This window comes from Zea mays, chromosome 5 (genome assembly GCF_902167145.1).
Source record: "Zea mays cultivar B73 chromosome 5, Zm-B73-REFERENCE-NAM-5.0, whole genome shotgun sequence".
Lineage (NCBI taxonomy): Eukaryota > Viridiplantae > Streptophyta > Magnoliopsida > Poales > Poaceae > Zea > Zea mays.
Genome location: NC_050100.1, coordinates 207,042,663 through 207,186,145, shown reverse-complemented (window position 1 = coordinate 207,186,145; position 143,483 = coordinate 207,042,663). Strand labels below are relative to the sequence as shown.

General features: G+C 47.4%; 7 protein-coding genes across 10 annotated transcripts in view; 2 read left to right on the top strand and 5 right to left on the bottom strand.

The window, feature by feature from the left end:
* Positions 1-1,501, bottom strand: part of LOC100501391 (uncharacterized) — an 8,861-nt gene extending 7,360 nt beyond the window's left edge. The window contains exon 1 of one of the 4 annotated variants that reach the window (XR_004849248.1): positions 1,048-1,228. The gene's annotated coding sequence lies outside the window, so the exon portion shown is untranslated. The other 3 variants (XR_552473.2, XM_035958769.1, NM_001362567.1) reach the window with 3 other exon arrangements.
* A 13,318-nt stretch (positions 1,502-14,819) lies between these two features.
* LOC100191978 (putative xyloglucan endotransglucosylase/hydrolase protein 30) lies at positions 14,820-17,111 on the bottom strand. The gene is made up of 4 exons (NM_001137402.1): positions 16,829-17,111; positions 16,574-16,674; positions 15,722-15,930; positions 14,820-15,598 (listed from the first exon to the last, which is right to left on the bottom strand). Exons 1-4 carry the CDS (start codon positions 17,025-17,027, stop codon positions 15,070-15,072), a joined length of 1,038 nt encoding a protein of 345 aa, NP_001130874.1. The 5' UTR covers positions 17,028-17,111; the 3' UTR covers positions 14,820-15,069.
* A 47,316-nt stretch (positions 17,112-64,427) lies between these two features.
* LOC103627583 (oligopeptide transporter 4) lies at positions 64,428-69,669 on the top strand. The gene is made up of 6 exons (XM_008647886.4): positions 64,428-65,110; positions 65,247-65,344; positions 67,414-67,995; positions 68,100-68,352; positions 68,467-68,649; positions 68,753-69,669. The coding sequence occupies exons 1-6, from the start codon at positions 64,568-64,570 to the stop codon at positions 69,368-69,370; spliced, it is 2,277 nt and encodes a 758-aa protein (XP_008646108.1). The 5' UTR covers positions 64,428-64,567; the 3' UTR covers positions 69,371-69,669.
* Positions 69,593-70,237, bottom strand: LOC100304174 (uncharacterized). Its single transcript, NM_001165629.2, has one exon. The coding sequence runs from the start codon at positions 70,132-70,134 to the stop codon at positions 69,856-69,858; it is 279 nt and encodes a 92-aa protein (NP_001159101.1). The 5' UTR covers positions 70,135-70,237; the 3' UTR covers positions 69,593-69,855.
* A 9,573-nt stretch (positions 70,238-79,810) lies between these two features.
* Positions 79,811-81,162, top strand: LOC100216881 (Peroxidase 64). The gene has a single exon (NM_001143268.1). It carries the CDS (start codon positions 79,972-79,974, stop codon positions 80,983-80,985), a length of 1,014 nt encoding a protein of 337 aa, NP_001136740.1. The 5' UTR covers positions 79,811-79,971; the 3' UTR covers positions 80,986-81,162.
* A 15,876-nt stretch (positions 81,163-97,038) lies between these two features.
* LOC103627582 (mitogen-activated protein kinase kinase 10) lies at positions 97,039-99,004 on the bottom strand. Its single transcript, XM_008647885.2, has one exon. It carries the CDS (start codon positions 98,767-98,769, stop codon positions 97,642-97,644), a length of 1,128 nt encoding a protein of 375 aa, XP_008646107.1. The 5' UTR covers positions 98,770-99,004; the 3' UTR covers positions 97,039-97,641.
* Positions 99,005-101,856: 2,852 nt separating this feature from the next.
* Positions 101,857-110,838, bottom strand: LOC103627581 (E3 ubiquitin-protein ligase RNF14). The gene is made up of 7 exons (XM_008647881.3): positions 110,543-110,838; positions 110,315-110,389; positions 109,706-110,234; positions 108,905-109,287; positions 108,120-108,346; positions 107,872-108,037; positions 101,857-102,244 (listed from the first exon to the last, which is right to left on the bottom strand). The coding sequence occupies exons 1-7, from the start codon at positions 110,717-110,719 to the stop codon at positions 102,116-102,118; spliced, it is 1,686 nt and encodes a 561-aa protein (XP_008646103.1). The 5' UTR covers positions 110,720-110,838; the 3' UTR covers positions 101,857-102,115.
* Between the last annotated feature and the right edge of the window lie 32,645 nt (positions 110,839-143,483).

Sequence of the window (143,483 nt, the reverse complement as noted above, 5' to 3'; positions counted from 1 at the left end):
AATCACATCATATCAAACCTATCGACGTAGAATAGCAGAAATGCAGGCAAAAATAGCAACTGAAGTGGTCAAACCCTTTCCAGAAATTGGTCAAATCTATGGAACAGTTCGAATTTATAAACACCTCAAAACTAACCGTGAAAGTAAATGTTTGCCACATTAGGCTCAGTTCTACAATAAATTGTCTGAAGCAAATTCGTCGCCCGGAAAGGAACAGGCGCGCCAATAGTAAGAGGACTAGCGGCACCACGCGAAACTACGGGTTAAGCGAGCTGCTACAGAACACATAGAATCAGGCGAGCGCGGGAAGTCGCGAAATTATACCCCGCATATGCAGGCACTGCAACCCATCTCTACCAAACATCCGGCAAATCACAATTTGAAGGGGAAACACAAAATTAAAAAAAACGATTGGGACGGATTTCGACAACGAACCGCCAGAATTGCAGGGTTAGTTGATCACCAAAACGGCACTCCCGGTTCGAGGCGAATAGAATCGTATGACTCGAAACAAACAAAATAATGATACTAACATGAGCGGAGTCCACAAGGCCAAGTCAATTCTGACGAATCAAACAGTTCCCGAGTTTTTTCTGCGCAAATTCCATAGAAAACAAACTCCCGCATCCTCTCAAACAAACCCAACCACCCAGAGCGCTGGTGCACATGCTCGCCAATTCCCGACTAGCAACCCACAAACCCGCAGATCGCTCACCGTATCATCTCGGCGCGGCCTCCCGGCCCGAGGCCTCCTCAAACGGGGACCCACATTCCCCTGAGGCGGCCGCTACCGGCGTCCCCAGCGCGCTCCGATCCGCGCCCGCCCCTGCTCCGGTAACGCCGCGCTCCCGAGCGCACGGAGGTGGCTCCAGAACTCCGGAACGGCGCAGACTACGGATCCCGCGTAGGCGTCGGAACCAAACCAAGGCGAAGGAGGGAGCGCCCGCGGCGGTGCTCCGGCGAGCGGCAGGAGGAGGAAAAAGAGGCGGAGGATGAAAGGAGAGGAAGGGAAAAAAGTGCGGGTGATATTTAATAAGCGATAACTACCTGTACTGCCGGACGCGGATGGCGTTCGGGCCTCGCTGATCCAACCGCCGCGCCACAGCTAATGTGCGGATTATTAGAATGTGGGTTCGGACTGCACTTTTTTTTTTCTTTTCTTTTCCGGTGGATGGGGGTAGTTGTGGTTGCAGGTCGTCGTCACGGGCCGTCTTCTTCCTCTTCCCCCCGGCGGCACCAATTACTGCTCTGCCCTCCGTCAGGTAATGTATGGTGTACAAGTAGTTGGACTGTCCGGCTACTAGGAGCAGGGGCTCTAGCCTTCCAGCTGGGACCTCTCTAGAAACATTAGGTTTGCCGGGGTGGGGCGGAGCACCGCAGATTAGCACGGAGAGCCATGTTAACGTCATCTGTTCAGTAGCGTAGAGGGGATTAATAACGAGACCGTGTTACAAGCATGCGACTTTTCAGACCCCGGATTAAAAGGAAGAAGCGAAGCATCTCGTTGCCTCCCCCAGCACGTTGTTGTCTCCCTTTTTTTTTTCCCCACATGCTGGTTATCTGAGCTTGAGAAGCTCTTGGTTGTGTTCTTTTCTCGTTGTGCGCCGTGCCGATTATGCCTTTTAATTTATCACACATTTCGATTTCGGCGGAGCAGCATCGCGGCGGCCGCCCCCTCGCCGTCGCCGAAATCAGGCTTGTCGGCAGCGAATCCGCGCGTCCATTGCCATCACGTTTTGGGAATTCGCGATGGAGGATCGGTGCGGTATTCTCTCTCGGTCTCGGTCACAGAAAGCCGCCCGTTTTGGATGGACCAACATTTCCGCGGCCGTGGCCAGGTGCACAACGCCGCAAGCAGAGCGTGGATCCAAAACCACATCCCTCCGGCCTCCGCTGTAAAGTTTGAGGCGTCGGACGCAAAGCGTAGGCGTGTATAGCTAGCTGCCAGATAGGTAAAGAGGAATCGCTCTCTGAGAAAAATATATGTAAATACCAAGTACTACTAGCAAAAAAAAATAATTGTATAAAAAAGGTACTTGTCTGCCATTGAACTGTACCAGCAAATTCTAAAAGGACGACGGCCTTGATTAGAGGGAAAGTACCGCACCACAGAGCAGTTAGGCTTTATACGATTGCTTGGAGTAGGGATCGTGTTCGTGTCCCTGTGAAATAAGGAAAGGCTGGATGGATGGCTCTGAGTCTGAGTAAGGGGAGGGGGGATGACGTGGAAGAAGCAAATAATTGAAGTGAAGTGGAGAGCAAAGTGGCATCTCTGCCCCCGCTTGAGATGTTGGATCCTTTTATTTTATTTTATTTTTCGTTTCACTCTACTTTCGGCCAGCTCCTGCTCTGTCAAGTTGGCCACCCCATCCACGGAAGAAAAACGAGTAGTACTCCAAAAGGCCGCTTTTGATGTTAATGGCATACGCTGACTTTGAGTAGAATATAACCTTGCCCCCCCCCCCCCCCCCCCCCCCCCCCCCCCCTATGCACGCACATGTTTTAATCCTTCTATGGTGTACGTGTACCCACGCACACGTAGGGAAAACGCTGCGGATAGGAAGACTGTTTCAGGTAGGAGTAGGACTATAGATAGATGGCGGACGAGTTTCAGGAGACCTGGCATGCAGGAGAGCCACACGCAAGAACAGGCCGGGACTGCGGCAGGTTAGATATATGAAGCAACAGTGCTTTCGCATCGATTGCTGAGCAGTCTCTACCTGGGGCCCTGGGGGCCGGAGACCAGAACAGCTATGACTATGAACACCTGAAACAACTTAAAAGATAAGTTTTGTTCATCCGACTAACGACTGTGGGGGGGTTTGGTCGCTCGCTCCGCTCGCAAGGGCAGATGGCCCTTTCCAAAACCAAAGTCTGCAGGGTCAGGGTGGCTGCACCTGCAGGCACTGTTCCCGTCAGCTCCGCCGCGCCTGGTTCAGTTGGTTGAGAATATCTATCGCCTTGTATTTCCAAAGTGCCGTCGCTCTCTGCGCACTCCGCCGGACAGCGACGCGGCAGGCCTGGGCGCCTGGCGACCCCCCTAGCTCTCCACGTTCCTCTCCATCCAGCGCGGGTCGCAAAACGAGCAGCTAGCGCTGGCGGATCGGGATGCCGGAATTAGCAAGGGCAATCAGGCGAGGAGGCTGAAAGGGAACAGCCAGCGACCGTGTTTCGTTAGGTTCGTCGTCGGCTTTGACCGACCGGCCAGGCCGCTTCGCTGTCACCGAACGCGCGTCCACGTCGTGTCCGGGTCGCTCGCTCGTCATCTCCTCGACGATCGGCTGATGATGAGTGAGCCCGGGCGGCTGACCGTGGGGAATAATCGCTTCCACACGTGACTGGAGCCAGGTGGCTCGTCGATGCGCTGAACAGGAAAAAGGCAGGCAAAGCGGAGGACAGAGAGAAGCTCTGCTCGATCGACTTCTATTATTTCTGCCCGCCCTGGCGACGGACGAGCGGCTCCGGTAGCCGGTCGAGTCCAGGCCCGACCTGCCCGGAGCGATGCACACCAGCAGCTCGGCTTGTAGCTTCAACAAGATGCCACAGCGGGCAACGAGCTGACGAGCTAGTAGCTTCCTGGGGGAGTCGTCGTCGCGCGCGAAAAATCCAAGCAGGAAACGCGCGGCACTGGAGCGGGCTGGTCTCGCACGCTATTTGAGAAGTTTGTGGCGTGGGGATCATTAGTTCGTGAGTGTTGAGCACCAAAATGAGGTGCGGACGGTCCGGCCCTGAGGCCGGACGGTCCGCGGTCCGGACGGTCCGCGGTCCGGACGGTCCGCGCCTGTGGGTCGGACGGTCCGCGCACGCGCAGAGTAGATTAGGGTTCCGAGTTTTGTGCTATGTTTGTTAGCTATATCCGCGGAATTAGCTCGGAATCCAGTCGTGTAAAGGGTCCAGCCCCCTCCTCTATAAAAAGAGAGGCCTACGGCCGATTTGTAATCAACAATCGAATCAATACAACTTCTATTTCGCATTTATTCCAGTACAATTAGGAGTAGTTCTAGTCTAGTTCTAGTTTAGCCTCTCAATCCCCAAATTCTTCGCCTCTCTTCGACTCTACGCCGATTAGAGGAGTATAGGTCGCCCGGCCCGAGCCTAGACAACCCCTAGGATCTCTCTTCCCCGACGGGGTCCCTCCTGGGAGCGAGATCCAGGCGCCGCCGGCGATCCTCCGCCGCCCCTGTACACGCGCGGACCGTCCGGCCCCAGGGCGCGGACCGTCCGGCCGTCAGGCAGGAAACCCTAGCCCCTGCGCCAGGTCGCGGACCGTCCGGCCCCAGGCCGCGGACCGTCCGCGCCTGACCAGAGAGCACCGCCGCCGGTTCTTCTTGAGTATTTGGCGCTCCAAAAAAGCGTCAACATACTTTTTGGCGACTCCGCTGGGGACAACACATCTAGGCTCATCAAATCGGCCCTCAATGGCCAGTTCAAGGGAGAGCTCTGATATTTCTCTAAGCAACATCATAGAGCCGACTTGGGAAACCTTGTCGGCTGACGAGCAGCTCCAGTTTGAGGAGCACAAGGAGCGGATGATCCAGGAGGCGAGAGCGAAATTCTTGGCCAACTTCAAAGTGGACAGGAACAACAAGGTCGTCCGACATCGGGCGACGGATCCGGCTTCGCTCCAACCCACGCCAGATATCCCCAATGTAAGTAATACCAACGAGCTACAATCTCTTAGAAATTATGTAGAAGAGCAGCGTGAACAAATGCAGAGCATCATAGGGGCATGCAAAGTGATGTTAAGAGACTAGTACGTGCATTCGATAAGTCTAACATCGCAAATTTTCCTTCACACGAGGTTGGGTTAGGAGATAACGCGTGTAACACATCGGCTACAAGTTGTCACGACCAGTCACAACCCCTTTATGGGATGCCGATGGACACATACCCTAAGCAACCGCAAATCGGCAGCAAACCAGCCGATCTGCACATGCCTGGACCGTCCGCACGTGAGCGCGGACCGTCCGGGCCAGCAACAGTCGGGCCTATTTTTAATGAGTTACCTAGATATGCGCCCGAGCCACCACACACGGCACAAAACCCAAACTACCCAGTCGGACGGTCCGCATACAACGACGGACGGTCCGCATATAACCACGGACGGTCCGGGTACGTATCCGGACAGTCCGCACATGAGTATTTTGAGGAGGATTATTACATGAATCCTCGCCCGTCCCAGCAACACTTCCCATCACACTATGCGATGCACCAGCCCATTAATTCAGGATCCAAAGCCCAGGAAAGCTTTTCGGCCCCACCTAGAAGGCCGGAAAGAAACGATCAAACCTATGACCCATATAGGGCAAATGAAAATGCACCACGTAACTCAAACCAATGGGGGGAAAGACAACATGCTAATATCCAGCCAACCCCACCTATGTTTGACCAGAGAGCCGGTGGTCTTGCACCGGCTGCCATTGATATAGTAAGGGAAGAAATAGCCGGGGCGTTCCGAGATAAGCTCGGAGTAAGCATGGTCCCTGGGGGGCAATCATATCGGAAACCTTATGACAGCCGATTTGATCACCACCCATACCCACAGGGAACCAGGATACCCGAATTCGCAAAATTTTCGGGTGATCAAGGGAAAAACACACGCGAACATATAGGCCAGTTCTTAGCACAATTGGGAGAATTGGCCGATACAGAGGCATTTTGCGTACGTTTATTTTCATTATCACTAACAGGAACCGCGTTTGCATGGTATGCCACTTTACCTCCTAATTCCATTTCATCATGGGGGATCTAGAACAAAAAATTCATGATCATTTTTTCTCCGGTGATTATGAATTGGATTTGGTAGATTTAGTGTCATTGCGACAGACAAAAGACAAATCGGTTAATGATTACATCCGGAGATTCCGTGATACAAGAAACCGATGCTTTCAAATTCATTTAGCAGAAAAACAGCTAGTAGGATTAGCCTTTAATGGTCTACGATATTATTTAAAAGAGAGATTAGAAGGCATCCAATTTTTTACACTAGCACAGTTACACCAGAGGGCTTTGGCTTGCGAAAGCCAGAGCAAAGAAACTGCTAAAACAATGCGTCACAACGTACATATAGTAGAATGCGACCAAAATAGCTCAGATGACGAATCAGAAGTATATGCTGCTGAAATGGTTTGGCCAAAACAGGCTAAATCTTCGGCTTGTTCCTCCTTGCAGCCGGTTCAAAAGAAACGGCAAGAGGAGGTTAAGTTTACGTTTAATGTTGGTAAGTGTGATAAAATATTTGATGAATTACTCAAAATGGCAATATTAAAATAAATCACACTGTTCCATCCGCCGACGAGCTAAAACGTCGTGCGTACTGCAAGTGGCATAACTCATTTTCTCATGCCACTAATGATTGTAATGTATTCAGACGACAGATTCAATCGGCCATTAATGAAGGACGATTGAAATTTCAGGAAATGCAGGTGGATACAGAGCCCTTTCCAATGAACGTGATCGACTTTGAGGGCAAGAAAGTCCTGGTTCGGCCAGACACGGCCGATAAAAGCAAAGGCAAAGAGGCAATCATCGGCAATTCTAAAAAGGCCGATGAGGATCATAAAGTTTCTTGCAGAAAAGTGGTAGCCGAGAAGACTCCCGATGGAGGGGAGACCCTAAAGGTGACCATCACAGCCTCCAGTACTGGGGGGCAAGCGCAGACAGGGAGACAGATGCAGGAACCCGTGCTGCGTATCCCAGACGGTCCGACACGTAGGCGCGGACGGTCCGGGACCCCACCGGACGGTCCGGAGAGCTCCGGCGGACAGTCCGGCCGTGCTCAGGACCCGCAGCGACCACGTACCTTCAAACCACGGCGACCCGAGATAGGTACGTGGAAAACAAATACATTTAAAGCAGCTGGTCGGCTGATCAAGCCTGGCCCGACTTTCGATCAATTGTTGTCTAAATACGTGAAAAAGAAGGCCGGCCCTAGTGACCGGCCACCGAAGCGACCCCGCTCACCCATTCATCAGCAACGTCAGGTCAGGCCGATTGGACCGCCTCACCAATCGGAAGAAATGAAAGGTCCTATTGTACAATTGAGACCTAACATGCCGACATGGACCCCTCCACCTCCTTATCCATCTATGCCATATCCATACACATACTTACCTCCACCATATGTCCCAAATCAAATGTGGGGCATGCCACCATATCCATTTGGGATGCCACAGTACCCCGCCTGGGAGGCACCCCAAACATCCGTTTTTGATAGGTTGGCGCCGCCAGTGCAAGACCGATTGAGCGCTGCTGAATCAGGTCACCAGGCACAGGCCCAACAAGATTGCCGGACTACTCGGCCTCCTAGGCCGACCAATCCGGCAGGGGGGCATATGCCTGTAGCAACTCAAAGAACAACAAAAAAGGACATCATCAAAATAGGCACCGCAGATGTTGTCATACAGGGAGACAATAAAGGGCCGATGATTTTCGGCGAATCGACCAACACAACCGAAAAGGATACGGCTACCATCAAAACAGCCGATCCAAAATACTCCATGCCTCGATGGTGTCCAGCGGGATTGACACAATCCCAAAAGAGAAAATTACAGCGCCTAAGAGCAAAGGAGAGCCAGGAGAAGGAGGCGGAAAAGACATTTAATGACACACATCCACTATACCCGCCACCGCAAAAGAAATGGAGACCGAAGGCCGTTGAGAAAAAACAAACGGCCACAGAAATAGAAAGTCAACCTGCACCAGGCGCGGACCGTCCGGCCCCCACGCACGGACCGTCCGCCGTTCACCAGGAAGCCTCTGGACAACCTGCACCAGGCGCGGACCGTCCGGTCCCCGCGTGCGGACCGTCCGCCGTTCACCAGAAGGCCTCCAACGACACGACAACATCAATGGAAGAAGACGACTTGCTGGGAGAAGACCTGGTCGACTACGAGGCTTCTCCAGAACGCCCAGGTATGGATGTAAATATTATTACATTTTCCGCCGATTGTACTATTATTGGCAACGATGAACCTGTGGTTGCCCAGTTTGATTTTGGTCCTAAAGAAGCCGCCTTTACTAAACCAAAAGAATCGGTAAATCATTTAAAGCCGCTCTTCGTGCGCGGCCACATTGATGGGATACCGATTGCTAAGATGTTGGTAGATGGAGGGGCGGCTGTAAATCTAATGCCTTATTCATTGTACAGAAAATTAAGTAAACAAGATGACGAACTTGTCAAGACCAACATGACCCTCAGCGGTGTTGGAACTGATAGTTCGATCAAAGCCAGGGGAGTCACGTCCGTTGAATTAACCATCGGGACTAAGACCCTTGCTGCCGCATTCTTTGTCGCTGATGTAGAAGGAAATTACAGTTTAATCCTAGGCAGAGATTGGATTCATGCCAATCAATGTATACCTTCTACATTACATCAAATGCTAATACAATGGGTAGGCGATGACATAGAACAAGTACATGCTGATGTATCGGCCTGCATCGCTGTGGCCGATGCCCCTGTACTCTGGACTTATGAGACTGCTACATGTCTCACAGGAGTAGATTTTTCTGATTATCAATTCATAAGTATAGATAAGAAAGGTTTCATTCCTGTAATGCTAGAGCCGATGGAGAATCGGCTAAATCCTAAATAAAAGTTAAATGGTGAATACACACAAAGTTCATGAGTCTTTGGTCACGGACAGTTCGGCCGCCAAGGCCGGATGGTCTGGTCTTTCACAAAAGGGTTCGGACTTTAAGACCGAACATCTATCACAGCAAAAGGACAGTAGTACGGATGATCCGGTCCCCGAGACCGGAGAGTCCGCCGTCACACAAAGATCTTCTAATTCCTCTGTGGGGAACATGATAGAGGAATTCAGGGATCTTGATAAACTAGGACAGGGGTTTACATCGGCCGATCCTTTGGAGGAGATTGACATAGGAGATGGTAAAACTCCAAGGCCGACTTTTGTAAACAAGACCCTGGAGACCGATCCTAGAGATGAGATGATCGGTCTATTGAAGGAATATTCAGATTGCTTTGCTTGGAATTACACTGAGATGCCTGGATTGAGCCGAAAAATCGTAGAGCATCGGCTGCCTATTAAATCTGGTTTCAGACCTTTCAAGCAAAGAGCTAGAACATTTCGTCCAGATCTTCTCCCACGCATCAAGGACGAAATCCACCGTCTGCTAGAAGCTGATTTTATCAGACCTTGCAGATACGCAGAGTGGGTCTCCAATATTGTGCCAGTGGAGAAGAAGGAGTCAGGTAAACTTAGAGTATGCATTGATTTTCGCAATTTAAATAGAGCAACTCCTAAAGACGAATATCCCATGCCCATAGCCGACACATTAATCAATAATGCATCAGGAAATAGAATTATTAGCTTCCTTGATGGTAATGCCGGATATAATCAGATTTTCATGGCCGAAGAAGATGCGTCTAAAACGGCCTTTATATGTCCAGGCTTCATTGGTTTATTTGAGTGGGTTGTCATGACATTTGGTTTGAAAAATGCTGGTGCTACTTATCAGAGGGCTATGAATTTGATCTTCCATGAATTGTTAGGAAACACTGTAGAAGTTTACATTGATGATATTGTAGTCAAATCGGCTGAGTTCAGTTCTCATATAGCTGATTTGCGCAAAGCCTTTGATAAAATGCGTCAGTATGGTTTGAAAATGAACCCACGTAAATGTGCTTTTGGAGTGTCGGCTGGTACGTTTTTAGGATTTGTCATACATGAACATGGTATAGAAATAGACCCTGACCGGATCAAGTCTATTCGGAATGTGGGACCTCCGACCTGTAAGGTCGAGGTACAGAGGTTTCTCGGCAAGGTGAATTATTTACGAAGGTTTATTTCTAACCTAGCCGGGAAGATTGATGCGTTCACCCCTATTCTTCGGCTTAAGAATGATGCCGAATTCGCTTGGGGGGCAGAACAACAAGAAGCATTTGATCTCATCAAAAAATACTTATCTTCGGCTCCCGTATTAAAAGCACCACGAGCAGGAGTACCATTCCGATTATACATTGCAGCTGAGGATAAGGTCATTGGGGCTGTTCTGACACAAGAAACCGAGGGGAAGGAGCATGTGGTGACATATCTAAGCCGAAGGTTGGTGGATGCTGAAACAAGGTACACTTTTATTGAAAAGTTATGTTTATGCTTGTTTTTTGCATGCACCAAATGTAGATGTTATTTACTGTCTAGTCATTGCACTGTTTCTGGTCAAGCCGATGTGATCAAATACATGTTGCATAACCCAATTATGAGTGGTAGAATTGGTAAGTGGGCTTATGCACTCATAGAATATGACTTGGCCTATGAACCATTGAAATCTATGAAAGGCCAAGTCATAGCGGATTTCATTGTAGAACATCGGGTTAATGATATTCATGAACTAGACATGTCATACCTCACTATTACTCCTTGGACTTTATATTTTGATGGATCGGTTTGCAATGAAGGGCAAGGAATTGGCATTGTGCTTGTTTCACCAAGTAATGTCTCCTTTGACTTCTCTAGCCGATTGAAAACTTATTGCACTAATAATCAAGCTGAATATGAGGCCCTCCTATTCGGCTTAGAACTTTTAAATGGTATGGGAGTAAAACATGTGAAGGTGTTTGGTGATTCTCAGCTGGTTGTCCAACAAGTGTTAGAAGAATATCAATGTTTTGATGGTACTCTAAATAGTTACCTTGAGAAATGTTGGAGCATAATTCATTCTTTTGACGAATTCAGTATTCGGCATATCTCTAGAGTTGAGAATCATAGAGCTAACGATTTGGCACAAGATGCATCAGGTTATCGGATAAAGAGAGGAAAGTTTCACAAAACTGAAAATCTGATAACCGGTGAAAAGCCAAATTTCCAGGTCGCGGACCGTCCACGTGATGACGCCGGACCGTCCGGGGTTACCAGAAATGTTCTTTTGATCAATTCGGCTGACAATGAGGCTGATGCAAGTGATTGGAGGACACATATACTTAATTATCTACGAAATCCCAATATCAGGACAGATAAGAACATTCGGCGAACAACTTTCAAGTATGTTTTGATGAGTGATGAACTTTACCGCCGAACAGTCAATGATATCCTGCTTAAGTGCTTGGGCCCAGATGATGCTATATTAGCCATGGCCGAAGTGCATGAAGGAATTTGTGGTACTCATCAATCAGCTCCAAAGATGAAGTGGTTGTTGCGAAGGTCTGGTTTTTATTGGCCTAGTATGATAGCTGATTGTTTCAAGTACTACAAGGGTTGCCAAGTGTGTCAAAAATTCGGCGACCAGTCCCTGCAGCCGAATTACATCCTATCATCAAGCCTTGGCCGTTCAGAGGATGGGGATTAGACTTTATTGGAGAAATTCATCCTTCATCATCAAAGGGGCATCGGTTTGTGTTAGTTGCCACTGACTACTTCACCAAATGGACTGAAGCCGTTGCTCTAAAGAACATGACACACAAGGAGGTAATTGAGTTTATAACTGAGCATATTATTCATAGATTCGGCATTCCCCAGACCTTAACTACAGATCAAGGTACTTCTTTTATGTCAAAGGAGGTACGTGAATTTGCTGAATTATACAGAATTAAGCTGCTTAATTCATCTCCATATTATGCTCAGGCCAATGGACAGGCCGAGTCTAGTAATAGGACATTGATTAATTTGATAAAAAAGAAGATATCTGATAATCCTAAACATTGGCATAAGATTTTGTCTGAAGCTTTATGGGCTCATAGGATATCTAAACATAGGGCTACTCAAGTGTCTCCTTTTGAGCTTGTCTATGGGCAGGAAGCAGTGTTGCCTGTGGAAATAAGTTTGAATGCTGTCAGGTTCGCCAGACAAAATGATTTAAATGCTACTGATTATTATAATTCAATGATGGATAATATTGATGAGGTGACCGACAAGAGGATGATAGCTTTGGGAGCAATAGAAAAGGACAAGATCATGGTAGCCAGGGCCTACAACAAGAAGGTCAAAGCAAAATCATTTCAAGTAGGGGACCTGGTGTGGAAGACTATTCTGCCTCTAAGGAATAAAGACCGGAAGTTCGGGAAATGGTCGCCAAGCTGGGAGGGTCCTTATAAAGTAAAACAAGTGATGTCTGGCAACACCTATTTGCTACAAACATTACAAGGCAAGGATTTGCCCAAGGCTTTGAATGGGCGTTTCCTCAAACAGTACCATCCTAGTATGTGGCAAGATGCCTAAGAGAACCGATGAAATCTCATCGAGTTATTTGCTTTTGGTTTGCTCAGCTCCACCAAAAGGCAGGGGGGCATATGTTGAGCACCAAAATGAGGTGCGGACGGTCCGGCCCTGAGGCCGGACGGTCCGCGGTCCGGACGGTCCGCGCCTGTGGGCCGGACGGTCCGCGCACGCGCAGAGTAGATTAGGGTTCCGAGTTTTGTGCTATGTTTGTTAGCTATATCCGCGGAATTAGCTCGGAATCCGGTCGTGTAAAGGGTCCAGCCCCCTCCTCTATAAAAAGAGAGGCCTACGACCGATTTGTAATCAACAATCGAATCAATACAACTTCTATTTTGCATTTATTCCAGTACAATTAGGAGTAGTTCTAGTCTAGTTCTAGTTTAGCCCCTCAATCCCCAAATTTTTCGCCTCTCTTCGACTCTACGCCGATTAGAGGAGTCTAGGTCGGCCGGCCCGAGCCTAGACAACCCCTAGGATCTCTCCTCCCCGACGGGGTCCCTTCTGGGAGCGAGATCCAGGCGCCGCCGGCGATCTTCCGCCGCCCCTGCACACGCGCGGACCGTCCGGTCCCAGGGCGCGGACCGTCCGGCCGTCAGGCAGGAAACCCTAGCCCCTGCGCCAGGTCGCGGACCGTCCGGCCCCAGGCTGCGGACCGTCCGCGCCTGACCAGAGAGCACCGCCGCCGGTTCTTCTTGAGTATTTGGCGCTCCAAAAAAGCGTCAACAGTGAGAATAAGGGGAAATGGAGTCCCTCTGTCTAGTCTCGCCTAACACTCATGACTCATCTTCTCTCCATGGACCTCGGGATGTATTGTAGTTGTAGTTGTAGCCTGTAGGTACAAATAATCAAAAAAAAAACCTGGATGTACCACGCCGGAAAAGTATCCAGTAAAATTCGGCTCAATAACAGGAGAAAACCATTCACATCTCCCTGCCCGTATTATTGTTCCTCGACCGACGACGCCCGCGAGGGATGGCTCGCCTTTTTCCACTTTGAGTAGATTGAGATCGCCGTGCGGGAAAAAGGAAAAGCTGCCTTGAGGCTTGAGCGGCCTCGCCTGCTGCTGCCGTCGCTGTCCTGTCGCCGCCTTCGTCGTCAGCGTACTTTCGAGCTCAAACTAGATCAGCTGCGGCAAGCGTCGGGCGCGGCCTGACGAAGCTCAGCTGGACGATTGTGATCCAGCGCTTACTGAGCACTGTTAGAAATCTCGCTGTTGGACGGAGCAAAAGCTAAGCGAATGCAGTGCGCCAGTGCCACACCCACAGTGAAGCGTGCAGTAGGATCGCAGGAAAGGGAGAGGTGACGTTGCAGAGGACGAGCGCGGATTGGCGAACCGCAAGAATCTCAGGACGATTCGCTGAGAAAGGGAGCGCAGGCAAAGTGCCAAAGTCGCCAAGAGGACAGGACCCCCTCCCCACCCCCTCGTGCGCGGTGCGCCCACGGCTACCTTATCTTATTACCTGTTCGGCCGGCGTGTTGGTTAGTTGTCCAACTGCCCACCAGCCCAGGCATTGAGGCATATGCATCGAGGGATCTCAGAGCTACGAAGGTCTAAGTTGGGCTGGATGTTGTTCAGGGCCTCCTCTGGAGGGACAGGCACCTCAAGATTCTGGATCAGGCCTTGTTGAAACTTTGAGCAGCTAGCCCATATCTCCAGTCGCGGAAACGATCCACGTCTTTCGTGCCCATGTAACCTGACATATTCGGTCACTCTATTTTTCTCTCTATGGTAATCGGATGACAATAAGCACACTAGGAGCAGGCTTTGGTCTATTTGCGAGGACAGGGGACACACACGTCTATGCCCACGACATCAAGGTACAAGGAACAAAAACACCCTCTTCACAAATCGGAATAAAACGATCATTTTGGAGAAACCCGGGGATCCTAACCTCTGCGGGAACATTGAGCCGGCAGTCTTTAGTGACCGGCACAAAAAGGAAGGGAAAGATGCCGAGACGAGCGGAAAAGACACAGGGGCAAGTTAGTTCTCTGGCGTCCGTGGTGGTGGGTGCTGGTACTATGCATGGTTGCTAGCGTTACATGGCAGTACAACGCCACAACAACCAGGCCATGTGTGTCATCGACCCATTCGCTCCCTCTAGACAAGGAGTCCTATGTCCTAATCCTAACACAACGGCTGCGGCCAGTACAAGGGCCTATGGGTCACAAGACACCAACTCCGCCAGTTGTCACTCTCCTGTCCGCAGCTGGATCGCCCCAACGCACAACACAGATACTGAATCCCGTGATAAATCAATCAATCACACTGCTCAACATCTTGTTGGACAGAAACATAATCATCATGCTAATCCATACTCAAACGTTTGACTTTTTGGGACGGAGGGTTCCAGTCAAATATACATATACTCAAACGAAGAGGATGAGCCGGGTCAAACGTGGCATAAAAAGGTCAAACGAATTATAATTTAGAATGGGTCGGAGAGAGTATTAAAGATTGAAGTGTTTTTTTCACTCGGCTTTCCACTTTCCGAATTCCGTGCTCATAGGTAACCAAGATTCACGATCATGGTCATGTGAATTAGAAGGACCCGTGAGGCCGTGACGTATTAGCTTTCATATGACTCACATACATGTTTGCTGATTATGTTAATGATTGGATCATATAATACTATTAGCAATAATTGCACAATACTTATAATGAGCATTTTATTAGCTGCCACCCAAGGAATCAAAGAATCATAACGCATTAATCCCTGCTAGTACTCCGTCCCTACACCTAGCTTTACAGCCTGCATATGGGTCGCCAAAAAATATAAAAATAAAAAACGAATCGACCTACTACGTTACCGGACCAATCGACCATCATCCCTAACCATTGTGCCAATAGCTTTCGCGACAGACCCTGGCATTTATATTATTTTGAAGGATGTCAGCTGCTTGACACGCCAGCCCGTCCCCTGCCGGCCTTGCGTCCCCGGCGGCGGCCCCGGGCGCGTGGCCTCATGACGACGGTCTTGGACTCGCCCCAGGCCGAGAAGGACTCCCTCTCCTCGTCCGAGTTGTCGCACTCGGGGAACGGCCCGTCCGCGTACCGCACGGCGTCGTAGCACACCGTGTACGTCATCTGCCGCGCCCTGAACGCGCGCATGGCCGCGCGCTTCCGCGGCGTCACGACGGCGTAGTCGGCCGTCATGAGCGCGAGGAGGTCCTGGTGGGCGGCGCCGTCCCGGCGCGGGACGCGGAGCACCGGGTCGGCGCGGGAGCCGACGACGGCCAGCTCCGAGAAGTCGGACGCGAACGGCGCGTACTTGTAGTTGACCTTGTACTTGCCCCCGTCCGTGGCCCACGCGGAGCCGTCCCAGATGGTGGCGTACACCGCCATCGGCTTCGCCGGGAAGTCGCCGCCCATGTCCGGGTGCCGGATCACCTCCCGGATCGGCGTGTCGTCGACGTAGAAGCTGCACAGATTCATTGAACACGCATGCAGTAAGTAATCACTGATCAATGTAGAGACTAGCTAGTACGTAGAGAGTGCGTAGCGCTGCTTTCTAGTTTACTCCTGGTGACTCTGTGATGCGTACATGATGTGGGTGGGAGCCCAGAGGATGGAGTAGCTGTGGGCCTCGACGGTGGGGTCGAAGGGGAGGAGGTAGCGCTCCTCCCGGCCGCGGCTAGTGCTGCCATTGCCGTAGACGTTGGTCTGCACGCGCCACTGCCCGCCCCACCGGCTTCCCAGGAACTCGAAATCCAGCTCGTCGTGCGTCTTCTCGTACACGTCCCCGTTAGACAGCTGCAGCATGAAAAGGGGAACTCTATTGAGTAGAGTCGTAAGGAAAAGTCACGGCAATTCAAAACTTCATCATGTGTTAGTTGGAATCTCTGAAGCTTGCAACCTCGAACAACCACAGAGCAGTTGGATGATATTCCATGTACCACTGGAACATCATTCATTCATTCATTCATTCACTGCGATCACTGGCGTAGAGGCGCGTGAATAGTAGCACTAGAAATTTAACCAAACACGGGGGTGCTATCAATTCAGTAGCATTAACTATGTTTTGGTGCGTCTAATAATCAATCATCAAGGGGGGTGAATGCCTGAAGAGGGAACATTTATTCCCGGGGCCAGGCGGCGCAGCCTTTCTGGGCTCCAAAGTCCAAGCAGCCCATGTGGGACGCGCTGTAGCCTGCTCTGCGGCGCAGGGCATGGGCGCAGGAGCACCCTCTACTGCTCTTGCTATGACTCGCCGGCGGTTGCTGAAATGCTGAATCCGTGTTGACACGCCATGTGACCAAGCACGAACCAACGGTTCGAAAGAGCGGCGGCGGGAATACGCTAAATATGGTAAACAAAAAGGGTCCCTTGCCTTTGGACAGGAGTGTTCCGAGTTGGAATCAAAATATTTCAGCGTCGATAGAGAACGAACACTCACGTAGAAGGCGACGACGACGCCGGCCGTGTAGTCCTTGGGCAGCTTGATGGACGCGCTGAAGAAGCCATGGAGGTAGTAGTCCGAAGAAATGAACCCGGAACCTGCGCGCGACGACGATCAGATTATCAGGTACCGTATGAACGGCAAGAACAGAGGACTCATGTCGTCATCCACGCATACGCATGCTGTTAAAGTGTTAAGGGAAAGGTGCAGGAAGGATCAAAACTTTGCAAAAATATGCTGCCCCCAACGTACCGGACCGGCGGTCGAGCAGGAGGCGGACGCTCCTGTCGTCGGAGGAGCGGACGAGGTTGCCGTCGCCGAACAGCGGCGAGAACCCCTCCTCGAAGGCCACGGTCGGGACGTCGAATGCGGAGGCGGCCACGACAGATAAGCACGCCCACGCCGCGGCGGCGAGCACAGCCGTCAGCGAGACCCTTGCCTTCGCCGCCATGGCTGACCGTCTCTCTCTCTCTCTTTCTCTTTCTCTCTCCTTTCCTCACTTGTCCAACGGCGAGCTGCGGATTTTGAACAGGAGCCAAAACCCCGACGCTTCTCTTGCCCTGGGCGGCCCAACGATCTCGGCTTGCTTTATACGCGGTCTTGCTATATTGGCCGGAGCCCGGGGCCGGGGGAAGGGGGATACATACGCGGCGGCGTGCGTCATGCGCGGACGTTGGGAGCCGCCTTTTCCGCCGCACCCGCACCCACACCCACACCCACAGCCCATGCTGAGGTGGACTCGGTTAGTGCGGCGTGGGTCCCTCGTGGCCCCGGAAAGCCCTCCAGCTCCAGGCCTCCAGTCCTCCACTAGTGTGGGATGTGGAAGCAAGGATAACAATCAGGCCGGAGCAACCAACAAGATTACAGGAGCGAGGAGTAGTACTTCTGTCACTGTGCTGTGCTGTGCACCGGCTTGGCACGGAAAAGGAGCGGGACGACAACAGCTAAGCTTTGCTGGTGACGGGGCGATGCATGGTCCTAAACGCCGGGGAGGGGGTGCCCGTTGCCCTGTCCTGTTTCTTGCCACTCGAAAAGACAGCAAACGCAGTGCACCTAATCGTGTTTTCGCGCGCGGCGGAATGGCTGCAGCTGGACTTGGACTTTGGGATGGCGACGTGCTTGGCCTTGGACTGTGGACGTGGGATGGGATGGACGCATGCGGCCGGCGGAGGGTGGTTTTACGAGCCATTACTAGCGTCTGGCGACGTACGTGAGGCTACCCGGAACAGTTGTGCTGAAGCCGTCCACGTCCAGCTATGGTTGGTTTGACCGTGTATTTATTTGTTCCGTCGTGTCCCGTGGCCACCGGTCCTGCTTTCCTGTGCTGTGCTGTGCTGTGGCGTGGCATTGGATAGGCGTGTTGCGCCACCCACCGTGCCCGGCCGCTGCTTTCACCTGCTGCCACCGCCAGTGTGGCGCGTACTGCTACATGCATGATGATGTCCAACGAGGCACCAGCTGTGCAAAAGAACGCAACGTCCTCCTCTCCCCCTTTGACCGTTTGTCCGGTTGCGTCCTGCGCGAGTGCTCCTCCTCCCGTGGCAATGGCATGATGGCATCCAAGGCGGTATCCGCAGTGCCCACTACAAATTTTCCCTCCTATATCATTTTTGGGTCACATCATCAGCATTTTTCTTACTTTTTTTTATCTCTCGGAATGGTTTCCACTATATTCTCTTCGTATACCACACTAAATCTATAAAAAATTATTTTATATACCTATTCATCATCTATTACCTTTTTCCTTGAATTGCTAAATACTGGCATACACGCGCTGAATCTATTGGATCGGTGTATACATCCCCTTATAATGTACTCCCTCCGTTTCTTTTTATTTGTCGCCGGATAGTGCAAAATTGCACTATCCGGCGACAAATAAAAAGAAACGGAGGGAGTAGCACGTGTAGCGTGCAGGGCTGTGACTGCTAGAACGGTACTATAGCCGCTACACACGCTTCAGTATAAAGGGAGAGTGATGGGATGCAAGTAGTCTAAGCTCCCTTCTCTAGTCTCATCCTCACGATAGTAAATGTGATCAACCTAATATAAGTGCATAACCAACGACACACCGTGCCGTTATAATCAGTGTCGAAACTATAACGAATCAGAAGAGGGTGTAAATACTTGAAAGATGCACAGTAATAATTTATATGTGGTACATACATAATGAAAATTGGTCTATATCTCTAATTTTTCGAATTTTCGTGGATGCTCGTGCATCCACCATCTACTACCTAGCTACGCCTCTGATTATAATATTGATACGCGCTGTATCTCGCAACTACTACTTTTGCGCACCTGCCAACCAACAAAAAAAAGGATCATACACGCGTCAACGACTAATTGACTATACCGGAAATACTTGTAGCAGTATAGCAGAGTACTCTGATAGTACACAGCACCGAACAACAGCGCCGCCAGGACCGAAAGTGGCAAGGCGTTCGTTATACAAAAAAAATACATAGATAGAGTAATGGTCGCACCCGACATGACCGATGCGCAGTGCCCCCAACACGACAGAGCAGGCCCCCGTTTTCATGTGCGCCGTCCCCCAAGAACAACGCACAGCACACATGCTCGTGCCTGCGCGCCGCGTCAAAACTCCCGTGGCTTGCTTTGCTTGGAAACAGGCAGCTACTACACAACCGCCGCCGCCAGCAGCGGCCACGCCCGCCTCTTCCCTTGGCTGTTTCGGCACCATCCGCCGGTTGGCTGGCGGCGGACGATGTAGCGGGCAGTAGCCGGAGCTCGAGGCGGCACTGTTCACCCTGCCTGTCCTGTACGTGAACCGATGGGAAACATGATGAACTGTTGCCTTGTCAACGAGAGCCGCACGCTTTCGATTTTGTTGGTTTCATCACCGGCGAGCATGGGACTAGGCAGCAAGAAAAGGTTACGAGCGCCTGAATCAGACAGACCTCCCCTGTACAGCATCGGTCTTTGGCCAGGGGCAAGCCTCCGTCACCTGGCCCTGATATGGCACGCATGAACAAACCACACGTGAAGTCTCAGTCTACAGCCACATACATCGCTGGTACATCCAAGTATTCGACGTCTCACTGCTCAAGCCAGCTGCTGCTTCTACAGCCGCCCAGGTATCGCCAGACTTTTACCTGACACCGACGATTTGTTCCAAGTCTCTGAACTTGAACAGATGCTCCTACGCAGCCCGCACAACCACCGTGTCCCTCAAGTGTTGAGGCCTTCCGCTTCACACCCCGCGGACGACCCAACTGCTGCGGCAAGGCCCAAGCCCAAAAAGGAGCTCCAGAGCCCGGCTCGTCAACTCCCGTTTATCTGGCCCGCAATAGGTGGGTATCCCGTGCGCCGCGTGAGGAAAAAGGAGCAAAGCACCCGCGTGATCGCGTCGGCACGCGTGATGGAATGGAACCCCATCCTCCGGTCCTCCCTTCTCGGTCTCCTTTTTTCTGGAGCCTGCACTGCCGGGCAGTTATATCTTGTCCACGATGCATGTGCTGTGGCACGTGGTAGGAGAGAATGGCCAGTTGACCACTGTCGCGCGTGTTTTGCTTTCGTCTGCTACCAATCAAGCTGCAGATAGGGGGGGGGGGGGGGGGGGGGGCGGCTCTCGCGTGCCAGACGTTCACCCACTAGCCTAATCTAGGGGCTGTTTGGTTTGTGGCTAAACGTGCCACACTTTGCCTAAGATTAGTCGTTCGAATTTAAGAACTAACCTTAGACATGCAATTTGTCCCTCCCTCTAGCGGGTAGGAGGACGAGGTCCATATTATTTCTGGTGCTAGTCGTACTAGGAACCAACATTGGTGGATCCAAAATAATGGCGGCGACGCGGCGCGTATCTTGTTCGACTTCGACATAACCGCTATGGTAGGAGTCCGTGTGGGTCTTTGCAACTCGTCAAGTGCATTTCATATACCTGCGGCAGCACTTACAGTAAACCGCTGCTACCTCTACGTCGGACGTTTACCGTATCCATATTCTGTATCCAAACTAATGGCTTCACCCGCACTCGGTCAGTACTCTTTACGTACAGATTTCTTGTCTTCAAAACCCGCTGTCGGACGTTTACGCGTATACCGTATCCGTATTCTGTATCCTGACGGTGTTGCGGATTTGAAGGAAATTTTCTCGGAGCAAATCCTTAGCACTATCTCATTCCTTATTTTAAACTCTATTATGTAAACATTGCAATCTAGATCATATTTTGCACGGCCGTTTGCCGTTTACATAGCATGCGAAGATGACATTATGCGTATGGGCGGAGGGCTGAGCGCCAATGGAAATGGAAATATAGAATCAAGCGCTGCGCATGTGATCAGCACAAGAACAGCATAGACAGATCCCCTCTTGGGAACTACACGTCTACCTCTACGTCCCCGTCCGTCGGTCTGGATCTAGCTAGGTTGCAGGGCCGTGCAGTTTCGGCGCTTCGACACAAGCACTCAGATCCACATCAGGCAAGGCAGGTAGCAAAAACCGGCCGAAAACGCAGGGTGAGCGAGGTTCTGGTCCCTTTCACCCAAGTAACTGCGAGAATCTCTTTACCTTGTGTGACGGCTAGTGATGGAAAATAGGTCAGATTTCCATAGAATCGTATACCAAAACCCAACCGCGGAGAGATTTTTATTAGAGACATTTTTATTTTTTATTTTTTTACATACGTATTTGTGATACTCTCAAATATATTATATATATTTTAATTTTGCTAAACTGATTATTTAAAGTATTTAAATAGATAGAGAAACTCTCTATATATAGAATCCAACAACATCGTCTAAAAAAGGTAATGAAGTGCATCACCACATGACGGTAGTAATTAATTGCCAACTTTTGCTGTACGTTCAATGCGATGCGACCTAGACGACGACGTATATACACAGCGCCAATGCCCGCGCGCGGCGTGCCGTTGTGACCACGGACACGGATCATCATATATAAATACGTAGAGACGACGACTGTAAAGCTAGCGCGGTTCGGTATCACGGAAACAAAAACCGGAACACCGTACGTGCATTCACATGGGAGATGGAGCAAAGCTAAGTCCACGTTTGGGAGGGCTTTCCAGGCGGCTCCGGTTCCTTGCCGGAGCCTTTCCAAATAGCGTCTTCGAAATGGCTCCGTCTTAGGAGCGTAGCCATTTTTGACCTCAAGAGCCGGAGCCATGAATTCTAGCTCCCGCACAGTTCCGTGCCTTTCTCTCCCACGCGCGTGTTTGCATCTCAGCCAGCGCCGCCACCAGTGGCTGACCACGGTCACTTGAAGTAGAGGAAACAACAAGTAGCAGCAAGTAGTTCGCTTCAGCGAGCAGCAAGTAGCACTGTAGCAGTTCGGTTCAGAAAGTTCCAGGTAGACTAGACTTGCATGTTCTCAGAATGCATTTTGAAATTTGAATATATCAAGCAACAAGTTTTGCTGAATGCAACAAAATATAGAAGTAACTATTTTGCCAAACAGACTTGTAAGAGGCACTAGCTCCTAAGGAGGGAGCTGTTCTTCCAAAGACGCCAAAGTCGGAGCCATTTTTAAAAGAGCTAAAACTCTGCCAAATAGGGCCTAAAGGTAGATAGACAATGTTGTCGCCATGGCGACAATCATCCTGGGATTTGGATGTTCTAGATTCAAACAAAAGTATCAAATTCTATATTCTTTGTTCGACCTCCGCCGGAATGCCGATGCTGGGATATGTAATGTAATATTTCTAAACCATTCATACCATGATACGACAAATGCAGCATATAAATAATGGGTATGTAAGAACATCTCTATCAGATTAATTGATCACCCGCTATTTTATGGAAGTTTATATAGGTGATATGTTATTATTATCGACCTTTTGTTCTCCTCTTCCAACACATTATCAAGTTCTTGGCATGTTCGTTTTAATCTCAATACATATGGATTAAAAAGAGAATTAAGTGTGCTTAAATCTCTAGCAAATCAAAATATCTCTATGCCCCTTGTTGGCTTTGTCAAAAAAAAAAAACAGAGAGACAACTCAAATTCAATAACTTTCCTCCTTCAAGCCACGATGTAACTTCGATATACATTGGGCGACTAAAAAGAGAGCATCTTTTAGAGGTGTTTGGTTCACCTTACTAAAATTTAATATATGTCACATCGAATATTTAGTCAGTTATGAGTATTAAGTATAAAGTAATTACAAAACTAATTACACAGATGATGATTAATCAATATAACAAATTTATTAAGCCTAATTATAGTTCATAATTCATTCATATGATGCCTACTAAACATTTGCTAATCATAAGTTAATTATGTTCAATAAATTCATATCACAATTTAGTATTATGTGAAAATAGATTTCTTCAATAATATCCTAAACAGACAATTAAAACATCCGATGTCACACTTACTAAAGCTTAGCAAACACCTCTTACACGTCACACCTTCACCTCTTCCACGACTGACCCTTCCACCCGCACCCGCATTCCGCACCCATCGTGTCCCATGCTGCATCAGGCTATCCGTGGCAATTGTTTAAAACATAGAATTTTACATGGTAGATTATATTGTTTACAAAGTGAAGTTTCAAATATATGATAAGATACGATAGTTATTGGAAACAATTTCTTGTCCTAATGCCTGCATCGTCCATTGGGCTCCCATGTCCCATTACTCTATCCCCATGCAGTACCTCCATCTTCCATTGTGCCCTGTAAGACCGTCTTCAGCTGCTCTCATATCATCCCCCATCTTAAGCTTCCATCTACAAATGTTAAATAGTGTCATCTATAATGTCGTGTTCCCTATTTTACACGATCCGCTAAAGACAGTTGAAAGAAACACGATGCCCAAGAGGGGGGGGGGGGGTGAATTGGGCTTTTCTAAAAATCAACACTAATTAAAACCTAAGCAAGAGCTAAGCAAGAGCCCAACTTCACCCCAACAACTAGCACTAAGAATATAATACTAGAAATGCAACAATGCTAAGACAATACTTCAAATACTTGCTAAACAAATACACAATGTAAAGTGCTTGAATTAAGTGCGGAATGTAAAGCAAGGTTTAGAAGACTACTCCAATTTTTCCCGAGGTATCGAAGAGTCGGCACTCTCCACTAGTCCTCGTTGGAGCACCCGCGCAAGGGTATCGCTCCCCCTTGGTCCTCGCAAGAACCAAGTGCTCACTACGAGATGATCCTTTGCCACTCCGGCGCAGTGGATCCCTAGAGACCGCTTACAAACTTGAGTCGGGTCACCAACAAGATCTTCACGGTGATCACCGAGCTCCCAACGCCACCAAGCCGTCTAGGTGATGCCGATCACCAAGAGTAACAAGCCGTAGACTTTCGCTTGACCAAGAGAAGCCTAATGCAAGTGGTGTGTGCTCTAGGTGGCTCTCACTAGCGCTAATGAGGAACAAACGCAGATTAAGATTCTCTAATCTCCTCACTAGGTTTTTGGTGCTTGCAATGCTCTAGCAATGTGCTGGAATAAATGTGGAGTGCAAGACATTGAATATGGTGGGTGAAAGGGATATAAATAGCCCTCACCCACCAACTAGCCGTTACAGGCAACTTTCTGCGCACTGGCGCACCGGACAGTCCGGTGCGCCACCGGTGCGCCAACGGTGCGCCACCGGTGCGCCAACGGTTGTTTCCAACGGCTAGTTCTGACAGCTAGCCGTTGGACTCATGGCACACCGGACAGTGAACAGTCATTGTCCGGTGCACACCGGACAGTCCGGTGCGATGTCCGGTGCGCCACTAAAATTCAACTCTGAAACCTGCGCTCTCGGGTTTCTGTGGAGGGAAAGCCTCTGCCCCGGACCAGCCTGGCCGCACCTGGCAGAGGGTGCACTGGACAGTCCGGTGCCCCCAGGGACAGAAACCCTACTTCTTGTTTTTCAGCTGATTTTCAAATCGGTTTTCGTTCTAACTTGTGAGTGAGTTCTAGAGTGACACCTAGCACTGTATATGAGTGTGATTGTGCACCAACACTACACTAGAACTCTCTTGGTCAAACTACTCATCGACAACCCCTCTTTATAGTACGGCTAAAAGAGAAATAAAAGACCTAACTAAACCGCGAGTGTCCACATCTCCTTGACAATCGGACTCCGTAGACCTTCACCTTTTGTTTTGTCGTTTTAGCCGTCGCTTCGAGTTCTTATCTCCGGGATTGTTTTCACGTTGTAGTACTTCTACCTGTCATGCGACCTAACTTACCATTTGTCTCTGCAAAACACACGTTAGTCACATATAATATTACATTGTCATTAATCACTAAAACCAACCAGGGGCCTAGATGCTTTCAATCTCCCCCTTTTTGGTGATTGATGACAACCCTACAAGTTTTGTGAGAGTAGTTTGTTTTTAAGTTTCTGTCAATAGAAAGGATGGTTAGTTATACTCAGTAATCTTTGACAGAAAGAACGTGTATCATAATAATAAGAGTGAGCGCATACACATCATAAGATTCTTGTTCATATAAAAGTGAAGTTAAATCAATGAAACAAGAACTAGAAGACTGGTGATAAAATATAAGGTGAAAACATAATACACACAGTCAATCACAAGCAACGAGAGTATATATTGAGTTTGTGAGCCAAAAACATCAAGCTAGTACAGAGAGTAGCAAGCACATATATTACATCAAAATGACTCTCTACTAACTCTCTAACTTCCCCTAGCTCTCACAACTCATATCTCTCCCCCTTTGGCGTCAAACACCAAAAGGGCACCCGAACCTAAACATCTAAAGCAGGAGGAGGCGGCGGGGGCGCATCCGGTCGCGGTCGAGGCAGCAGAGCGAACGCCGGCGGAGGGTCAGAGTCAGTCTCGGATCCAGGATCTGCGGTAGAAGCTGGAGCTGGTACTGACTCGGACTGAGGCCGCGCTGCAGGAGCTACCGGAACAGAAGTGGTCACAGATACTGCCACAACAGTAGTGGTAACAGCAGATGCTGGTGGCACTGGCGGCTGCGGGCAGACAAAGCTGAGAATAGGGCTGGGCATTCGGTTTTTTTCTAAACTTCGGTTCGGTTTTTCGGTTTTAAAAAACTTCGGTTTTTCAAACATTAGAAACCGATCGGTTTTCTAGAAAATGAAAAACCGAGAAGTTCGGTTTCGGTTTTTTACTTCGGTTTTTCGGTAAAAACCGAATACCAAACTTATAATCAAGACAATACATACAACAAGTTTACATGATAGATTACACATAATTTTAAAAAGTAAAAATTATATAGGTACAAATATTTAGATATATATCATACATCACATACAAATAAGTGAATAACAATTTAATTGTATCACACAATTAGTTCACATAATCGAATAGTCAAATTTGAGAATTGATAAAGTTTGGTATTCGGTTTTTTCGGTTCGGTATACGGTGAAAACCGATTACGATACCGAAAACCGAACTTCTTAGATACAAAAACCGAAACCGAACCGAACTACCAAAAAAACCGAAATTTCGGTTCGGTTCGGTACGGTTCGGTTTGGTTTTCGGTTTATGGTAAAAATGTGCCCACCCCTAGCTGAGAACCGGAGAGGTGAACGCCAAAGTGACCGGCCGGAGCGGAGAGGTACCAACAGGGGGTCCTGACAAAATCGATGGCACAACTGGAGCGTGAAGCGGAGGAGGTGGAGCAGACAGAACCGGAGGTACTGAGACACCAGACTGTTGTAGCATAAGAGCCATGAATGCCCTACTCTCAGCCCGATCCTGAAATAGCTGCTGCTGAAGCGTATCCTGCCTGTCCTACATGTTCTGAAACATCGAGAGCATCCTCTCGGATAACCGGGCCTGCTCGGCTGCCAGGTGAGCCTGCTGCTGAGTGATAGACTGGAGAATCGAAGCAAGAGCAGGGTCCATAGGCTGAGGGGTAGCAGGGGCAGCACTAGAACTCCTAGCCTCATGATCGTGAGAGCGTGGAGGCATAGGAGGCGGAGGAGGAACCCCAAAATCATCATCATCAACTGCTGTAGCCTGAGTGTCGAACTGATGAAGAGCTGCATCCTCGGCCTGAGAGTCAAAAACAGGAGCAGAAGCTGGCACAGGAATCTCAGGCGCAGGACGGTAGGATCCAAAAATGAGGCGTGAGGCCTCAAGTGTGCCCTGAAATCGAGGAGGCTGAATCAGCTGCGCAAAGATGTGGCACAAGTAGTGAGCATAGGGCAACTGCTGACGAGCACGAATCCCATCCAAAACGGTGTCCTCGATCTCACAAATCAGGAAGTCCACAACGTCAAACTCAGAGTGAGAGACCAGGGCACCAAGGAGCCAAAGCTGAATATGTGTGGTAGCCTCCCTGTATCCCATCCTCGGCAGAAGAGTCCGTCTGATAAGCTTATATAAATACTTGGCTGCTGTAGTAAAATCTGTCGGTGAACGTCGCGACCCATCTGAGAAGGTGGGCGGAACAGAGCCGTGACGTGAGCTGTACCCGGAGCCACACCGCCGTGAGGGCGACGAGGAGGGTCAGAAGTGCCGTAGCAGAGGCTGTGAAGATGAGTCGTCGACTTGGGAAATCCAAAAAGCTGGCGGATCTGACTGGCAGTAATGGTGACATCCTCGCGCTCAAAACGAAACCTCATCCAGTGATGATCCGGGTCTATCCATACAGAGGCGTAGAAGACTCGTACCCACTCCTCAACATACCTGTCGCTGGTAGTCAGAAGGGTCTGAAGGCCAGGCAGATAGGTGAGGTGCGCCTCAGAGTCAGCACCGGCTACAAGCAGAAAGGCTGGAAGATCCAAAAGCCGGTGCACTCGCAGAGCTATCTGAGCAGACATCTGAGCTCTGAAAAACGACTCCTGAATACGTGTGCTGAAAAGGTCACCTGCTGCAGGGTCTCTCTGAGCTGGTAGCCAAGACTCCACGGGTATGTATCTGAACCTACGTACCCGTGCCGCTATAGCACGCTGAAGGTCAAACAATCGAGGATCCGTAGCTAGGGGTCGAACCTCAGTCTCATCGCGCTCCCGGAATCGAGGTGGAGGGACAGGAGGAGCTGAAGCGGGAGCGGGAGAAGGAGGAGCAGGAGAAGCTGGCGTAGTGGAGGTAGCGGGTATGGCTGTGGAGGTGGATGGAGCAATAGGAGTGACGGGAGCAGGCAGAGTGGGTGGCGGAGTGGAAGCAGAGGTGTGAGTGGAGGAGCGAGGCCGGGAGGCGAGACGACGAACACGGTATGCGATCTGATCTGACGGAGTCTGCGGCTGATCTCCAAGCTCGGCCTGCGCAGCGGCTGCTGCAGCCGCTGTCGCTGCACGGGCTGCTCTGTCCATACGCCGCTTCTTGCGGCCTTCCTGCTGCTCCAAGTAAACGGTCTTGCCCTTGACCTGCCTGAAGGGGCGACGAGGATCCTCATCATCGCCTCCCCCTGGCGCCGACACATTCTTCGTGCGCGGCATCCTGAACTGATGTCTGGAAAGCTCACACGAGAGGTGATGATCCAGGCAGAATAGGAGACGGCACACGGGCAATCAAGGTCACTGAAATGACAGAAGAGGTGAGCACGTATTAATCACATAGTCATAAGTATATGAAATGTGAATAAATACATACACAGAGAAATATGGCACAGAAAACACAAGACGAGACGATCGAGAGGTCAAACGGCGTGAAAACGACGTTTGAACGATAAATAATGACATAGGAGGTTTGGAATTTGAATTGAGGCGCGAAACGACATGGAATTGAGCCGATACTTCACGAATAGGTTTGTATAGGTGTATATGAGGGAAGTGTGTGCTTGGTTTGAATTTAGGCGAAGAAAAAGAGATTTGGGCACTCGGCTCGGAAACGATCGCTCGAAACGGGGAATTTGGTGGATTTTAAGCCTGGAATCTCGAATTGGCGTGAAATTTGGCAAGTATGTTACTGGAAGTGTTGTGAAGGTGCCTGAAAAATTTGGGTTTAATTGGAGCATTTTTGGCTGGTTTGGGCATTTTACCGAACACGTGGAGGGCGAGGAATTAGGGTTTCGGAGAAATGGCCAATTAAGGTGTGAAACCCCTCCCGAAGGAGCTAATAACCTGCAGGAGTATTCAAGGCACACATAGGAACACATTCCACCATTTGGAGTCACTGGGATTCACAGGATTTGGAGAATTTCACAAAGGGTGGAAATGGGAGCCTCTGCTCACCAGAACAGAGAGGGAGGAAAACCGAGGGGAAAGAGGGGCTGCTCACCGAGAGGGATGAAGAGAAGCACAAGGTCAAGGACGCCGGAGCACGGCCGGAGACGGTGGACGGCGGTGGGGGGAGGATCGCCGGAGAGAGGGAGCACTCGCTGAGAGCCCAGAGGGAAAAGAGCCTCTGGCTCGGTCTCGGGCTGGAGGCTGTTTTTTAAAACGCGATATGGGCGCACCGGACAGCGCACAGTAGCTGTCCGGTGAACCACCGAACAGCGCACAGGAAAAAGGATTTTTAGCGCGCGGCTGCTGGTGCACCGGACTGCCCGGTGAGCCCAGACAGAGGGAAGATTGGAAAATTTTGAATTTTTCTATCTAACTTCCAACCAAACCAAATCCCAACTTATAATCACATAAAATAACACTTGTTGGGACAGGTATTGGCACCCTCATATACTTTTCAAAATATTTTGCCATAGGCTAGATAATTTTTAGAGAAAATAGGCAAATGGTGAAATTTGCATTTTGGCTTGCACTAGGGGTTTTTTGAAAGGGAATTAGGCTTACACCTAGTTCATATATAATTTTGGTGGTTGAATTGCCCAACACAAATCTTTGGACTAACTAGTTTGCTCTAGTGTATAAGTTATACAGGTGCCAAAGGTTCACACTTAGCCAATAAAAAGACCAAGTGTTGGGTTCAACAGAAGAGCAAAGGGATAACCGAAGGCACCTCTGATCTGGTGCACCGGACTGTCCGGTGCACCACCGGACAGTGTCCGGTGCACCAGAGGACTCCAACTCCAACTCCAACTCGTCACCTTCGGGAAAATCCAGAGCCGGCGCGCTATAATTCACCGGACTGTCCGGTGCTCCAACGGGACGCGGCTCTGGAACTCGCCAGCTTCGGGTTTTCACGAAGGCTGCTCCGCTATAATTCACCGGACATGTCCGGTGTGCACCGGACTGTCCGGTGCATCCTCGGAGCAACGACTACTTCGCGCCAACGGCTACCTGCCATGCATTAAATGCGCGCGCAGCGCGCGCAGAAGGCAGGCGCGCCCATACCGACGCACTGGACACTGAACAGTTCATGTCCGGTGCGCCATCGGACATCGAGGCGGGCCCAGAAGTCAGAACTCCAACGGTCAGATTCCAACGGCACTGGTGACGTGGCTGGGGCACCGGACATGTCCGGTGTGCATCGGACTGTCCGGTGCGCCATCGACAGACAGCCTCCACCAACGGTCAAGTTTGGTGGTTGAGGCTATAAATACCCCAACCACCCCACCATTCATTGCATCCAAGTTTTCTAGCTTCTAACCACTATACAAGAGCTAGCATTCATTGCAAAGCATACCAAAAGAGATCAAATCCTCTCCCAACTCCACACAAAGCATTAGTGATTAGAGAGAGTGATTTGTAGTGTTCATTTGAGCTCTTGCGCTTGGATCGCTTCTTTTCTTTCGCATTCTTTCTTGTGATCAAACACTCACTTGTAATTGAGGCAAGAGGCACCAATCGTGTGGTGGCCCTTGCGGGAAGTTTGATTCCCAAGTGTTTTGAGAAGAGAAGCTCACTCGGTCCAAGGGACCGTTTGAGAGAGGGAAGGGTTGAAAGAGACCCGGCCTTTGTGGCCTCCTCAACGGGGAGTAGGTTTGAGAGAACCGAACCTCGGTAAAACAAATCCGCGTGTCTCACTTCATTATTCGCTTGCGATTTGTTTTGCGCCCTCTCTCGCGGACTCGATTATATTTCTAACGCTAACCCGGCTTGTAGTTGTGATTATTTTTGAGAATTTCAGTTTCGCCCTATTCACCCCCCCTCTAGGCGACTTTCAATTGGTATCGGAGCCCGGTGCTTCATTAGAGCCTAACCGCTCGAAGTGATGTCGGGAGATCACGCCAAGAAGGAGATGGAGACCGGCGAAAAGCCCACTACAAGCCACGGGAGCACTTCATCGGAAGAGTCCCGCACCAAGAGGAAGGAGAAGAAGAAGAGCTCCTCCAACAAAGGGAAGGAGAAGAAATCTTCTTCTCACCACAAAGAGAAGAAGGAAAAATCTTCTTCCCACAAGCCGCATCGGAGTGGGGACAAGCACAAGAGGATGAGGAAAGTGGTCTACTACGAGACCGACACTTCATCAACATCGACCTCCGGCTCCGATGCGCCCTCCGTAACTTCTAAACGCCAAGAGCGTAAGAAGTTTAGTAAGATCCCCTTACATTATCCTCGTACATCTAGACATACTCCATTACTTTCCGTTCCATTAGGCAAACCGCCAACCTTTAACGGTGAAGATTATGCTATGTGGAGTGATTTAATGAAATTTCATCTAACCTCACTCCACAAAAGTATATGGAATGTTGTTGAGTTTGGAGCACAGGTGACATCCGTAGGGGATGAGGATTATGATGAGGACGAGGTGGCCCAAATCGAGCACTTCAACTCTCAAGCTACAACCATACTCCTTGTTTCTCTAAGTAAGGAGGAATACAACAAGGTGCAAGGGTTGAAGAATGCGAAGGAGATTTGGGACCTCCTCAAGACCGCGCACGAGGGTGATGAACTAACAAAGATCACCAAGCGGGAAACGATCGAGGGGGAGCTCGGTCGCTTTCGACTTCGCCAAGGGGAAGAGCCACAAGACATGTACAACCGGCTCAAGACCTTAGTGAACCAAGTGTGCAACCTCGGGAGCAAGAAGTGGGCGACCACGAGGTGGTTAAGGTTATTTTAAGATCGCTCATTTTCCTTAACCCCACTCAAGTTCAATTAATTCGTGGTAATCCTAGATATACTCAAATGACCCCCGAGGAAGTTATCGGGAATTTTTTGAGCTTTGAATGCATGATCAAAGGCTCCAAGAAGATTAACGAGCTTGATGATCCCTCCACGTCCGAAGCACAACCGGTGGCATTTAAGGCGATGGAGGAGAAGAAGGAGGAGTCTACACCGAGTAGACAACCAATAGACGCCTCCAAGCTCGACAACGAGGAGATGGCTTTAATCATCAAAAGCTTTCGCCAAATCCTCAAGCAACGGAAGGGGAAGGATTACAAATCCCGTTCCAAGAAGGTTTGCTACAAGTGTGGTAAGCCCGGTCACTTTATCGCTAAATGTCCATTATCAAGTGACAGTGACAGGGATAACGACAAGAAGGGCAAGAGAAGAGAGAAGAAGAGGTACCACAAGAAGAGGGGCGGCGATGCCCACGTGTGCCACGAGTGGGACTCCGACGAGAGCTCCACCGAGTCCTCCTCCGACGAGGACGCCGCCAACGTCGCCGTCACCAAGGGACTTCTCTTCCCCAACGTCGACCACAAGTGCCTCATGGCAAAAGACGGCAAAAGGAAGAAGGTAAAATCAAGATCCTCCACTAAATATGAAACCTCTAGTGATGAGGATGATGCTAGCAATGAGGAGGATAACTTGCGCGTTCTTTTTGCCAACCTTAACATGGAACAAAAGGAAAAACTAAATGAGCTAATTAGTGCCATCCATGAAAAGGATGACCTCTTGGACTCCCAAGAGGACTTCCTAATCAAGGAAAATAAAAAGCATGTTAAGGTTAAAAATGCTTATGCTCTAGAGGTAGAAAAATGTGAGAAATTATCTAGTGAGCTAGTACTTGCCATGACACTATTACCAACCTTAGAAATGAAAATGCTAGTTTAAATGCTAAGGTTGATTCACATGTTTGTAATGTTTCAATTCCCAATCTTAGAAATGACAATGATGATTTGCTTGCTAAGATTGAAGAATTGAACATTTCTCTTGCTAGCCTTAGAGTAGAAAATGAAAATTTAATTGCTAAGGCTAAAGAACTAGATGTTTGCAATGTTACAATTTCCGATCTTAGAGATAATAATGATATCTTGCGTGCTAAGATCGTTGAACTTAATTCATGCAAACACTCTACATCTAGTGTTGGGCATGTTTCCATTTGTACCAGATGTAGAGATGTTGATATTAATGCTATTCATGATCACATGACTTTAATTAAACAACAAAATGATCATATAACAATATTAGATGCAAAAATTGCCGAGCATAATTTAGAAAATGAAAAGTTTAAATTTGCTAGAAGTATGCTCTATAATGGTAGACACCCTGGCATTAAGGATGGCATTGGCTACCAAAGGGGAGACAATGTCAAACTTAGTGCCCCTCCTAAAAGATTGTCCAATTTTGTTAAGGGCAAAGCTCCCATGCCTCAGGATAACGAGGGTTACATTTTATACCCTGCCGGTTATCCTGAGAGCAAAATTAGGAAAATTCATTCTAGGAAGTCTCACTCTGGCCCTAATCATGCATTTATGTATAAGGGTGAGACATCTAGCTCTAGGCAACCAACCCGTGCTAAGTTGCCTAAGAAGAAAACCCCTAGTGCATCAAGTGAACATAGCATTTCATTCAAGACTTTTGATGCATCTTATGTTTTGACTAACAAATCCGGCAAGATCGTTGCCAAGTTTGTTGGGGGCAAACACAAGGGCTCCAAGACTTGTGTTTGGGTACCCAAAGTTCTTGTTTCTAATGCCAAAGGACCCAAAACCGTTTGGGTACCTAAAGTCAAGAACTAAAATTGTTTTGTAGGTTTATGCATCCGGGGGCTCAAGTTGGATACTCGACAGCGGGTGCACAAACCATATGACAGGGGAGAAGAAGATGTTCTCCTCATATGAGAAAAACCAAGATCCCCAACGGGCTATCACATTCGGAGATGGAAATCAAGGTTTGGTCAAAGGATTGGGTAAAATTGCTATATCACCTGACCATACTATTTCCAATGTTTTTCTTGTAGATTCTTTAGATTACAATTTGCTTTCCGTATCCCAATTATGTCAAATGGGCTACAACTGTCTATTTACTGATGTAGGTGTTACTGTCTTTAGAAGAAGTGATGATTCAATAGCATTTAAGGGTGTGTTAGAGGGTCAGCTATACTTGGTAGATTTTGATAGAGCTGAACTCAACACATGCTTAATTGCTAAGACTAACATGGGTTGGCTCTGGCACCGCCGACTAGCCCATGTTGGAATGAAGAATCTTCATAAGCTTCTAAAGGGAGAGCACATTTTAGGACTAACAAATGTTCATTTTGAGAAAGACAGGATTTGTAGCGCATGCCAAGCAGGAAAGCAAGTTGGGTCCCAACATCCACACAAGAACATCATGACGACCGACAGGCCACTTGAGCTACTCCACATGGATCTATTCGGCCCGATTGCTTACATAAGCATCGGCGGGAGTAAGTATTGTCTTGTAATAGTGGATGATTATTCTCGCTTCACTTGGGTATTCTTTTTGCAGGAAAAATCTCAAACCCAAGAGACCTTAAAGGGATTCTTGAGACGAGCTCAAAATGAGTTCGGCTTAAGGATCAAGAAAATAAGAAGCGACAACGGGACGGAGTTCAAGAACTCTCAAATCGAAGGCTTTCTTGAGGGGGAGGGCATCAAGCATGAATTCTCTTCTCCCTACACCCCACAACAAAATGGTGTAGTGGAGAGGAAGAATCGAACTCTATTAGACATGGCAAGAACCATGCTTGATGAGTACAAGACACCGGATCGGTTTTGGGCCGAGGCGGTGAACACCGCCTGCTACGCCATCAACCGGTTATATCTTCACCGAATCCTCAAGAAGACATCCTATGAACTCCTAACCGGTAAAAAGCCCAATATTTCATATTTTAGAGTTTTTGGTAGCAAATGCTTTATTCTTGTTAAGAGAAGTAGAAAATCTAAATTTGCTCCTAAAACTATAGAAGGCTTTTTACTAGGATATGATTCAAACACAAGGGCATATAGAGTCTTTAACAAGTCCTCAGGACTAGTTGAAGTTTCTTGTGACGTTGTGTTTGATGAAACTAACAGCTCTCAAGTAGAGCAAGTTGATCTTGATGAGATAGGTGAAGAACAGGCTCCATGCATCGCGCTAAGGAACATGTCCATTGGGGATGTGTGTCCTAAGGAATCCGAAGAGCCTCCACATGCACAAGATCAACCATCCTCGTCCACAAAAGCATCTCCGCCAACCCAAAATGAGGACGAGGCTCAAGTTGATGAAGGAGAAGATCAAAGAGACGAGCCCCCTCAAGATGACGGCAATGATCAAGGGGGAGATGCAAATGATCAAGAAAAGGAGGATGAGCAAGAACCAAGGCCGCCACACCCAAGAGTCCACCAAGCAATACAACGAGATCACCCCGTCGACACCATCCTCGGCGACATTCATAAGGGGGTAACTACTAGATCTCGTGTTGCACATTTTTGTGAACATTACTCGTTTGTTTCCTCTATTGAGCCACACAGGGTAGAGGAAGCACTACAAGATTCGGATTGGGTGGTGGCGATGCAAGAGGAGCTCAACAACTTCACTAGAAATGAGTTATGGCATTTAGTTCCACGTCCTAATCAAAATGTTGTAGGAACCAAATGGGTTTTCCACAACAAGCAAGATGAGCATGGTGTGGTGACAAGGAACAAAGCACGACTTGTGGCCAAGGGATACTCCCAAGTCGAAGGTTTGGATTTCGGTGAAACCTATGCACCCGTAGCTAGGCTTGAGTCAATTCGCATATTATTAGCCTATGCTACTTACCATGGCTTTAAGCTTTATCAAATGGACGTGAAAAGTGCCTCCCTCAATGGACCAATCAAGGAAGAGGTCTATGTTGAGCAACCTCCCGGCTTTGAAGATAGTGAGTACCCTAACCATGTTTATAGGCTCTCTAAGGCGCTTTATGGGCTCAAGCAAGCCCCAAGAGCGTGGTATGAATGCCTTAGAGATTTCCTTGTTGCTAATGGCTTCAAAGTCGGCAAGGCCGATCCTACTTTATTCACTAAAACTCTTGACAATGATTTGTTTGTATGCCAAATTTATGTTGATGATATCATATTTGGGTCTACTAACGAATCTACATGTGAAGAATTTAGTAGGATCATGACAAAGAAATTCGAGATGTCGATGATGGGGGAGTTGAAGTATTTTCTAGGATTCCAAGTCAAGCAACTCCAAGAGGGCACCTTCATTAGCCAAACGAAGTACACTCAAGACATTCTAACCAAGTTTGGAATGAAGGATGCCAAACCCATCAAGACACCCATGGGAACAAATGGGCATCTCGACCTCGACACGGGAGGTAAGTCCGTGGATCAAAAGGTATACCGATCGATGATTGGTTCATTGCTTTATTTATGTGCATCTCGACCGGACATTATGCTTTCTGTTTGCATGTGTGCAAGATTCCAATCTGACCCTAAGGAATCCCACGTTACGGCCGTAAAACGAATCTTGAGATATTTAGCTTATACTCCTAAGTTTGGGCTTTAGTACCCTCGGGGATCCACTTTTGATTTAATTGGTTATTCGGATGCCGATTGGGCGGGGTGTAAGATTAATAGAAAGAGCACATCGGGGACTTGCCAGTTTTTGGGAAGATCCTTGGTGTCTTGGGCTTCAAAGAAGCAAAATTCGGTCGCTCTTTCAACCGCCGAAGCCGAGTACATTGCCGCAGGTCATTGTTGCGCGCAATTGCTTTGGATGAGGCAAACCCTGCGGGACTACGGTTACAAATTAACCAAAGTCCCTTTGCTATGTGATAATGAGAGTGCAATCAAAATGGCCGACAATCCCGTCGAGCATAGCCGCACTAAGCACATAGCCATTCGGTATCATTTTCTTAGAGATCACCAACAAAAGGGAGATATCGAGATTGCATACATTAATACTAAAGATCAATTAGCCGATATCTTTACCAAGCCACTTGATGAACAATCTTTTACCAAACTTAGGCATGAGCTCAATATTCTTGATTCTAGCAATTTCTTTTGCTAACTTGCACACATAGCTCATAAATATACCCTTGATCATGTCTCTTTCATATGCTATGACTAATGTGTTTTCAAGTCTATTTCAAACCAAGTCATAGGTGTATTGAAAGGGAATTGGAGTCTTCGGCGAAGCCAAAAGGCTTCCACTTCGTAACTCATCCTTCGCCGTCACTCCGAGCCGCTCTCTATCCTTGGGGGAGAGAGCAAAACAAAAGGACTCCTACTTTGGTATAATCTTCACTCTTTTATTTATGACCAAAGGAGAAGAAAGTAATTTAAAGGGCTCTAATGACTCCGTTTTTGACGATTCATGCCAAAGGGGGAGAAAGTATTAGCCCAAAGCAAAAGGACTGCACCACCACCACCTAATTTTAAAATATAATTTTCAATTGTCAATTTGGTATCTTAATGTGTTCAAAAAGGGGAGAAAGTAGTATTTCAAAATTGATTCATCAAAACCCTCTTGAACACTAAGAGGAGGATTTCATTTAGGGGGAGTTTTGTTTAGTCAGAGGAAAAGCATTTGAAACAGGGGGAGAAAAATTTCAAATCTTGAAAATGCTTCGCAAAATCTTATTCATTTACCTTTGACTATTTGCAAATGAACTTTGAAAAGGATTTACAAAAGAATTTGCAAAAACAAACATGTGGTGCAACCGTGGTCCAAAATGTTAAAAATAAAGAAACAATCTATGCATATCTGGTAAGTATTTATATTGGCTCTATTCCAAGCAACCTTTGCACTTACATTTACGCAAACTAGTTCAATTATGCACTTCTACATTTGCTTTGGTTTGTGTTGGCATCAATCACCAAAAAGGGGGAGATTGAAAGGGAATTAGGCTTACACCTAGTTCCTATATAATTTTGGTGGTTGAATTGCCCAACACAAATCTTTGGACTAACTAGTTTGCTCTAGTGTATAAGTTATACAGGTGCCAAAGGTTCACACTTAGCCAATAAAAAGACCAAGTGTTGGGTTCAACAAAAGAGCAAAGGGATAACCGAAGGCACCTCTGATCTGGCGCACCGGACTGTCCGGTGTGCCACCAGACAGTGTCCGGTGCACCAGAGGACTCCAACTCCAACTCCAACTCGTCACCTTCGGGAAAATCCAGAGCCGGCGCGCTATAATTCACCGGACTGTCCGGTGTACACCGGACAGTGTCCGGTGCTCCAACGGGACGCGGCTCTGGAACTCGCCAGCTTCGGGTTTTCACGAAGGCTGCTCCGCTATAATTCACCGGACATGTCCGGTGTGCACCGGACTGTTCGGTGCATCCTCGGAGCAACGACTACTTCGCGCCAACGGCTACCTGCCATGCATTAAATGCGCGCGCAGCGCGCGCAGAAGGCAGGCGCGCCCATACCGACGCACCGGACACTGAACAGTTCATGTCCGGTGCGCCACCGGACATCGAGGCGGGCCCAGAAGTCAGAACTCCAACGGTCAGATTCCAACGGCACTGGTGACATGGCTGGGGCACCGGACATGTCCGGTGTGCACCGGACTGTCCGGTGCGCCATCGACAGACAGCTTCCACCAACGGTCAAGTTTGGTGGTTGAGGCTATAAATACCCCAACCACCCCACCATTCATTGCATCCAAGTTTTCCAGCTTCCAACCACTATACAAGAGCTAGCATTCATTGCAAAGCATACCAAAAGAGATCAAATCCTCTCCCAACTTCACACAAAGCATTAGTGATTAGAGAGAGTGATTTGTAGTGTTCATTTGAGCTCTTGCGCTTGGATCGCTTCTTTTCTTTCGCATTCTTTATTGTGATCAAACACTCACTTGTAATTGAGGCAAGAGGCACCAATCGTGTGGTGGCCCTTGCGGGAAGTTTGATTCCCAAGTGTTTTGAGAAGAGAAGCTCACTCGGTCCAAGGGACCGTTTGAGAGAGGGAAGGGTTGAAAGAGACCCGGCCTTTGTGGCCTCCTCAACGGGGAGTAGGTTTGAGAGAACCGAACCTCGGTAAAACAAATCCACGTGTCTCACTTCATTATTCGCTTGCGATTTGTTTTGCGCCCTCTCTCGCGGACTCGATTATATTTCTAACGCTAACCCGACTTGTAGTTGTGATTATTTTTGAGAATTTCAGTTTCGCCCTATTCACCCCCCCTCTAGGCGACTTTCAGTTTTCATGAGTGATTTGAGTTTTGAATACTCCCCCTAAGTGCAATACCTCATGCATATTTCAAGAACCAATAATTGCATAAAAAGTAAGAATTTAAGTGCTAAAAGCTTAAAACTAAGACTTGTCAAGTTTGACCCGAGTTAAGCTTTTTCACTCGCTTTGTTGGCGGTTATCTCAACTAGGTTAGACAAGCCCTAGATGCAATACAAGGAATTTAAACATGCAATGCAAGCTTGACAACACCATTTGACATTTTACATAAAATTTCTGAGATCAAGAATATTTAGTTCATTCCTCAACATGCAAAAGCGGGTCTTATCAAGTGGCTTAGTGAAAATATCCGCTAATTGATCTTCCGACTGTTGGGGACTTGTTCTCAAATGCTAAGAATTAAGAACAAGGCAACATAAAATGTTAAATATTAAAGCCCTTCGCCCGCCGAAGCATTATTTCCTCAAGGATTTAATGAACTTCGGACGAAGGTTAGAAACGATGCAATTACGAAGGTTGAGTCTTCGTAATTGGACTCTAAAAAATTATATAAAACAATGCGAAACATGAAACATTAAAGACAAATAAATTATAAGTAAATGACATTATTTTTATATTATATAAACTTGATGTATCCAAATATTAAATACATTTATACCTCTGCCTTGGCAAAGAATAATTTCCGAGTGATGCGATTGCAATTACAGGGATGCGTGAACAGTAAAGGAATATTGTTCACTATTTATAGGCACAGGACACAGCCTGTGAGGAATTACAATCATGCCCCTCATAAAAGTTTACAACATTGACTCAGACCTTTATGGACTAAAAGGTCATTCTATCTTTAAGTCGGTTCGTCCCTTCACCTTCGGATATGTTGTAATACCGAAGCTCCATGGATGATACCTTCGGCGTCTCGTACGAGCAGCTTTAGACGAAGCTGTCTCTTTCTGCAGGACCTTCGGCGACGAAGCATGGTCCCAACAGTAGCCCCTTCGCGGTGCTAGATCGTTTTTCGTAACGAGCTTGATCCGTGAAAAAAAGTCTCTTAGGCTTCAGGAAGCCGAAGGTCCGAAAAACACCTTCCCTGAGCTCGTTGTCGAGAAACGATACAGTTTCCGAGCGCGTAGCGGTCCCACCCTGCAGGTTTACTATTTGATCTTTGCGGCCCACCGCGCAGCGGGTGTGAGCAACTGTTTGCCTGGTGTAGAAATCCTGACGATTCACCTTCTTACCTGCAGTACTATATAAACAGACGGGTAGGTGTGAAGTTACCACAACATTCATTGCTATTGCACTGTTTTGCTGCCAAAATTTTTAACCATAGCCGAAGCTTGACTCTCGCAATCAGACGAAGCTCCAGCTTAGAGCCTACTTCGTCAGAAGAAAAGCTTCGGGAGAAGAAGTTATTTAGTTCCCAAGAAATCTTTCAAGAAATTCAGAATTAAATGGCCAGGGTGCGTTCTACCGCTAGAGTTGTCCTATCTCCGAAGCAATGCAACGATCTGGATTGGTGACTTCGGAAGGAATCCCCACTGCCGAGACAGAACAGACTGTTGCCGAAGCGGAGGAAGGAGATATTGAGGAAGCTGATTCCGATGATGATTACCATATCGCCGTACCGAGCAAGCCCAGCCATTTGGACTTCGGAAAGTCGACTGTCTCCAAGGCTGATTTCTCCAAAATGGTGAAGTCGGGCTATTTCAGTGAAAATGAGAAGAAGCTGCTTCGCTTCGGGGGGGGGGGGAAGAAACTACCCCGAAGCCAGAAAAGGATGAAATAGTTATTTTCAAGAGTTTTCTGAAAGCTGGGTTGAGATTTCCTTTGAATAGAATGATTTCTGATGTGCTGCAAAGGTTTGGGATCTATTTTCATCAGCTGACTCCTAACGCCATTGTCAGGCTTAGCGTCTATATCTGGGCTCTCCGAAGCCAGGCGGTGGAGCCGTTTGCCGACAGCTTCTGTTGAGTTCATGAGCTGCATTACCAGACCAAGGCCAGAAAAGATGGATTGCATGAAAATTTTGGTTGCTATAATTTTGCTTATCGGAAAACCACAAAGTTTCCTGTGATCAGCTACCGAAGCAAATGGCCGGCAGGCTGGAAGTCAGAATGGTTTTATGTCAAAGTTGACGAAGACAAAGAGAAGCTGGTTCAGAGCCCTCTTGAACTAATCTTCGGAGAAACAAGACCCCGATGCAAAATGGCAGTGGAAGGTCCAACTTGGGCTGCACTGGGTGAGTTCAAAATTATTGCAGAACATATTGGCACCAGAGATTTAGTGCAAGAATTTCTGGCCTTCAGGGTATTTCCAACTATGAAAGAGTGGACTATGCCGAAGCTTAAAGGGGAAAAGAAAGAAGGGGAACTCGTCCGACTGCCTTATTATTATAAGTTTAAGAAATATTTTAAAGCACCCTGCCAAGAATGGCTCGATACAATTGAAATAATGAGTAATGAAATTCTTGGAAATTACTCCAAAAAAGAGGACCAACTGATGACAGCAGCCTTCGGCACTCGGCCGAAGCGAAGGCTGAACAGGGTGCTTGATGCTATAGGATTTGAATATGCTGATTATGGTCGACTGGGCGGAGATGCTGGAGGCCCGAAGCGAAAAAGAATTGCCAGCGCTACTGACAAAGAAGTCGCCAAGGTAGCCAAAAAGAAAAAGAAAGATTCTGAAAAACTTAGCCCTGAAGAGTTAAATCCTGAGCCGAAGGTGGCCACTACAAGGAAGAGAAAAAGTGCATCTCCAGAGCCGGAAACGCCGGTTCAAGAAGAAGATGCTCTTGTGAAGCGTCCCGATCCTCTGGGACTCAAATGTGATACAATTACTAGTCCCAGGAGGCTAGTAAACACATTTATACATCAGATGATTCCAGATCTGCTTAAACGAGACCAACCTATAAAGGTGGCGAACAACTTTAAGAGTTGGTCCACAACTCGGGACATATCATCAGAGTGGGGCTGAAGCAGCCCGATATACGCAGTGAAGCAAATCAGCGGTCCAACAGCCACAGGCAAGGTTGGGAACAGTCGTAACTCTTACCCGATCTCCTTTTTCTGAAAAACAACAAATAAGCAAGGGTGAGTACAAATGTACTCAGCAGCCCACCTTCACCCGCGGAATGGGGAAATCAGAAATAATGCATGGAATATGTGGAGCTCAGGATATTTTGCAGAAACAACAATATTTTATGCAGAGATGTTTTGAAAAACATTTTGTATTTTTGCAAAGCGCATCCTCTCCAAAAGGAGCAGGAAGTTTTTCAGTATTATAACAAAATCCCCTGGACTAAACCATCCAGGTATCTCAGCAGTTCCCACTGGTTTTCATTTTCAAAAACAGCTACTGGACTTCTCGTCCACCATAGCTCACGGCTCAACCGCCGAACCTTTTAAAAACCACTTTTCAAAAGCATCTCTTTTTTTTGGAAAACAAAACATTAATTGCCATACCATACCAGACTCGTCCATTCCTGTGCACACAGACTATTCGAATAGGTTTGAACTCTACGCAGAGGGGTACACTTTACCCACTAGTCCGGCTCTGCGATCTCATGATCAATGAGATCTGAATCCGGATCTCTTTCTTTCCTCACACGTCCTAACCTTAACGGTTATCCGGAAGGAGTCAGGCCACCGCCATGTCCAAACCGGACAAAACTTTCCCCCTCCTTATCCTCCCGGTGCTCCCCAGCCTTCATAACCCTGGGGTCGGACCGCACGAGTTCAGATTGAGTGACTGCCCACACAGTCTCGAGTGGTTGTACTATTAAAGAGTACAGGTAGTGAAGATGACAAACCGGTCCTTATATGAGGGGACAATCCTTCTGCTCACGCCTAAACCAGCTGAGCCAACACCTTAGGCCCTCCCCTAAACCAGGGAGTCCTTGATCATCCCTACTCAAAGGTGATAAGGGTGAAAACCCTTCATCAAACACATTTTGAAAAGCATTTTCTTTTGAAAACTCACACCTTTCCTCAAATCATTTGTAACAATTATATCAGGGATTGATTGCGGCAAGCGGCTGGGTGACCATAATAACTTGTCTCAAAATCATATTATGCATAAAATAACAGGCTGAGGGTTGTGGTTGTAAAACATAGGTAATTTATGAATCAAAGGGATCCAGTGAGCTTGCCGTGCTTATTCGGCGAAGGGGAAGGGGAGCTCGCGGAACTGGCTTCTGGCTCCACCGCCTAGCGTAGACTCGCGGATCTGGCCTCCACGAGACGGCACGAACGCTCCGATAACTATGCAACATGAACAAGCAAACATACAAACGAGCAAGTATACCAACAAATATTTAGTATAGTGGTCAGAAAAGCGATATATGGATGGGTAGAGTCTTGAGTAGAATCTATGTCATGTGGTGTTGTGATATTACTGGTGGTGGAGCGGAGGTGCTTACCAGGAGGGTGGACTGGAGGCAAAGCGACACTATGCGTGTAGCCAGCAGAGCAGAGTAACTGAGTGGGTGGCGTGTTTGCCTTGGCTGAGGGTGTTGAGTGTGTGTGGAGAGGGAGAGGGTAGCTGGGTGTATTTATAGCTGGGTGTATATGGTGTAGCACAGTGAAATTCACTGTTGGTGAGAATAGTGACGAACGAATCGTCTGACTTAGTATGAACAGGAGAGTTATAGGCAGAATATGGGACAAGAGTATTTTGGGAGTTTTCTGGAATATGGACCATGCTTAAGGGATGACATGGTTGGATAGGGAATAGTTTGATAAGAATTTAGAAACGAGAATTATTGGAATCTGAGTTTGGGAGCCTGATTCGAAGGAATCTCAAAGTTAAGCGTGCTCAACTTGGAGAAACCTGAGATGGGTGACCAGATGGGAAGTTCCCTACTGGAAGGAAAATCACTGTCACCGAAGTTCGTATGACTGGAATATGGGTCTGGCTGGTCTTAGGTGGACTGGACAGCATGATGTCTGAGTAGTTGAAATTTGGGGTGATCGGCTAATCGATGAATAGTAACGATGAATAGTGACGACGAAAAAGTCACTAGGTATCATCGATGAGTAGTAACGATGATGAATAATAACGGTGATGAATAGTAACACTGAATAGTAACGATGGTGAATAGTGTCAGTGAATAGTGTCAGTGTATAGTAATGATGAATAGTAACGGTGAATAGTGATGGTGAATAGTCGTATGAACGAACGATGAACGATGAATAGGAACTATGAACGAACGGACGAACGATCGAATGATCGGACGAACGAACGATCGGAATTTCGGCAGCATAACGACAGGACAAAGATTATCTGGAAGAACGATGAATAGGGACCATGAACGAACGATGAACGATGAATAGGAACTATGAACGAACGATGAACGATCGAATGATCGAACGAACGAACGATCGGAATTTCGGCAGCATAACGACAAGACAAAGATTATTTGGATGAACGAACGGACGAACGATCGAGTGATCGGACGAACGAACGATCGGAATTTCGGCAGCATAACGGCAGGGCAAAGATTATCTGGAAGAATGATGAATAGGGACTATGAACGAACGATGAACGATGAATAGGAACTATGAACGAACGATGAACGATCGAATGATCGAACGAACGAACGATTGGAATTTCGGCAGCATAACGGTAGGAAAAAGATTATTTGGAAGAACGAACGGACGAACGATCGAGTGATCGGACGAACGATCGAACGATCGGACGAACGAACGAACAAACTAAGAACAGGGGACGAACGATCGAAGAACGACCGAACGATCCTTGTGCTAGTGTGTGCTTGTGTGGAACATGGAGTGGGTGTGTGTGGGGGGGGAAGAGAGTTGCCATGAAATGGCTTGGGGTGGGATGAGAGGAGGCCCTTGCCCCTCTATTTATAGCCATGGTGGGGGGATTAGGGGGAGGGATGAGAGGATTAGTGGGAGGATGAGAGGATTAGTGGGAGATTAGCATGTATTTGTCTTGTATAAGTGAGATTAGCTTGTAGAGCTCACCGTATGACACTGGAGGCATACGTATACGTATGAGCATGAGGAAAGTTATGAAGAAAATATTTGTAGGGACTTGAAAAATGATTCTGAAGGTATTTCTCAAGAGGAAAATACCTAGAGATATATCGGTGGAATATTTGGGCAGTATTTCTGGAAAGAACTTGAAGAGGATCACTAGGAAAATATCTGGGCAGTATTTCTGTAAACAATTTGAGGGGGATCACTGGGGAAATATTTGTAGGATATTTTGAGGAGGATTTTAGAGAGGATATAGACCATTATACTTTATTTGTTGATATCAACGCACAAACAAACATTTTGAAATGAAATTTGAAATTCATTTTGAATTTAGAGCGAGTTTGAGAAAATTTCAGGATTTGAATTTTTGGGATGCTACAAATCTACCCCACTTAAAAGGAATCTCGTCCTCGAGATTTGGCTTAGAAGGGTTATGGGTATAGCTTTACTTCAGCTACATATCTTCACTTTGCAACTCTTTCGAGGAGATGGAACTTCAACAAAATCTGGCCTTGAGGAGCATCTGGTTGCCGATTGCCACCGCTGATTCGGGCTACTCAAGATCATCTTCAGGCTTCTAGGTTTCGCTTGGCAGCTAGCTTATTAAAGAAGCATTGATGCCAACATGCAAACCTTTCTCTTACGAACTTCCACATGGATTCCTTCCTTGATTAGTCTTCTGGTGCTTTATCAACAAAACTTGGGTGACCACTTCTCATCCAGAAACTTATAAGCTTCGATGATCCGGTCCTCCATAAGCTTGCTACAGGCCTTCTTCTTTTTCTCCATAGCAGGAACCTTACTGGAATACTACCCCACTTAAAAAGAATGAGGCAGCTTCGGCAGACGAAGGTCCTGCACTGCCGAAAAAATGAAGGATTATTCAAATAGCAGATGTAATTCATGGGACACCGTCTCCAACACCGGCATCAAAAATTGCCATTGACCAAACTGCCGAAACTGCCGAAGCTGAAGGCGCCGCAGCCGAAGCCATCAGAGCAGAAATTTTCGAAGCTGATACTGGCGCAGCCGAAGCTGCCGAGGCTGAAATCGGGGTCACAGAAGATCCAAACCTAGAAGAAACACTTGAAGTTATTGATAACATACTCCTAAAAATGACTGAGGAGGAATCTGTTGTGGCTGCGGCAAGCACAGCTACTGAAAAGGGGAAAGAACAAGCTAAGGACATTTTGGAGGAAGAAGATTTTGAATTTCAAGATTTACTTGGGCAAGGACTGACAGACGCTGAAAAAGCAGAACTTAAAAAATGTGCTATAGCCTGCGGATATAAGCCAGGGGCTACACTGTTCGGCGGCGTTAACGAAGGAAAACTGAGGTGCCTTCGAAACCGCAGCGAAGCCAAAATTGTTAGAACTCTCTGCAAAAACATTGGCTTGCCGAAGCTAGAAGCAGACCTGTGCCGTTATCAACGACACCATATCGCCGGAAGCTTGCTTTATGCTAACTTCAAGGTAACAAATATTTTTGTTATTTTATTACTATTATTATTATCTTTTAGGTCGTGTTTTAACGAAGATCGTTTCGACAGAGCATATTATTAAGCAAGGTCCTAAAAATGCAACAAGATCTGGAAGAAGAGAAAAACAAAGCCGTCATTCAAGATTTGGCTGAGAAGGTTGAAAATTACGAAGCTAATCTGAAAAAGAAAGACTTCACAATCCAAGACCTTGAAATCATGGTCAAAGAGCACGAAGGTGCATTAGAAAAGAAAGATTTTGTTATTCAGACCATGGAGGGTTCTTTGGCTGAAGTCCAAAGTGAGAATAACAAATTAAAGGATGAATTGCTCCGACAGTCAGAAAAATTCGAGCAAGAAAAGAAATATCTTGAAGCAAGCCTGAAGACTGAAGTGGATAAATACTCAAATTTGCAGAAATCCTTTAAGGAACTTCAGGAGAAATGCTTAAGCTTCGGCAGCCGATGCGTGCAGCGACTGAAGGATGTATTTCACTCTGTTGGAGCTAGCTCTGTGAAATTTACCCCTTCAGCTGAAAATCTGCCGAGAACATTAGAATATATTGAAGGCGAAGTTGATGCCCTTGACGAAGTTATTGGTGGGCACGCCGACTTCTGCGCCCTGGTAGCTTCGCGGGGCACAACTACTGCTTTTTTGAAGGCTGGCTGCACGCATGGAAACATTGTGAACAGACCAAACTTCAGCTTGTCAGCTTCAGATTTGATAGATATCCCAAGCCTAGCCCGAAGTATTGGAAATAGATTCATGACCCATATCTGGGTAAGTGGCGGGCGAAAAATGGCAGGCGACGAAGCTCGAAGCCATCTTAAGCCGGTAAGAAACTTATGTTTGTTACTTTTACCTTCTCCTTTGAAATTTACACCTTTCTTACTCTGCTGTTTGGTATACACAGGATGACGAAGCTGAAGAATGATGAAGCTGAAGCTTAACGAAGCTGAAGACGAAGCCTAAGCTGAAGCTTAAAGTTGTTTACAATATGCTTTCCTGCAAAAATTCTGGAAAAACTCTTGTAATATGGCTATGAAACAACTTATGTAAATTTGTACATACCTTGTAATATATTCTGTATCCCTTATCCGCATACAGTCTGCTTTGCTGTGGACGAAACTTCTCTTTTGAGCCAAAGGCGAAAAACACCTTCCCTTCTTTTCGTACACAACGAAGCATAAAATATTTTTCCTTTGAAGCTTTTCCTCATTTCTGAAGCACCTGCCTTCTTTTGTGTAGTATGATGAAGATTCTATATATGTCTAAATGAATGTTTATGAATGCAAATGACATGATGAAATGTACTGTGCAAATGAATATTGGGACACATGTTCAAAAACCATAAGCATAGCCCTTCATCCCCTCAAGAATGATACAAATCTTTTTGCCTTTTACTTTTCGGCTTCACCGTTTACTTTTCGGTGTATCAGCGTTGACTTTTCGCTGTAAGCCTCCCTTGGGAGCTTCTTCGCCTTTTACTTTCAGCGGAATCAGCATTTATTTTTTGTTGTAAGCCTCCCTTAGGAGCTTCTTCGCCTTTTACTTTCAGCGGAATTAGCGTTTATTTTTCGCTGTAGGCTCTGCATTCCCTTAGCAACGACTTTTGAGCTTCTCCCTGCTTCCTTTTCTTTTTACCTTTGCGTTTACATTTACATTTCTGGGGGATATCATTCTCATAGAATTGAAATAAAGAAAAATTACATGTTGTGGCCCCATTAAAAACCTTTCTCCCCCTTTGGAAAGGAAAAAGGGTGCCACAAAAAAGAATATAAAAAATTACATCAAACTAAACATAGTATCGCCGAAGCTCATCCGCATTCCACGATCTAGGAATGTCGTTGCCGTCCATATCCTTCAATCTGTAGGAACCGGGTCTTGACGAAGATACTACTAAAAAGGGGCCTTCCCACTTCAACTGTAGTTTGCCTATTGCCTCAGGATTGGCTACCCTTCGAAGTACCAAGTGTCCCGGTTCAATGTTCTTCAGCTTAACCTTTCTGTCACGCCATTTTATTGTTTCAGCTTGATATTTATTGATGTTTTCCACAGCTTGAAGTCTGATCCCTTCAATAGCATCTTTTTCTACAGAGCAATCAGCTTCGTTTTCGCCTTCTGCCGAAGCTACTATCCTTATTGATCCTGTTTTGGCCTCTTCTGGGGTTATTGCTTTGTCACCGAACAATAGTTTGAAGGGTGTAAAGCCTGTTGATCTTGACATGGTTGTGTTGTGACTCCACACCACTTTGATTAACTCGTCTGGCCACTTTCCCCTGGGCTGATTGAAGATTGACTTCATTATTCCTGTCATTATGATCCCATTGGCTCTTTCGACAAGTTCATTTGACTTTGGATGTCGGACTGATGCAAAATAGATCTTCGTGCCGATTTGATCACAAAATTCTCTGAAGGCTTCAGAATCAAACTGTGTCCCATTGTCCACAGTAATAGCCTTCGGCACTCCGAAGCGACAAACAATGTTTTGCCAGAAAAACTTTTGAATAGTAAATGAAGTTATTGTGGCTAAGGGCTTTGCCTCAATCCATTTGGAAAAATATTCCACTGCCACCACCACATATCTTAAGTTCCCCTGTGCTGGTGGTAATGGACCTAGCAAATCAAGACCCCACCTTTGCAACGGCCAAGTGGGTTGTATTAATTGAGTTAAAGACGAAAGTTGTTTTTGATCTCTTGCACATTTCTGACAACCTTCGCACTTTTGTACTAAATCCGCTGCATCCGAAGCTGCCTTTGGCCAATAAAATCCTTGGCGAAAAACCTTCCCAAGCAAGGGCCTAGATCCAATATGAGATCCACACAGACCTGCATGTATGTCCTTCATTAATTCTATACCTTCGGATCTGGATAAACACTTGAGCAATGGGGAACAGACCCCACGCTTGTATAACTCCCCTTCTATTATGACATATGGTCGAGCTCTTGCTTCTATTCTCCTGTTATAAGCTTCGTCGTCTGAAAGAAAATTACCCTGAAGAAAAGAGATGATCTCAGTTCTCCAATCTTCACTATAGACAGGGGATATGTTAAGGATTGCTCTTTCAAGAAGCTCGACCGAAGGTGCTTTTATTGTTTCAAAAAATACTTCCGAAGGTATAGGCAACCCCTGGGCTGCTAACTTAGCCAATAAATCAACGTATTCATTTTCTCCACGAGGAATATTTTTGACAGAGAAACCTTCGAAGGAAGCCTCAATCCTTCGGACTGTATCTAGATACTTTTCAAGCTTTGGGTCTCTTGCTTTGTAGCTCTTGTCAATATGACCAGAGATAACTTGAGAATCAATTTTAAGAATGGCCCTTCTGATTCCCATTGCCTTTAACTTCCGAAGACCCAAAAGCAGAGCTTCATACTCAGCAATGTTATTTGTGCAACTAAAATCAAGTCTTGCCGCATAACAAGTTTTAACTTTGGAAGGTGAAACCAACACAGCAGCCGCTCCTGCTCCGAAGGTTCCCCAAGACCCATCGCAAAACACTGTCCATGCTTCGACATCTTTATTTGTTTCTTCCTCCTGAGTCCCTGGCGTCCAGTCAGCAATGAAGTCTGCTAACGCCTGGGACTGAATTGAAGATCTATGAACATAATCAATACAAAATTCATTGAGCTCTGCAGCCCATTTTCCAATCCTTCCAGTAGCTTCTCGGTTTCTCATAATATCCTTCAGAGGTTGTGAAGAAGGAACAATTATGTTGTAAGCTTGAAAATAGTGCCGAAGCTTCCTAGAGGCCATCAAGACAGCATACAATACCTTCTCCAATTCTGTATAATTTTTCTTTGATAAACTAAGAACCTCGGATACAAAATATATTGGGGCCTGCCTCTTGACTTGGCCTTCAAGCTTCTCCTGAACAAGTGCTGCACTTACCGCTGAGTGCGAAGCTGCCACATATAATAACAAAGGAGCCCCTGGCGTAGGTGGAGTTAATGTTGTTAGATCTATCAAATACTGCTTCAGTTCTTCGAAGGCCTTCTGCTGGATTGGTCCCCATTGAAAGACTTCGGCTGACTTCAACACTTCGAAGAATGGTAAGTTTCTCTCTGCTGATCTAGATATGAATCTGTTGAGGGACGCCAGCCTTCCTGTCAATCTTTGAGCCCCCTTTTTTGTACTTGGTGGTTCCATTCGAAGTATAGCTTTGATTTTGCTTGGATTAGCCTCAATTCCCTTTGTTGAGACTAGGCAACCGAGAAGTTTTCCCTTCTTTACTCCGAAGACACATTTTTCTGGATTCAACTTTAGACCAGCCTGTCTAAAAATTAGCGAAGGTCTCCTGCAAATCAGCAATGTGGTTATCTTGCTTCGTGCTTTTTACAATGATATCATCAACATAAGTTAGCACATTCCTACCTATCTGAGAATGAAGGACCTTCGCTGTCATTCTGCTGAAACTTCCTCCGCCATTCTTAAGCCCCTCAGGCATCCGAAGGTAACAATATGTCCCGCTAGGGGTTATGAAGCTGGTTTTCGGTTCATCCTCCTTCTTCATCCATATTTGGTGATAGCCTGAATAGCAATCCAGCAAACTCATAAGCTCTGATGAAGCTGCTGCATCAACTAAGGAATCTATCCTTGGCAATGGAAATTCGTCCTTTGGACAGGCTTTATTGAGGTCAGTAAAATTGATACACATTCTCCATTTACCATTGGCCTTCTTCACCATAACAGTGTTAGCCAACCATTCTGGGTATTTTACCTCTCTAATAACTCCGGCACTGAGGAGTCTTTTCACTTCATTCCGAGCACCTTCGGCCTTGTCATCAGACATCTTCCGAAGCCTCTGCTTCCTAGGTCCGAATGATGGATCAACATTGAGCGAGTGCTCAATAACATCCCTGTTAACTCCACAAAGATTATTAGCTGACCAAGCAAAAACATCTTTATTGTTGAACAAAAACCTTATCAAGGTTTTCTCCTGCTCTTCGGACAATTGAGATCCCAATAGCACCTTCTGCTCTGCTATATCCTCACATAAGAGCATGGGTTTCGGCTGGTCAGCCGAAGCAGCTTTTTCCCTTCCGAACTTGTATTGCTCACAAGCTTCAGTTCCATCTATATTATGGATTGCTTTTGAGTCTGTCCAATTTCCTTTGGCCCTTCTGGCAGCTTCTTGACTTCCATGAATAGCAATGGGCCCTTGGTTCGAAGGTATCTTCATGCAAAGATAAGCTGGATGCAGAATTGCTTCAAAGGCATTAAGAGTACCACGACCAATGATTGCATTGTAAGGGTATTCCATGTCAACAATATCAAACATAACTTGTTCAGTCCTTGTGTTGTTGATAAATCTGAAGGCCACTGACATTGAGATTTTGCCGAGTGCTACAATCTGCCTTCCTCCGAAGCCGCAAAGGGGATGTGTGGCATCAAGAATTTTATCTTCAGGCTCTTGCATCTGTCTGAAGGCTTTAGCAAATATGATATCAGCTGCACTGCCTGTATCAGCCAAAACATTGTGGACCAGAAATCCTTTGATAACACAAGAGATAACCATAGCATCGTTGTGTGGGTAATCCTTGAGTTGAAGATCCTCTTGGGAGAAGGTAATAGGAATGTGAGACCATCTTGACTTGATGAAGGGTCCTTGCACTCCGACATGCTGTACCCTTCTCTGTGTCTCCTTCTTCTGCTTCTTGTTGGCTGGCTCTGAACATGAATGAAGCGTCCCCAATCCTCTGGGACTCAAATGTGATACAATTACTAGTCCCAGGAGGCTAGTAAACACATTTATACATCAGATGATACCAAATCTTCTCAAACAAGACAAACCTACAAAGGTGGCGAACAACTTTAAGAGTTGGTCCACAACTCGGGACATATCATTAGAGTGGGGCTGAAGCAGCCCGATATACGCAGCGAAGCAAATCAGCGGTCCAACAGCCACAGGCAAGGTTGGGAACAGTCGTAACTCTTACCCGATCTCTTTTTTCTGAAAAAACAACAAATAAGCAAGGGTGAGTACAAACGTACTCAGCAGCCCACCTTCACCCGCGGAATGGGGAAATCAGATATAATGCATGGAATATGTGGAGCTCAGGATATTTACAGAAACAGCAATATTTTATGCAGAGTTGTTTTGAAAAACATTTTGCATTTTTGCAAAGCGCATCCTCTCCAAAAGGAGCAGGAAGTTTTTCAGTATTAAAACAAAATCCCTTGGACTAAACCATCCAGGTATCTCAGCAGTTTCCCACTGGTTTTCATTTTCAAAACAGCTACTGGACTTCCCGTCCACCATAGCTCAAGGCTCAACCGTCGGTCATTTTAAAAAACCACTTTTCTCAAACGCACCCTTTTTTTTAAAACAACCACTAATTGCCATACCACACCAGACTCATCCATTCCTGTGGACACAGACTATTCGAATAGGTTTTCAAACTCTGCGCAGAGGTGTACACTTTACCCACTAGTCCGGCTCTGCGATCTCATGGCCGATGAGATCCGAATCCGAATCTCTTTCTTTCCTCGCATGTCCTAACCTTAACAGTTATACCGGAAGGAGTCAGGCCACCGCCATGTCCAAACCGGACAAAACATTCCCCCTCCTTATCCTCCCGGTGCTCCCCAACCTTCATAACCCTGGGGTTGGACCGTACGAGTTCAGATTGAGTGACTGCCCATACAGTCTCGAGTGGTTGTACTTATCATGAGTACAGGTAGTGAAAGATGACAAACCGGTCCTTATAAGAGGGGACAATCCTTCTGCTCATGCCTAAACCAGCTGAGCCATCACCTTAGGCCCTCCCCTAAACCAGGGAGTCCTTGATCATCCCTACTCAACGGTGATAAGGGTGGAAACCCTTCATCATACACATTTTGAAAAGCATTTTCTTTTGAAAACTCACAACTTTCCTCAAATCATTTGTAACAATTATATCAGGGATTGATTGCGGCAAGCGGCTGGGTGGCCATAATAACTTGTCTCAAAATCATATTATGCATAAAATAATAGGCTGAGGGTTGTGGTTGTAAAACATAGGTAATTTATGCATCAAAGGGATCCAGTGAGCTTGCCGTGCTTATTCGGCGAAGGGGGAAGGGGAGCTCGCGGAACTGGCTTCTGGCTCCACCGCCTGGCGTAGACTTGCAGATCTGGCCTCCACGAGACGACACGAACGCTCCGGTAACTATGCAACATGAACAAGCAAACATACAAACCAGCAAGTATACCAACAAATATTTAGTATAGTGGTCAGAATAGCGGTATATGGATGGGTAGAGTCTTGAGTAGAATCTGTGTCATGTGGTGTTGAGATACTACTAGTGGTGGAGCGGAGGTGCTTACCAGGAGGGTGGACTGGAGGCGAAGCGACACTACGCGTGTAGCCGGCAGAGCGGAGTAACTGAGTGGGTGGGAGTTTTCCTTGGCTGACGGTGTGGAGTGTGTGTGGAGAGGGAGAGGGTAGCTGGGTGTATTTATAGCTGGGTGTATGTGGTGTAGCACAGTGAAGTTCACTGTAGGTGAGAATAGTGACGAATGAATCGTCTGACTTAGTATGAACAGGAGAGTTATAGGCAGAATATGGGACGAGAGTATTTTGGGAGTCTTCTGGAACATGAACCATGCTTAAGGGATGACATGGTTGGATAGGGAATAATTTGATAAGAATTTAGAAACAAGAATTATTGGAATCTGAGTTTGGAAGCCTGGTTCAAAGGAATCTCAAAGTTAAGCATGCTCAACTTGGAGAAACCTAGGATGGGTGACCAGATGGGAAGTTCCCTACTAGAAGGAAAATCACAGTCACCGGAGTTCGTATGACTGGAATATGGGTCTGGCTGGTCTTAGGTGGACTGGACAGCATGATGTATGAGCAGTTGAAATTTGGGGTGATCGGCTAATCGATGAATAGTAACGATGAATAGTGACGACGAAAAAGTTACTAGATATCATAGATGAGTAGTAACGACGATGAATAGTAACACTAAATAGTAACGATGGTGAATAGTGTCAGTGAATAGTAATGATGAATAGTAACGGTGAATAGTGATGGTGAATAGTCGTATGAACGAACGATGAACGATGAATAGGAACTATGAACGAACGATGAACGATGAATAGGAACTATGAACGAACGGACGAACGATCGGACGAACGAACGATCGGAATTTCGGCAGCATAACGGCAGGACAAAGATTATCTGGAAGAACGATGAATAGGGACCATGAACGAACGATGAACGATGAATAGGAACTATGAACGAACGATGAACGATCGAATGATCGAACGAACGAACGATCCGAATTTCGGCAGCATAACGGCAGGACAAAGATTATTTGGATGAACGAACGGACGAACGATCGAATGATGGGACGAACGAACGATCGGAATTTTGGCAGCATAACGGCAGGACAAAGATTATCTGGAAGAACGATGAATAGGGACTATGAACGAACAATGAACGATGAATAGGAACTATGAACGAACGATGAACGATCGAATGATCGAATGAACGAACGATCGGAATTTCGGCAACGTAACGGTAGGAAAAAGATTATTTGGACGAACGAACGGACGAACGATCGGACGAACGGACGAACGAACTATGAACGATCGGACGAACGATCGAACGATCAGACGAACGAACGAACAAACTAAGAACAGGGGACGAACGATCGAAGAACGATCGAACGATCCTTGTGCTAGTGTGTGCTTGTGTGGAACATGGAGTGGGTGTCTGTGTGGGGGGGAGAGAGTTGCCATGAAATGGCTTGGGGTGGGATGAGAGGAGGCCCTTGCCCCTCTATTTATAGCCATGGTGGGGGGATTAGGGGGAGGGATGAGAGGATTAGTGGGAGGATGAGAGGATTAGTGGGAGATTAGCATGTATTTGTCTTGTATAAGTGAGATTAGCTTGTAGAGCTCACCGTATGACACTGGAGGCATACGTATACGTATGAGCATGAAGAAAGTTATGAAGAAAATATTTATAGGGACTTGAAAAATGATTCTGAAGGTATTTCTTAAGAGGAAAATACTTTGAGATATATCGGTGGAATATTTGGGCAGTATTTCTGAAAGAGTTTGAGGGTGATCACTAGGGATACATTTGTAGGATATTTGAGAAGGATTTTGGAGAGAATATAGATCACTATATTTTATTTGTTGATATCAACTCGCAAACAAACATTTTGAAATGAAATTTGAAATTCATTTTGAATTTAGAGTGAGTTTGAGAAAATTTCAAGATTTGAATTTTTGGGATGCTACAATGAACCGCCTGTTATCGGGAGTACCAGCTTCGAAGCCGAAGCAGTTCCAGCTCGAATGTTGAACGAAGCCATCAGCTCAGAAAAGTGGAAGTGAGTTCACCGGAGGTGGGCGCCAATGTTGGGTACTTGTTCTCAAATGCTAAGAATTAAGAACAAGACAACATAAAATGTTAAATATTAAAGCCCTTCGCCCGCCGAAGCATTATTTCCTCAAGGATTTAATGAACTTCGGACGAAGGTTAGAAACGATGCAATTACGAAGGTTGAGTCTTCGTAATTGGACTCTCAAAGATTATATAAAACAATGCGAAACATGAAACATTAAAGACAAATAAATTATAAGTAAACGACATTATTTTTATATTATATAAACTTGATGTATCCAAATATTAAATACATTTATACCTCTGCCTTGGCAAAGAATAATTTCCGAGTGATGCGATTGCAATTACAGGGATGCGTGAACAGTAAAGGAATACTGTTCACTATTTATAGGCACAGGACACAGCCTGTGAGGAATTACAATCATGCCCCTCATAAAAGTTTACAACATTGACTCAGACCTTTATGGACTAAAAGGTCATTCTATCTTTAAGTCGGTTCGTCCCTTCACCTTCGGATATGTTGTAATACCGAAGCTCCATGGATGATACCTTCGGCGTCTCGTACGAGCAGCTTCAGCCGAAGCTGTCTCTTTCTGTAGGACCTTCGGCGACGAAGCATGGTCCCAACACCGACCTCACTCCTTCTAAAATGATATCTCCTTTAGCAACATGATCTCTAAGGAAGTGATGACAGATATCAATGTGCTTGGTGCGAGAGTGTTGTACAGGATTATTAGCAATTTTAACAGCACTCTCATTATCACACAACAAAGGTACCTTTTCTAGAACTACGCCATAGTCTAGAAGAGTTTGTTTCATATATAAAATTTGTGTGCAACAAGCACCTGCGGCAATGTATTCCGCTTCGGCAGTTGACAAGGCAACACTATTTTGCTTTTTGGATGTCCATGAAACTAGTGATCTACCAAGCAGATGGCATCCCCCAGAAGTACTTTTCCTATCAATTTTGCAACCGGCATAATCCGAATCGGAATAGCCAATTAAATCAAAAGTAGCTCCTTTGGGATACCACAGACCAACGCTTGTGGTGTGCCTGAGATACCTAAGAATTCTCTTAACAGCGCGAAGATGAGCTTTCTTAGGATTAGATTGAAATCTAGCACACATGCAGACACTAAACATAATATCGGGCCTAGATGCAGTAAGGTACAATAAACTACCAATCATGGAACGGTAGAGAGTTTGATTAACAGGGTTACCTCCCTCATCTAGGTCGAGATGTCCATTTGTAGGCATGGGGGTCTTGATTGGTTTGCACTTCTCCATGTTGAACCTTTTCAACAAGTCTTTGGTATACTTCTCTTGCGAGAGAAAGTTACCATCTTTCATTTGCTTGACTTGAAAGCCGAGGAAGTACGTTAGCTCACCAATCATTGACATCTCGAACTCGTTCGACATCAACTCACCAAATTCCTTGCAATGATAGTCATTTGTCGAGCCAAAGATTATATCATCAACATATACTTGACAAATGAAAATATCACCGTTATGTTTCTTTGTGAAGAGAGTTGTGTCGACGGTCCCGATCTTGAAGCCCTTTTCGATAAGGAAGTCGCGAAGGCGCTCATACCAAGCCCTTGGAGCCTGCTTTAGCCCATAAAGAGCCTTGGACAACCTGTAAGCATGGTTAGGATATCTAGGGTCTTCAAATCCAGGCGGTTGCTCAACATATACAAGTTCATTTATGAAGCCATTTAAAAATGCACTTTTTACATCCATTTGATAAAGTTTTATATCATAGCATGATGCATATGCAAGTAGGATACGGATGGCTTCCAGTCGAGCAACCGGTGCAAAGGTCTCTCCAAAATCTAAGCCTTCAACTTGAGAGAATCCCTTTGCGACAAGTCTTGCCTTGTTCCTTACAATCACACCTTGATCATCTTGTTTGTTTCTGAACACCCACTTTGTTCCAATGATTCTTGCATTTTGTGGGGGCTTCTCCAGGGTCCAAACTTCGTTACGGGTGAAGTTGTTAAGTTCTTCATGCATGGTATTCACCCAGTCCGGATCCTGTAGCGCCTCATCTATACAAGTAGGCTCAACACAAGAAACAAAAGAGTGATGTTCAATAAAAGAGGCATGTCTATGTGATCGAGTAATAACCCCTTGTGAAGGACTCCCGATGATTTGGTTTTGAGGATGAGCTTGAAGTAGTGATGAGTTTCTCCTGTCAACCACTTGGGAAGAAGATCCTGGAGCATCAACATCTTCGGCTTGTACCCTTGCTTGTTCATGAGAGACAAATGTATCTTCATTTGCATGCCTCTCATCTTTTTCATCATCTTGTGGTACATTTGATGAAGAAGGTCTGTCAATGATTTGCACCTCTTCTTCATCTTCTTTTGGTTTGATAGCTCCAATAGGCATGTTCTTCATTGCTTCCCTAAGTGGCTCATCACCTACATCATCAAGATTTTCAAGTGCTCCTTGGGAGCCATTAGTCTCATCAAATTCCACATCATATGTTTCTTCTACCACGCTAGTGGCATGGTTGAATACTCGATATGCTTTGGACTTTAATGAATAACCCAAAAGAAAACCAATATCACAACGTCTTTGAAACTTCCCTAGGTGATGGCGTTTCTTGTAGATGTAGCATTTGCACCCAAACACCCGGAAGAAGGAGACGTCTGGCTTTTTCCCATTTAGCAGTTCATAAGGAGTCTTCGCAAGTAGCCGGTGAGGAAATAGCCTGTTTGATGCATAACAAGCAGTGTTGACAGCTTTGGCCCAAAACCTCTCCGGTGTGTTATACTCATCAATCATTGTTCTTGCAAGAGTGATCAAGGTCCTATTTTTCCTTTCAACAACTCCATTTTGTTGAGGTGTGTATGTGGCAGATACTTCATGCTTGATCCCAATTTCATCACAGTACTCATGAATGTTGGTGTTGTCAAATTCTTTGCCATTGTCACTTCTAATCTTCTTGATCTTGCAATTAAATTCATTTTGTGCTTTCTTGGCAAACTTCTTGAATATAGATGCAACTTCAGATTTATCATGGAGAAAGAACACCCAAGTGTATCTTGAGAAGTCATCAACAATCACTAGACAGTAGAGGTTGCCACCGGCACTGACATAATTTGTAGGTCCAAATAAATCCATATGAAGTAGTTCCAGTGGCCTTGATGTTGACATGAAAGCTTTAGTAGGATGTGTATTAGCAACTTGCTTTCCAGCTTGACATGCACTGCATGGCTTGTCTTTTTCAAACACCACATTCTTTAATCCTCTAACCATATCTTTCTTTAATACCTTCTTGAGTGTGCTCATCCCAACATGTGCAAGCCTCCTATGCCAGAGCCATCCAAGTGAAGCTTTGGTGAAGAGGCAAGTTCTTAAGTCTGCATCTTCTGAAGTGAAATCCACTAAGTAGAGGTTGTTGTACCTAAAACCTTTGAACACCATTGATTCATCATCCATCTTTGTTACAATAACCTCTGTTGGAGTGAATAAGCATTGAAGTCCAAGATCACAGAGTTGACCCACTGATAATAAATTGAAGCTCAAAGGTGCAACTAAGAGAATATTTGATATTGATAGATCATTTGAGATTGCCACCTTGCCAAGTCCTTGCACTTTTCCTTTTGAATTGTCTCCAAATGTGATTTTATCTTGACCATCAACATTTTCATCCAGTGAGGTGAACATCCGTGGGTTGCCTGTCATATGTTGTGTGCATCCACTGTCAATAACCCAATGACTCCCACCGGTCTTGTAGTTCACCTACATCCACAGACAATTCAAACTTGAGTTTTGAGGACCCTATATTGCATAGGACCAGTGACTCTCTCAATTAAGGACTTTGCCACCCAGATTTGTCTAGGTCTACTCTTGTTTGGTGGACCTAGGAATGTAACTTTAACCTTTCCATTTGCAACCTTTCTTAGAACATAATGAGCATTGAAAGGAAATGGTCTTGAGTGCTTAGGCAAGGGAGTTGGTGGTTTGGGTTTGCAATTGTGGGCAAAATGACCTTCATTTCCACACTCAAAGCATTTGATAGGCTTGTGAGTCTGCTTTGGCTTGTATTGAGTGGTAGCTTTCTTTTGCACAAAAGCATTGTATCCAATACCACTCTTGTTGTTTTTCATAACAGTGTTCATAAGCAGCTCATTTTGAAGGTATTGACCCTTGTTGAACTTTTGCACACTTGTTGCAAGATGTTCATTTTCACTTTTTAGTTTCTTGACCTCATTTTTAAGCCTTTGATTATCAACTGCCAACTCATTGTTGAAATCATTGTTCTCAATAGCAACCTTTCCTCTAGTAGTTGCATCAGTCAAGTAATTCTTCAATTTTTGGTTGTCTAAAGTCAGGACTTCAACTTTTTCAGCCAATTCAGCATGTAGACTAGTTTGCTCTTCTTGACTCAAATCATCACATGAGGTTGCTACATCAAACTTAACAACAGGGTTAATAGCCTCATGTGTTTTGCAAGATAAAAGTTCATTTTCAACAAGAAGATTGTCATGATCAAATTTAATTTGAGTGTAGTCTTCCTTGATCTTTACTAGTCTATTTTGCAACTCCCTATTAGCTTCATTTAATTTGTCATATTTTTCCTTAGCATCTTTTAGGGAGTTTGTGAGCTCATTTATAGTTGATGACATAATTTTATTCTCTTCTTTTATTTCATCACTAGCCTTTATAACTATGTCATATTTGGCATTTAAAGATTCATTTTCATTTTTCAACCTATCACATTTAGCTTTTGACTTTCTAATGATTTGAGTATATTCTTTAAGCAAGTCAGCTAACTCATCATATAAAGGTGAAACAAATTCCTCATCACTATCACTATCACTATCATCAGCAATATTAATATCATTTTGTACCTTCCGTTCACCCCTAGCCATGAGGCATAGGTGAGAAGTTGATGATGGCGATGGTGGTGGTGAAGAGAAGTCCCCGGCGATGGCGGCAACTTTTTCATCATTCTCTTCTTCACTTGAAGAAGACCCACTTGATGATTCGATGTCGGTGAGCCAGTCGCCAACAATATATGCCTTTCCATTCTTCTTCTTGTGGAACCTCTTTTGCTTCCCATCCTTCCTCTTGAAGAATTTCTTTTCCTTCTTTTCATCATCGCTGTCATCTTCTTTCTTGCCCTTGAACTTATTCTTCTTGGGCTTGTTGCATTGATGAGCAAGATGACCAAGCTCGCCACAGTTGTAGCAGTCCATCTCAGAAATGGGCTTTCTTTTGTTGGAAAAGAATTTCTTCTTTCTTGAATCAAATTTGATGCCTTCTCTATTTAGCTTCTTCAACATCTTGGTGGTCTTCCTTACCATCAAGGCAATGTTTGCATCAAGGTCATCATCACTTGAGGATTCTTCCTCAACTTGTATTTTTGCTTTTTCCTTTTCTTTCATGATTTGCTTTGAGAGCCAAATCTTTTCTTTTGGAAGATGATTCTTCTTTGTCGTTGATGTGCATGTACATTTCATGGGCATTGATCTTTCCCAAAATCTGTGTAGGTGTGGTAACTGAAAGATCCATTTGATGTAGCACAGTGACAATGTGTCCATATTTGTCTATTGGGAGGACACTGAGAATCTTCCTCACAACATCCGGTTGTGAGATTTGAGTAAGCCCCAATCCATTAACTTCCTCTACAAGAATATCGAGACGTGAGTACATAGCATTTGCATTTTCATTAGTAAGCATTTCAAAAGAATTTAACTTTCGCATGGCTATGTGATATCTCTCCTCACGCTCACTTCTAGTTCCTTCGTGTAGAGCACAAATGTCCATCCACAAATCATGAGCATTTTTATGATTTCTTACTCTATTGAACACATCTTTGCAAAGGCCTCTAAAAAGGGTGTTTTTGGCCTTAGCATTCCATTTCTCATAATTGAACTCATCACCTACAAGATTTGTGCGATCTCTAGGTTCGGGGAATCCTTGTGTGGCGGCTTTATAGACACCAATGTCTATAGCCTCTAAGTATGCTTCCATACGAATTTTCCAATAAGGAAAATCGTCACCATCAAAAACGGGAGGAGGTCCATCCCCACCGGACATCGTAACTCTAGCGGTTAAGCTAATCTATGAGCAACAAGGCTCTGATACCAATTGAAAGGATCACGATGCCCAAGAGGGGGGGTGAATTGGGCTTTTCTAAAAATCAACACTAATTAAAACCTAAGCAAGAGCTAAGCAAGAGCCCAACTTCACCCCAACAACTAGCACTAAGAATATAATACTAGAAATGCAACAATGCTAAGACAATACTTCAAATATTTGCTAAACAAATACACAATGTAAAGTGCTTGAATTAAGTGCGGAATGTAAAGCAAGGTTTAGAAGACTCCTCCAATTTTTTCCGAGGTATCGAAGAGTCGGCACTCTCCACTAGTCCTCGTTGGAGCACCCGCGCAAGGGTATTGCTCCCCCTTGGTCCTCGCAAGAACCAAGTGCTCACTACGAGATGATTCTTTGCCACTCCGGCGCGGTGGATCCCTCGAGACCGCTTACAAACTTGAGTCGGGTCACCAACAAGATCTTCACGGTGATCACCGAGCTCCCAACGCCACCAAGCCGTCTAGGTGATGCCGATCACCAAGAGTAACAAGTCATAGACTTTCGCTTGACCAAGAGAAGCCTAATGCAAGTGGTGTGTGCTCTAGGTGGCTCTCACTAGCGCTAATGAGGAACAAACGCGGATTAAGATTCTCTAATCTCCTCACTAGGTTTTTGGTGCTTGCAATGCTCTAGCAATGTGCTGTAATAAATGTGGAGTGCAAGACATTGAATATGGTGGGTGGAAGGGGTATAAATAGCCCTCACCCACCAACTAGCTGTTACAGTCAACTTTCTGCGCACTGGCGCACCGGACAGTCCGATGCGCCAACGGTCGTTTCCAACGGCTAGTTCTGACAGCTAGCCGTTGGACTCATGGCACACCGGACATTGAACAGTCACTGTCCGGTGCACACCGGACAGTCCGGTGCGATGTCCGGTGCGCCACTAAAATTCAACTCTGAAACCTGCGCTCTCGAGTTTCTGTGGAGGGAAGGCCTCTGCCCTGGACCAGCCTGGCCCCACCTGGCAGAGGGTGCACCGGACAATCCAGTGCACACCGGACAGTCCGGTGCCCCAGGGACAGAAACCCTACTTCTTGTTTTTCAGCTGATTTTCAAATCGGTTTTCGTTCTAACTTGTGAGTGAGTTCTAGAGTGACACCTAGCACTGTATATGAGTGTGATTGTGCACCAACACTACACTAGAACTCTCTTGGTCAAACTACTCATCGACAACCCCTCTTTATAGTACGGCTAAAAGAGAAATAAAAGACCTAACTAAACCGCGAGTGTCCACATCTCCTTGACACTCGGACTCCGTAGACCTTCACCTTTTGTTTCGTCGTTTTAGCCGTCGCTTCGAGTTCTTATCTCCGGGATTGTTTTCACGTTGTAGTACTTCTACCTGTCATGCGACCTAACTTATCATTTGTCTCTGCAAAACACACGTTAGTCACATATAATATTACGTTGTCATTAATCACTAAAACCAACCAGGGGCCTAGATGCTTTCAACAGTCTAATGCCATCTCCTCCATAGTACTTTGCTCCCGTTCTAACGTCTTGTCTTCTCCTCGACATCTGTTACACCGTTCACATATGTTGTATACACTTAAATATATATATATATATATATATATATATATATATATATATATATATATATATAATATATATAGTATTTATATGTACCTTTTGCAATATTCATATAAAACACTAACAACGTACGCCTCAAACAACTGAAATATTTAGTAAATACATTTGCAACATTTGTCTGAGGCAGTTTAGAATATTCAAAACATACACTTGCAACATCGAGATATACTTTTGTAACATATCAAAACAAAATACTTGTAATGTAAGCTTGAAACAACTGTGAAACATTTGGAGCATATGCTTGCACTATGTGCTTTCAGCTTAACATCTCCTTGTTGCTTAGACGAATGGAGGCCCGTCGGCATGGTGGCCAAGACGTGCGGTTGTGCTGCTTGTGCACCCATGGCTTGACGAGATCGAGCAGTAGACGGTGACTAGGCCAGCAATGCTGCGGCGTAGAGACAGGGAGATGAGAGAAGGTCGCTGCGTTAGGGCATGTGCGGTTATTTTCAATTCATATGGATTGAAAGGTATTTTGACTTATCAGTGATTGAAACCCCCTCAATCCATATGGATTGAGGTAGAATCGAACGAGCCCTTAGAGCATCTCCAAAAGCTCCCCAGAAGTCTCCCCTAAATCTATTTTTTTGAGAAAAACACAAAAACATGTCTCCAACAGTTCCCCTAAAGCGCTCCCAACTTTTTAATAGCCTTTAAAACTCTCTCATTTGTAGCTACAAATAAGGGGTTTTTTAGGCTTCTCAGAAACAAACTGCTGCTTTAAGGGATCTGTTGGAGAAATGATTAAAATTTATCCTCACTTATTATTTAGATGTCCCTTAAAACTGATTTTGAGGAGTAGTTTTATGGAGAGCTCTTAGAGGGCCACTGCAGGCGAGCGAGTTCAGTGCCGCTAAAGAAGGTTGTGGCGGTCGATCGATTCCGTTCGGTTTTTATCCCTAGTTGGAAAACTGGAAATGACACTCGATGACTCAAAGTCGGTTGCACTTGCACTCTATGGAAGCATTAACGGCCAACTATTTTTAAATTTAATCCAATATATAGAAACATATTAATATTTATAATATATAATTATTATCATTAGATTTAAATTTAAATCTAATTTTCAATTTAATTACAAATTTAGTCAAATTTGATAAAATTTTGATCGCCAGATATGGTAGATCCACTATTTTAAGGAGGAGGAGAGAATCTTCTTTTTGTCGTCATCAATGGCGCGGCTAGATAGCACACGCCGCGTGACGCCTCTCCCGGTCCCAGTCCATTAAAACTATTAGCAATAACTCACCATCACCATGCTCAAAGCCTCAAAATCCCTCAATATAAACCCTCAAGACGCGCGCGCGAGCTCAGACCTCAGAGTGCGCCTCTCTTTACAAATTACAACCAAAGGAAAGCACGCGCAGGCGCCGCGAGTACAGGTTGGCATTATTGAATCCGCCCACGAACAATGGGTGAGATAGGCACGGACCAGCTGGGTCTGGCCGAGGCCGAGGCCGCCGCCGCCGCTGTGAAGGAGGAGGGCATCCTCGACGACGACGAGGAGACGTCGCCGATAGAGCAGGTGCGGCTGACGGTGCCGACGACGGACGACTCGTCGCTGCCGGTGTGGACGTTCCGGATGTGGAGCATCGGGCTGCTGTCGTGCGCGCTCATGAGCTTCCTCAACCAGTTCTTCTCGTACCGGACGGAGCCGCTGGTGGTGACGCAGATCACGGTGCAGGTGGCGTCGCTGCCCGTGGGCCACTTCATGGCCCGGGCGCTGCCGCGCACCAGGTTCCGGGCGCCCGCGCTGCTGGGCGGCGGGGCGTGGAGCCTCAACCCGGGGCCCTTCAACATCAAGGAGCACGTGCTCATCTGCATCTTCGCCAACGCCGGCTTCGCCTTCGGTGGGGGCAGCGCCTACGCCGTCGGCATCATCAACATCATCCGCGCCTTCTACGGCCGCCACATCTCCTTCCTCACCGCCTGGCTCCTCGTCGTCACCACGCAGGTTGCTATTGCTATTGCTATTGCTATTGCTACACAGGATAGCTTTGTATTGTGCAGTTATCGTTCTCACCCTATCAACTACCTACCTAGCTGACATTTCTCGCTTTTCGCTTCATCAATGGCTGGCTTCATTCAAGGTGCTCGGGTACGGGTGGGCAGGGCTGATGCGCAAGTACGTGGTGCAGCCGGCGCACATGTGGTGGCCGGGCACGCTCGTGCAGGTCTCCCTCTTCCAGTAAGGCACCAGTTTTAACCCTACACTATTTTTACTTCAATTCAGTGAAACCAATAAGCTGGTACCCTGTTATGGGCTTGGGCTTTTTGGAAGTTTCTACTACCGTATTCTTGAACTTTGGTTAAGGTATGCAGACTATCTCCGACAGCTTATTCATACCCATATTTAAACTTCACTCCGTAAACAGTAAAATCCACAGTAAAAACAGTGTAAAATAGTATTTTTAGGTAAACTATGGATATAATGCTGCAAAGGATCTTAGTGGGTTGGATTTTCGGACGGCGGCGAGACCAACGCTTTCCTGGCTTCTTTAAATTGCACTGTTCTTCACCTCTGGTTGGCCTTTGGCAGCTCGTGCGCGTCTGTAGCGTTGCATACAGCATTACTCCAACCAAAACTTGCGACATTAACCAGAAAGATTTTTGTGGTCTAGTTTGCCGGACGTACTACTAATAAAGCAGACATACAACTGAAAACTATTGGCGCATAGTAGTAAACTGACAAAACTTGTGATATAACCAAAAAACTAGGTTTCGTGTCAGCTAGCGATCTTTAACCCTTTCCCGCGAGGTTAGCAATCTTTACCTAATACTACCTCCAGCCATTTATTAGAGTCCGTTTGGTTGTGCTTCATGTTTAATTCTCACCGGAATCGCTCCACAGTTTTTGCTGCCCTATCTTGTCTCACCAGAAACACTCTCCTAAGAAATTAGGAAGCCACAGCTAAGAATCAGAGAGCGACGCACGTTACTGTCAAACTAGTCCCAACTTGTCGATGTTTCTTCTTGGAAACATATGTAAGCAGCGTTGTCACCAAGGTTGCTCCCAGGACAGAGAATTTAATCTGACTGGCCGATGACATTTAATCGTTGTCAAGACAAAAGCGTAGTTAAAACAGATGAACTTTTGGAGACGGAGAATCTGAGGAGCATCATGACGCATGATAGAATATGTAGCTAGGCACGCAGTGCCGTTTCAGTTGGACTGTCTCTTTCTCTTTAGGATGGTCCTCTCAAAGCTCAAGTAGGAATAGATCAGAGGACTTGGTACACCCCACCATGAACATGGGAGTGCAGCCACATAATGGATCCAGTGATGGGGTTATGGACTGGCTGATACATGCAGATCACTGAATTGTCAGCTATTACATTGTTCAGTGATTGATTTAGGAAAAAGGAAGTTGAAAAAGGCAAAGAGTTAAATAGTCTCATACCTTGATACCTAGAGGTGCACTTGTTTTGAGACAAATTTAAGACTCTAAAAGTGTACTCGTTATGGAACCGAGGGATCAGAAAATTGTATCAGTATTTATATATTCAAATAGATTTATTATAAAAATATATTTTGTAGTCAATCTAATCTATCGATACTTGTTACATTTCATGATTAAGTGTTTAAGATCGATTGAGACATCGAAAAGTGAGAGTTGCATCTTCTTAGGACGGCACAAGAGTATTTTAATAATGGTTTTGTATTGTATAACATTTTGCCCCGTTTGGGTCCTTGGTTCTAATAATCGTAATTTAGATATAAATCAATTAAGCTAATATGGTTTATACATAATATATTTATGTGTTACATTTTTATTATAGGGAAACGAGCCGAGGAACGTGTTATAAGTTACAGAATAAAAACATCGACTAGTGATATATAAAATTAATTTTCGGATAGATTTATATTTAAACTTTGAAAAATGGTAAAATATTAAATTCCAAACCAAATAACATACTCTATTAATGAAATACCAATTCCTTCAAAACGAGGGGATCCAAACGGCCGGAATTTGAAACGGGGCCATCAGTGGTTACTCATGAATCATTTTTGGTCTACATAACTATAACCTTGTGATCAGTAGAAATCTCGATGAATTATGAATAGCTGCATCTTTTCATTGTAAACTGCTTGCGTTGAGATGAAACATACACATTTTTTTTTTGTACACCAGTCTGATCAAAGGGAAGGAAAAAATCGATGGGGAGTGTCCTCTATCACTTCATGACGACATCGTATTTTTAGAAATGCCGCTTACAATAATGGCGCTGATCAATGTGTGCTCAATGTTGAACCAGGGCATTGCACGAGAAGAAGGACGAATCCGCGAAAGCCTCACGCCAGATCTCCCGCTCCAAGTTCTTCGTGGTGGTGCTCGCGTGCAGCTTCGCATGGTACGCCGTGCCAGGCTACCTGTTCCCGACGCTGACGTCCATCTCATGGCTGTGCTGGGTCTTCTCCAAGTCCGTGACGGCGCAGCAGCTGGGGTCAGGCATGAAGGGCCTTGGTCTTTTCGCCTTCACGCTCGACTGGTCCACCGTCTCCTCCTTCCTCTTCAGCCCCCTCATCTCGCCCTTCTTCGCCACCGCCAACATCTTCGTCGGCTACGTCGTCTTTGTCTACGTGATCATGCCTATGGCGTACTGGGGGTTCGACCTGTACAGCGCCAAGACATTCCCCATCTTCTCCTCGCACCTGTTCATGTCGAATGGCACCGAATACGACGTCAAATCGATTGTGAACAACCAATTCGAGCTTGACCGGCAAGCTTATGACAGGAATGGCAAAGTGAACCTCAGCGTGTTCTTTGCACTCACTTATGGGTTCAGCTTCGCCACCATTGCGTCGACCATCACTCATGTCGGGCTCTTCTATGGGAAGTATGGCATCTCCACTTAATACATGAGAAAAATACTCTATATATACACACATGCTTTTTGGTTAATACTTTGGTTGGTTGAAACTGGGTATCGCCAATGTCCAGGGAAATCTACCACCGTTTCAAATCGTCGCAGAGGGAGAAGCCTGACATCCACACGAGGCTGATGAGCAAGTACAGCGAGATCCCAGCATGGTGGTTTTACTCTTTGATGGCGCTGTCAATTGCAGTGTCCCTGATCCTCTGCACTGTACTCAAGCGTGAGGTACAACTCCCATGGTGGGGCCTCATTTTCGCATGTGGCATGGCATTCCTCTTCACACTTCCCATCAGCATCATCACCGCGACCACCAACCAGGCAAGTAGTAGCGTTCTTTTAATAAGAATAAAACATAAAGGACAGATGTGTTCGTGATAATCGTTGTACACAAAAAGGCTGACAGACCCTCCAAATTGCCTTCTGTGCATGCAGTCGCCTGGCCTGAATGTGATCACCGAGTATGCCATGGGTCTGATTATGCCGGGCTCTCCTATCGCCGTCGTCTGCTTCAAAGTCTATGGCTACATGAGCATGTCGCAGGCTGTTGCCTTCCTCTCGGACTTCAAACTTGGCCACTATATGAAGATCCCTCCCAAGTCCATGTTCCTTGTTCAGGTAAATGTTCTTATAAATTGAAATGGTCAGTTGCTTGCATATAAGAAACAAACAAAAAAAAAGGTACTGTACTAATTAATCTTCACTTGCTGTATTTACACAGTTTGTTGGTACCATTGTGGCTGGCACGATCAACATCGGGACAGCGTGGTGGCTGCTTGGCTCCATCCACGGCATCTGCTCGGATTCACTCCCGCCAGACAGCCCCTGGACATGCCCTAACGACCGTGTGTTCTTCGACGCGTCAGTCATCTGGGGCCTCGTCGGTCCAATGCGCATCTTTGGGCCAGGTGGGAACTACGGCGCCGTCAACTGGTTCTTCCTCATCGGCGCGGCAGGCCCGGTCATCGTATACGCTCTCCACAGGGTGTTCCCCAGCCAGAGCTGGATACCGCTGATCAACCTTCCGGTGCTCTTTGGTGCAACGGCTAGCATGCCCCCAGCGACGGCGGTCAACTACAACTCGTGGCTGCTTGTCGGCACCATCTTTAACTTCTTCGTGTTCCGGTACCGCAAGAGGTGGTGGACTCGGTACAACTACATCCTCTCCGCCGGGCTTGACGCCGGAGTTGCGTTCATGGGGGTGCTGCTGTACTTCTCGCTGACCATGCAGAACAAGAGCATCGATTGGTGGGGTACTGCAGGAGAGCACTGCCCTCTTGCCAAGTGTCCTACTGCCAAAGGGGTGGACTTGGGTGATGGCGTCTGCCCAGTCTTCTAAGCCTGGAGTTTGATGCCACAACATGCTGCTGTCAGTTCCAAGTTATGTTCATACCATAGATTTGTGGTATATACGTCGAGTATAATGCGACTTCTCTTATGTGTAAATGATCATATTCTCATGTACTACTTGGTAGTCGATTGTGCGTCCATACCGACAAAAATACTTCATTTGGTTTGCAGATCGCAATTAGAATACATATGTTTCAGTAGTTTACATGGAGAAACAATGGGAAATTGTACGGATTAGTTTATTTCCTAACAGTTACAATATAATAATAGCATATCGGTTCTGCCGTATGCATAGAGAAACAATTCAGACACAGAGTACTAGAACAGACGACACCAATTCAGTCATTGTCAACATGCAGCAGGCCTAAATATTACAATCGGGCATAGCAAGGAAGCTGAGGTATGAAACAGAGACACCAATGAAGATTCGGTAGCAGCTAGGCTCGGGAGACTCTGCGTACCTCTGTCTTCTCACTACGGGAGGCGGCCGCGGTTGAGGAGGCCAAGCGTGTGGCGCGCAGCCTCGACGAGGTCCCGGATGTTGTGGAGCGACCTCTCCTCGGCACCGAAGACGAAGATGGCTCGGCATTCCGCCTTCTTTGCCAGCCGCGCCGCGTGCCCCAGCGGCAGCGCCGGCGAGTTTAGCGCCCGAAGGACCTGCCGATACAGGGACAGAACCACCGGCCGGCGCCGCGCAAGATCCTCCGCCGTCGCCCAGATCATCCCGCTGCCAGCACCGCCCTTCGCCATCATTCCGCCGCCGTGCTCGCCTCGCCCACTGCCACGAGCGGGTTTCGAAGCCGCCGGGGACCGGGGTCCAAAGCGAAAGGATGAGAGGGGAGGCCACTGGGCTTCTATGAGAAAATGGGCTGACCGACCATGATTAGGTTACGGCCCAGGAGCATGTGTTCCCATTTCCCACTTCCCAGACATAGCCATGTCACTCCTTGCTCCGACCACCTACGAAAACCTAACCGGGAGCAAAATGCGCGCGAGGCGGTTCGAATTCTGCCACCCCATTTCGATCGCGTTCTCAGACACAGGGCGAGGTTGTTGGGATCGCATCCGTGGAGGTGAGAACGCAGATTTTGGAATTCCTGCTCTCTGTGATTCTGTTTGTTTGCTTTCCCCGTTCCGAAGCAAAATCCAGTGTGTTTTTCTCTTTGGCTGTTTCGTGATTATGGTGCATTTGGTGATTAGCTTGGTTGCAGATTGTTATGCGTAGTTGATCCACGGTGCTCTAGACGTTCCTCCGATCCTGGCGCACTTGTCTGAATCTTGTTCATTTTGAAGACGTATAGGATTTGGAGAATACACGGCTTGATTAAGATCAGCAAACATGTTACAATATATAGCCACAAACATACCCAGATTATAGAAACATGATCTGGGTAATCGGGCAATGAATCACATGATTGATATCCTGGGATGGGTTTCTATATCTGCTGATAGCCTACTAGGAATAGTTGTCTAACACCCCCACGTCGGCTGGCCGGACATTCATACTGGACTGAAACTCAGCAGAGACTGTAGAAGGAAGGCCCTTGGTGAAAATATCAGCGAACTGGGAGGATGTCGGGACATGTAGAACACGAACTGCGTCGGCGGCCACACGCTCACGAACAAAGTGAAGGTCAATCTCGATATGTTTGGTGCGTTGATGTTGCACCGGATTAGTCGAGAGATAGACAACACTCACATTATCACAGTAAACAAGGGTAGCCTGCTGCAAGGGTTGTCCCAGTTCTTGAAGTAGCTGTCGTAGCCAGGAAGCCTCTACCACACCATTAGCAATGGCACGGTATTCGGCTTCAGCACTGGAGCGTGACACGGTTTGCTGACGCTTGCTGGACCAAGAAACAAGACTGGTGCCGAGGAAGGCAGCAAAGCCAGAGGTGGAGCGACGAGTCTCGGGACAACCAGCCCAGTCGGCGTCAGTGTAGACGGTGAGGGTGGTCGGCGAGGAGGCGCGGTCGATGAATAGTCCGAGGTCAGGTGTCCCCTGGAGATAGCGAAGGATGCGCTTCGCAGCGGCAAGATGTGGTTCCCGAGGATCATGCATGTGGAGGCAAACCTGCTGAACAGCGTAGGTGATGTCTGGACGAGTGAAAGTCAAGTACTGAAGAGCACCAACCAGACTGCGGTAGAGGGTAGGATCAGACACGGGTTCGCCAGAAGAAGACAACTTGGATTGAGTATCCACTGGGGTGGCGCAGGTCTTGCAGCCAGTCATGCCGGCGCGCTCCAATATCTCAAGCGTGTACTGTCGCTGAGAGAGCATCATGCCGGTGGCGGAACGAGTCACGGTAATCCCCAGAAATTGCTGAAGTGGACCAAGGTCTTTCATCGGAAAAGACTGTTGTAGTGAAGTGATGATCCGGCGAAGCAGAGCTGACGTGGAGGCGGTCAAGATGATGTCATCCACGTAGAGAAGCAAGTAGGCACTGTCGGGACCATGCTGGTAGATGAAGAGCGAAGTATCTGTCTTGGCCTCAATGAACCCCATAGACTGGATGCGAGAAGCAAAACAATTGTACCATGCTCGAGGAGCCTGCTTCAAACCGTAGAGTGATTTGTTGAGGCGGCATACGTGATCTGGATGTGCAGGGTCAAGAAAACCAGCTGGCTGAGTGCAGTAGACAGTCTCAGTCAAGGTACCATGGAGGAACGCATTGTTGACATCCAACTGATGAATCGGCCAGTCCTGGTGAAGAGCCAAGCTGAGGACGGTGCGAATGGTGGCAGGCTTCACAACAGGACTGAAAGTTTCGTCGAAGTCGATGCCAGGTCGCTGAGTGAACCCGCGAAGGACCCAACGCGCTTTGTAGCGCTCGAGGGATCCGTCGGAGTTGAACTTGTGTTTGAAAATCCATTTGCCGGAGACGATGTTGGCGTGGGGCGGACGCGGAACAAGAGTCCAAGTGTTGTTGGTGGTGAGGGCTTGGAACTCATCCTCCATCGCCTGACGCCACAGGGGATCATCGAGAGCTCGACGATATGTTGACGGAACAGGGGAGATAGCGGTAACCTCGACGTGAAGATTGTGACGTGGCTGGTGATAACCGCTCTTCGCGCGAGTGCGCATGTCGTGGGAGTTGACCACGGGAAGGGCTGGAACAGAGCCCACAGGAGCTGAGGACGACGTAGCGGGCGGAGGCCGAGCTTGACGAGTAGACCGTTGCTTGGTGGTGGTGCCCCATCGCCAAGGGAGGCTGCTGTCAGTGCCTTCAGGGGGCAGAGGTCCAGGGGCAGGCGGCCCTGGTGGAGATGGTGGCCGGGGCCCAAGCGCATGCGTTCTTGGTGGGGACGACAACCTGGGTGTAGTCGGGGGCCTGGGTGCACGAGGCCCAGGGAAGGAGGGCGGCCCAGGCGCAGTGGCTCCTGTTGGAGACGGCGGTCGGCCTCCGAGCGGGGCAGACGTCCCAGCAGATGAGTGAGCAACCTGCTGGAACGACCAGTTGGAGGCGCTGAGCGGTAGAGCATGTACCTGTTCAGAAAAATCATCCAAAAAATCGAGATTAGTGGGAAGAGCCGAGATGGAAGGATTCTCGACGAAGGGAAAGGAGGATTCATCGAACACGACATGACGAGAGATGATGATATGATTGGTGGAGAGTTCAAGGCAACGATAGCCTTTGTGTTCGGATGAGTAGCCGAGGAAGACACAAGTGGTGGAGCGGGGAGCAAGTTTATGGGCGGCAGTGGCGGAGATGTTGGGATAACACTTGCAGCCGAAGACGCGAAGATGGTCATAGGACGGGGGACGACCATAAAGCGCAAGGTGGGGGGTGGAGTAGTGGAGGGTGCTGGTAGGGTGGAGGTTGAGAAGGTATGTGGCGGTGTGAAGTGCCTCAACCCAATAGGGAGGAGGAAGATGGGCTTGAAAAAGCAGGGAGCGAATGATGTTGTTGACCGTGCGCAAAATACGTTCGGCACGACCATTCTGCTGGGAGGTGTAGGGACAGGACATCCGAAGGCGGACACCGTGAGAGAGAAAGAAAGCTCGTGCGTGGGAGTTATCGAACTCACGACCATTGTCGCATTGCAAGCTTTTAATGGTGGTGCCAAACTGAGTGAGAACAATGAAAAAAGTTAGCAATGGTGGGGAAAGTGTCCGATTTGAGACGAAGGGGAAAAGTCCACAGAAAATGGGAGCAGTCGTCAAGTATGACGAGATAGTACTTATAACCAGATGCACTAGGTATCGGCGAGGTCCACAGATCACAATGAATGAGATCAAAGTTGGACAAAGCGCGCGACTGGGAGACCGAAAAGGGAAGGCGAACATGACGACCGAGTTGACAGGCGTGACAAATGTCGGAGGCTGTAGGTCCTTTATTACATGAAATGGAAGAGGAAATAGTTAAATGACGAAGAGCGTCGTGGCCCATGTGACCGAGACGACGGTGCCACAGTTGGGAAGATGCGCTGGTGAGAAGGGCCTGTGGGGGAGTGGCAAAAAGCGGGTAGAGGTCGCCTGAGCTATTGCACCTGGCGATCACGCTCCGTGTGCTGAGGTCCTTCACCGAAAAACCAGCGGGGTCAAATTCGACAGAGCAATTATTATCAATGGTGAATTGACGAACAGAAACAAGATTTTTGATAATAGAGGGTGAGACAAGAACATTATTGAGGTGAAGAGGACCCACATTCGTGGAGCCAGTAGAGACAATGGGTAAGGAAGTCCCATCGCCGACAATAATGGAGGAAGGTGTGGAGGAGGATGGGAGTTGGTAGTGAGTTAGAATACCGGAGGTGGAGGCCATATGTGCGGTGGCGCCTGAGTCCATGTACCATTCACCTTGTGGAGGGGTGAGAGTCATGGTGTTGAAAGCAGCCGCCAGAGTGGGCTGATCCCACGGACCGAAGGGACCAGGGGCAACCTGTGGCTGGGCCGGGGTGGGTGGCTGGACGGCCCAAGAAGAAACCGGCGCAGAGGATGACCAGGTTGGCGCGTTGGTGGTGGGCCAGGCGGCCGGAGCCCAACTTGCTGCGGGTGGTGGTGGCCCACCCACGAACGCCTGGTGGGAGGTGGAGCCAGCAGGCTGGTGCCCCTAGACTGGGCCGGGCCACATCTGAATGCTACCAGTCCAGGGGTTGTAGACATTGGGCCAACTGCCCTGAGGAGGCGTGGTCTGGCCACGAGCGCCGTCAGGGGTACCGCGAGCGCCGCTAGGGTTGGATCCGCCGTTGGCCTTCCCTTTGCGGCGGCGGCGGCCGTAGCCTCCACTGGCTTGGGGAGGAGGAGGTCCGGAGGCGAGGGCAGTGGCGGTGCCGGGCGCGGATGTCGGTGCAGACGCGACGAGGACGGACGGAGCCGCGGAGGTGGCGACCGGTCCCATGGAGAGCTCTTTGAGGAGCTCAGAGCGGACCTCGACGAACGACGGGAAGGGGCGCTGGCGCTTCAGGTACGAGCGCAGGTGAGCGAAGCGGTCGTTGAGGCCGCACAGGAGGTTGATGGTGAGCAGCCGGTCGGAGATGGGCTAACCGAGCTCGACCAGGGAGTCGGCGAGGGTCTTCATCCGCCGGCAGTAGTCGGAGATGGAGAGGGCGCCTTGGCAGAGGGTGCGGAACTCGGTGTCGACGAGGACGATGCAGGTCTCCCGATTGCCCACGAACTGCTCCTCGAGAGCCAACCACGTCGTACGGGTTGTGGGGGCGGCGGTGGTGACAATCTCGTAGAGCTCGAGCGAGATGGAGCTGTAGAGCCAAGAGAGGACATGGAGGTCCATCCGGAGCCAGGGAGCGACATCGGGGAAGGAGGCATCGCACAGCACGTGGTCGGCAAGGGCGTACTTGCCGAGGACGAGGAGGAAGAGGCGGCGCCACTTGGAGAAGGATGGCGTCGCAAGGTCGAGGACGACGGGAACGAGGCCGCAGATGTTGAGGATGCCGAGAGCCTGAGCATGGAGCGCAGCGACGGGGTCGGGGTCGGAGCCGTCGCGACGCGCGTCCCTGCCCTGTGCGTCGGCGGCTGGAACGTCGTCGTTCTCGATCTCGCCGTCGACGGCTGCGTAGGCGACCTGAAGACGTTGGCGAGCCGCGGCGAGGGCCTGCTCGTGGCGGGTGACGTCGTCAGCGAGGCGGCAGCAGCGGCTGCGGCGTCCGCGCGGGCGTGGAGGACAGCGGCTGTCTCAGCAGATCGACGATGGGCGACGTCGGTAGCCTCCTGCTGGACGCGGCGATCCTCGGCGGCATGTAGTTCATCCGCAGAGCGTCGGGCGTCAGCGGCGCGGCGAGCGACGATGTCGGCATCGCTGGGAACTTCGGCAGCCATGGCTGGGAGAGGGATGTGGAGGGTGGGTTTAGGCGAGGAACGTAGCCTTTTCTGATACCATGAAGACGTATAGGATTTGGAGAATACACGGCTTGATTAAGATCAGCAAACATGTTACAATATATAGCCACAGACATATCCAGTTTATAGAAACATGATCTGGGTAATCGGGCAATGAACCACAGGATTGATATCCTGGGATGGGTTTCTATATCTGCTGATAGCCTACTAGGAATAGTTGTCTAACACATTTGACTTGCTTGTAAATATGTTCATTTTTCAACCATGTACATTGGTAGATTCAGGCATTTCAGATTTCCTAAGAATTATGTTTATTTTTATGTTCTCTTCAATTATTGTCATGGATTCAGGCTTTTTATACTAGTGCCCAAGCGTGCAACATTTCATCATCGACTCATTTAATGTAGACCGTAAGTGGATGCCTGCTACTAGCTATCTCTGAAAAGAAGTGCCTGCAAAGAAAAGATTACTACTAATGTTTCTCTTTTCCTCGGTTCGAGTCCCGAACTGAATATGAATTAACAGTCTGCGTGTATGGTTTCTTCCATGAAACTGCCGTGTATGATGTGTTCTTGTTATTGGTCTCTAAGTACTATGTTTTCCATCTTACATTTGATTTTCTCTTCTTTTATCTATCTTGTCCTTTGTATTAAAGGTAACATTTCTACACTTACGAACTCTGTTATGCAAAATCCATGCTTTACTGCAGGGAGCGACTATAGAAGATATGGTTGTCATCAATTCATCACACCAGCCATTAATTACAAGTTACCGGCGTCCGTTTTAGCTGATCTAAAGGTAGGACCATGTCATATTCAAATCTCCCATTAGCAAAATTACTTTCAACAAGCTCAAGACTCTTGATATCACCAGTCACAAAATGCTGGTGGCATGGAATCCGCTCGTTAGAAAGCTGAGGACATTGTAGGTTCTATGCTAGCCAAAGAGTTTGTTCTTGGTATAGACGTCGTTGAAAAACCAAAGGCTTTTGATGAAAAGCATCAGCTCAAATCAACTGCAACTGCCAAAGTCGCTTCCCTTGATAGGAGTATAGGACAATGGGATTAAGCCAGAAGTTCAGCACCGGGAGTGGTGAATGGGAAAATGAAGGAAATGGATGGTTGCAGAGAAGACCAAGTCCGCATTAGCTGCGGCTGAACAGACTGTCTCTACTGCTAATTCTGCCATCATGAGGAACACATATATCCTCACAGGTGCAGCACGGGTAACTGATACCTAGGTTGCAACCACTGCAACCGATGTTAACACGAAGACAAGGAAAGGATGATGGCTGAGGGGGAGGGAGCCCATCAGAGACCAGAGTGGTTAACCCACCAAGGTTGGTATGGTTGTGTGAAATCGTGTGTGATGAAACATTGATTTAATATTGACATTGGCTTTGTAAAGTGAATTATGTGATATTGAATGTAACATAATATTGCATCTTGTGCATGCGTGCAACTATATATAGTTTTGATATTAATGTAACACTCGGCGGCTGGCCAGCGCACGCTCGGCCCAATGCTAGCATGGGTGAGCGGGCCCATGGAGCTGGCATTGGCTGGCCCAGGGAGGGCTCGGTTGGACTAAAATAGGACTCTCTGTTCTTATAAATAAGAGATCAATTTTTGCTTTTCCCAGACGCGAATTAGAGAATGAATATCAATAGATTTGATCTAAAAGTAGATTGATCTAGATATTTTTGAGATTTTGAGAGAAAACTATGATGCTTTTAGAGAGAACTTTGTACACATAGTATTGATGACTAAGGTTATGTTTATGCAAGATTAGTGTGGTCTCGTTCCTCTTTCTTTGCTAATTAATTGCATGCCTAGTTTTAATTCTGGATTAGTTTTGTTAATTTCAAATTTTCATCTTGATTCGGACCATCTAGATCATTGCTAAGGCATCAAGTAATGACTGACAAAGTTTGATGAATTAATCTTATGTGATTCTTGATTTATCTCGAAATTAGAGAATGATTGATTTTCATGATACTCTGTTGCAGCAGTCTCGTTTCGCTAATAGCTTTAGATCCTGAAGTCCGATCGACATGATTATAGGTGGGTTAGTTGTCTAACTTTATCTACTTTAATCTGTTAAGATTTCAGGTCAATCAGAGTTCCCAATTTTGGTTTGTACCAATTTTTACTAACAAAACAAAATTTTGTCTAGATTTAGAAAAGTGAATTAAATTGGTTTTGTACTTAGGATGTGATATACTTATTTTTAAACTCCAACAATCATTCACACTCTCTGATTGCCTATCATTGTGTATTACGATCCTACAAATGGTACTAGAGAAAGTTTTATTATCTACTGATCTTAACCGGTGATTAGAATAAATAACAATGGATAGATATTCCATAAAAATTGTATGTTTTCGATGGTGTTGATTTTCAGTTTTGAAAAGCAAAGATGGAGGTGTATATTCAAGTACAAGGTTGAGTGTATTGGAAGAAAGTGGCTAGTCCTTTTCAGGTTCATCATGATCAAGTTAAATAAAGCTAATCAAACAAATTTGGATAACTATAGCAAGACAAGGGATTTGATCATCTAAGGTGTTGGAAGGAGTGATTTTGAGCGGGTGGTTTATCTCAAGTCGACATATAAGGTATGAAAAGCACTTTTATGATTATTGTGAAGGTTCTAACACAATAAAAAAAGTGCATCAAGATATGTTCAAAAAGAGTACATGCGCTTTGGGATGAAATGTAGTGAAGCATTAGATGATTTCTTTGCACACTTTCGTGCGTGTTGTTAATGGAATTTTTTTAGTTTGTCAGGAAAATAGATTGATATCCCAATATATCTACTGCGTATCTGATATTAATTACAATACTAGTAACTATTGCATCAGCTAAAATGAGCTTCTCAAGGCTAAAATCAATGAAGAATTATTTAAAGTCTACAATGTCTCAAGAATGGTTAAACGGGCTAGCAACTTTATATTTTGGGGAAAGAATTATTAGATACTATTATGTTGGAGCCATCATTGATGATTTTGTATCTAGAAATGTTATAAGACATTTTAAGGTGATTTGTACAATATATTTGAGGTAATAACCATACTTCTGTTTTTACCGATCAATTTTTTCTAGATACATTAAATTAGGGAGTGTTTGGTTCCCAGCTTGTAAAATACCAAACGGTGTGACTAAAATAGATCTTTTAAATAGGATTTTTAGGGACTAAAATTTAGTCCCTAAAATCCCGGAGGGTGACTAAAGGAGCCAAACACTTCCTTAATTAGTTGATATATAATAGTAAAAATAGTTATAATAGCACTAGGGCATCCGTTTATATTTCATTCTGGGCTCCTCAAAACTCAAAAACGGCCCTTCTGATGCATGCTCTTCTTCTGTCGAGAGTACTACATGCATACGTCGTTTAGACTTGCGGCAACTCACATCATGAGTTCCATGACCTGCATTCCGTTTTATTTTACTGACGATTGCAAGCAGAACGGAAACGAAAGAAAGATTGAAATAAAAAGGTCTGCCATGCTCCACTTGAGGTCTAAACGCACACCTCAGCACCGCGCACCCCATCGACCATATCAAAAGCCCTCGTTACGCGAATGGTTCACGTCAGGTGAATGGCGACATGTCATCATGTTCAGCGTATGTTGTCCTCCCCCCCTCTCTTACCAGTTCGTCGATTCAGAACAAAGCCAGCTGGGCGGGGGCGCTGGTGGAGTGGTTATGTACGGATCCGTCCCCGTCCCCGTCCCAGACTGATTAATATTAATATAATTCCGATCCATGATTGATGAATGTTCACCGCGCATTGCTCCTCGTGGCCTGAAGAACAGCGGAAGGGGAGAAAATGTTGATGTGGACCGACCGATGCAGGTCGACGAGGTCTATGCATACGTAGTTTGAGCACGCGCTTGCTTGTTTGATCACTAAACGACGGGGCCTAGACGCCTAGTGGCCGGGCTGATGCTATGCAGGCCGAGTCGCCACTGCTTGGATCGGGTCTATCATTAGACTCGGCACGATACACTCTAGTAAAATATTATTATATATCCAATTTCCCAACTGACACTCGCTACCAGCGATTGTTTACATAGAGATGTACATGTATAAATATTAGAAACTCACTTTCATCAGACCCATCACCACTCCTCGCTCGATCGTTCTCCTGTTTCATCTCAGCTCCGAGCCTTATTAGATAGCTGACAAGCTCATCATCTGCGAAGTTAATTGCTGCCGTCGGGAACCGGGATCAATCGAGAGTGATCATCGGTCGATAGCAACCGTGAGTTCGTGTCGTGACCGAGAGAGAGCATGACGAAGCAGTGGCTAGTGTTCGCATGGGCCTTGCTGGCGGCGGCCTCCTCGGTGGCGCGCGCGTCCCCACCACCGCTGCAGGTCGGGTTCTACGAGCACTCGTGCCCGCAGGCCGAGGACATCGTGCGCAACGCCGTCCGCCGGGCCGTCGCCAGGGACCCCGGCCTCGCCGCGGGCCTCATCAGGATGCACTTCCACGACTGCTTCGTCAGGGGGTGCGACGCCTCGATCCTGCTGGACTCGGCGCCGGGGCAGCAGCACGACACGGAGAAGTACTCGCCGGCCAACTTCCAGAGCCTACGCGGCTTCGAGGTCATCGACGAGGCCAAGGCCGTCGTGGAGGAGCACTGCCCGCGCACGGTCTCCTGCGCCGACATCGTCGCCTTCGCGGCGCGCGACGGGGCCTACCTCGCCGGCGGCATCGACTACCGCGTCCCCGCCGGCCGCCGCGACGGCCGCGTCTCCGTCAAGGACGAGGTGCTCGAGGACGGCAACCTGCCGTTCCCGGAGTTCACCGTGGCGGAGCTCATCGAGAACTTCCGGCGCAAGGGGCTCTCGGCGGACGACATGGTCACGCTCTCGGGCGCGCACTCCATCGGCCGCTCGCACTGCTCGTCGATCACGGACCGCCTGTACAGCTTTCAGGGCGAGCCCGGGCGGACGGACCCGGCCCTCCACCCGGCGTACGCGGCCGACCTCAAGCGGCGCTGCCCGCCATCCACGGACGGCGACATGGAGGACCGCACGACGGTGCCGCTCGACACGGTGACGCCGAATGCCTTCGACAACCAGTACTTCAAGAACGTGCTGGAGCACAAGGTGCCCTTCACCTCCGACCAGACGCTGCTCGACAGCCCCTGGACCGCGGGGCTCGTCGCGTTCCATGCCGCCGTCGGCCAGGCGTGGGAGGCCAAGTTCGCTAAGGCCATGGTTAAGATGGGCGCCATCGAGGTGCTTACCGGATATGAGGGCGAGATCAGGCAAAAGTGCTCCATGGTGAACTACTACTAGTCGACTCGGCTACTTGATCAATCAAAATCAAAACAAGAAACAAATCAAAGAGAGATTTGTCGCCGGTTCCTTTAGCCTATTTTCGACAATTTGTACATTCGTCCTGAGTCCCAACGACAAAGTGGGATGAGATGTTGTTCTGTTGTTAATTATAATATGTTTATTCGTGGGCTTGCTAATGTCATGTTTATTACTAATTACTACATATGTTAAAATTACTGATTATGTTAAGATTATTGGATACGTTGAATTTCGTAAAAGTGACATTCAAAATATTACAATTACGTAAGAATGGCATTTAAATAATTATAATTTGGACTTCGAAACAAGTAATTTCATTATTTTACTCAGTGGTGGAATTGCATCCGGGTGATATAGCAGAGATTATGATATTTACGATATAAATAAAATATTCAGAAAAATTGCAGTGACACATAGAATTTTTTTTACATTTGGCATGGAAATAAACTCACAAGTAGGGTTTGGCTTGGCTTGGCTCGACGGGTGAATAAGCTCGGCTCACCCACTCCACGAGCTTAAGGATGATGCTCAGCTCCGCTAGAAGTTGACTAGTGAGCTGGCTCGGCTCAGTTCGCGAGCGAGGGGCGGACCGACGTTGGGCTGAGTGGAGGCACATGGCCCCACTCAATTTTTTTGTGTATTTGATTTTTTTACCTTATCTACTGTAGTTACAAAGGTTTATTTGTTAACACACTTCGTTTAGGCCCCACTCATGTTTGAAAATTAATAGTATTTAAATATAAAAAATAAAATCATTATTCAATATTATGAGTAATTTTAGAATTCTTAGACTAAGAAATAAATCGATCATTCATTATAATTATGTAGATTGATTAATTAATTCAACATTGTTGGCGTAGCTCGTGAGCTAGCTCAGCTTACTTCACCAACAAGCCCAAAAACCAATCTCGGCTCGCATGAGCTACTCCAAACTCTAGCTGGCTCATGAGTCCGGAGAGCCCTACTCACAAGTACGTAATTACTTCTAGTTAAAAGCCACTGGGAATTGGAGCTCCCTCCGCGCTTCGCGCTCGCACGCTCTCCGCCCGGCCGACGCGTGGCCCGCGCTACTGGTGTTCTCGGCTTCTCGCACGTCGCACAGTGCACCACTGTCCACTGCTTTGGTTTTTTCTCTCCGCTGCACGTGAACATTCTCTCTCTTGTATTATTGAAACAGGCAAGCAACACTCTCAATTGACTCACCCGCACATATCCTTTCTCTTTCCCCATTGCCTGCATCCAGTCGTGCAAAGCAGGTAGAGCGGAGGTCCGGCGAGCGGAGCCGTAGCACGTGGCCATCCGGCGAGCTAGGACCTCGGCAAGCGAGGTAGAGCGGAGGTCCGGCGAGCGGAGCCATAGCACGTGGCCATCCGACGAGCTAGGACCTCGACAAGCGAAGCCCTGTCCCTTAGTCAAATGCCTCTGTGAGCAAAGTTGTATCCTCTCCCTCTCACCTCACTCCCCTCCCCAACCTCTCTCCCGTCTTGCTCACTCAGTCACTCCGAAGCACCTCCCTCTCCTAAGTCCCATCCAATTCCCACCGCGTTGCGCCGCCTCGCTTTCTCACTCTCTCCCTCGGCAGCCGCCACGCTCCCCGCCGTCGTGGTGCGGCCCATCCTTGACGTCTTCCGCACCGACGACGCCGACGCCACCGTTGCCTCCGGCTCGCTCGCCGCGCTCCAAAAGATTGTGTCCCTCACGGGCCAAGCGCTCATGGAGGTCATCAACGTCGTCGCTAGCTGTCGGATCGAGGTTGGGGCTCAGCCCGCCCGAGGAGGACATGCTCATGAGGATGTTGCAGGTGGTCGTCGCATGCCTCCGTGTACCCGCCGTGGCCGCTCTCAAGGACCAACATGTCGCGGTCGCCGTCCGTGAGCCGGTCACGTCGTCCACCTACGACGGGGCGGCCGCGGGCAGAGTGCACAGGTGCACCATCTGCCACAAGGAGTTCTCGACCGGCCAGGCGCTCGGCGGGCACAAGAGGAAGCACTACGATGGAGGCGCCGCGGCAGCCGAGACGTCCGAGGTGGGGAGCTCTGGGAACGGAATCTCCGCCCCCCGCGCGTTCGACCTGAACCTCCCGGTCGTGCCGGAGTTCGCCTTCCGGTGCGGCGGCAAGCCCAGCAAGATGTGGGAGGAGGACGAGGAGGTGCAGAGCCCCCTCGCCTTCAAGAAGCCCTTCCTCCTCATGACCGCGTGAGCGTGAGCCGAGGCGCGGATCTATTGATCCGCACGAGAGTTTTTTTTGGTCTAGAGCTGCGATGTTCGGTGCAACACTATTCGTTCATTCATTCGTGTGGCGCCCGCCAGTGCTATTGTTTCATTTGTTGATGCTCTTCTTGTACATTACAAAGAGAGCTGTTGTGAGAGATGCGTAGTCACCATACTCACGTCACGCATAGTATACCATACATATAGGCCTTCCTGTTCCTGGGATCTGTATCCTTAGCTGTCAGTATACTGTAGTTCATACATACTTTGTTCTCATTACAAGAGATCATTGATGGATTAGTTAGTGATCTGTAACATAAGCTTACAGTTATGTTCTTGTTTTCAGTCTGCAACTCTCTAATAAGTGAGCACTTGAGGACTCTAAAGACTATGAAATTTGGTTACTAAGGTATAAAACTCTACAATTTAGTTACTAAACATAGTCTGCAAAAGTATGAAATAAACTAGAAAAAGCTACACATTTGGCAATTCCTGAATCCAGTGCCACCTGACATAAAGCATATTTGGTTCATGTTAATAAAGAACTTACTAACAACTATAGACATTACCTCAACTGTTATTTTGATAACAGGTTCTACTTTGAAATTACTGAATGTTCTATGCAATAGCTATCATATTTTACCAGTTTTAGTTGTTTGTCTTCAGTAATATTCAGTTTAGGATACACGACATATTACTTACATTCAGTAATTTCATATTTTGTTTTAGTAATGGCATCATATGGAGACCAATCACATTCTGCGTCCTCTCCTTCGAAGGAGCAGCAGCAGGAGTTTGTAGATGTGTCAAACTCTGAGAGATTTGATATACATGCATTTGATTCTCCACCTGCTCGGCGCTCTTTGAGGAAAAGAGCAGCCCCATCTCCACCACAGCCTTACACAGATGAAAATCGAAGGCCAGCCAAGCGCCGGCAGGTATCTAAGAAGGGCAAGGAGAAGGTGGAGGATGATGAGGTGTGCATCTAAGTATTTTTTACCTATCTGGTTTTATGTTCAGTAACTTCATTACATAGTGGATAGTATAATGTTTTCAGCAATATTGCTTGCATTTTTTATTTTAAGTGTTTTCCAATGTGTAATCCACAATGACACATTTCAGTAATATTTCTTTTGTGTTTTGTTTATACCCAAGAGCCAACTGGTGGTTATATCACAATGCGATGTGCTCCTGCAGCTGTTTTCTATGCAGCTGAAGCTCTTCCATCAAATATTAAAGATCACATCATCGAGCTCGGATTTGGTTGTCTGTTAGATCTTAACATTGACAGACTTGATGGCAGAGTTTTTGGAAGTTTTCTGATGGCATCTGTCAAGAACGATGACAATGGGCCAAGACTGGTTGTTGGTAACAAATCTTTGCCAATCACCGAAAGTTGTTCAGATTGTGACCGGTCTCCCCCGCGGCGAGAAACAATTCCCCGATTGGACTTATCATGAGATCAGGACTGCAAGAAACACATTCAGGAAGCTATGTGATGACTAGAACATGAAAGACATGTTTGCTCGCAGCAAGTGTTTGGCTGCATATATAAGAAGCTTTCATCGTATGAGGTCTCCCGGTGTAACACCCACTTTGTAAATTGCTAGAAATAATACCAATAGAGAAACAACTTCTCCTTATGTGGGTTTAACCTTTATGCATCATCTCATGTGAATACCATATTCAAAAGCAAATAATTAATAAAAGAATATATGCCATTAAAATGATGCATCATGCTGGATATTGTTTTTGTGTGTGCATTTTGTGATAAGGAATATAGTAAAAAGTCCAAAGTGGAATTTGACATCTAAAAGAAATTCTAGAAATTAGAAAAGAGAAGAAAATAAATATTATGTAGAGAAAAATAAGTAAATAAAGATAAATGATTCCTAAACTAGGGTTTGAATTTGTATAATTGACTCAAAGGTGAAGCTCATAACAAGATTTAAATTCAAATTTGGTATTCCAATGAGAAAGAGAAATAAGAAAAAGAGAATAAAATAGAAAGGGAAAAGAATATGCAAAGAAAAATATACATGAATAAATATATTCCTTCATGTTAGTATTTCTTTTTATGTGCTCAATTACTGTGTGAAATCCCCAACATAACATGGAATTCAAATTCTCGATTTTTAAATTTAGGAAGGAGTTTAAATCTGAAATCAAAAGATAGAAAATAAAAAAAAGAGAATGAACCAGCGCGTCCTGGGCCCAATCTACCTCGGCCCACCATCCCATCTCTTCCGGCCACTAACCAGCCCACCTGCTGTGCTCGGCCCTGCTCACTGTGGCGCGGGGCCCACAAGTCGGCGGCTCCATCCGGCGTCTGCGCGCGCCTGTGTTGTCACGAGACACCGGCGGGTGGGGCCCGGCTGTCATAACCATCTCCTTGCTTAGGACTCGTCTCAACAGGATCCGCTGTTCTCGCGTGGACAGCGCAAACGGAGTCCGAACCTGCCGGCGGGATCGGGTCTCCGAAATCCGCGCTCCCCTCGCTATAAAGCAGTGCCCCGCGACCCCTACCTCCATCAGGTTGGCGCGCAAATCCGGACCGACCACGCATGGCCGCGGATTCCGATCTCCGGCGAGCGGTGCCACGACCCCGAGCTCGTCTATCTTCCCCTCTTTCTCCTACAGTCGCGATTACCATCGTAGCGCGGGGTCGTCAGGACGTCGCTCAATTCGTCACAGAAATATCCTGCGCTACTAACCGGGCGGGCGAACGCGGACAACCCACCTGAGCACCCACGTGGCCGGTAAGTATTCAACCATTATGTACCTAGTTTACTCCACAATCGATTACGGGTATCTTGGGTTGGAATCGTGGACTGGATCGCGGAATGGTGCTTCCACGGCGGGTCTCCGGCGGGTGTGGAAAGGGGCGGCGCCGCCGCGCACGGTCAGTGCATTGGGAACGATGAGATCCTGGCCATCGGATTTCGACTGTGCGGCTAGAATTAGAAGCTACCCTAGATCGTTGATCTATGGATTGATGGTGCAGATCAAAGCAACCATCACACACTCGCGATACTAAATCCAAACCGTAGGCCTTAGATCCATTGGGTGCGATTAGATCTGGGCACATAAACATCCACACCGTTGAATCCTAATCCAAGGGTCCGCGCTACATTCCGTTTGGTGGGGCTCGGGATTTAATCTGGATCGTTCACCTTAGATCGGACGGTCACAGGCGTTCCATACCCCTTCACTGCGTCGATCTTACTTAAGAGCCCCTGTAATTTCTTAGAATGAACCCGCCATCCTCTGGCACTATGTCCTGAGTCTGCGGATTATTATCCTGAGCCCCCTGCTGTTCTCAGATTTTGAGGCCCAGTCCAGAACATTATAAAACCAGAGAAAATAAGTTATAAATGGATTTTTAATAGAAAAATAATTACTAGAACGTATAAAATTCATAGAAAATTCATATGGACTCCAAATTAATCCATTTCAGCCTCTAAAATTTTGTAATATTATTGTCCATCGCATGGAGGCTCTGTTTTGTCATGAAAACAGTAATAAAAATTTATTTCCTAATTAATCTTGTATCAAATACATAAAACCTTAGGAAATTCGTATCTCCTCCGTTTTAACTCCGATTTGATCCGTTCAAGTTGCGTTAGTCTCGTAGCAACGCATAGATTATTATTATTCAGTTTGTGTTTATGTTTGGTGTAATGTTAATTTCGCCTATACTATGTTTGTCTGTATTGCTACGTTTAGCAGTGAGGACACGTGTCATCTGAAGAGCAAGTTGGTACCTGGAATCTCAAGTGCCAGGCAAGTTGTGCCCTTGATCACTTCTTTTACCCACTCATGTTCTAATTAATCATAATGATCTGCATAGGTTAATTTTGATGGGACCCAATAGGTCACCCTAGGTTGTTTATCCTGAATACCTTGTTTACCCCTGAATCACTTGGGTAGTTCTGCTACTGCTTTATATGGTTTTGGGTTAATATTTCATTATATCTATGTTCCAATTATGTTGTTATTTCATTTATGTTCATGACAAGATCATTAAATGTTAATTGGAACATAGAGCTTAACTTGAGAAACACGTGCCACCACAAGGGTTTATGGACGCCCTTGGCTGATTAATTAGGAAAGCTAGTGGAGGACTACCTTACCCGAAAGGGGCAAGAGCAGTAGGGGAGTGGTCAGTGTAGGGAGGCCCTCGGGAGGATTTTGCTGCGATGGCGGTCCTGCAAGGGATTCCTGCATTGGAGCTTCCTATAAACTGTAGCGGGTTTTCTGAAGCTAGTGGAACTTTGTAAAGGCCTCGTAGTGTTACCCTGCCTCGCCTCCTCGGTAGAGGTGTATGGGAAGTCGCGATCCCTTGGCAGACGGGTAACATGTCTTGTGGGTAAAGGGTACCACCTCTGCAGAGTGTAAAACTGGTATACTAGCCGAGCTCACGGTCATGAGCAGCTCAGGACTCTCTGATGATTAATTTATGGAACTAAATTCAATTTGTCATATGCATTGCATCGCAGGTGATATTGTTACTTATGTTCTACTATTTAATTGGGTTGGTATTTACTTATACTTAGTAATTGCTAATAAAATTTTGACCAACTTTAAAAGCAATGCTCAGCTCTAACCATCCTCTTTAGTAAGCCTTACACTTCACGTGAGCTCTCACTTTTGGCGAGTTCATGCACATTATTCCCCACAACTTGTTGAGCGATGAACGTATGTGAGCTCACTCTTGCTGTCTCACACCCCCCCACAGGTCAAGAACAGGTACCGCAGGATGAGGCGCATGGAGGATGTTGTGGCGATTTCGTGAGAGGTCTAGGTCGTCGTCTCCCAGTCAACTTTGGGTTGCTGGACCGTTGTCTCCTTATAATGTAATTATTTATTTATTTTGTATAGAACTCCTATTATATAGTAAAGCTGTGACATTCGATCCTGTGCCATGATTCATCATATGTGTGAGACTTGGTCCCAGCACACCTGGTGATTATGTTCGCGCCCGGGTCTTGGTGCCCCGAAATCCGGGTGTGACAGAAGTGGTATCAGAGGACTGTTGACTGTAGGACGCAACCTAGATAGAACTGGACAACCAATACTTACTTACCTTTGCTACTCTGATTCTTTCTGAACTTTCCTTAAATCTTTTCTCATCTATTTCCGCTTTACTCTGATTACTCTTACCTTTTCTTTCTAAAGACAAATGTGGATTTCACACTTTGAAATCTTGTGCCTAAAGTGACTTTTAGGAATAGGAGACCTAATCTTAGGAACAAAACAAAACTATTTTTATAGGTATCTATATGTTTGAATGCTTGTTCTTATGATACTTGTTTGATTTGGATCTTTGATTGAGTGTGATGAGTTGTGGAGTAATGTCCACAATTACATCTGCATAAACATAATGCTTATAAAACTAACTAGACAAACTAGATTATCCCTCATTAAAATATCTAGCCTAACAATATCCATCTCATCTTAAAAGATTCTATCCTGCACTCATAGATCCATCTTATCTTAAAAGATACTCATCTTGAAAAGACCTTATGTCATCCTAATCGATCTAACTGACCTCAAAGGATTCAACTTCTACCTTATCCTTATGTATTTGTCTTGTTCTAATAGGTATACCTACCCCACTCTATAGTAACAACCATGATCTAGCCTAAAATAAATAGATCTTATCTAGTTATACCAATCTGATCTAGATCCCACCTAATCTAACATGAGCTAATCCAAATTGACTTACTTAAGTAAGTTAGACATAAATTAGGCCCTGATTCTATAAACATATCTTACCCTAAATTAATACCTTGGACTAACTCGTCCGTAAACAACCACCTAACCTACATCATAGGTTGCCTAATCTAGATATCCTAAAAGCAAAGTAAAACTCTGTTTAAATCTAACTACCTCATGTACCCTAGCTATCCTAGCTATAGCCATATGTCCTCAACTCGGATGGCAACTCCAGGACTGAGGGCCACAGAAGACCAACCACGTCAAGGGAGGATAAGCACCAACTACAGTCTTCAAAGGGCAAAACGAAATCATCAGATGAGTCAAGATCCACCATCCGTAATGGAATCTTTCTTTGCCCTAATCCTTGTTACCGCAACCTTCTCTACTTCTGCCTAATAGCTAAACATAGTATACCCATGTGTTCCTAATCATTTCCTTATTTAAATGAAAAAAAGTATATAGAAAACATTTGTGCTTAAAACCATTTAAAAAAAACTCGAAGCTAAACTGCAACCAAATATTTGGCTTTCTATATTCCTTTTCTTACAAATCTCGGGGACGAGATTATTTTTAAGGGGGGTAGGATTTGTAACACCCACTTTGTAAATTGCTAGAAATAATACCAATAGAGAAACAACTTCTCCTTATGTGGGTTTAACCTTTATGCATCATCTCATGTGAATACCATATTCAAAAGCAAATAATTAATAAAAGAATATATGCCATTAAAATGATGCATCATGCTGGATATTGTTTTTGTGTGTGCATTTTGTGATAAGGAATATAGTAAAAAGTCCAAAGTGGAATTTGACATCTAAAAGAAATTCTAGAAATTAGAAAAGAGAAGAAAATAAATATTATGTAGAGAAAAATAAGTAAATAAAGATAAATGATTCCTAAACTAGGGTTTGAATTTGTATAATTGACTCAAAGGTGAAGCTCATAACAAGATTTAAATTCAAATTTGGTATTCCAATGAGAAAGAGAAATAAGAAAAAGAGAATAAAATAGAAAGGGAAAAGAATATGCAAAGAAAAATATACATGAATAAATATATTCCTTCATGTTAGTATTTCTTTTTATGTGCTCAATTACTGTGTGAAATCCCCAACATAACATGGAATTCAAATTCTCGATTTTTAAATTTAGGAAGGAGTTTAAATCTGAAATCAAAAGATAGAAAATAAAAAAAAGAGAATGAACCAGCGCGTCCTGGGCCCAATCTACCTCGGCCCACCATCCCATCTCTTCCGGCCACTAACCAGCCCACCTGCTGTGCTCGGCCCTGCTCACTGTGGCGCGGGGCCCACAAGTCGGCGGCTCCATCCGGCGTCTGCGCGCGCCTGTGTTGTCACGAGACACCGGCGGGTGGGGCCCGGCTGTCATAACCATCTCTTTGCTTAGGACTCGTCTCAACAGGATCCGCTGTTCTCGCGTGGACAGCGCAAACGGAGTCCGAACCTGCCGGCGGGATCGGGTCTCCGAAATCCGCGCTCCCCTCGCTATAAAGCAGTGCCCCGCGACCCCTACCTCCATCAGGTTGGCGCGCAAATCCGGACCGACCACGCATGGCCGCGGATTCCGATCTCCGGCGAGCGGTGCCACGACCCCGAGCTCGTCTATCTTCCCCTCTTTCTCCTACAGTCGCGATTACCATTGTAGCGCGGGGTCGTCAGGACGTCGCTCAATTCGTCACAGAAATATCCTGCGCTACTAACCGGGCGGGCGAACGAGGACAACCCACCTGAGCACCCACGTGGCCGGTAAGTATTCAACCATTGTGTACCTAGTTTACTCCACAATCGATTACGGGTATCTTGGGTTGGAATCGTGGACTGGATCGCGGAATGGTGCTTCCACGGCGGGTCTCCGGCGGGTGTGGAAAGGGGCGGCGCCGCCGCGCACGGTCAGTGCATTGGGAACGATGAGATCCTGGCCATCGGATCTCGACTGTGCGGCTAGAATTAGAAGCTACCCTAGATCGTTGATCTGTGGATTGATGGTGCAGATCAAAGCAACCATCACACACTCGCGATACTAAATCCAAACCGTAGGCCTTAGATCCATTGGGTGCGATTAGATCTGGGCACATAAACATCCACACCGTTGAATCCTAATCCAAGGGTCCGCGCTACATTCCGTTTGGTGGGGCTCGAGATTTAATCTGGATCGTTCACCTTAGATCGGACGGTCACAGGCGTTCCATACCCCTTCACTGCGTCGATCTTACTTAAGAGCCCCTGTAATTTCTTAGAATGAACCCGCCATCCTCTGGCACTATGTCCTGAGTCTGCGGATTATTATCCTGAGCCCCCTGCTGTTCTCAGATTTTGAGGCCCAGTCCAGAACATTATAAAACCAGAGAAAATAAGTTATAAATGGATTTTTAATAGGAAAATAATTACTAGAACGTATAAAATTCATAGAAAATTCATATGGACTCCAAATTAATCCATTTCAGCCTCTAAAATTTTGTAATATTATTGTCCATCGCATGGAGGCTCTGTTTTGTCATGAAAACAGTAATAAAAATTTATTTCCTAATTAATCTTGTATCAAATACATAAAACCTTAGGAAATTCGTATCTCCTCCGTTTTAACTCCGATTTGATCCGTTCAAGTTGCGTTAGTCTCGTAGCAACGCATAGATTATTATTATTCAGTTTGTGTTTATGTTTGGTGTAATGTTAATTTCGCCTATACTATGTTTGTCTGTATTGCTACGTTTAGCAGTGAGGACACGTGTCATCTGAAGAGCAAGTTGGTACCTGGAATCTCAAGTGCCAGGCAAGTTGTGCCCTTGATCACTTCTTTTACCCACTCATGTTCTAATTAATCATAATGATCTGCATAGGTTAATTTTGATGGGACCCAATAGGTCACCCTAGGTTGTTTATCCTGAATACCTTGTTTACCCCTGAATCACTTGGGTAGTTCTGCTACTGCTTTATATGGTTTTGGGTTAATATTTCATTATATCTATGTTCCAATTATGTTGTTATTTCATTTATGTTCATGACAAGATCATTAAATGTTAATTGGAACATAGAGCTTAACTTGAGAAACACGTGCCACCACAAGGGTTTATGGACGCCCTTGGCTGATTAATTAGGAAAGCTAGTGGAGGACTACCTTACCCGAAAGGGGCAAGAGCAGTAGGGGAGTGGTCAGTGTAGGGAGGCCCTCGGGAGGATTTTGCTGCGATGGCGGTCCTGCAAGGGATTCCTGCATTGGAGCTTCCTATAAACTGTAGCGGGTTTTCTGAAGCTAGTGGAACTTTGTAAAGGCCTCGTAGTGTTACCCTGCCTCGCCTCCTCGGTAGAGGTGTATGGGAAATCGCGATCCCTTGGCAGACGGGTAACATGTCTTGTGGGTAAAGGGTACCACCTCTGCAGAGTGTAAAACTGGTATACTAGCCGAGCTCACGGTCATGAGCAGCTCAGGACTCTCTGATAATTAATTTATGGAACTAAATTCAATTTGTCATATGCATTGCATCGCAGGTGATATTGTTACTTATGTTCTACTATTTAATTGGGTTGGTATTTACTTATACTTAGTAATTGCTAATAAAATTTTGACCAACTTTAAAAGCAATGCTCAGCTCTAACCATCCTCTTTGGTAAGCCTTACACTTCACATGAGCTCTCACTTTTGGCGAGTTCATGCACATTATTCCCCACAACTTGTTGAGCGATGAACGTATGTGAGCTCACTCTTGCTGTCTCACACCCCCCCACAGGTCAAGAACAGGTACCGCAGGATGAGGCGCATGGAGGATGCTGTGGCGATTTCGTGAGAGGTCTAGGTCGTCGTCTCCCAGTCAACTTTGGGTTGCTGGACCGTTGTCTCCTTATAATGTAATTATTTATTTATTTTGTATAGAACTCCTATTATATAGTAAAGATGTGACATTCGATCCTGTGCCATGATTCATCATATGTGTGAGACTTGGTCCCAGCACACCTGGTGATTATGTTCGCGCCCGGGTCTTGGTGCCCCGAAATCCGGGTGTGACACCAGGTGGGTTGTTGAAAAGATGGTCAGTCTTCATGACCAATATGAAGAAGACTGGATCATCAGATGTTTTTTTTATCTTGGCTTGTAATTCTTTGCTGTTCCCAACAACCAGTTTGTTCATTTCTGGCAAGGACTATATTGTAACTGAAAGTTTAGAGGAAGTAAAGAATTATGACTGGTGTCAGAGACTCTGTGATGATATTGTTGCAAAGTTTGAGAAGTTCATATTGGAGAGAGCAAGGCATGTCGCAACTCCCCACATCCAAGGATGTATTCTTTTTTTGATGGTAATAACCCTTCAGTTATTTTTTCACAGAGGTTTAGTAATTCTGCTTTTATGTTGTAGTTTTTTAGATGCACATGATTCAGTAATTACATTGTGTGTAGATGTATATCACTATAAATATCCAGTAATAACAACCAGTTACAAACTTTTAAGATTCGGTAATTTCTTATTTGTTTTAGATTTATTATTAGGACAATGTTGAGTGCCCTGCCACTCGACTGGTTGGCACACCCCGCTGGAAGTTTTTTACTTCCAAAATCATGAAGAGTATATGTGATCTTGACAAGACCCCTGGACCTGGCCGTCAGGTGAAGTACGACAATTTGGAGGTACATTTTTTAGTAACATTTTTGTAAAATGCAATAATACTTCAATAATAACAACAAACATTCACTCTTGGTAAACACAATCTTAGTAACAATTACATTACCCTTTGATTTTTTTTCAGTTTAGGAATGCTGCTGAAACTGCGTATGCTGAGATTTACCACAAGGGACAAGATCTGCCAAGGCCCCTGTTTTTTGCGCAGCCCGTTGTGGTGTGGTCATCCCACCAAAGGCATCTAAAACTGGGCCTTCTGAGAACTAAGAAGCCATATTTTACAAGAGGACCGATGCCGTCGTCTGCATCTGTTGAAGAAGAGCCCTCTAGTTCTCGACGACAGCCTACTTCGTCTGATCTGCCATTTGGGCTGGTGAGCCTTCAGTCTGCACTATCTGAAGCTATATCTTGCCTTGATCATGAGCCAAGCAAGGTTGCAGCAACGACGGATTTGAAAGATTACGATATAGCTGTATCAAATGTCTGCCGCAGCATTATCGACTCAAACCAGAAGAAGATTACCAGAGCTCAAGCTCAGATTTCCAAGGATCAAAAGTCTATCTAGCAGGCGTAGTAAGTGCTTGTTCGTGATATCAAATCAATCATTAAACAAGCACCATTTCAGACTGCTCAACCGCTTGCTGGATTGCGCAAAGGTGTCAAAAGAGCTGCTGATAAATACAAGATGTCAGCTCAAAAGGCTAATGTCTCACCAACCCCTAAGCAGTCATGTCCCGCGCAGCATTCAACACCTCCTTCTCCAGTTCAAGTTTTAGCTTCAGCAGCACCAGCATCAGCAACAACATCATCAGTAGCAGTGCAGCACCAGCATTAGCAGCACCAGCTTCTCCAGTTCCAGCACACACAGCAGCAGATTCTCCAGAAGCACCAGTTTCTGTTTGTCCTTCTGTTTTTCTCTCCCAGCACCAGCTTGTACTGCACTTACATTTAAAAGATTATTACTAACGTTGTGTGCCACCTGTGACTTGTGAACTTCTTTTTCCATTGTCTACAAGTAATTTGCCTAACAAAAGTTCTAATATATGTACATGGATTTATAATGGTATATATTGTTCTTACATTTGTCATTTGTCAGTGTTATGATGATCTACAGGTTGGAGTGAAATACACAGTAGGTCTGTTTATACCTTCTATCGTTGATCTTATTGACCTTCAGTTATTTTGATTAGATATGCATTTGGGGGCAGCAAGATCGAGTGCAATATGAAGTCCAGACAACACGAGGTGGACACGGGAGCCTGAGTGGTCCAAACACCTTTCTATTTTCACATAGGTGAGTTGTTGCTATTGGCTGCTTGGCTTCAAACTGACTAGGTAATATATTTCGGTGACTTATCATTCAATAATTTAGGTGTCCCGGTTCCAAAAATCTAAGCACAACTTTTGGAGAGAACATGTTCACCTATTCTGAAAAAAGGTTCTCGGTTAGAAACCAATTGGCTTTTGCTACTTGGGTTCTACTCATGTTCACTAATGGCCTTGATAAAAAGGTACCATCTTGTTTCAAATTAACTAGAGCATCTGTGTTTTGCAGGATTAAGAACAGTCTAATTGACATAGATGCCACATAACAGTCTTCGTCTATTGCAGGGTTGCATGTGATGATTAATCTATTGTGGTTTTTCGCTCCTATCCTCTAAGGCAATGGTCCTTCCATTAGTTTTTTTATGTTTCATAGCTATGTGTATTAATTATCTCTTAGTTTTAAAATTTCTTTCAAAGATAAGCCTCACAACCCACACATTACCCTTTCCTCTATGATATTTTGTTACAAAACTAGCACTACTCTTACAGCCTGACTCAACAGTTTATGAGAAAGAAAGCATTTGCGAATAAAAATTTTGATTAGAGCAAGGTACCTCATAATTATGACACTGATACTTTCTTTAAGGTATTGAATATTTTTCTAATTTCCCATTGATGCTTTGGTCAGCATGTTATGGTTCAGGTGGATAATATTGCAATTGTACATCGAACTTGGCTATTTGGGATACATGCCATTTTTTATTGAGTTGGTGAGGAAACTTACAGTAGCAGTTATTCAGCTTTTTGGCTGGACCTAATATAAAAAAACTAGGTTCACTCAAGGTTTAGGTGTTTTGGACCTCAAAATTACACCCATCCAGTACTGCATTAGATGACTCCGTCTAGGAGGATGGAGGACAGACCAGAGGCAAAAATAACAATAAAGGTATGGACCAGCTGCAGAGCTATCGCGATGGAACTAATGATGTATATGTTTCTCATTTGCTTTATAGACTGACCAGTTAACACACATGCTATAGTACTTCCCCAAACTATTCATTACTCTACTATATGACCCAGCCAATGACGTTATTTGCATTTGTGTATCGTCTTTTGTTAGTTATTAGGGCCTATGCTTGGATTGTATAGTTTTCAGGCATATGTTAAATGTCCCAGTGCACCCAATAAACATACAACTGATATCTCGCTATATACAAACATGGATCTTATTTTCGAATATGATGTCATACAAGTATGTAAAAATAAATTTACGAAGGTTGGTCATTTTTAGCCAATACTAGAAAACAAGGGTTGTATCATGCTTAAGATGGAGTAGCAGCAATATCTTGTTAAAAATACCAATAAATTTAGTAGAGGGGGGAAATTGCAACCTTCGTTTGCACTAACACTAAATTTTGTGTTGTTCGAGAGGCGGGCGCCTCATGTCCTTAATGTCCCTCAAAGATTGCAAATTGTAAAGAGGTGTGTAGACTCTATTGCAACTAGATTATGCAGTGACACTGATTTATTTGGCTAGCCAATAAACCATTATGGAGGCCTCATGCATAGTCCGAGGGAATTTTTTGTGGATGATATTAGCACGAGAGCAAGGCCCAGAAATATGTCAGATTGGTAGTACGACGATGTCTCATGTTTAAGCCTTCTGTTATTAAAAAGCTCATCTCAGCTATGAAATATCGAGGCATCAGTCAGGGGATTATTGTTGGGTCCCTTAACCATTATGTAAAAAGGCATTTGCCTGGTTTGAATCAGCGTAAAAGCATCAGTGATGCCATCAACAGTCTTTTGCTCCATTAATTCTTTAGATCTGAGTTGTCTTGTACCAGAATAGAATGTCTTTGAATTACTTTGTAATACTTAAGAGATACGGGCGCCACATGATTTAGTTTGGTAGAAGGCCAAGAATGTCCAATGACGGCTTGCTGTCTACAAGTTCTTTTTTATACCTGACACATATACAACTTGTTTAATGCTTCCATATATAGCTATGATCAAGCATATATATATATATATATATATATATATATATATATATATATATATATATATATATATATATATATATATATATATATATATATATATATATATATATATCATCGTGTTGTTTTTCATATAAAGCAAATCAAACATAAAAAAGATAAACATAATCACAATATTACCTCGTACAAGGTAATACATGGTAATTGACATCTAGATGGACGGTCTATAGTTATTTATGGATCCTGTAGCAAAGCAAAGCCTAAACCGTGATTCAACAAAAACACACACACAAGGAATGGAGGAATTCCGATTCCCCAGCTGAAATAACAGGGCAAAATCCGATAAGTTTTAGAGAACTCGCCCATAGCCGATCGGCGGCGGCTGGTGAGCGTGCGAACTGAAAATTTTATATGCGTTCAATTCTACTTTTTGTACGCGTTCGAATTGAAGAAAAAAAATACATGAACACGGTAAGTTGTACCATTGGACGCTTGGAGCTCAACTTTGAGCAGGTCGCAGTCGCAGCCTAGGACTGATGATTCACCCAAATCTGTTTGCAAACCACTGCATGTTTTGTTTACCTGCGAGTGCGACCACGGGCGGCTCATGAAGCCAGTCGTTTTGCGGCCTCACAAAGCAACTGCAGCTGATCACCAGCTCTGCCGCGGGATTCAGACACCTCTGAATTATGCTCCCAAACCTGATCAAGTTCGCTTGGCTGGCCTCATGTTCAGTTGGATTTGCATCGACCGTTGATCACCATTAGGTCTTTATTCTCGTCGTTGCCACGTTCGTTGAGTTCTGTATCAGGAGTGTTCTTTGCGTTCGACTGTCATCAGTTCGTCATGGAAGTTGGTTAGCCACTCGTTGGTGGTGGTGGTGGTGGCGCAACATGGCGGCCCTCCCGCGACGAAGGGGTGGCCTAGAAGTTCGTCCACCGTGGCTCTCCTCCTCCAGTCTTTCTCCAGGCACCGCCGCACGAAGTCCCTGAACTCCGACGACGCCGTCACAGGCACCTCGGGCGCGCTCCCGAAGCACACGGCCACCACCAGAGCCGCCCACTCCGGCCTCTCCCCAGCCGCCACCAGCGGGAACCTACCCATGTGGCATTCTAGGAGGACCACTCCAAGGGACCACACGTCGCTGGAGAGGTCGGCAGCGCCCGACGGCGAGGCCGCGCCGAAACCTTCGGGGTCCAGCCGCTCCGGGCTCATGTACGCGCACGTCCCCTCGGCGCCGGCCGCTCGGTGCGCGCCGCCGCCGCCGCTGGGGACGTGGAGGCTGGCGCCGAAGTCGGCGATCTTGACCTCGCCGTGGAGGCCGACGAGGAGGTTCGACGGCTTGACGTCGCCGTGAACGATGCCGAGGCGGTGCAGGTGGCGCAGGCCGCAGAGCACGTTGCGCGCCACGCCCGCGATGGCGTCCTCCGGGAGGCGGCCGCGCCGCCGGAGCACGTCGCTGAGCGAGCCGCCAGGAACGTACTCGAGGACAAGGCGCAGGAGCTGCTGGTCGCTGCAGGCGGCCGGGTTCGCGGAGAAGACCCCGTGGAGGCGGACGACGTGCGGGTGGTCGGGCGCCGCGGCGGCCACGCGGAGGTGCACGTCGGCTTCCCGGAGCGCGGCGCCGCCGTCGCCGCGCACGCGCAGCGACTTGACCACAAGCTCCGCGCCCGTGCGGCGGTGCCGCGCCTTGTAGACCGTACCGTCCGCGCCATGGCCGAGGACGCCCACCCTCTCGAGCTCCGTGAGGTTGTTGATGACGGGGTCGGGCGATCCGGGCGGACACGACGGCAGGCCGCCGAACGGGTGCTCCTGGAACATGAACGGTGGTGGCGACGCCGGCGGCAGCACGGACAGCCTGAACTGCGTGCGCTCCCGTAGCTTCGCCGTTGCCAATGACATTGTAAGTTGTTGTGCCTTGGTGGGGAGCCGCATGTCACAATGGATCGGAGGAGAGGGAGACGAGAGTGTAGCTGCTGGTTTGCGTTTACCCCGAGTCCTGAATGGCGGTTAGAGAGGTCAGAGGAGTTGCAAGATTAGGCGAGCGGTGTAACGGACTACCTACCAGCTATACCACTCGCCTCGCCCGTAATGCAGCCATGCAGGGAAGCTTCTCTCCTCTGAGGCGCTGAGGCGTAACGGAAATTGCTGGAATTACGGTAAGGTCTGTCAGCTTTGAGGCTACGAGGCTCTCAGCTCCTTAGGACACGTACAACCTAGCGGTTCTAGAAGCACTAAATACATCTAACAAATTCGTTTATACAATCAAATATATTATTTACTAGAATCACTTAAGGCAAGGCTTTATATGGGTTTTATAGATGGAATCGTATCTTACGCTTAGAGAACCATACTAGAGACGTTTCTCCACCAAATACATGTATGGTGTTTTTATTGCACTTATTTCTTAAATACCGCTTAAAATATGAATCATTTATATGGGTTGTACATGCCTTTATACTATAAAATGCTTGTGCGCTGTGACAGTACATCAATCATATTCGATAGTATAGTGCAACAATTGTGCGACACCCAAGAGTCGGATCTAGTGGCAAGACAATGTAATAGACCCTCCCCATAAAATAAATTTAAAATTAAAGTGAACCCTCCTCATAAAAATAAATTTAAAATTAAAGTGGACATATGACCCACGTACCAGTTATTAAACTACAGAATTTACACTTTATCTTAGCTAGAAGGTCAAGGAGGTATGAGTTCAAAATGAGACATGTTCTTTTTTATAGCTCGCTCGATGTCTCGTTCTCTTCATCTAACGAGGTGGTATTATCCAGGAGTGTTGTGTTGTATGTGGCTTCGTGTCATGGTGGGCTCGGGTGTTTTCTCACGGTCTATCTGGGAGATAATGGCATGGTTGTTAGGCGAGACATGGGGAAGAAAAACATATCGTATGTGCTTCGCGTGTGACACACGACGTACGGAAGTCGTGTTTTAAAGGAGTAGAGATAGAGATCAGTATTGTCGATGTTTCAAACCTCACTCTGATAAGTAAATTTATTATGTGCGTTCCGGACTCCAGAGGGTGTACGCGGTGTGTCGGTGTTTGTGACCCGACTGCGCACCGCGGGGTTACCCACGTGATGCTTTTGGGTAAGACGACGTCGTTGATCGTGATTCGATGGTACGTGTGGAGGCACGTCGGTATTGCTCGTAGATTTATACAGATTCGGTCCGCTTTAAATTGCGTAAAACCCTACGTTCTGTTGTGGCCAGGTATTGATTTATGGAGTATAGATATTACAAATGAGCTTTGTGATGGCTCAGTTGCTGTTGATGAGGATGGGGTGAGATGATTTTGTAGGGATCTCCACTTGGCCTTATATATATGACCAGAGAGTTATCCCTTTACAAGTTGTGATTGCTATCTACTTCACTTATCTCCTTCTTTGTCGCAGCTTGCAATCCTATATATCCGGAGTCTTGATCATCTTCTCTTTCGAGTTATCGCCGAATGCATAGCTCCTCAAGTGCTTACAACTGCACCACCTGAGATATCACCCTCAGTAGCGCCTAACTCGGACGTCAGTCTTTGTCTTCTTGGATTAGACACGCCTAATCTGACTACAATCTGTCGGCCCATCAGTAGGACGACCTAGTGGGAGGCCCATCAGGCGGCCCGTGATATATTTTAGTGTTCATGAGGACTCAAGGGATATCTATCCTCCACACGGTGGGCGCAAGATTTATACTGGTTTGGGTAGGACGTCCCTACTTTAACATCATCGGCGGCTTACGCTACCAGCACCATTGATGATCAAAACTCATAGTAGAGGTTAAAAGCGGGTCAGAGAGGGAGGAGAGGCTCCCAAGTCTCTTATTGGGGTGGAAGTCGAGTCCCAGCTAAGTCTTGGCTTGGCGGTGGGGCTTCAGCCTCTAGGTCCTCGTCGGTGCTCCTCCTCCTGTTCGTAGGTTCGTCTAGGTTCCGACCTTCTGGGTGTGTATCCGAAAGAACTCTCTCCTCTTGCCTGGAGGCCAACTCCTCCCTTTTATAGGTCGAGAGAGGGGTCGTTCGACAATGGCTTCCCTAGGAAGGAGCCATAAGGCAAGGATAAAAACCAAACATTCTACCCGGGATAAAGTCAGGCGTACTCGTGGGCCCTAAGGTCACATGACTGTCTCATATTTATTATGGCGAATGGTGCGGGTCGCGTGGGTCCCAGACGCCATATTCAGACTATACCGACCCATAGCCTTCCTTGCCTGGGGTTCAGCGCGACTCGTCGTGTTGCGCCCTGTCATCGACCTGCGCACTTAGACCTTGTCGCGATAGGTCATGAGTGCGCCATAGACCAAGGGGCGCGTGTACCATAAATGTGTCGTAGTCTGAGAGGTTAATGAGGGTTCGTAGGGCATGAGTGTCATGCGACCTAAGGGGCTCGTAGGTCATGAGTGCGAGGCGTACCGACGCCTCTGCTGCAGCTTGGTGGCAAGCGTCATTAATACAGTCGATCATTTTTAAAGGATCGGTCTTGGACTGGATGTGAGATCCACTCGAGTGGTTTCCCTCCGACACGCCTGGCCCCCTGTCGGGTTCTACCATGCCCGATCTCGAGCTCGGTGTCGTGTGGTTCGTCCGGTGGCGGGTGACTATAGTGTAGACGTTATCTATCTCATCTGTCTGACCAGCGACCCCAACGACCAGAGACTTTCCCTCAACGCGCTCCCTGACCGATGGGGGGATCATATCGCTGACAAGTACAATGCCCGTTCGTTGTGACGACACATAAATATTTGATAAAATATTAGCGCACAATGATTACATAAAAATAAGCGATACATATATTACATTGACTTTAATATCTCACAAACTATTTATCAACAACCAATACAAAACTAGATGGCACATGTCACGTGTCGCCAAGACTGAAGACTGAAGGTAGGGAGTAGAGACTGGACGAGAGAGAGCGACAATATTCAAAACCTGCTGCAGGCTATCGGTGCTCGAAATATAGAATGCAAGAAAACCCAGGGTTCAGACTGAAATACGTAGTAGTCGCTTATGGCTACGTCATAAACGAACTGAATCTTCAATCTGCACGGTCATTTTCAATAAAATGCCCTGTTCATTACATGGCCAACCATCTGTTGTTGACATCAACGATCCTAGATAAATGCAATGGACCCTTCCAATTGCAAATTCACATTGGCCCTACCACGAGAAGCCTCTCGTTTTGGGAAACAACTCAACAAGTCGATGCCAACACTGGAAGTGGCAAAATGCTATGTATAAAGGAGATTCTGTACTGTACAAGATTGGGAATCACTACGGATCCGTGTGTTGTTGGCAACCTCTTGGTCCATAGTGTTCGGAGCTCTTCATTACCCTCCTCCGGCATAACGCGCAATAGTGGCCTCGGCAACCCATGCACAATATATGATTGTTTGTGTCAAGCTGTCAATAACGCCACATTGCATTGAGATTGTTAGTAGATTGTATGCTGCTTCATTCTATAAGGAATATATGCCTTTACAGTGCACTTTTAAGTTTACATGCTTCATAAGTGACTAGAGCAAGTATATGCAGCAGAATTGTTCATTCAACTTTAACCCTTCTACAGGGGAAAAAAACAATTCCAGAGACTAGCTACACATGTATGGTGATCATATGGCAGAAAAAATAGACCAGACTGAAAAATACATGCAGGAATAATGAAAAGATCAATGGGCGTCATAGAAAACTTTCACTTAACTTTATACTCACGAGTTACACAAATATTGTTTTACTAGCGCAGGAGTAACTCATGCATAAATATGATATGGCCCAGCCGAACAGGGTATATTTTAGGAAACAGTAGATTAGGAAAGTAATCAGCTGCGGCTTATTTAGCAGCAAGTATCCTTCAATTTTGTAATGGTAGTATTAGTTACCTTATTGAGCATTATACTGCTCCCTAGTTTCTATGTTTAGGAACAAGGATTTGGAATAAAGGAGAGGGGCGGCAGAGAGAAAAGGGACGTTATTGTTCCCACCAATTCAGCAGTAGGCGTTGCCGACGATAAACGGCCGGTGGTTCCGCCAACCATTACCATAGGTCGCCGGCGAGCCCTTCCGGTGCCGCCCTAGCCTACTAGATCTGGGTTGCGGCCGGGAACTCGTTCCTATAATCGGGAACACCCATATCAACTGGTATCGGATTCAGGCGAGTCCTCCTCCATGGCTTCCGCTGAAGATCGGGTGGGCAGCTTGGAGTCTTCGGTGGCGCAACTGGCGATCGCCGTGAAGGATATGCAGACCACCGTGGCCGAGCTCGCCAAGATGGTCGCTGACTCGGCGTCCGCGACTGGTGACGGGAGGCGCCCGCCGCCACACCGACGCCAGGAGGGCCGCGACGAGGAAGCGGGTGGCAACGAGCGGGGTAGTCGCCGTGGGGGGGCCACACGTGCCGCGCTACGAACTGTCGCTGTTCGATGGCGGAGAGGATCCTCTGCTCTGGCTCCGCCAGTGCGAGAGGTATGGCCGCCTGCATGCAGTGCCCCAGGAGGAGTGGGTGGAGATGGCGGGCATGCACCTGCGTGGAGAAGCGCAGGAGGTGTTGGACAACTGGGAGACTGAAGATCGCTTCATTTCATGGCCAGAATTTTATGCGACATTCCTGCAGCGCTTTACGCGCCATTCAACATCTGGTCCGTTGGGAGACTTGGCCAATTTGAAGCAGCACAACAACCGGGCAGAGGTCTACGCGAGGGACTTTCAGCGACTGCTGGCGCGCGCACCACGGGTGTCGCGGCAAGACCAAATCGAGCTGTTTACTGCCGGATTATCCCCCACCTTATCGGCCGAGGTCCATCGGGATCGACCTCGAGATTTGTCTGATGCCATTGGATTGGCTCGTGAAGCGGAAAGGCGGGAAGATCTCTTACTTGCCAAGGTAACCCAGGCCACTCGATCCCGACAGGCTCGCAGCTCGCCATGGGCAGGGAGCTCGGATGCTTCGGCGGGCAATCGGCAAACAGCATCATCTGCCGTTACACTTCCTGCAGCATCTGTGGGGGTCAAAACAGAGGGAGGGCGAGCTGTACCAGTGGGTTCGCAAGCCTCTGTGACGGCCTCATCTGCACTTCCATACCGCCGTCGGCTCAGTTCAGCCGAGATGTCTGAACGCAAGGAGAAGGGTCTGTGTTACAACTGCGATGAGGTGTACTCGAGGGGACATCGCTGCCAGCGTTTGTTTCATCTCGAAGTGCTCAGCGAAGATGAAGAGGATGATGTGATTGAGGAGGAACCAACCCTTTCTGCGCTAGCCATGCATGGGTTGAAGGCCAGCCGCACAATGCAGGTCATTCTGGTTATGGGGCAACATCGACTAGTGGGCTTGGTGGATAGTGGAAGCACACACAATTTCATTAGCGGCCATGCGGCTTCCTTACTCCAGATTCCACAACTGTCAGGAACCAAGCAGCAGGTGCAGGTGGCCAATGGAGCTCGACTGCCATGTCTGGGGCGTCTGTCGGCCGTTCAGTTTGGTATACAGGATCATTCCTTCTCGGATTCCTTCTTGGTGATTCCCTTGGAAGGGTTTGATGCAGTTCTCGGGGTGCAATGGCTCCAGAAATTGGGTGATATCAGCTGGAACTTTGACTCCCTCCAAATGTCTCTTTTCCTCGAGGGTGGACATGTCAGTTTGCAAGGCCTTCTACATCATGGGAAGTCAGTTCAGTTACGCAGTTTGGAAGTTGGACATGATCTTCGTCTGCAGGGGATCCTAGATACATTTAAGGATCTTTTTCAAGAGCCACAGGGCCTGCCACCCTCCCGTCCGTGTGATCATCGCATTTGTTTGAAGGAAGGGTCGGATCCAGTGGTTGTTCGACCCTATCGGTACCCACACCGCCAGAAGGATGAAATTGAGCGTCAGTGTACTGAGATGCTGGCCCAAGGTATCATTCGGCCTAGTCGTTCTCCATTCTCTTCACCGGTGCTCTGAGCGCGCAAGGCAGATGGGTCTTGGCGTTTTTGTGTGGATTATCGTGAGTTGAATGCCATGACTATTAAGGATAAATTCCCAATCCCAGCAGTAGAAGAATTGCTTGATGAACTGCATGGGGCTCAATTCTTCACCAAACTGGATTTGCGATCAGGGTACCACCAGGTTCGGATGCACCAAGTAGATGTGGAAAAGACGGCTTTTCGCACTCACCATGGGCATTTTGAATTCCTGGTCATGGCTTTTGGACTGTGTAATGCTCCTTCGACCTTCCAGGCCTTGATGAATGAAGCGCTCTCTAAGTTCCTTCACAAATTTGTACTGGTCTTCTTCGACGACATTCTTGTATACAGTCGAACCTGGGAGGATCATCTACAGCACCTTGCCTCAGTTTTAGCTCAGCTTTGTCATCATCAGCTGTACCTTAAACAGTCCAAGTGTGCCTTTGCTCAAGATACGGTGGGTTATCTCGGACATGCCATTTCAGCCAAGGGAGTAGAGGCAGACCCGAACAAAGTGCAAGATGTGGATCGTTGGCCTACTCCTATGTCAGTGGCAGATATCCGGAGTTTTTTGGGGTTGGCTGGTTACTACCGACGTTTTATTCATCATTATGCTTCGATTGCAGAACCCCTCACTACTCTTCTTCGCCGCCAACAGTTCCACTGGTCCGAAGCTGCTATAGCTGCCTTTCAACGTTTGAAACAAGCTCTTCAGACGGCTCCAGTCCTCCGCCTTCCGGACTTCGTTGTTCCTTTTGTGGTGGAATGTGATGCTTCTGGCACAGGGATTGGTGTCGTGCTCCAACAGGAAGGACATCCAGTGGCTTATTATAGTCAGAAACTGGCAGATCGTCATGTGAAACTCGCAGCTTATGAAAGGGAATTAATTGGGTTATCCAAGGCCATTCGACACTGGAGACCGTATTTATGGGGGCGCCCATTCGTGGTCCGCACAGATCATGCCAGTCTGAAATTCCTGCTGGATCAAGCTCTAGTAACTCCACCGCAACAACACTGGCTTAGCAAACTGATGGGGTTTGACTTCTCTGTGGAATACAAACTAGGACGGGCAAATGTGGTCGTCGACGCACTATCTCGCCTCCATAATCCAGTGAGTACTTGTGCAGCTATTTCAGCTCCAACACTATCATCCCGGGAGAGGTGGGAAGCCGAGCTGAGACAGGATCCTGCCATTCAACAACGTTGTGCACAGCTTCTTGCTCGAGTCAGGGTTCACAGGAGGAGTCTGATTCCAGCAACTCAGTGACAACCGCCGCACACATTTGGTCCACACATGGGGGCCTGGTCTTTCGCAAACACCGGTTATTCATTCCAGCAACCTCTTCCCTTCGTTCTCAGGTGGTGGCTGCTTACCACAATGTGACCCATGAAGGAGTGCACAAAACACTGCATCGTATTAAGCAAAGTTTTTTCTGGGAGAACCTGCGGGGATCAGTGGAGCAATACATTCACCAGTGTGTTGTCTGCCAGCAGCATAAAGCTAGTACCTTAGCGCATGCTGGTCTTCTGCAACCATTACCAATACCGCAACACATTTGGGCAGATATATCCATGGATTTCGTAGTAGGACTTCCAAAGTCTCAAGGGAAGTCAGCTATGTTGGTCGTGGTGGATCGTTTATCCAAATATGGTCATTTTATTGCTATCAAGCGGCCTGCTACAACATCTGCGGTTGCGGATATTTTCTTTGACCAAGTGGTGAGGCTCCATGGGGTGCCTGAGTCTATTGTGTCCGATCACGATCCGGTGTTCACTAGCACCTTCTGGAAGAATCTTTTTAAGCGTTGCGGCACAAAACTCCTCACCTCTTCCTCATATCACCCTCAGACGGACGGCCAGACAGAGGTGGTGAATCGTACTATTGAGATGTATCTTCGCTGTTTAGCCACGGAGCGGCCATCCACTTGGGTTCAATGGTTACCTTGGGCGGAATTTTGTTACAATTCCTCGTATCATTCGGCACTTCGGATGACTCCTTTTGAATTGGTCTATGGTCGCAAACCCCCTCCGTTGGTTCCTTACAGCCAGGGCACCACTCTGGTAGTGTCGTTGATAGCAGGTTAGTGGATCGGGATGCCTTATTGGATCGAGCTCGTCATCATTTGTTGACCGCCCAGAACCGGATGAAACAACGTTATGATCTTCATCACCGTGAGGTTACTTATGCGGTGGGTGATTGGGTTTGGTTGAAGCTTCAGAGCCATCGCCAACTTTCAGTGAGACAGGGACACTATCACAAGCTGGCGCCCAAGTTTTTTGGTCCTTATTTGGTGGTCAGCAAGGTGGGCGAGGTGGCATATCGCCTAGCTCTTCCAACCACGGCCAAAATTCATGATGTTTTTCATGTCTCCATGTTGAAACCCTTTAAAGGCACTCCTCCGGTCGTGGCTCCAGATCTACCGGCTAATGTTTCTTATCCGTCTTCAGAATCTGCACAGTTGGTTCCTTACAGCATATTGGCTCAGCGCTTCATTCAAGGTCATCGCCAGTTCTTGATCCAATGGACAGGACAGGATATTGAAGAGGCTACGTGGGAAGATGCCCTGGAATTTCGGCGTGCACACCCAGATTTCAAGCTTGAGGACAAGCTTGTTGTCGAGGGGGGGGGGGAGTATTGATATGGCCCAGCCGAACAGGGTATATTTTAGGAAACAGTAGATTAGGAAAGTAATCAGCTGCGGCTTATTTAGCAGCAAGTATCCCTCAATTTTGTAATGGTAGTATTAGTTACCTTATTGAGCATTATACTGCTCCCTAGTTTCTATGTTTAGGAACAAGGATTTGGAATAAAGGAGAGAGGGGCGGCAGAGAGAAAAGGGACGTTATTGTTCCCACCAATTCAGCAGCAGGCGTTGCCGACGATAAACGGCCGGTGGTTCCGCCAACCATTACCATAGGTCGCCGGCGAGCCCTTCCGGTGCCGCCCCAGCCTACTAGATCTGGGCTGCGGCCGGGAACTCGTTCCTATAATCGGGAACACCCATATCAAAATACTTCGTGTTTGGAGACTAAGCAGATATTAATGGAAGTAGCATGCTCTAGATGCAAGGAGAAAAAATACTGCTGCTAACCTTTCCATTCCACCGACCACACACTGGACAAGGACAACCCCATACCAGTTCAGGCTCTGTCTCCTCTAGATCTTCATCATCAAAATGTTCTTCATCATCGGACTCCTCAAGCCGTCCATATATTTGCACTTGATTCTGGTGTTCAAATAGCACGCAATTTCCATCCCTTCAGTGACAAAAAACTTTTAGCTTCTGTATCAGTGCAAACAAAATTGAACACAGATATTTTGCACATGAATCAACATTACCAAAAATGTTCATATCCACGAATTGCCTGGTTACAACGGTAACAGAAGAATTTCCCGCAGTTCCTACAGATCATCTTGTTGCATCCTTCAGTCTTTGAGATAGCCATTTTGCAAGAAGGACATTGCTTCGAATCGCGAAGCGCTTCGCAGACACTTATTAATTCATCTATTTCCCTCTGTTCTTTCAACAATTGTTTTTCTGGGAGGGAATATTTCTGGTGTTTTTCCTGTTAAAAAGCAGAATGTGTCATGGCGTCGTGAATGGATAGTAGGAGGGAACAACAATATACAGAACCTCAAATATATCGTAGATATACAAATAAAGCACTGTGAATATCATATTATTCTCGAATGTTGAATTGTTACGTAAACACATAGCTGTCGAAGAATTAGATATGTAGCTACAAAGATAAGTCTCCAGTCACAAACAAGTGATGCCATGGACAACAACACAGTCTCCAAAGTCGGCGATGGTAATTTCTACTGTACTTATATTAATTCATCTTCTCTATAGCACACCCAAAAGGGCACTTAATTTTATAGAGAGAATATTAAGATCTTACACTACATAGAGTATGTGGATAAGTTCTAGGCCAGGAAAGCAGAATACTTCGATCTTCAGTGAAACTTGGAACCAGATACTATAATTACATCAGTCAAACATGTGTTCATACCAATAATTAAACTTCAAATTAAGTACCATAACAAAATCTCAAAATGATGACTGTACACATCATTAATTCCATAAAAAGAGAGTTCAGCCATTAAGAGATTATGCATTTTACCCTCAGAATCCTAATCTTTTCTTCTGGAGTAACGCAATCCTTCCCCACATGCCTGCGTTCTTTGCACAAAGAGCAGAAGGTGAAAAAACACTCTGGGCATTGAGCATCATTGTCATCCTCCAAGCAGGCAGCATTACACCTCGGACAATATACCAGATCAGGCATTGTATCTAAGAGCTTCTGTAACGCGAATGATTCCCATCGCTTATAGCAATCATCTCCCAGGAGGCTTTTCAAAACTGATGGTGGAAGTGGGCTGCAGCAAGTTGTATCAGGGCATGTGAGCTTGGTTAAACTCCCTTCTGTTACGTGAATTCTGCAGTGAGACTTCATACACGTCAAGCAAAACAAATGGTGGCATGGGAGCTTGATGAAATTTCTGCCTGGTATAGTTAAGAATGAAGAGGGGCAAAGGGAGTCAAAAACTACTACAAGATTCAGGTATCAAAATTACTGAAATGTGAAAAGGAGTTATATTGTGCATGTTACCTACTTTGTAGAGAATAAATGGGAAGGCAGCTAAGTCACTACAGAACCCATCTGAGTAGTTGTACTACAGATCCTGAAACTGCTGTTTTATGATAAAATTATTTTTTGTCATTTGATTTCCTAAATTTTATTTCTGAAAAAAATACTAGGGAAATGAAGTAATTATATTTCTTGCGTTGCAGAGCTTATTGCCTCTAATACATCATGTACAAAATAGACCAAAAAGCAGTGATAGCAACTTGAATAAAAAGGTAAATAACTCAGTAAAAATCAAACACAGCATCCTAATCAGATAACTTATAAGAGAATTACCAGTATTTTCACTAAGACAAATTCGGCACTTATGTAAGCTTTTCAGAAATATTTCATGAGACCTCCTCTCATTGTAACTTTGCATAAGAGGAATAGTATGATCAACTAGAAGCCTTCTTGCAATAGCACGTGCATCTCCAACATCTGAAGTTTTATCTGCGATTAGTATTATGTTGTCATTCAAAGAAATGCAAGCCCATGAAGAGCTATTCAGCCAGTCCAGCCATCTATACACTACTTCTTGTCCTGGCAGCTCAGTCCAAATCTCATCAAACATGGTACAGAGGTGTGAAACTTTGGGTTCATCCAACCACTTGGCTGAGATAGTAAAATAAGGAGCACTTGCACTGGGATATGAACATGGCAGCAAACATGTTAACACCACAGGTGGCAAATGCTTTAAACTGCAAGCATAGATGAGTTCACCACCATCTTTGCTCTCATCATTATCAGTTCCAACCATAGTTCCATTTGGATGAAGATTCAAGAACACCTTAGTACCATTAGGAATTGGATACCAAACAAAAATCTGAGAAAGAAGACATAAACATTAACACTTCAGAAGAATGAGAGAGTTCGGATTAAGGAGGACAAAGCCCTGGAACGAACCTGAAAAGAACGAAAACCAGCCTTATCCTCCAAGATAACCATGTCATCCCCATAAATGGCTTGCAGTGCCAGCATCTGAACATAACATAATAAACTACGACGTATTAGCGACAACAGCAGTTCAAAAAGCTGCTGCCATGTCAAGACAATAGCTTAAAATTGACCAACTCAAAAGCGCCTCTAATGTTCAGTAAACTCAAAAGCAGGTGGCGCAGGGCGATAGGTTACCTCGTCCTCCTGCACCTGGTTGTTGGTCTCCAACCGCTCCGCCGAGAGTTCGTCCTCCCAATGAGCCCTCGCGGCCATCGCCTTCAGCCGCGCCACCGCCTCCTCCCGCCCCTCCCAGTATCCGTCCCCAGCCTCTGCCAGCGGCGGCGAGGACGATGACGTGGCTCCGCTGGACATTAGAGTATCCGGCGAATAGATTGGCCCCTCGCCGCCTGGCCGAGTTCGCCGCTTTTTCTTTGACGGGCGTTGCTAAGGTTGAATTGAAAGAAAGATTGAGATGCGTTAATAATTCTTTCTTGCTTCAGTAGTCTTCCAGGATTTTCAGTTTTCTTGGCTGGCGGCGCACTAAAAAATAAATAATCGTAATCTCCAATTCTAAATTATATAAGATATTTTAGATTTTCTAAATACACAATATATTAGAGTTTTACAAATGGTTAATTTTGTTCATCCATAGTCATTTAACGGTCAACATTAAAATGTCAGTTTTATTATCTTTTATCTATTCTTTGGCTTTGTTCAGTATCTTACCTTTATTCTCTGTCGGATGCAGTTATCACTTATCTAAATGCCACTAGTAAATTTTCGTTAGGAAAAGGAAACCATTTTTATCTCCATTAATATATTGTATATCTCTTATCTATATTTCTCTTTACATACTCCTCTAAAAGATTTTCTCGTTATATCCCATTCTTTTTGAGAAGTGTCCTATATACCTTGTCCTTTATACATTAAATACGTATATTAGAGACATATTTTGCTCTAGAATTTTTATACGTACATAATTATCATACTCTTAAATGTCTTGTGTATATTTTAGTTTGGTTCAAATTTTTGGGTAAAGTATTAAAATATATATAGATGATGAGAGTGAATCTTTATATGGAGAGGATCGAGAGAAACGTTCTCTATATTTAGAGAATATTAGAGAATATTGCTTGAGCGTATAAAGGAAGAGAATCTTCTTTAAATAAAACCATATGCCGAACGTTGTTGGAGTCAACCAAACCCATTTGTCCTCCCGCAAAAGCCTCACTCTTCATATCTATTTAGAGCATGTTTAGTTGCATGGCTAAGATGTCGAAAATTGCCACGCATTTTCTGCTACACTTGTCTAAGGTTAGGCGTTCAAATTATGTGGCACACTTTAGGGCTTGTTTGGCAGAGCTCCGCTCCATGATTCTCTAGCTCCGAGAGTTGATTCTTTAATAGAGTGATTTCGAGTGATTCTCTAGCAGAAGTGAATTTATTTGACGAAAATCGTTTGATAAATAAGTTGTGAAGTGATTCCTTAGGGGTTAGAGCAACTACAGTAGTTCTCTAAAAGACTTCCTAAATCAATAATTTAGATAGTTAACATGAAAACTATTCTCCAACAGTTCTCTAAATGAACTTTCTAAATTTAACAACTTGTCATCTAACCTCATTTTCTCTCTACATTTGGCAACCATTTAACAACTCCCTAAACAAAAATGTTGACTGCATTATATAGTTTTTGTGACTTATTTTTTATGTGGATAAATACAAAACAAAATTACAACCTATATTTAGAGAACTATTGGAGAACTCACATTTTTTTACTCTAAAAGCCATTTAACAACTTCTTAAATCTGTGATTTGGAGAGCTAAAATTTACATAACTATTGGAGTTGCTCTTAGAGAGAGAGAGAGAGTAGGTTGGGAGCGGTGGAAAACTGGTTTTTTGCTCCCACTTTCTAGTACAAAATAGAGACTAGATTTACTCCACGCCCACCATGGAGCAGTTCAGATTTTTACCGTTTGGCTCTGCGAGAGTGATTCTCATTGGGAGCGGGGTTGTGGGAGCTCTGCTAAACACCCTTTAGGCATACCTAAGGAAATCTTGCCATACTTTATGAGGCATTGACGAGCGAAGCCTATATAGGAGAAAAATCTTGTCATGGTTGTGGCTACAAACCAAACACACGTCTACCTCGATCAAACTTGTCTAAACTTAAACGTGACAAACTATGACAAGTGAGGTAGGGAACCAAACATACCCTTATGTTACACTTAAATTTAAAGACAAAACTAGATATGGATTTTATATATATATGTATATATATATATATGCCTATGGTAAAAATCCGCGTATATATAATGACAAAATCCAAGAAAATATACAAATATTTTATCACACAGTGTTTAGTTATCCTTCGCAAGAACTTAGGTACCGTTTGGTTCAAATATTTGTAACGTAATGGGTAAGTGATAACGTTAAATCACGTTTGTTTTAGTCCAATCGTAATCAGATACCATACTAAAAATTGATACCGGACTATTCAAACTTGTTACCGTCCGTAATCGAGTGTAAACCGTTACCATTACCCTTTACGTTACATTTAGTGAACCAAACAGCACCTTAGTCTTTCATAACTCAAAGCAGAATAGTAAATATTAATTTCCCACAATGGCCTCTATCGCACACAAATATCATCTAGTTGATCACAAGCTTACAAATACTCGTGATACTCAACAAAGACATTACTATTCCTGTACATATTCAAGATTTTCTAAACATATAAACAAAATAAGCATAAGTATATTCCACACTTAACAACTATAACGTAGGGTGCACGAGATTGGGTATTACACAAGTTTACAGTGATTAGCATTTTAAATAAGTCAAAATTTAGCATTGGATTACAATAGCCTAGCTCAAGCCCAAATAACCACGTAACATGATGATCATGTAAACAAGATTAATGAGGGTTCTCATAATTGTGAGCATGGTTGTTAGCAGTTTGCAGGTACTATGCAGAGGTTATACATCTTTACTTATGAACCATGATTCCCATTTGGTTGAGGTAGCTAGTACCAAACTACACTGTCAAGGTGGATGGCAGAATTTCATTATGAAGTCTTTAAAATTTCTCTAATAAGTTAGTGGCCACTAGGTTTCAGTGGAAATGCCAACAGATTATATAAAACCCCATTCGATATGGCATATTCCATCACAGCTATACACATGAGGATAAAGGTTGTCCTAGTAACCACTATCTAGCTAAAAAAGATCTTCTTAATCAAAGTAAGAGCCATAATAGAACTTTAGGTTGTACTATAAGTCTCGATTTGTCACTTACATACAAGTCCTTAGGGAGGAAAACTAAAGCATTTGAGAAGTAGTTAGATACTCTAACACCCTTTATCCATGTTGCTAAAAGGTGCATTTTATCTTTATTATATATGACATTGGTCGAGCAATAGGTCATGGTTATTTAGTTTATAGCACGAGAAGTACTACTTAGATGCAATTTAACCTTTAGGTGGTCAAGGTACAAAGTACAAAAGATAGGAGATCTTTATGGTTAAAAAGGTAGACATATGCACATGAATTAAATGATATTAAATGTGGTTAGGAGTTAACGATGGTCTCATGTTGTACTTTCCTTATTCAAAGTTCTCTTACTAGTCCTGATTGCCAGAGTAAATCTACTAGTCACCAACATACTTCTCACAATCTATACTCAATAATACTACTCATCACCATTGATACTTTCCATGATGAATAAACGGTGATCCTGGTGGAAAATTTCGTGAAAGAACATTAGGTCAAGAAGGGGGCCTAATCAGTTGAGCCCTTGATGTGAGATGCTAGTGGCAATGTCATAAAAATTTGGCATCGAAAAAGTCATCGAAGAAGAGGTATGCTGAGTTAATGGGTTAAAGGGAACAAGAGAAGGGCAAGTCTAGATTTTGGCAGGGGTCTATTTGTGTCGCCCATGACATGGTAGATGTCCAATTTTAATTTGGGCCATGGGGGTTTGAAGTTGGGAGCAAAACATCACGACTATGGTTATCCACAACTGTACTCAAGTTCTAGCTCTTTAGGGGAGATGGATCAGACCAAGGAAGAGTCTTACTAGATTGCTGGTTTTCTAGGAGTCTCCTATAGTGCAAAGATGGCATGTGGCTTTGATTACTAGAACATTGGACACCTTCCCATCAAGGGGCATGAAGTTCTTAGAAGTTTGTGTCGATTCTTTTGCATTGCACAATACGAAGAGACATCCTCTAGGTGGGGGATTCGACGTTGGCTGAAGTCATCGGCTACCATGTTGTTAGTGTAAGTGTTCTTTTTTGTCTATTTCAATCGCTTTGCTCTATAGCGGATATTTGGTGAGAGCAATGTGTTAAGGATATAAACCAGGGGTACCTAAGACACTCCAACAATGAAGTCACTGAGTGGTGGGATCAAGGAACTCAAACTCGATCGATTGAGGGACTCAGACTGAGTAACATGACAACATCATGCATGGTACTATCGTGTCAGACATATTCAATATCAATTGGGGAATCCCTTCTTCTAACCAATGTAACCACCACTAGCACTTATATACCAGATATCATGCACAAAGGAACATAGCTCTACAAGAACTTGAACCACATCGCAAAGATAGAGCTCGTCGTAGGGTTTCATACTAAAGGGCAAATAATAGAAATGGCTCAGCTAGAATGGTTCTAGGTAGTTTGGTGTAGCAAAAGAAGGCCAAACTATAGTGCGGCACTACCATGCGATGTCTTAACGCTAGGGCAAATACGCATGTGACTAGAAGAGAGAGGGAGAGAGAGGTGTCATGTAACAAAAGCGGGTGAGGGGAGAGGGAACGAAAGTTACTGCTAGCTTGATATGGATAGAAAGGGAGAGAATGGGCCCACAAAGTAACATCGTTGGTGGCTGAACCTGATAACCATTTTAAGATGTGTCACTTCTGCATGGCACACGATACTTTCGTGCATCCACCAAATCTCAAGGGCTAAGCTACAAGCTATGTAGATCTATCTAAGATATAGACATGTACTCTTGTCTTGTATGATCAAAAGCATTCAACATGAAAACAATGACCATATCTGTTGGGGGTCTGCTTCGTCACCGAAGGTCCTGTAAGAAGAAACACCTTCGGAAGATCAACACAGAAGCAAAGCCGAAGCTACCATCCGGGGAGCTTCGACATAGTGACACGCCTTGAGACGAAGGGTGGCACCGACTTAAGATGAAAAGATCAATTGGCCCATGATAATCTGTGTCATGATTGTAATCAGTTATAAAGGACTTGAATGTAAATCCACACAGGCTGTGTCCTGTGCCTATAAATAGATGAACAGTATCCCTGTACTGTTCACGCTGACTGGTATTCACTCGTACGTCACACTTGGATTTTTACCTTTTGTCAAGCCGAAGGTACAAATGTAATTCAATATTGTTTATATTCATTCATGATTAAATAACAATAAATGTATATTATAACATCATTCTGTTATTCATGTCGTTTCTCATGTTTTCGTATGCTTTGTCTTTCATCTAAGTATGCTATGATCATGAAGGTATGTCCTTCATGACCTTCATCCGAAGATCGTTATATCCTCAGGGAAATAATGCTTCGAAGGATGAAGGGTATTAACCTTTAACCCATTTTTGTGTTGCCTTGTTCTTAATTCATAGTAATTGAGAACAAGTCCCCAACATTGGTGCCCACCTCCGGTGAACTCACTTCAATTTTTGAGCTGATGGCTTCGTTCAACAACCAAGTTGAAGTACCTTCGGCTACGAAGCTGCTGATGCTTCCGATAACAGGCGGTTCAGGTTCAGAGCTGGCTAACAAGAAGCAGAAGAAGGAAGCACAGAGAAGGGTACAACATATTGGGGTGCAGGGACCCTTCATCAAATCAAAATGGTCCCACATCCCAATTACCTTCTCCCAGAAGGACCTTCAGCTCAAAGATTATCCTCACAATGATGCTATGGTCATATCTTGTGTCATCAAGGGTTTTCTGGTCCATAATGTTCTAGTTGATATAGGCAGCGCAACAGATATCATATTTGCTAAGGCCTTCAGACAAATGCAAGAGCCAGAAGACAAGATTCATGATGCTACACATCCTCTATGTGGCTTCGGAGGAAGACAGATTACAACCCTTGGCAAAATCACAATGCCAGTTACCTTTGGCTTTGTTCATAACACAAGAACCGAACAGGTCGTCTTTGACATTGTTGACATGGAATATCCTAACAATGCAATCATTGGTCGTGGAACACTGAATGCCTTTGAAGCAATACTTCATCCAGCATATCTATGCATGAAGATACCTTCGGAACAAGGGGCCATTGTTGTTCATGGGAGTCAAGAAGCTACCAGAAAAGCTAAAGAAAATTGGACAGACTCAAAAGCAATTCACAATATAGATGGAGCCGAAGTCTGTGAACAGTACAAATACAAAAGAGAGAAGGCTGCTTCGCGGATCAGCTGAAGCCTATGCTTCTATGTGAAGACATAGTGGAGCAAAAAGTATTGTTGGGGTCTTAGCTATTTGAAGAGCAAGAGAAAACTTTAATAAGATTTTGATTCAACAACAAAGATGTATTTGCTTGGTCAGTCAATGATCTCTGCGGTGTCAACAGATATGTCGTTGAACATTCACTCAATGTGGACCCATCCTTCAGGCTAAGAAAGCAAAGGCTTCAGAAAATATCTGATGATAAAGCCGAAGGTGCTCAGAATGAAGTGAAAAGGCTTCTTAATGCTAGTGTCATCAGAGAGGTAAAATACCCAAAGTGTTTAGCCAATACTGTCATGGTGAAGAAGGCTAATGGCAAATGGAGAATGTGCATTGACTTCACAGATCTTAACAAGGCATGCCCAAAAGACGAATTCCCGCTACCAAGAATAGACTCTCTTGTAGACGCAACAGCTTCTTCAGAGCTCATGAGTCTATTGGATTGTTATTCAGGCTATCATCAAATCTGGATGAAGAAGGAAGATGAGCCGAAGACTAGCTTCATAACTCCAGTGGCACTTATTGCTATCTTCAGATACTTGAGGGGCTCAAGAATGCTAGAGGAGGTTTCAGCAGAATGACAGCCAAGGTCCTTCATTCCCAGATAGGCAAAAATGTGCTGACTTATGTTGATGATATCATAGTAAAAAGCACGAAGCAAGAAAATCACATTGCTGATTTGCAAGAAACATTTGCCAATTTCAGGCAAGCTGGCCTGAAACTAAATCCAGAAAAATGTGTTTTCGGAGTAAAGAAAGGCAAGTTCCTTGGTTGTCTGGTATCAACGAAAGGAATTGAAGCTAACCCAAGCAAGATCGAAGCTATCCTTCGGATGGAGCCACCAAGCACGAAGAAAGGGGCTCAACGGCTGGCAGGAAGATTAGCATCATTAAACAGATTCATATCCAGATCAGCGGAAAGAAATCTACCATTTTTTGAAATACTGAAGTTAGCCGAAGTCTTTCAATGGGGCCCGGCACAACAAAAAGCTTTTGAAGAGTTGAAACAATATCTGATTGATTTAACAACATTAACTCTACCCGCGCCAGGGGCTCCATTGCTCTTATATGTGGCAGCTTCACATTTTGTAGTGAGTGCGGCACCGGTACAGGAGAAGCTAGATGGTCAGGCTAAAAAGCAAGCACCAGTATACTTCGTCTCTGAAGTTTTAAGTCCATCAAAGAAAAATTACACAGAATTGGAGAAGGTATTATATGATGTGTTAATGGCTTCCAGAAAGCTTCGGCATTATTTCCAAGCATACCGCATAATTGTTCCTTCGTCACAACCTCTAAAGGACATCATGAGGAACATAGAGGTTACTGGAAGGATTGGAAAATGGGTTGCAGAGCTTAATGAATTCACTATTGATTATGTGCATAGATCTTCAATTCAGTCCCAGGCGTTAGCAGACTTCATCGCTGATTGGACGCCAGGGGCTCAGAAAGAAGAGATAAATAAAGATGTCGAAGCTTGGACAATGTTCTGTGATGGTTCTTGGGGAACCTTCGGCGCAGGAGCTGCTGTTATTCTAGTAGCACCTTCGAAAGTCAGAACATGTTATGCAGCCAAGCTAGACTTCAGTTGTACAAATAATATTGCCGAATACGAAGCACTCTTGTTGGGGCTTCGGAAGTTAAGGGTAATGGGAATAAGAAGGGCTATTCTGAAAACTGATTCTCAAGTCATTTCTGGCCATGTAGATAAAAGTAGCAAGACAAGAGATCCGAAACTTGAAAAATATCTGGATACAGTTCGAAGGTTGGAGGCTTCTTTCGAAGGTTTCTCTGTCAAGAACATTCCAAGAGGCAAAAATGAACATGCAGATCTGTTAGCCAAATCAGCGGCTCAGGGGCTCCCTCTACCTTCGGAAGTATTTTTTGAAACAATAAAGGCACCTTCGGTTGAACTCATGGAGAGAGCAGTGCTCACCATTTCTCCAGTACATAGTGAAGATTGGAGGACTGAAATCATATCTTTCCTCCAGGGTAACTGCCTCTCGGACGACGAAGTTTATAATAAAAGAATGGAAGCAAGAACAAGACCGTATATCATAATAGAAGGGGAATTATACAAACATGGAATTTCCTTCCCCCTTCTCAAGTGTTTATCCAGAACCGAAGGTATAGAACTAATGAAGGAGATACATGAAGGATTGTGTGGATCTCATATTGGGTCTAGGACTTTGCTGGGAAAGGTTTTTAGACAGGGATTTTACTGGCCGAAGGCAGCTTCGGATGCAGCAGATCTAGTCCAAAAGTGCGAAAATTGTCAAAAATATGCAAGGGACCAAAAACAGCCTTCGTCATTAACTCAGTTAATACAACCAACGTGGTCATTGCAAAGATGGGGCCTGGACTTGTTAGGCCCACTTCCACCAGCACAAGTTAATTTGAAATATGTCGTGGTGGCTGTAGAATATTTTTCTAAGTGGATTGAAGCAAAGCCTTTGGCCACAATAACTTCGGTTACAGTCTAGAAATTCTTCTGGCAAAATATCGTTTGTCGCTTCGGCGTGCCGAAGGCTATAACTGTGGACAATGGAACACAGTTTGATGCCGAAACTTTCAAAGATTTATGCAACTAGATTGGCACGAAGATTCATTTTGCATCAGTCAGGCACCCGGAGTCAAACGGGCTGGTCGAAAGAGCAAATGGTATTATAATGACGGGAATAATGAAGTTAATCTTCAATCAACCCAGAGGAAAGTGGCCAGATGAGTTGATTAAAGTGGTGTGGAGCCACAATACAACTATATCAAGGTCAACAGGTTTTACACCATTCAAGTTATTGTTTGGTGACGAAGCTATAACCCCAGAAGAAGCTAAGGTAGGATCAATTAGAACAGTAACTTCGGCAGAGGACGAAGCTGATTATTCTGTGGCAAAAGATGCTATAGAAGGGACCAGACTTCAGGTTGTGGAGAATATCAATAAATATCAAGCCGAAACAATAAAATGGCGTGGCAGAAAAGTTCGGCTGAAAAACATTAAGCCAGGGCATTTGGTACTTTGGAGAGTGGCCAATCCAGACACAGTAGGCAAGCTACAGCTGAAGTGGGAAGGACCCTTTCTGGTGGTATCTTCGTCAAGACCTGGTTCTTACAGATTGAAGGATATGGACGGCAACGACATTTCTAGATCTTGGAATGTGGATGAGCTTCGACGATATTATGTGTAACTTGATGTAATCTTTTTTATTTTTCATATGGCACCCTTTTCCTTTCCAAAGGGGGAGAAAGGTTTTTAATGGGGCCATAGTCTGTAATTTTTCCTTTCTTATCCAGCTCTACAAGAGCAAAATCCCCCCAAAATATGTAAAATGTAAAATCTGAGCATGCACCATTGAGTGCAGAAAAAGAAAAAAAACAGGGAGAAGCTCGAAAGTCGTCCCTAAGGGGATGCAGAGCACGACGAAGCTACAAAAAGTCGTTCTTAAGGGAGCGCAGCGTAAGTTTTCTGCTCAAAAGTCGTCCCTAAGGGAATGCAGAGCCAAATACCGTCGAAATATAAGGCAAAGAAGTTCAAAAGACGTTCCTAAGGGAATGCAGAACTTACACCAAAAAGTCAACGATGATACCACCGAAATAGAAGGCGAAGAAGTTCAAAAGACGTTCCTAAGGGGATGCAGAACTTACACCGAAAAATAAGTGGTGCAGCCAAAAAAATAAACGACAAAGAGATTTAAGCTATTCCTAAGGGAATGAAGAGTTTTGATGTGGCTTCGTAAGCATGTTTCTGGACATTCATTTGCACAATATATACATCACATCATTCATTGCATTCATATACATTCATTTAGACATACATAGGATCATCATCATCATATCATACAAATACTGACAATTGCTTCAGCTCTAATGATAAGGCTTCTGCGAAAGGAAAAGAAGCAGATTTATGCTTCGTTGTGTACGAAAAGAAGGGAAGGTGTTTTTCGCCTTCAGCTCAAAAAATACGAGTTTCGTCCACATCAAAGCAGTTCATACATGGACGGAAAGGTAAAAATATATTACAAGTTATGGACAAATTTACAGAGTAGTATCTGATTCTTAAATTACAATATTCTTTACAAGGATAATTCAAAAGTTTCTCTAAAGTTTTTTCATAGCAATGTCTTCGGCTTCATCACCATTCGTTAAGCTTCGGATCATCCACCAAGCTTCGGATCATTGCTCTTTGGCTTCATCATCCTGTACATAACAAAGCGTTATAAGGTAAATTCAGGTTTCAAGGAAAAGGTAAGCACAAGGTATGAGTTTATTATCGATTTGAGGTGACTTCGAGCTTCGTCACTAGCCAAGCTTCGTCCACCCTTCGCCCAAATTTGAGTTACGAATCTGTTCCCAATGCTTCGGGCCAGGCCGGGGATGTCATTCAAGTCCGCTGGTGATAAGCTGAAGTTCGGTCTGTTTACAATATTCCCGTGCGTGCAACCAGCCTTCATAAAAGCAACAGCTGTGCCACGAGAAGCTAGCAGAGCGCAGAAGTCACCATGCCCAGCTATGACTTCATCAAGAGCATCAACTTCGCCTTCAATATGATCAAAGATGCTTGGCAGGTCTTCAGCTGAAGGTTTAAATTTTTCAGAGCTGGCTCCAACTGAGTTGAAGACCTACTTTTGTCGTTGCACACACCGGTTGCCGAAGTTCAGACATTTATCTTGAAGTTCCTTCAATGACTTTTGCAAGTTCGAACTCTTTGCAACTTCAGCTTCAAGCTTTGCATCAAAATCCTTCTTCTCTTGTTCGAAGCTTTTTGATTTCGTGGAGAGTTCACTGTTTAATCTAGCAATCTCGGCTTGAGCTTCTGCCAGCGAACCCTCCATTGTTTGAAGCACGAAATCCTTCTTCTCCAGAGCAGCTTCGTGGTCTTTAATTTTGCCCTCTAAACCCTCAATTATAATATCATTTTTCTTGTCCTTGAGGTCTTGTTGCATCCTCAAGGTTTTACTTAGTAGTAGACTCTAAAAAAATAACCTTCATCAGAAGTAACCTTCATCTCGAAAACAATAAAAAGTTAAGATAAGAACTTTACCTTAAAATTAGAATAAAACAAGCTGTCGACGATATGTTGCCGCCGGTATCTGCTAAGGTCGGCCTCAAGCTTCGGAAATCCAACACTCTTCGATAGAGTGCTGACAACCTTCGCTCTAGTCCGGTCCCGGAGGCATCCTAAGCTCTCTTCGTCAACGCCACCAAAGAGCAATGCTCCTGGTTGATAGCCGCATGATATTGCATAATCCCTCAGCTCTTCGTTCTCAGCCTTAGACAGCTTTTGACCAAGTATGTTTTGAAAATTAAAGTCCTTTTTCTCCGAAGTATCTTCGGCAATCTCCTTCTCTTTCCCGGGCACTGGGGCCAGGGTCTCTTCGGCAGCTGTAGCAGCTTCTTCCGCGGCCATGTTCAAAATCATCTTATCAATATCAGAAAAAGTGCCCTCCAGATTTGTATCTTCGGTCGTCTCAGCTTCGGCAGTTGCAGCTTTGGCGGGGGCAGCCTCGGTAGTTGCAGTAGCTTCGTCAGTTGGTGTTTTTGACGCTGGAGCTGACAGTGGCGTTTCTTCAATAGCATCAATAACAGTAATAATCCTTCGCCTTTTTTCAGCAGGATTCTTGATTGCCACATGCTCCTCCTTCTTCTGTAAAAGCTTCATCAGTTGTGGCCCTAGTGGACTTAGCTTGAGAGGTAAAGGTTCGATAATTACCTTTAAAATTTCCTCCACGTAAGCAGCAGGAGGCGTTGAAGGAATTTCTTCCTCTATATCAGTTGTTTTTTGCTTCGCAACCGCAGCTTTTCTTTTCTTTGGAACAGCCACCTTCGGCTCAGGGCTGGATTTTTTCTTTTTCAGAGCTTTCTCATCTTCTTCTATCATTCTAGAAGCTTGCCTCTTCATAACACTGACAACTCTTTTTCGCTTTGGCCCTTCGGCACCCTTGCTTAACCGTTCATAGTCAGGGTATTCAAATTTCAGGGCATCCGTTACTCGGTTCAGCCTTCGTTTCGGTCGGGTGCCGAAGGCCGCGGTCATCAATTGATCTTCTTTCTTAGTGTGGTTGCCCAAAATATCATTGCACATAGCTTCAATCATTTCCAACCATTCTTGGCAAGGCTCTTTGAAATGTTTCTTGAACTTGAAGTGATAGGGCAGTCGAACAAGTTCATTCTTTTTCTTTTCTCCTTTAAACTTCGGCATATTCCATTCCTTTAACGTCAGAAATACTCTATTGGCCAAGTATTCCTGCACCAAATATCTAGTACCGATATGCTCAGACACAACTCGGAATTCGCCCACAGCTGTTCGGCATGGTGACCCTTGCAGCATGTCGCACAGGGGCCTAGTTAACCCAAAGGTTAGGTCCAGTGGACTCTGAACTATCTTCTCCTTCTTCTCATCAACCTTAACATAAAACCACTCATTCTTCCAGTTGGTTGGCCATTTGGTGCGATAGCTGATCACCGGAGTCTTCATATCTTTGCGGTAAGCAAAGTTGTAACAGCCGAAATTCTCGTGTAGCCCATCTTCTCTAGCCTTCTTCTGATAATGAAGCTCGTGCACCCGGCAGAAAGCTTCGGCAAGCGGGTTCACTCCTTGGTTTCGGAGAACCCAGATAAAGACGTTGAGCCTAACGATAGCGTTAGGAGTCAGCTGATGAAGATAAATTTCGAGATCTTCCAAAACATCCCCAATCATTTCATGCAAAGGAAACCTCAATCCTGCTTTGAAGAAACTTCTGAAAACTACCACCTCATCATTTTCTGGCTTCGGAGTGGTTTCTTCCCCGCCAAAACGAATCAGCTTCTTATTGGCTTCCCCGAAGTAGCCTAGCTTTATCATCATGGGCATATCAGCTTCGAAGACAGTAGACTTTTCAAAGTCCAAGTGGCTGGGTTTGGATGGCATGACAGTGTTATAATCTATCTCTTCTTCATCGGCATTACCCTCTTCAATGTCAGCCTGTTCAGCTTCGGCAGTAGGTGCACCTTCCTCAGAAGCACCCTCTGTCACAACCAGTCCCGATTGTCTCATTACTTCGGAGATTGGGGCAGTCTCAGCAGCTTCGGCCTCCTCTCCGTCGCGCGTAACTCTAGCTGTTGAACGCACTCTGGCCATTTGATACTGAATTTCTTAAAGTTTTGACGAAGTTGATGACTTTTTGCAAATTTTGTCGAAGCTCCCTCTTATGACGAAGCTAAACCAAGACGACGCTCTGATTGAGAATACGATGAATAAGCTTCGACTATGGTCAAATTTTTCAGCAGCACAACAGTGCAATAGTAATAAATGTTGTGGCAACTTCACACCTACCCATCTGTTTATATAGTGCTGCAGGTGGGAAGGTGAATCGTCAAGCCGCTCGCACACGCTGAACAGTCGCCCGCAACCACTGAACGGTGGACCACAATGCGCGAGAAGGTGAATCACCAGATCACGCGTACCCGTCGTATGGTGGGACCACCTCGAACTCGGAATATTTAATCGTTTCTCGACAACGAGCTCAAGGAAGGTGTTTTTCGGACCTTCGGCATTCCGAAGCCTAAGAGAATTTTTCACGGGATGAGCTCGTTACGAAAAACGATCTGGCACCGTGAAGGGGCTACTATTGGGGGTCTACTTCGTCGCCGAAAGTCCTGTAAGAAGAAACACTTTCGGAAGATCAACATAGAAGCAAAGCCGAAGTTACCATCCGGGGAGCTTCGGCATAGTGACACGCCTTGAGACGAAGGGTGGCACCGACTTAAAGATGAAAAGACCGATTGGGCCATGATAATCTGTGTCATGATTGTAATCAGTTATAAAGGACTTGAATGTAAATCCACACAAGCTGCGTCCTGTGCCTATAAATAGATGAACAATATCCCTGTACTGTTCACGCTGACTGGTATTCACTCGTACGTCACACTTAGATTTTTACCTTCTGTCAAGCCGAAGGTACAAATGTAATTCAATATTGTTTATATTCATTCATGATTAAATAACAATAAATGTATATTATAACATCATTCTGTTATTCATGTCGTTTCCCATGTTTTCGTATGCTTCGTCTTTCATCTAAGTATGCTATGATCATGAAGGTATGTCCTTCATGACGTTCGTCCAAAGATCGTTATATCCTCAGGGAAATAATGCTTCGAAGGACGAAGGGTATTAACCTTTAACCCATTTTTTGTGTTGCCTTATTCTTAATTCATAGCAATTGAGAACAAGTCCCCAACACTATCATATGAGGATATTTTGATAAAGATTTTGAAACACAATAATAAGCTTTTATAGACCTTTTGAGCTAGATAATAGTGACAATCAAAGGTGTGCAAACGATTGAAACCATGTTACACTTGTTAGATATATTTAGTTCACTATCCAAAGCACAAAATCTTGACTCGTCGAGAGGCTTAATGAAGATATGACTAGTTGCTTTTCGGTGCTTACATGGCTTTGATATCTCCTTTATATTTATGGTTTCTCAAGAAGTGATGTTGGATGTGAAAGTCACCTAGAGGGGGTGAATAGGCGGAAACTGAAATTTACAAACTTTAAGCACAACTACAAGCCGGGGTTAGCGTTAGAAATAAAATTGAGTCCAAAAGAGAGGGCGAAAACAAATCAACCAAGAAATAAAGCGAGTGACACGGTGATTTGTTTTACCGAGGTTTGGTTCTTGCAAACCTAGTCCCCGTTGAGCTGGTCACAAAGACCGGATCTCTTTCAACCCTTTCCCTCTCTCGAAAGGTCACTTAGACCGAGTGAGCTTTCTCCTTAATCAAACGGGTCACTTAGACCCCTCACAAGGACCACCACAACTAGGTGTCTCTAGCTTTGATTACAAGTGCTTGAAGAACAAGAATGGGGAAGAAGAAAGTGATCCAAGAACAAGAGCTCAAAGAACACGAGCAAAACTCTCTCTCTAGTCACTATTTGGTCTGAGTGAATTTGGGACTTGGAGAGGCTTTGATTCTATTGAATTGTGTCTTGTATTGATTGCACTAGCTCTTGTATTGAATGTGAAGTCTAAAAAACTTGGATACTTGGAGTGGTGGTGGTTGGGGTATTTATAGCCCCAACCACCAAACCAGCCGTTGGGGAGGCTGTCTGTCGATGGGCGCACCGGACAGTCCGGTGCGCCATCCACGTCACCCAACCGTTAGGGTTCTGATGGTTTCGATTGTTGGAGCTCTGACAGCTTGGGTCACCGGACAGTCCGGTGACGCATCAGACATGCACTGTTCACTGTCCGGTGCGCCTTCTAGCGCTGCGCTGACTCTACGCGAACTGTCCGCGCACTGTAGCGCTTTTGCAGGTGTCCGTTGGAGTCGACCGTTGCACTGGAGCCGTTGCTCCGCTGGCACACCGGACAGTCCGGTGAATTATAGCGGAGCGGCTGTCCAGAAACCCGAAGGTGAAGAGTTCAGCATGTATGGTCCCTGGGGCACCGGACACTGTCCGGTGGCACACCGGACAATCCAGTGCGCCAGACTAGGGTTCTCTTCGGTTTCTTTTGCTCCTTTCTTTTTGAACCCTAACTTGGATCTTTTTATTGGTTTGTGTTGAACCTTTAGCACATGTAGAATATATAATCTAGAGCAAACTAGTTAGTCCAATTATTTGTGTTGGGCATTTCAACCACTAAAATCATTTAGGAAAAGGTTTGACCCTATTTCCCTTTCAATCTCCCCCTTTTTGGTGATTGATGCCAACACAAACCAAAGCAAATATATAAGTGCAGAATTGAACTAGTTTGCATAAGGTAAGTGCAAAAGTTGCTTGGAATTAAACCAAATTTTACTTATTCTAGATATGCATGGATTGCTTTCTTTCTTTTAACATTTTGGACCACATTTGCACCACTTGTTTTGTTTTTTTTGCAAATTCTTTTGGAAAATCTTTTCAAAGTATTTTGCAAATAGTCAAAGGTATATGAATAAGATTTTGAGAAGCATTTTTAAGATTTGAATTTTTCTCCCCTATTTCAAATGCTTTTCCTTTGACTTAAACAAAACTCCCCTAGATGAAATTCACCTCTTAGTGTTCAAGAGGGTTTTACCAATTGAAAGAAAATCAAATGTTTTAGATACCAATTTGAAAAATCCTAACCAATTGGAAAACATATCAATTTTGAAATATGTCTATTAAAAATTTTCATTATAAGATGCCAATTGAAAAACTTCTTTAAAAACTTCAAAATTGGTGGTGGTGCTGTCCTTTTTCTTTGGGCTATATTTCTCCCCCTTTGGCATTAATCGCCAAAAACGGAGACGTTTGAGAGCCCCTTTTTACTTTCTCCTCAATGGTATCAGTAATAAGAGTGAAGATTATACCAAAGTGGAGAGCGGTGCGGAGTGACAACGAAGGGTAAATAATGCCGATAGAGTGGAGTGGAAGCCTTGTCTTTCAATCTACGACTTAGCATAGGAATACACTTGAAAACACATTAGTCGTAGACATAAAAGAGATATGATCAAAGGTACACAAATGAGCTATGTGTGCAAAGTATCAATCAAAGTTCCGAGAATCAAGAATGTTTAGCTCATTCCTAAGTTTGGTAAAGGTTTTCTCATCTAATGGTTTGGTAAAGATATTGGCTAATTGTTATTTGGTGCTAACATAAGCAATCTCGATATCTCCCCTTTGTTGGTGATCCCTTAAAAAGTGATATCGAATGGCTATGTGCTTAGTGCGGCTGTGTTCAACGGGATTATCCGCCATGCGGATTGCACTCTCATTGTCACATAGGAGAGGGACTTTGCTCAATTTGTAGCCATAGTCCCTAAGGGTTTGCCTCATCCAAAGCAATTGCGTGCAACAGTGGCATGCGGCAATATACTCGGCTTCAGCGGTAGAAAGAGCTACTGAGTTTTGTTTCTTTTAAGCCCAAGACACCAGGGATCTTCCTAGAAACTGACAAGTCCCTGATGTGCTCTTTCTTTCAATTTTACACCCTGCCCAATCAGGATCTGAATATCCTATTAAATCAAAGGTGGATCCCTTGGGGTACCAAAGACCAAACTTAGATGTATAAACTAAATATCTCACGATTCTTTTCACGGCCCTAAGGTGAACTTCCTTAGGATCGGCTTGGAATCTTGCACACATGCATACTGAAAGAATAATATCCGGTCGAGATGCACATAAGTAGAGTAAAGATCCTATCATCGACCGGTATACCTTTTGAACTACGGATTTACCTCCAGTGTCGAGGTCGAGATGCCCATTGGTTCCCATGGGTGTCTTGATGGGTTTGGCATCCTTCATTCCAAACTTGGTGAGTATATATTGAATGTACTTAGTTTGGCTGATGAAGGTGCCCTCTTGAAGTTTCTTTACTTGAAATCCTAGAAAATACTTCAACTCCCCCATCATAGACATCTCGAATTTTTGAATCATTATCCTACTAGTAGATTTGTTAGTAGACCCAAATATGATATCATCAACGTAAACTTGGCATACAAACAAATCATTTGCAATGGTTTTAGTAAAGAGTGTAGGATCGGCTTTACCGACTTTGAAGCCATTAGTGATAAGAAAATCTCTTAGGCATTCATACCATGCTCTTGGGGCTTGCTTAAGCCCATAAAGCGCCTTTGAGAGTTTATACACGTGGTTAGGGTACTTGAAAGGGAAATGTGCCACTGGGCCATTTCTATAAGTATTTTGGTGATTAGATGCCCAACACATTAAATGAGTTCTTATGTGCAAAATGTGTGAAGAGTGCAAATCAAAGCATAAGGTATGTGTCGGCGTTTCGAGACCGGGGGGTCCCTGGGCCGACGAATGAAATGTCGCCGCGTGCCCCAGCCCAGATGGGTCAGCACGAGGCCGAGCGCGAAGGGGGGAAAAGGCGGCCGGAGACGGGCGTGAGAGAGGTGGAAATCCCGCGGCCTTCGTGTTCGTCCCGCGCCCAGGTCGGGTGCGCTTGCAGTAGGGGGTTACAAGCGTCCACGCGGGAGGGGGAGCGAGCGGCCTCACGCGAGCGCCTGCCCCCGTCCTCTTCCCCGCGCAGCCAACCCTCTCTAAGAGGGCCCTGGTCCTTCCTTTTATAAGCGTAAGGTGAGGATCCAGGTGTACAATAGGGGGTGTAGCAGAGTGCTAACGTGTCTAGCGGAGAAGAGCTAGCGCCCTAAGTACATGCCATCATGGCAGCCAGAGAGGTTTTGACACCCAGTTCGTGTGGTGTCGTGGCCGTCGGAGGAGCGCTGGAGCCTGGCGGAAGGACAGCTGTCGGGGCTGTTGAGTCCTTGCTGACGTCCTCTTGCTTCCGTAAGGGGGCTGAGAGCCGCCGTTGTCAGAGAGCGTGCGGGGTGCCATCATTACTTGTCTGGCGGAGCGAGCCAGATGGGACGTCGGTCTTGTTCCCCGTAGCCTGAGTTAGCTTGGGGTAGGGTAATGATGGCGCCTCCTGTTGACGTGGTCGGTCCGTGCCCTAGGTTGGGCGATGTGGAGGCTCCTCCGAGGTCAAGGTCGAGTCTGTCTTCCGTGGCCGAGGTCGAGTCCGAGCTCCTGGGTCGTACAAGGCGGAGACCGTTGGCTGAGGCCAGGGCTGAGTCCGAGCCCTGGGGTTGGGCGAAGCGGAGTTCGTCGTCTTCCAGGGCTGAGCCCGAGTCCGAGCCCTGGGGTCGGGCGGAGCGGAGTTCATCGTCTTCCGGGGCTGAGCCCGAGTCCGAGCCCTGGGTCGAGCGGAGCGGAGTTCGCCGTCTTCCGGGGCTGAGCCCGAGTCCGAGCCCTGGGTCGGGCGGAGCGGAGTTCGCCGTCTTCCGGGGCTGAGCCCGAGTCCGAGCCCTGGGTCAGGCGGAGCGGAGTTCGCCGTCTTCTGGGACTGAGCCCGAGTTCGAGCCCTGGGTCGGGCGGAGCGGAGTTCGCCGTCTTCCGGGGCTGAGCCCGAGTCCGAGCCCTGGGTCGGACGGAGCGGAGTTCGCCGTCTTCCGGGGCTTAGCCCGAGTCCGAGCCCTAGGTCGGGCGAAGCGGAGTTTTCTATGGTGCCTGAGGCCGGGCCTGACTGCCTGTCAGCCTCACTCTGTCGAGTGGCACAGCAGACGGAGCGGCGCAGGCGATGCTGTCCTTCTCTCAGGCCGGTGAGTGGAGCGGCGAAGTGACTGCGGTCACTTCGGCTCTGTCGACTGGAGGACGCGCGTCAGGATAAAGGTGTCAGGCCACCTTTGCATTAAATGCCCCTGCAATTTGGTCGGTTGGCGTGGCGATTTGGCCAGGGTGGCTTCTTGGCGAAGACTGGGCCTCGGGCGAGCCGGAAGTATGTTCGTCGCTGGAGGGGGCCTCGGGCGAGACGGAGATCCTCAGGGGTCGGCTGCCCTTGCCCGAGGCTGGGCTCGGGCGAGGCGTGATCGAGTCCCTCGAATGGACCGATCCCTGGCTTAGTCGCACCCATCAGGCCTTTGCAGCTTTGTGCTGATGGGGGTTACCAGCTGAGAATTAGGAGTCTTGAGGGTACCCCTAATTATGGTCCCCGACAGTAGCCCCCGAGCCTCGAAGGGAGTGTTAACACTCGCTTGGAGGCTTTTGTCGCACTTTTTTGCAAGGGGACCAGCCTTTCTCGGTTGCGTTTTGTTCCGGTGGGTGCGCACGAGCGCACCCGCCGGGTGTAGCCCCCGAGGCCTCGGAGGAGTGGTTTGACTCCTCCGAGGTCTTAATGCCTCGCGCAATGCTTCGGCTGGTCTGGTCGTTCCCTCATGCGAGCTGGCCGTAGCCCGGGTGCACGGTCGGGTTCCAAGTTCTCGGGCTGGTATGTTGACGCTGTCAACGGTTTGGCCGGAGCCGAGTTTGCGAGAGCAGCCCCCGAGCCTCTGCACAGGGCGAGAGGACGATCAGGGACAGACTCGACTTTTTTACATATGCCCCTGCGTCGCCTTTCCGCAAGGAGGAGGGGGGGAAAGCGCCATGTTGCCCTCGGAGGGCGCCGAACATGGTGTCTCCGGTGAGCTGCTGGCGGGTAATCCGAGTGGGCGCCCGTGCCCCATTTGCTAGGGGTCGGCTAGAGGCCCAGAGGCGCGCCCAAAAGTACCTGCGGGTGATCTGCCGGACCCGGTCCCCTGTCGACGGGGTCCGAGGGCTCGATGCCTCCCTCTGATGGGATTCCATTACAAGATCGTTCCCGCTGGTCTCGGAAATGTCCTAGGGTACCTCAGGAGCGTAGCCCGAGCCTTGGTTATGTATCGAACGTACCCCTTGTCATCCCTCGCTCTGTGTCTGAGGCGGCTGTGAACCCTTCGAGGGCCAACCTACGAACCCCTGATCAGTAGTGGGCACGGAGCCCGAGTGGCCTGAGGCAGCCGTTGAACCCTTCCGAGGGGCCGGCCTTCGAACCTCTGACCAGTAGTGGGTGTGGAGCCCACGCGCTCTGAGGCGGCTGTCGAACCCCTCCGAGGGGCCAGCCTTCGAACCCCTGATCAGTAGGGAGGCTCGGAGCCTGTTTCCTTCACGGAGAAGGATCCTTTTCGGGGTATCCCCCTTTCCCGGTCCTTGTTGTAAGAGAGAGAAAGAGGAAAAAGGAAAAGGATACGAAATCGAATGACGTGGCGTACGTTTTTTGACGCGGTCATTATGGCGAAGGCGAAACGTCGCTCGCTTCCCCTGCCAGAGGCGCCGCCTTTCTCGCCGCAGAGTTAATGCGACGGGGCGTGCGGTTCGCGGGGTGGCCGTTGCGCGTGCGCGAGCCGTTCGAGGAACGGAACACGGGCACGCCGTCTTCACGCTGTGAGAGAGGGTTCTCTCACTGCCCCAGGATGGGACATAAGCTTGGCTGACGACGTGACCGCTGCTCCCGCCCGCCTGCCACCGCCATTACTGCCGGCCCATTTTTGGCCGTATTGACCGTCGCGCCTGGCTGGCACTGCTGGGTCATACGCAGGGTTGCCTCGAGTCGCGGTACTGGTTCCGCAGTCGAGGAGGCGTGGCAGTGGTGCGAGTGGCAGTGCAGTTGCTTGCACGTAGCGACCGGTGCGCCGGTTGCATGACACGTGGGCGTGGGCCCCCATGCTGGGTGCGTTGGAAGCCAGAGAGGTGCGCCCACTTGGCGCGGTTGCATGCCGCCTGCATGGCTTCCCGCCCTTTCATCCGTTGGTCTGGGCGAAAGTGGAGGGGCGGTTGTAACCGTTGGGCGGTTGCATGCACCGCGCGCATCGGTTTGGCTTCTTCTGCTCTGGGCCAGTTTGCATGACGTGTGGGACCCAGCCCCCGCGCCGTAGGGGGAGGACTTTGGAGCGTGTTGGAGAAGACTCAGCCCACGACGGCTGGGGACGCAGGTAGGGAGAGTCGCCTTTAAAAGGAGGGTGACCCCCTTGAAAGGCGACCATGTCTTCACGCTCCCTTATGCATCGTGTCTTTCTACCTTCCGAGCCCCCGGATGGGGGACACCCGCGGTCCTTCCACCTTGTCGTTGGAGGAACACAACTCCGTGGGAGTTGGTACCTTTCAGCCATCGTTCGGCTTCAAGGATTTTCATCATGCAGCCTGGCTGCACCCCTCCGTCGGCGGTCACCCAAGACGGTGACCTCCAGTTCGATGGCGGGGGAAAGCAAGCCGGGCTGCGGCCTCTGCTCCTCCCTCAGCCTCAAGGATTTTCATCATCAGTGCTGGGGAGGGGAGTGTGCCGAGTTGGGGTCGGCCCCTGTGTGGGCGGTGGCCCGCTCCTTCCCTCAGTGATCGGGGGGAAGGGCGTTCGCCGTTCGTGGCGCTGGCAGCTGCCGCGTGCCTGGCCCTCGGACCCGAGTGGCTTCGGAGCCGCTCCCGGCGCCGCCTTCCGCCACGGCAGCTGGAAGAGGTTTTTCCGCCGACGAGATAGCCGGGGCCGCCCACGGACCGACCTCCAATTCTATGGCCTTCTGCCCGTCCTTGCCTCACGAGTTTGGGCACGGGCGAGGGCCTCATGGCAGCAGCATCCGCCCTGAGGTCATCGCTGCTGCTGTTCGGCCCCCCGGGGCAGAAGTCGTCGTCGTCGCCGCTGCTGGAGCGGGCGACGGCGAGCCGTCCGTCGGTCTTCTGTTGCTCCGCAGGCCCCCCATCGAGTGGGGTTGTTCGTACCTGCGGAGGTGGAACCGGAGTTCTGTTTGTAATGGCACCTTGAATGCCAGTGTTTTTGTTCATTGTGGCTGTCGAGGCCTGAACATGTATGTATTTTTGGCACGGAGCCGTGTTTTTTTCTCATTTTCGAGCACTAAGACTCGCCTGTTGGTTGTCTGAACCGCTTCACCAAGCGTGAGTCGCCCCGTGCAAAGGTGACGAGTGAGGTATCCATATCCCGGAGGCGTAGGAGTCCCTCGGCTCGGTCGGCCTTGCTGTCCGAGGCTTCTCTTGCTTAGTTAAAGGAACCCCTCGGCCGCTCTTCGACGAGCCGAAGCCAGGGGTAGCGGTGTCAGCACAGACAGAGGCAGAGTTGGCTCGAAAAGAAGACTTGGTTGGCCGGAGCCTGGCCGGGTCGTCCGTTAGCGGGACCGACGCCGGAGTTGATCTGCCGAGGCCTCGGACCGGGCTGATGTCTTCGGGGGACAGCTGGCCGAGGCCTCGGGGTGTCCAGCTGAGCCGCCTGCTCGAGCCAGATTCTTGGAGAAGACCCTGGCGGCGATGGCCCGGGCGTGATGATGACGTCGTCCTTCAGAGTGGAGATCCTCAGATCGCGTCGCCGTCCGAGGCTAGGTCGGACCTCGCCGAAGGTGTAGTTGACGCTGAGGGTGCTGCTGCTCCCTTCAACCGTCAAGATTCGAGCCTGCAGGATCGGATTATCTTGTAGTGTGCGTTTTCTGCGGCCACCGAGGCCCAAACACACCCTCGCCATGTTGTAAAGCTGCGCTTCTTTTCCTCTTGTTTCGAGTATCTGGACTTTTTCGTCGGTAACAGAATTGTCTGTGCGAGTTGCTTTTCATGGAAGGTGATGAGTGAGGTATCCGTATCCCGGAGGCGTAGGAATCCCTCGGCTCGGTCGGCCTTGCCGCTTACGCGCACTCTTGCCCGTCCATAGGGTTCTGTCACCGACGCAGTCGAGAAGGCTTGAAGAATCGCTTCGGCAGAGGAGCTTTCGAACGTGAAGACTTATTCGGTCCGCGGAATCACTTATCCGAACGTGAGTTACTTATCACAGAAGGTGATGAGTGAGGTATCCGTATCCCGGAGGCGTAGGAGTCCCTCGGCTCGGTCAGCCTTGGCTGCTTACGTGTACTCCGTCGTTTTCAGGATCCACTTTCGAAGTAGTCGAAAAGCACGAAAGACATTCTGGCAGAAAGGATCTTTTTTTCGAGGAAAATTTCGACGTAGAGGGGGTTCCCCCCTTTTAGCCCCCGAGGGAGGGTCGGGCTTTGCCGAGGCAAGGCTGACCCTTCCTTGATGACTAAACTTTGCGTGGGAGCGAGGTATATGAACAACTTGAAAGCATCTTAAGGGTAGAAGCAACATGGCTGTTGGATGTTCCAAGCGTTGCTGTAGACCTCGCCTTGACTGTTGGCCAGCTTGTACGTTCCGGGCTTCAGAACTTTGGCGATGACGAATGGCCCTTCCCAGGGAGGTGTGAGCTTGTGCCGCCCTCGGGCGTCCTGTCGCAGCCGAAGCACCAGGTCGCCCACCTGGAGGTCTCGAGACCGGACCCCTCGGGCGTGGTAGCGTCGCAGGGACTATTGGTACCGCGCCGAGTGTAGTAAGGCCATGTCCCGAGCCTCTTCCAGCTGGTCCAGCGAGTCTTCTCGACTAGCTTGGTTGCTTTGGTCGGCGTAGGCCCTCGTCCTCGGGGAACCGTATTCTAAGTCTGTGGGCAAGATTGCCTCGGCCCCATAGACTAGAAAGAACGGCGTGAAGCCCGTGGCTCGGCTCGGCGTTGTCCTCAGGCTCCAGACCACCGAGGGTAGTTCCTTCATCCATCGCTTGCCGAACTTGTTGAGGTCGTTGTAGATCCGAGGTTTGAGCCCTTGTAGAATCATGCCGTTGGCACGCTCTACTTGCCCATTCGTCATGGGGTGAGCCACGGCTGCCCAGTCCACCTGGATGTGGTGATCCTCGCAGAAGTCCAGGAACTTTCTGCCGGTGAACTGGGTGCCGTTGTCGGTGATGATGGAGTTCGGGACCCCAAAGCGATGGATGATGTTGGTGAAGAACGCCACCACCTGTTCGGACCTGATGCTGTTTAGGGGCCGGACCTCGATCCACTTGGAGAATTTGTCGATGGCGACCAACAGGTGCGTGTAGCCCCCGGGTGCCTTCTGCAAGGGGCCGACAAGGTCCAGACCCCACACAGCGAAAGGCCAGGTGATGGGTATCGTCTGCAGAGCCTGAGTGGGCAGGTGGGTCTGCCTCGCGTAGAACTGACACCCTTCGCAGGTGCGGACAATTCTAGTGGCGTCGGCCACCGCCGTCGGCCAGTAGAAACCTTGTCGGAAGGCGTTTCCGACGAGGGCTCGAGGTGCTGCGTGATGGCCGCAAGCCCCCGAGTGTATCTCTTGTAGGAGCTCCTGGCCTTCGGCGATGGAGATGCATCGCTGGAGGATGCCTGAGGGGCTGCGGTGGTAGAGCTCCTTCCCGTCCCCCACCAAGACAAACGACTTGGCACGCCGCGCCAACCGCCGAGCTTCGGCTCGGTCGAGGGGTAGCTCTCCTCGGTGGAGATATTGCAGGTACGGGGTATGCCAGTTTCGATTAGGCGTGACCCCGCTTCGCTCCTCCTCGACGTGCAGTGCCTCACCCTCGGGGGCCAAGGGTACCTCGGGCTGAAGCGAGGGTGCCTCGGGCCGAGCCGGGGGTGCCTCGGACTGAGCCGAGGGTACCTCGGGCTGGGCCGAGGGTGCCTTGGGCTCGGGCGTGTCGTCGATCTTGACGGAGGGTTGATGCAGGTCTCGGGAGAAGATGTCCGGGGGAATCGTTGTTCGCCCTGAGGCTATTTTAGCCAGCTCGTCCGCAGTCTCGTTGTAGCGTCGGGCAATGTGGTTGAGCTCGAGCCCGTAGAACTTGTCTTCCAGGCGCCGAACCTCATCGCAGTAGGCTTCCATCTTCGGGTCGCGGCAGTGGGAGTTCTTCATGACTTGGTCGATGACGAGCTGCGAGTCACCGCGAGCGTCGAGGCGTCGGACCCCTAGCTCGATGGCGATGCGCAACCCGTTGACCAGAGCCTCGTACTCAGCCACATTGTTGGATGCCGGGAAGTGGAGGCGTAGCACGTAGCGTAGATGCTTTCCGAGGGGCGAGATGAAGAGTAGACCTGCGCCGGCCCCTATCTTCATCAGCGACCCGTCAAAGAACATGGTCCAGAGTTCCGGCTGGATCAGAACCGTTGGGAGCTGGGTGTCGACCCATTCAGCCACGAAGTCCGCCAAGACTTGGGACTTGATGGCCTTCCGAGGGGCGAACGAGATTGTTTCGCCCATGATTTCCACCGCCCACTTTGCGATTCTACCCGAGGCCTCTCGGCACTGGATGATCTCCCCCAGGGGGAAGGATGACACCACAGTTACCGGATGAGACTCGAAGTAGTGTCGCAACTTCCGCCGCGTCAGGATCACCACGTAGGGCAGCTTCTGAATTTGTGGGTAGCGGATTTTGGTCTCGGACAGTACCTCGCTGATGAAGTAGACTGGCCTCTAGACGGGCAATGTGTGCCCCTCTTCTCGTCTCTCAACCACAATCGCAGCGCTAACCACCTGAGTGGTCGCGACGACGTAGATCAAGAGGGCTTCTCCGACAGCGGGGGGCACCAAGATAGGCGCATTCGTGAGGAGCGCCTTCAGGTTCTCGAGGGCTTCCTCGGCCTCAGGGGTCCAAGTGAAGCACTCGGCCTTCATTAAGAGGCGGTACAGAGGCAGGCCTCTTTCGCCGAGGCGTGAGATGAAGCGGCTCAGAGCCGCAAGACATCCCATGACTCTCTGTACGCCTTTCAAGTCCTTGATGGGCCCCATGCTGGTGATGGCTGCGATCTTCTCCGGGTTGGCTTCGATGCCCCGCTCGGAGACGATGAACCCCAAGAGCATGCCTCGGGGCACCCCGAAGACACACTTTTCGGGATTGAGCTTCACGCCTTTCGCCTTGAGACATCGGAATGTCACTTCAAGGTCGCAAAGGAGGTCGGAGGCTTTCCTCGTCTTGACTACGATGTCATCGACGTAGGCCTCGACCGTCCGGCCAATGCGTTGGCCGAACACATGGTTCATGCACCGCTGGTACGTCGCACCCGCATTCCTCAAGCCGAACGGCATGGTGACATAGCAGTACATGCCGAAGGGCGTGATGAAAGAAGTCGCGAGCTGGTCGGACTCCTTCATCCTAGTTTGGTGATACCCTCTTTGATGAACCCTGCCGCCATTAGCTTGTGGATCTCCTCGCCTATGGCTCTGCGCTTTTCCTCGTCGAATCGGCGCAGAGGCTGCTTCATGGGTCGGGCACCAGCTTGGATATCCAGTGAGTGCTCGGCGACATCCCTCGGTATGCCGGGCATGTCCGAGGGACTCCACACGAAAACATCGGCGTTCGCACGGAGAAAGTCGACGAACACTGCTTCCTATTTGGGATCGAGCTCGGAGCCGATCCGGATCTGCTTGGAGGCGTCGCTGCCGGGGTCGAGGGGGACGGACTTAACCGTCTCTGCTGGCTCGAAGTTGCCAGCGTGACGCTTCATGTCTGGCACCTCCTTAGAGAGGCTCTCCAGGTCGGCGATGAGGGCCTCGGATTCGGCGAGGGCCTCGGCGTACTCCACGCACTCCACGTCGCATTCGAACGCGTGTTTGTACGTGGGGCCGACGGTGATGACCCCGTTGGGGCCCGGCATCTTGAGCTTGAGGTAGGTGTAGTTGGGGACGGCCATGAACTTCGCGTAGCATGGCCTCCCCAGTACCGCGTGGTAGGTTCCTCGGAACCCGACCACCTCGAACGTGAGGGTCTCCCTTCGGAAGTTGGAGGGCGTTCCGAAGCAGACGGGAAGGTCGAGTTGTCCGAGGGGCTGGACGCGCTTCCCGGGGATGATCCCGTGGAAAGGCGCAGCGCCTGCCCAGACCGAGGACAGATCAACACGCAGGAGCCCGAGGGTCTCGGCGTAGATGATGTTGAGGCTGCTGCCTCCGTCCATGAGGACCTTGGTGAGCCTGACGTCGCCGATGACGGGGTCGACAACGAGCGGGTATTTCCCCGGGCTCGGCACGTGGTCGGGGTGGTCGGCTTGGTCGAAGGTGATGGGCTTGTTGGACCAGTCTAGGTAGACTGGCGCCGCCACCTTCACCGAACAGACCTCCCGACGCTCTTGCTTGCGGTGCCGAACCGAGGCGTTTGCCGCTTGCCCACCGTAGATCATGAAGCAGTCGTGGACCTCGGGGAACTCTCCTGCCTGGTGATCTTCCTTCTTGTCGTCGTCGCGAGCCCTGCCACCCTCCGCGGGTGGCCCGACCCTGTGGAAGTGGCGCCGAAGCATAGCGCACTCCTCAAGGGTGTGCTTAACGGGCCCCTGATGATAGGGGCACGGCTCCTTGAGCATTTTGTCGAAGAGGTTGGCACCTCCGGGGGGTTTCCGAGGGTTCTTGTACTCGGCGGCGGCGACAAGGTCCGCGTCGGCGGCGTCGCGTTTCGCTTGCGACTTCTTCTTGCCCTTCTTCTTGGCGCCGCGCTGAGTTGACGCCTCGGGGGCATCTTCCGGTGGGCGGCCCTGGGGCTGCTTGTCCTTCCGGAAGATTGCCTCAACCGCCTCCTTGCCAGAGGCGAACTTGGTGGCGATGTCCATAAGCTCGCTCGCCCTGGTGGGGGTCTTGCGACCCAGCTTGCTGACTAGGTCACGACAAGTGGTGCCGGCGAGGAACGCGCCGATGACATCTGAATCAGTGATGTTGGGCAGCTCGGTGCGCTGCTTCGAGAATCGCCGGATGTAGTCCCGGAGAGACTCTCCCGGCTGCTGCCGGCAGCTTCGGAGGTCCCAGGAGTTTCCAGGGCGCACGTACGTGCCCTGGAAATTACCGGCGAAGGCTTGGACCAGGTCGTCCCGGTTGGAGATCTGCCCCGGAGGCAGGTGCTCCAACCAGGCGCGAGCGGTGTCAGAGAGAAACAGGGGGAGGTTGCGGATGATGAGGTTGTCATCATCCGTTCCGCCGAGTTGGCAGGCCAGCCGGTAGTCTGCGAGCCACAGTTCCGGTCTCATCTCCCCCGAGTACTTTGTGATAGTAGTCGGGGGTCGGAACCGGGTCGGGAACGGCGTCCGTTGTATGGCGCGGCTGAAAGCCTGCGGACCGGGTGGTTCGGGCGAAGGACTCCGATCCTCCCCGCTGTCGTAGCGTCCCCCACGCCTGGGGTAGTAGCCTCGGCGCACCCTCTCATCGAGGTGGGCCCGACGGTCGCGGTGATGGTGCTCGTTGCCGAGGCGACCCGGGGCCGCAGGCGCTGTGTTGCGCGTGCGCCCGGTGTGGACCGAGGCTTCCCGCATGAATCGGGAAGTCACGGCGCGATGTTCCGAGGGGTACCCCTGCCTTCGGGAGGCGGAGCTCTCGGCCCGTCGGACCGCGGCGCCCTCCAATAGATTCTTGAGCTCTCCCTGGATTCGTCGCCCCTCGGTGGTTGATGGCTCCGGCATCGCGCGGAGAAGCATTGCTGCTGCAGCCAGGTTCTGGCCGACCCCACTGGAAGCGCGGGTGGCGGCCTCACCCTGACATCGTCGGCGATGCGGTGCTGGATACCCTGGGGTAGATGGCGCACTTCTCCGGCCGGAGGTTGGCTCGCCCATTCCTGCCCGACGTCCTGGCGGATCGGCTCAAGTGCTCCTGCTCCCTCGTCGAGCCTGGCCGGCACCCCGCGGATTTGCTCGAGCTGTGGGTCATGACCCCCCGCCGGAACGGGGACCACAACTAGCTCCCGTAGGATGTCAACGCATGGCACAGGCCTAGGGAGATCACCGTTCTCCGGCATACCGAGATGGTTGCCTTCGGAGGGACCCCCTAGATCGATGTGGAAACATTCACGACTTGGGCCGCAGTCCTCGTCGCCGAGGCTGCGGCTACCGTCGGAACAGTCGGAAAGGCAGTAGTCGCATGCGGTCATGAAGTCCCGCATGGCACTGGGGTTGCCAAGTCCAGAGAAATCCCAACAGAAGTCGGGCTCGTCTTCTTCCTCGGACCCCGAGGGCCTGTAGGTCGAGACGTCCGCGAGCCGGTCCCAGGGTGACCGCATACGAAACCCCAGAGGGTTTGGACTCGCCTCTACGAGAGCGTCCGCCAAAGCGAAGTCGCTTGGCGGGTCGAGGCTGAATCCAAAGGGCGTGAGATGGTTACCGGTGGGTACCTCTTGGTCGACGGGCGGTGACGAAGTCACATCAGGGACTGACCGCACCGTCGTCTCAGGTACGAGGGTGACGCCTAGCAAGCCTTTCACGAGCGTGCTGGCGTCGTCCGTTTGCTTGGAATTGGCGTGTTGCGGGGAGACGGCGCTCGTCTTCGTCTCAAACGCGAGGTCGATGCCCGACGCGTCCCCCGTTGGGGCGCCGGCGCCGTCGACTCGCTCGACAGCCGACGAGGTGTCGCCTCCTGCTTGGCCTTGGTTGCCCCGCCTCCTCCTCCGTCGGCGGGGGAGAGGGCGGGGTGAGCTCGAATGTTGTTCTTCCACCACGCGTGGAAGACGTCGTCGATTCCGCCGCCGGCGGGCGGGCTGTCGGCCGCCATTGTTGCTGTCGCACGGCGGGGGAAGGAGCATCATGTCGTAGCTGCCGTCGAGGGACATGAACTCAAGACTCCCGAAACGGAGCACCGTCCCGGGCTGGAAAGGTTGCTGGAGACTGCCCATCTGGAGCTTGACGGGAAGTTGTTCGTCAACACGCAGCAGGCCCCTACCTGGTGCGCCAACTGTCGGCGTTTCGAGACCGGGGGGTCCCTGGGCCGACGAGTGAAATGTCGCCGCGTGCCCCAGCCCAGATGGGTCGGCGCGAGGCCGAGCGCGAAGGGGGGAAAGGCGGCCGGAGACGGGCGTGAGAGAGGTGGAAATCCTGCGGCCTTCGTGTTCGTCCCGCGCCCAGGTCGGGTGCGCTTGCAGTAGGGGGTTACAAGCGTCCACGCGAGAGGGGGAGCGAGCGACCTCACGCGAGCGCCTGCCCCCGTCCTCTTCCCCACGTGGCCAACCCTCTCTAAGAGGGCCCTGGTCCTTCCTTTTATAAGCGTAAGGTGAGGATCCAGGTGTACAATGGGGGGTGTAGCAGAGTGCTAACGTGTCTAGCGGAGAAGAGCTAGCACCCTAAGTACATGCCATCGTGGCAGCCAGAGAGGTTTTGGCACCCAGTTCGTGTGGTGTCGTGGCCGTCGGAGGAGCGCTGGAGCCTGGCAGAAGGACAGCTGTCGGGGCTGTTGAGTCCTTGCTGACGTCCTCTTGCTTCCGTAAGGGGGCTGAGAGCCGCCGTCGTCAGAGAGCGTGCGGGGTGCCATCATTACTTGTCTGGCGGAGCGAGCCAGATGGGACGCCGGTCTTGTTCCCCGTAGCCTGAGTCAGCTTGGGGTAGGGTAATGATGGCGCCTCCTGTTGATGTGGTCGGTCCGCGCCCTAGGTTGGGCGATGTGGAGGCTCCTCCGAGGTCGAGGTCGAGTCTGTCTTCCGTGGCCGAGGTCGAGTCCGAGCCGCTGGGTCGGGCGAGGCGGAGACCGTCGGCTGAGGCCAGGGCTGAGTCCGAGCCCTGGGGTTGGGCGAAGCGGAGTTCGTCGTCTTCCGGGGCTGAGCCCGAGTCCGAGCCCTAGGGTCGGGCGGAGCGGAGTTCGTCATCTTCCGAGGCTGAGCCCGAGTCCGAGCCCTGGGTCGGGCGGAGCGGAGTTCGTCGTCTTCCGGGGTTCAGCCTGAGTCCGAGCCCTAGGTCGGGCGGAGCGGAGTTCGCTGTCTTCCGGGGCTGAGCCCGAGTCCGAGCCCTGGGTCGGGCGGAGCGGAGTTCGCCGTCTTCCGGGGCTGAGCCCGAGTCCGAGCCCTGGGTCGGGCGGAGCGGAGTTTGCCGTCTTCCGGGGCTGAGCCCGAGTCCGAGCCCTGGGTCGGGCGGAGCGGAGTTCGCCGTCTTCCGGGGCTTAGCCCGAGTCCGAGCCCTGGGTCGGGCGAAGCAGAGTTTTCTATGGTGCCTGTGGCCGGGCCTGACTGCCTGTCAGCCTCACTCTGTCGAGTGGCACAGCAGTCGGAGCGGCACAGGCGGCGCTGTCCTTCTGTCAGGCCGGTCAGTGGAGCGGCGAAGTGACTGCGGTCACTTCGGCTCTGTCGACTAGAGGACGCGCGTCAGGATAAAGGTGTCAGGCCACCTTTGCATTAAATGCCCCTGCGATTTGGTCGGTTGGCGTGGCGATTTGGCCAGGGTTGCTTCTTGGCGAAGACTGGGCCTCGGGCGAGCCGGAAGTATGTTCGTCGCTGGAGGGGGCCTCGGGCGAGACGGAGATCCTCCGGGGTCGGCTGCCCTTGCCCGAGGCTGGGCTCGGGCGAGACATGATCGAGTCCCTCGAATGGACTGATCCCTGACTTAGTCGCACCCATCAGGCCTTTGCAGCTTTGTGCTGATGGGGGTTACCAGCTGAGAATTAGGAGTCTTGAGGGTACCCCTAATTATGGTCCCCGACAGTATGTTTCTAGACTTAGTATATTATTGTGTATACAAATGTGTTTGTCTAAGTGCTAGAAACAGTGACAAAAGAAGAAGAAAAGAAAAGGAAAAGAGTTGGCCGTGTGCAGCCAACACCAACTTTGGCCAGGCACACCGGACTGTCTGGTGGTGCACCAAACACTTGGGTCAGGTGCTGTTGCTGGCCTAGAGTAAGGGACATACTTTGAGGCATCACCAGTGAGTCCGAACCCCCATGGGAAGGTGCCGGACCCCTGTATATACGGTCCGGGCCTCCAAGTTTGGTCCAGGACCTCCACGTGTGCGAACCAAACCCCTAGAATGGGATCCGGACCCCCTGTATGGGGTCCGGGCCACCCACCGTGGGGTCCCAGGGTTCCAGGACAGAACATACCCGGGCCTTAATCAGGACCCAGGCGGTGGTCCGGTGCCGACACGTGTCTAGACCTGATCTGGTGGGATCCGGACCTTATCACATACACTCCTGCTCCCCGCCCAGGTGGAGACCCGATGCTGCCACGTGGCCTACTGCGCGCGGCTGACAGGCGGCGAGGCTGGCCGGCGGTGAACCGACTGCTCTCGGGAAAAAGCAGAGACGTACGGCTATAATTCACCGGACTGTCTGGTGAGCCAACATTTGCCAGCACCAACGATCGGCTGCGCGATCCGCGAGTGACGTGTGGCCCGCACCAACGGTCGGATGCGCCAGATATTGAAGGAGATCGCGCACCGGACAACTACAGTGACTGTCCGGTGGTGCACCGGACTGTCCGGTGCACCACCCGACAGAAGGCAAGTTTGGCCTTCCAAGTTGGCCTCCAACGGATCCTAGTTTCCTTGGGGCTATAAAAGAGACCCTAGGCGCATGGAGGAAACACCAAGCTTTCACGAAACATTCTAAGACTCCCAGACTCCGACTCCACGCATTTGATTCTCTGTGTTAGCGATTTGAGCTTCATTTGAGTTGCGAACTCCGTGTGTTGTGTTTCGAGCTCAAGTCGTGACTTATGGGCGTGGTTGTGATATGGTTTTGAGTCTTGCGTGTGTTGCTCTCTCTATGATTATTGTGTTCACAAGAACTCGCTTCAAAGCTGTTTAGTCGAACTAACACTTTATACTAAGTTTTGTGGC

Coding starts and splice junctions, on each gene's coding strand:
- LOC100191978 (NM_001137402.1), bottom strand. CDS start 17,027: ATGGCGGCGAAGGCAAGGGTCTCGCTGACGGCTGTGCTCGCCGCCGCG. Junction 15,931..16,573: donor GCGTCGTCGTCGCCTTCTAC/GTGAGTGTTCGT, acceptor TTCATGCTGCAG/CTGTCTAACGGGGACGTGTA. Junction 15,599..15,721: donor TGGGCTCCCACCCACATCAT/GTACGCATCACA, acceptor GAATCTGTGCAG/CTTCTACGTCGACGACACGC.
- LOC103627583 (XM_008647886.4), top strand. CDS start 64,568: ATGGGTGAGATAGGCACGGACCAGCTGGGTCTGGCCGAGGCCGAGGCC. Junction 65,345..67,413: donor GTGCAGGTCTCCCTCTTCCA/GTAAGGCACCAG, acceptor ATGTTGAACCAG/GGCATTGCACGAGAAGAAGG. Junction 68,353..68,466: donor TCACCGCGACCACCAACCAG/GCAAGTAGTAGC, acceptor CTGTGCATGCAG/TCGCCTGGCCTGAATGTGAT.
- LOC100304174 (NM_001165629.2), bottom strand. CDS start 70,134: ATGATGGCGAAGGGCGGTGCTGGCAGCGGGATGATCTGGGCGACGGCG.
- LOC100216881 (NM_001143268.1), top strand. CDS start 79,972: ATGACGAAGCAGTGGCTAGTGTTCGCATGGGCCTTGCTGGCGGCGGCC.
- LOC103627582 (XM_008647885.2), bottom strand. CDS start 98,769: ATGCGGCTCCCCACCAAGGCACAACAACTTACAATGTCATTGGCAACG.
- LOC103627581 (XM_008647881.3), bottom strand. CDS start 110,719: ATGTCCAGCGGAGCCACGTCATCGTCCTCGCCGCCGCTGGCAGAGGCT. Junction 109,288..109,705: donor TTGTCTTAGTGAAAATACTG/GTAATTCTCTTA, acceptor TAACTATACCAG/GCAGAAATTTCATCAAGCTC. Junction 108,038..108,119: donor CGTGGATATGAACATTTTTG/GTAATGTTGATT, acceptor TTGTCACTGAAG/GGATGGAAATTGCGTGCTAT.